Source organism: Rousettus aegyptiacus, unplaced genomic scaffold (assembly GCF_014176215.1).
Source record: "Rousettus aegyptiacus isolate mRouAeg1 unplaced genomic scaffold, mRouAeg1.p scaffold_m13_p_8, whole genome shotgun sequence".
NCBI lineage: Eukaryota > Metazoa > Chordata > Mammalia > Chiroptera > Pteropodidae > Rousettus > Rousettus aegyptiacus.
The window spans coordinates 13618487-13762665 of NW_023416311.1; the positions used below are offsets into that span (position 1 = coordinate 13618487).

At 40.3% G+C, this 144179-nt stretch overlaps 1 protein-coding gene and 1 pseudogene across 2 annotated transcripts; one reads left to right on the plus strand and one right to left on the minus strand.

Annotated features, from left to right (window-relative positions):
• Nucleotides 1–5267: 5267 nt before the first annotated feature.
• Nucleotides 5268–118852, plus strand: ADCY9 (adenylate cyclase 9). Of its 2 annotated transcripts, XR_004952390.1 has the most exons (12): nucleotides 5268–5837; nucleotides 6126–7862; nucleotides 79517–79707; nucleotides 90581–90685; nucleotides 91659–91876; nucleotides 94329–94431; nucleotides 95278–95486; nucleotides 99295–99454; nucleotides 100384–100532; nucleotides 103160–103201; nucleotides 108250–115896; nucleotides 117043–118852. XR_004952390.1 is itself a non-coding variant. In XM_016166586.2 (11 exons), exons 2-11 carry the CDS (start codon nucleotides 6170–6172, stop codon nucleotides 109439–109441), a joined length of 4062 nt encoding a protein of 1353 aa, XP_016022072.1. In that variant the 5' UTR covers nucleotides 5268–5837; nucleotides 6126–6169; the 3' UTR covers nucleotides 109442–118852. The 2 variants fall into 2 exon arrangements, 1 of the variants encoding a protein (XP_016022072.1); XM_016166586.2 differs by having other exon boundaries at nucleotides 108250–118852.
• A 20403-nt stretch (nucleotides 118853–139255) lies between these two features.
• On the minus strand, nucleotides 139256–139719 carry LOC107521674 (annotated as a pseudogene).
• Nucleotides 139720–144179: the final 4460 nt, after the last annotated feature.

Sequence of the window (144179 nt, forward strand, 5' to 3'; positions counted from 1 at the left end):
AAGAGTCAGCAGTGTAGTAGTCAGGGTTCTCCCGAGAAATAGGACCAATAGGGTGTATGTTTATAGAGAGAGATTATGGGAATCAGAAAGTCTGAAATCCACAGGGGAAGCCAGCAAGCTGGAAATTCCAGTGAGAGTCAAGGTTGCAGTGGAGTGTGAAGGCCGTCTGAGGCGGGATTCTTTCCTCCTGTAGAACCTCAGTCTTTTCTCTTGGACTGATTAGAAGAGCCCCACCCACGTTATGCAGGGTGATCTGTTTTACTTGAAGTCAACTGTTTTAAATGTTAATCACTTCTAAAAATACTTTTACATAAACATCCAGATTGATGTTTGATCAAACAGTTGAGCACCATAGTATGGCCAAGTTGACACAGAAAATGAACCTTCACACTTGCCTTCAAGGTTCACCTTCAGTGTTAATGGCTTATAATGGCTGGCATTAGTTGAGTACTTACCACAGACCAGGTACTATACTAAGTGCTTTCTTTGACTTGTTTGATTTAATCCTCATAATGGCCACATGAAATAGATTCTATTTTGATTTTCAGTATATAGAGAAGAGAGCTTAGGTTGAGAAAGGTTAAATAACTAGCCCAAGGTTGCACAGTGAGTTGTGGAGTTGGGGTTTGAAGCCAGGCAGTCCCACTGCAGAGCCCACTGATTTCACCTCACACAGTCTTGCTGCCTCTTGCAGAATCACCAAGAGACCCTCCCCACCTCCCTGGGCCCTACTGGGACTTGCAGGCCTCCAAGACATCTTCCCTCCTCTTCCGTGTCTTATCCCCTTTCTTTCTTGTTGGGGGCCAGGTAGAAGGTTTTTTGAATAGAGCTGAAGTGCAGAATTGCAAGTCACCTGGTGTCTCTGACCTCCACCTTAAGCGAGTGAGGAAGAAGACCGGTCATGTCCCCATCCTGGCAGCCAGGGCCTTCCTGCATGGCCACCATTCTTGGCTGGGCACTAAGGGGGCCATACCTTCTGCAAATGGCACTGTGACCACAGGCTCAGCTGATAAGGATTCAGAAGGAAGCCTAGCTCTGGGCTGTGGAGTCATATGAGGTTAGCTCCCAACAGGGCACCGTGGCCTGGCTGTAGCAGAAACGATTTACAAAACTTCCGCCTTCCCGGGATACTTAGAGCAGCCCAGGAATATGATTTTAGGCTGTCCTGGCAACACTGTTCTGGCCCTTTCCTAACCTTCCTGAATTTCAGGAACCACTGATTCTGCCCTGCCCAGGCTGGCACTGTGCTCACTCGCTGTCCTGGGAACCAGCAGGCTGGCCCTGTTTCCTGATTCCTGGATGATGGGCTGCCCAGCCTTGGGGTTGTTGTAGGAGCACCTAGCACCGCACCCCTGTCCCCACTGAAGAACAGGGTGACACCGCAGCCTAAATCTGTCTCTTTTTTTGTAGCGGGTTGAATAGTGTCCCCACAAAAGGAGCTATGCAGTTCCTAAGTGAACGACTGCTAGAGCCTTCAGAAGCTGGAAGAGACAAGGAAGGATCCTTCCCTAAAACCCCCAGAGCATGACCCAGCTGACACCTTGATCTTGGACTTTTGGCCTCCAGAACTGTGAGATAATACATTTCTGTTGTTTTAAGCCACCAAATTTGTGGAATTTGTTACAGTAGCAATAGGAAACCAACACATCCCTTAATCATGAGTATGGGGTTCAGGGAACAAGACCAGCCTTGCCCTGGCCTGGGAGCCTGACTATGGCCAGCCTGTGGCTTGGCTGCACAGCACCTTGTATGTACCAGGGACCCAGTACAAATGAGTGGGAAGGACTGGATAGAACAGGAGTAAACTGAATACAGCTGAGTTAGAAGGTGGTGTTTGGGGACTCACCTGGGTTCAAATCTTCCTTCTAGTATTTGTTGGCTAAACCTTGGTTTCTTCAAAGTGTAGTCAAACATCATATGAAATAATAAACAAGAAATGCCAGACACGGAGGAAATGACTATAGTGGTAGTAATTGTTATCAAGGTGGAGCAGAGAGAATAGCGGACTGGGAAGCCTGGAATTCTAGAGCACTTCTGTCATGAGGCTGTGACCTCCAGGACTCACCTGGTGTAAGAAAAAAGGAAGGAGTATAGGTGCAAGCCTCTTGCAAACTAGAAAGTATTTCACAAACTCAAGATATTTATATTATGATTTACACGGTGATTATCTGTGTCCTTATGCATTTATACCCTAGTCCCTTTGTGCTTTTGTGGAACGTAATGATGGGGGCTGGGGGAGGCAGTGGTTTCCAGTCTACTTATCTCAAAGCCAATAATCTTTGTCACCCTGAGTGACATCATATAACTTGCAGCTAAGGCCCTACCTGATCGGGTGAACCTTCATGTGAGGGAGGGCAAGAATGAAATGATGAGGCCAGCAATGCTTTCTGAGAGCTTTGCAGAGTTTGTATGAACACATTCCGATTTGTGCTTTATCTGGTGGAAGTTCTATGCATATCATAGCTGGAGAGAAAACCCTGCAGATCTGGCAGCAACCTGGGTTGCATGGTTGGAGAAAGCCATTACATCTGTCCCAAAAAGGTTTCAGGCACCTTTTTGCTTCCTGGGGATCAGGGAGAAGGGATCCAGGATTCTCCCTTGACTCCTCTCCAGGGCTTGGCAATATGAGAATGTAATTAATCTCCTTTGTAGGACTGTCATCAAGCCTAATTGATTCTATTTTCCCTATTCATTCCCTTCTCACAGCATCTTTCCCAGCTACTACATGTCCCTTAAAGACAGAGATGGTGTATGATTGTGCAGCCATGGCCTAATGTACAGTGCCAGGCACATTGTCCCAAAGGTGTATGGAATGACTCACACCCTAACCTGGAGATCAAGGAGGCTCTGGCAGTTTATAGGTTTCAACAGCTGGGAATGCAGCCCAACTGCTTCCCAAAGACATATAAGAGAGAAGGAGGGGGCTGGGTATGTTATTACCAGTGTCTAAACAATCTGATGACTAATTTACGAATGTTAAGTTACCACAAATGGCGGGTAGACTAAAGTGATTGGGGAGGAGAGGAAAAGCACAGACAGGCCATCTTTTGGATTATTTAGGGAAACCAGGAAGGAGGGAGCACAGTGTTGCATTAAGTGGGGGAAATTTAAATGGTGAGCACCTCTCCGAGGGCCTCCTGTCCAGCTGGGTCGGTGGGTATAGAAGACAGTGGTGTGTATGAAGGGCCACTGTGAAGCTTACAGAGGGTGGTGCCAGCATCGTTTAGAGCATCATGCAGCAGAAGTCCAATCTGGTTTTGAATCTGAACTCTATTCCTAGCTTTTGTATGACTTTGGTCATGTCATCCTTCAATCACTGTTTTTATCTCTTTAAAATAGGGACAATCGTAACCTCAGAGGTAAGAACCAGGTAGATCACAAGTGAAAGCATCCAGTGGTTTCTGACACTTACAACACATTCAGTCAGTGTAAGTTTACTATTATTATCTCACTGGCTTGTGCAATGAACTCTTCTTAATCTTAGTTTCTTCATCTGTAAAAATGGAATACGTGAGAGTGCCTGGCACATAGCCGATGCTCAATAAAGGTTTATTTCTATATTAGCTTTTTAAATATTTATTTTACAATGATTCTAGACTTAAAGTTGCAAAAATACTAGAGTTCCCCTATACCTTGCATTCAAGTTTCCCGTAAGTTAACATTGCACACAATCATAGTACAATGCTCAAAACCAGGGAATTAACATAGTCACAATGTGATGCTATTAACTAAATTACAGACTTTATTCTAATTTCCCCTAATGTCCTTTCTGTTCCAGGTTCCAAATCAGGATCCTGTGTTCCATTTAGTTGTTATATCTCTTACTTTTCTCCAATGTGACAGTTCCTCATTCTTTGTCTTTCATGACCTTGACATTCTTGATGAGTACTAGTCAATTACTTGGAAGAAATACTTCTCAATTTGGGGTTTTCTGATGTTTTCTCATGATTAAATTGAGATTATGCACTTTTGGCAGAAATACCACAGTAATGGTGTACGATTCAGTGGCATTTACTACATTCACAGTGTTGTACAACTGCCACACCTCCATCTAGTTCTAGAAGATTTCCATCACCCTCTAAAGATACCCCTTGCCTATTAGGGGTCACTCCCCATGCCCATCCCCCAGCCCCTGGCAATCACTAATCTGCTTTCTGCCTCTATGGATTTGCCTCTTCTGGACATTTCCTATAAATGAAATCATACAACATGTCTTCTTTCCTGACTGGCTTTTTTTTTTTTTTTTCACTGCTTACTGTTTTCAAGGTTCATCTCGGTTGCAGCATGAATCAGTACTTCATTCATTTTTATGGCTGAATAATATTCTGTTATGTGGACAGACCACATTTTATTTTATTTTCTAGTTCAACAGTGAAACCTGGTATAGGGGAGGAATGGAGCCTGGGAGGTGAAGGAAGGAGGGAGAAGAATCCTGTGAAGCCAGGATGTACTGTAAAGTATAGGGAGGAGAATGGCCAGCATTGGCATAATGGGTAGTATATAGGATTATTTACACAGTGCAGTTAGTACTTATGGAGGCCACTGTGGTACTGCTGACCGGGCGGCAAATTGCTTTGAAAGTTTCATTTGTGGAAAAGCAGTTGTTCACGAGGAGGAGATGACCCTTAGATGGGAAAGGAAACTCACGAGCTGAGGCTGGGGGAGCTGGTTCTCAGTAGCACCAGCTTTCTAGGGGCAACCACGGCCCCCTGGAGGCCCGCCCACCTGGCCACCAGAGGCTGGGGCTAAGACTATGGTGGTCGTCGCCCCAGGGAGCACGCTCAGGAAAGGACTAGTGCCCACGGGGCACGCGCTCATTGCTTATTAAGGGGAGCCTCCTTTTAGGCAAATACAATAGTTGCAAACTTCTATTTATGAAAAAGGTGTGCTGAGAGGGAGGGCAAACATTTTCGTTTCCTCAACGTCGCACCTCAGCTGTTCTTTAACTAGCAGGTCCCTCTTAGATTTCCCAGAGCGGGTATGGGGACCGAACCGCATGGACAGGCGGTCTCCTAACTGGCCCCCGCAGCCAGAGCCAGCCCATGCCGCCCCTCAGCGTTCCCAGTGGGCGGACCTGGAGTGGCGCTGCCCGGGGCAGAGGGTGGAGCCGCAGCGCTCGCCCGCTCCCGCCCCCGCCCCCGCCCCGCAGTCCCGCCAGCCAAGCGCGCGCATCGTGCGCGTGCCCGGGATTGGCGGCGGCGGCGTGCGCGGGCCGCGCGTGCGCGCTGCAGCGGGGCGAGGGGCGGTGCGGGCGCGAGTCTGTCAGTGACAGCGGGAGGGGGAGGGGGCCGGAGATGGTGGTGGCGGCGGCTGTGGCTGCTCTTCCGACATGAGGCAGCGGCACCGGGGCGCTCGGCGGTGGCTGCGGCCACGGCGGCATCTCTAGCTCGAGAGGTTGCCTCGGGCGTGGGCGGGCGTCCCGGGCCGGCGTCGCGGGAGCGGGCTCTGCGGCAGCGCCGCGCACGGGCCGCCGGCTGAGGGGCCCGCGCCCTGCGCTCGGCGGCTCCGGGGCTCTGGGCATCCCAGCCCACTGGGTCGGCCCCGAAGGACCGAGAGCGAGCGGGCGGAGCTGGGAGCAGGCCCCGCTAGAAGAGCCGCGCCGACGGGGGCGGCCGCAGCGCCGCGGGCTCTGCAAACTCGCTGGCCGCCTCCCGCGGGGCCGCTGAGCGCGGGCGGGACCGAGGGGTCCGGCCGGCGGCCTGACGCAGTGGAGGCGCCGCGCTCTGCGCAGCATGAGGGGCCCGCTGCCGCCTGGAGAGCGGCGTTTGCCAGAGCGGCGGGTGGCGTGAGAGTGCTCGGGGCTGGACTCCCCTCAGCCGCCGCGGCGGGCTCAGCAGGCGAGTGTGCACAAGGGGAGGTGCGGCTTGGGCGGCGCGGAGGGCTCGAGTGGCCGCCGCCTCGCGGACCCTGGGCGTTCCGGACCGCTTCCCGGTGACTGGGGTCGGCCTCGAGGTGGGACGGTGGAAGAGCTGATTAGACATTACCGCGGTTTTGTGAGCATATGGTGCCTTTGCAAACGGACTGTTGGGGCCGCCACTTAGGAAATGGATAGAGCTTATGGCCTTCAGGTGGGTGTACCTGGGTGGGAATAAACACCAGCCTAACTCTGCTTGTCTCGCTGACAGGTACCGGTGACCCCGGCCGGGGAAGGCTCGGAGCGCGCGGCAACATGGCTTCCCCGCCCCACCAGCAGCTGCTGCTGCACCACAGCACCGAGGTGAGTTGTGACTCCAGCGGAGACAGCAACAGCGTGAGGGTCAAAATCAACCCCAAGCAGCTATCGTCCAACAGCCACCCCAAACACTGCAAGTACAGCATCTCTTCCAGCTGTAGCAGCTCAGGCGACTCAGGCGGGGTCCCCCGGAGAGTGGGTGCTGGAGGCCGCCTGCGCAGGCAGAAGAAACTGCCCCAACTGTTCGAGAGGGCCTCCAGCCGGTGGTGGGACCCCAAATTCGACTCGGTGAACCTGGAGGAGGCTTGCCTTGAGCGCTGCTTCCCGCAGACCCAGCGCCGCTTCCGGTACGCTCTCTTCTACATTGGCTTCGCCTGCCTGCTCTGGAGCATCTATTTTGGGGTCCACATGAGATCCAAACTGATAGTCATGGCAGTCCCTGCTCTGTGCTTCCTTGTGGTGTGTGTGGGCTTTTTCCTGTTTACCTTCACCAAACTGTATGCCCGACATTACGTGGGGACCTCGCTGGTTCTCACCCTCCTAGTGTTCGCCCTGACCCTGGCTGCCCAGTTTCAGGTTCTGACGCCTCTCTCAGGACGTGTTGACAGCTCCAATCATACTCTCGCAGCCAAGCCCACAGACACTTGCTTATCTCAAGTGGGGAGCTTTTCCATGTGCATCGAAGTGCTCTTTTTGCTCTACACCGTCATGCACTTACCTTTGTACTTGAGCTTGTTTTTGGGAGTGGCCTATTCTGTTCTTTTTGAGACCTTTGGCTATCATTTCCAAAGTGAAGACTGCTTCCCCTCACCTGAAATAGGGCCTCCGCACTGGGAGCTGTTGAGCCGAGCCCTGCTCCACGTCTGTATTCATGCCATTGGGATCCACCTATTCATCATGTCCCAGGTGAGATCCAGGAGCACCTTTCTCAAGGTGGGACAGTCCATTATGCACGGAAAGGATCTGGAAGTGGAAAAAGCCCTGAAAGAGAGGATGATTCATTCTGTGATGCCAAGAATCATAGCTGATGACTTGATGAAACAGGGGGACGAGGAGAGCGAGAATTCTGTGAAAAGGCACGCCACCTCCAGCCCCAAGAACAGGAAGAAAAAATCTTCCATACAGAAAGCCCCTATAGCATTCCGCCCGTTTAAAATGCAGCAGATTGAAGAGGTCAGTATTTTATTTGCAGACATCGTAGGCTTCACTAAGATGAGTGCCAACAAGTCCGCTCATGCCCTGGTGGGTCTCCTCAATGATCTGTTCGGTCGCTTTGACCGGTTGTGTGAAGAGACCAAGTGTGAGAAAATCAGCACCCTGGGAGACTGCTACTACTGCGTGGCAGGGTGCCCCGAGCCCCGGGCTGATCATGCCTACTGCTGCATCGAAATGGGCTTGGGCATGATAAGAGCTATCGAGCACTTCTGTCAGGAGAAGAAAGAGATGGTGAACATGCGTGTTGGGGTTCACACAGGGACTGTCTTGTGCGGCATCTTGGGCATGAGGAGGTTCAAATTCGATGTGTGGTCCAATGACGTGAACCTGGCCAATCTCATGGAGCAGCTGGGAGTGGCTGGCAAGGTTCACATTTCTGAGGCCACTGCAAAATACCTAGATGATCGGTACGAAATGGAAGATGGGAGAGTTACTGAACGCCTTGGCCAGAGCGTTGTTGTTGACCAGTTGAAAGGTACGTGTATTTCTCTGCCTGGTCATCTCCCTCCCCAATTCTGTTTGTGTTGAAAAAACAAAACAATCTCTTTCCAGCACCAGTATCTGGAGGCAGATCAGTTATTGTGTAGGGACACCTTACAGTGGGGGCATCTTGGGGCCAGTGGGACTTTTCCTCCAATGAGTCAGATACCACAGATCTGTTCACACCCGTGGCAGTGTTCACCTAGATGAGACCTTTAGAAGGAAGGAGAACTTTGAAAATGCAGTTCCTACCAGGCATCTGTTAATGTTTCTGAAATTCTAGGATACGTCTTATGAATGTAAGGAGATTGGAGCCCTGCAGTCCTAACCTCGAAGCACTTTAATAAATTGCCTTTGCATTTCATTTGCTTACCCTTAAGTCCCATCAAAACATTTCTTTATGCCTTTTTCCAGTGATGTAAAGAATAAAACCCTCTGTTTAGGCCTTCTTTTGCTAGAACAAGGAAGTCAGCTCAGCCCTGTAGGACTTTTGAGAATTAGATGGAATTATATACTGCTGAGTGCACACTGCATTTGCCTAGGTCTCTTTTTAGAAAAAAATTTGCATTTTCAATTTTCGACTTTATTTAACTATGCGTTCTTATTATGTTATTTGTTTGAACATATAGACTGCAGCATTTTAGGACATCGAATGTCTCAAGCCACCAAGTGATTTGAAAGTGAGCAATGCACCCAGTGTTTAGATCTTCCACCCCCAGTCCCTCAGATTTGTATCAGGTCCTTGTCCTGGTTTTAAGTTTCTTACTGCTATTCTTGATGTTTTCACTGAGCTTCTTTTATTTTTCTTATTGTCATAAAGGACACAAATCTTTGAGATCTGGGAAATGATGTTTGGGACCAAAAGTAAGGGTTCTAAACAACTAACACTTTTTAAAAAATAGTCCTTATGTTTACCAGAATATTTTGGGTGATTTGAGGGGAACATCTATTTTGGAAGTATGTAGAAAAAATTACATTAATTTTTAAAAGCCTAACTTGTAAAACTATATTGTGTTTTGTGGTGCCCACACATTGCATAATTACACAGTGAAAAGCCCCAGGAACGAGAATCCTCATGGGGAGAAGTAACAGCTTAAATCAGAGATGAGAGAAGTAATAGTGTAAATCAGAGACAATAAGTGCTTGAGTTTGAGGTCCTGAATAGGTTGTCAGTTTTGCCGTAACCCTGTATACTCAGTTGATATTTTCTTTCTCTGCTTGTGATTGGAGTTCCCCATGTCATTTACTTATTGGAAATCTAGCAAGGGTGCTTTATTTTCCTGATTTTTCTTTATTGTATTCATTTCGTTAGTAGTTGAAGAATTTATGGATGAAGTAGAAAAATATTTTCACCTGTAATTCCCTTCACCGAGAAAGCTTTAAAAGCTACATTGTTGAGGTCAGAAACTACACTTCTCAGGTTACTTGAGAGATTCTAGCATGACAAGTATCTTTGCCTGTAGGAGGGTGGCTCCTGCTCTAGACTTTGAAGGTGCCACTGGAGTGGAGTGCAGATGTAATTCCTGCTAGACATTTTGGCATCTTTATGATCTTAGTGTTGCAGGCTCTGTCTTCAGGGATAGTGAGACGTATTCTAAGGAATGGAGCTGTGCTGTATTGTTAAATGAAGTATGACAATGACAGAAATTCTGAAAGTGGTACTTTGAACAGGGTATTACTTGAATTTCAAAAATAAAAACATATAATCATTAAGTATGTCTGGAAATTGCTAAGTCTGACTTTTTGTCAATACCCATTTTTGTTAATTTATGGGTAATTTTGTTTTCAATTTATAGGTCAAATGTCTAAAGACATTGACAAAAATGCTAGAATGGAGTTGTCATTTTTTTTTTACCTCAAATAGTATAAATTTGATAAATTCTTTTTTTCTCTAAATTATGTACACTGTATGACTTAAAAGGAAAAAGTTTTAGAACTGAGTTAGAGGTAGAGAAAGAGAGAAAGCTTAACTAAACTGGTGATTTTTTTTTGTATAGTGTTTTTTTGTTTCCCTGAGACCATGATTTTTGCTTTATTTGGCTCACTTTGCAAACCTTCGTGGACAGGACTCCACTAATAGAGGATGTGTATACAACTCCCTGACCCTTTTTGAGATTGCACAGTTTAATTCTCCAGACACTGTATGAATCTGCTAAATTGAGATGATCACATAGATGGTAGAAGACCCTTTTCATACACAGGGTTAAAGTTATTTATGTACGATTTCTTTTAGCTTGTCTGTATTTGTAGCAGATATTTTCTCTATACAATGTTTAGCATTAGCCTTTACCGCTCATCCCCTTTTTTGATAATGGGTCAAAAATACCCAGTAGAGGACTCTGTAGAAATGAACATTGGTAGAATGAACTGGGGATTTCAGAAGTAGCCTGGTAGCATGAAAGGAAGCCACTCCTCTTCAGTTTATCTGAACAGGCTTTGTGGAAGGGTAGACTTTCTTTATTTCTGCACATTTACTTCTGGAAAATATTTTTTTGTGTTAAAATGCTCCTAGCACTGAGGATTTGCAGATAGAGTCATGACAATTTTTGTCCTTGGTGAGCTCACAGTCATAAATGTTGTAGAACAGGAGTCCCCAACACCCAGGCTGCAGACCAGTACCAGTCCTACCAGTTATGGCCTGTTAGGAACCAGGCCAAACAGCAGGAGATATGGGGCGGGCAAGAGAGAGAAGCTTCATCCGTATTTGCAGCTGCTCCCCAGCACTAGCATCACCATCTCAGCTGTACCTCAGATCATCAGGCATTAGATTCTCATAGGAGCACCAGTTCCTGAAGCCAAAAAAGTTAGGAACCATAGAATATGTAGAGTCAGGAATTCTTTAGAGAGATGCATGTACTTGAGGTGGATCTTGAGATTGAGCAGCGGCTCTTCAAGTAGATGGAAGAACATTTGGTACAGTGGGAATAGCATGGGCAAAGGCTCGAAGCTGTGTTTCTTGATGGGTTGGGCAACTCTCAGTAGTTCATTAGGACAAAGAAGGCTATGGGTCACATGGGAAGAAGTTTGGGTTCAATCCTATAGGTAATGGGGAGCCACTGATAGGCTTTATGCAGGAGGCTTAGGTGATCTGATTTGCAGTTTTGGAAAGCTCACTCTTTCAGTTCTAAGGACTGTGGGTTGGAAGGGTATGAGACTGTAGATTAGTGAACTATTTCAGTAGATTCCCTAGCAGGATTGATGGCGGCGTGAACCAAGGTAACACCAGTGGTGACAGAGATGATAGGACAGATATGAGAGTAGTAAGATCAAACTAATAGGACTCAGAGTCAGATTTAAACAGATGACTGAGGGAGGCAAGGGGCTCTATTGTTTGAATGGGAGATTGCATTTCAAGTTTCTGAAATTGACCTTGGGATGGTTTGAGTTAGGAATAGGTGAGAGACTTTGAGTTTTCTATGGTATGGATGGAGAATGCAGGATCAAGTTGCAGAATATGACATAGGCTAGAAACCCTTGGCTTGTTCATTCATTCATTTAACAAATAATTTATTTTATACTGGGCACAGTTCTAGATATGGGAATACAACAGTGAACAAAATGTGCAAAAATTCCTGCCTTTATGGGGTATCCATTTTAATACAGCAGTCAGACAGTAAACAAATAAGTAAAATATAAAGTTGATTTTGTGTTAAATTCTAAGGAGAAAACATTAAGCAGGAAGGATGATATGGAATGTGTGTGTGTGTGTGTGTGTGTGTGTGTGTGTGTGTGAAATTTTACATGGGGTGACCAATCACTGAGAGAAGGTTGAAAGAATTTTAAGCACAGGACTAGGATTTTGGAAATGATCCAAGAAGTACAAGGTAATTTTTATTAAAGATAGAGAGAAATAGTCTGATTTGAGTGATAGGAAGAAAGGTTCATCCACACCATTTGGGATGAACCACTGGGACCAAGAGAATACTGTCTGTTCTGTTCTACCTTGGGCCACAAGCAAAAGGTGAGGTAGATTGTCTAGCACTGTTGGTTTTTCCTATCATAGGTAGGAGTCTCAAAGACAGTAGATGAAACTGTCAGAGAAACCCACAGACATCCTATTTTCCCCTCTTAACTGTTAGGAAGATAAAACAAAGGTGCTCAGTCATTTAAATCCACCTTCACAATCATGTCTTTGTAGAAGGGACTACTCAGTAACTCTCACATTGTTAGATGGAGAACTGAAACAGGACTTTTCCCCAAGCCAAAATTTTAGGCTCATGGAGCAACTGGGGGAAAGATCCTCTTATGTGAATTGGGATGGATCCTCACCTGGCCACTTCAGATTGAGACTTTCACCATGTGCTAATAGGTGGCACTTAAGAAGAGTTCCTATCTAGCCCCTGTCTGAGGCCACTCCTCAAATCGATGGTGCTAAGGACTCTGTGCTTTAGCCTTTGCTGACAGCTGTCCCAACCTGAAAGTCTGGGCTCTCTGGTTCCCTGCCAGCTGACAGCTAGGAGCCCTGGTCAAGTACCAATTTTGCATGCGGTTTGCTTGCTCAGATGCACCCCTTGTTTCACTTGATGGCTTGGATAGCTTGCTTCCACCTAAGCATGTGTAACCTTTGTCACTGCAGTCCTAGCCCGTAGTTGACAGCTCAATCCTCTTAAGTCATGTTAAAGAGAGCTTCCATGCTTACTTGTGTTCTTGAGCAGGATCCCTTGTGCACATAAAAGTATAGCTTCTTGGATAGTAAGTGGCAGAGATAAGATGAAGCAAAAAATTCGGCTTGACAACTGGGAGTGGAGATGACAAACAGCTGAGGAGTCATGCTCAGGCAGCCCCTGATGACAATTATTCAGGCTCCTTCAGGCCAAATTACTGTATGGCTTCTTTTATATAGCACATGGCTGTTAATTCTGAAGACCAGCCTTTGAGTAGAATTAGCCTTTGGCAAAGAAAGTTAAGGTTTTCTGAATCACAGGTGAAATGAAGAAGGAAGGAGGGTAATCTTTTCAGGTAGAATTACTAAAAAAGGGAAAAATTGAAAAGAAGCAGATAGAGTAAGTCAAGAAATTTCAGAGTTCTACTAGCCAGTTCAGATAATAATTGTTTCTACCTGCTGGTCAATGCTGCCTGTGTACTTTGCTGGGGAATGATAATCTTGAAAAACAAATTGAATTTTCCATTGCATGTGTGCATTTGCCTAATTTTTTCTCTTTTTGTTCGTTGGCGATTTCAGTATTGGTATTCCTGTTGGGATTTCGATATTGTAAGAGTATGGTCATTAATTAGATTTCTGCAGGTCTGCTCTCCTGGTGGTGGCAGGAAGCTGCTGACCACTAGACCAGACTGAATGATTCCTCATCCATGTGGCTCTTGGCATCATTTGTACTTTGCATATAAGATACCTAAAGACCTTTTCCCAACAGGAACTAGCATCCTGGAAGGGAATTTTGTAAAGAAGTGAGAGTTTTTGAAACAAGAAGGGAACTACTATTCCAAGTCTAGACTGGCCATGCTAAGGAGGGAGGTAAAGGGACTGAGCACATCACAGGCTGGCTGGGGCTACCACAAACAGAGGAAAGGACCAAGGGCAGGTGTTGTCTACCCCTAGAAAAGCTGGAGAAGGCCTTGACATTCGTCAGTCTTGTTCATATTCCTGGTAAGCTGCACCAGCCAAGCCAACCTGTGGCTAAACTTAGGTCAGCTTTGGTGAAGGAGACTGTATTTGTAAAACTTGCTTGCTCTTGTAAATTAAGTTTTGTGTTTCTCCTGGGATTTGCTGGCATTGTATTTGTGATAATTACATGCTTACCTAGCATACTCTGCTAAGATAAGAGAGGCTCATTCTCTTAGAATAGGCTGGAAGGTCTAGCCCCCTCCAAAAGCCGGTGGTGGTAAGGGTAGTAGCTAAACCAGAGGATGGCAGTGAGGACAGGAACAGCTTTGAGGAGGGTGGAATTGTGGGACTGCGATGGTCAGGAACAGCTGTGGCCAGCTTATGAGCCTTTCTACAAACCAGTGGTTCTCAAACTTGGTTTCAGGACCCCTTTATGCTCTGAAAAATTATTGTAGAAGCTAAAGAGTTTGTGTTTATGTAAGTTATTTATTAATATTTACTTTATTAGATGTTGAGACAGACTGAGAAGTTTCAAAAATCTTAATTCGTTTCAAAATAGTAAACCCATTTACCTAATGCATGTTAATATAAAAACATTTTTATTAAAATAACTGCATTTAAAAAATGTAACTCCATAAACAAATTTGGTGGGAAGAGTGACACTATTTTACATTTCTGCAAATCTCTTTAATGTCTGGATTTATAAAAAATTGCTAGATTTCTTAAAAAACTGTGGTAAAATACACATAAAAGTTTATTTACCATTTTAGCCATTTTAAAGTGTGTCAGCTAGGTTTTCTTAACAGTTTTGGCATTGTTGCAGGATGTCGAAGAAGGTATAGAAAATATGGCTTAACATTTGTAGACATAGTTAGAAAATGGAGGAACATTTTAATAGCCTTTTTATAATTGTGAATATTTTTCTTTGATACCAAATTAGCATCCAACAAGTGATAGTTTCTTAAGAGTTAGTTGCAATATGGAATCTGAAATCCAATTAATCAATTTCTTTGTACTGTTAAAACCCCACTGGATTTTTGAATGAATCCTTCACCCCGGTGTGATTTCGTAGCATTATACACTGGTCACTTGGAAAATATTGGTGTTTTGAGTTGTGCAGATTTTCCAAATGTCGACATAAGCAATGTCTTTAAATTTTGGGAAGATGTCAACCTCACAGTGCCAGATAAAAGTTTTTCAAAATTCTGGTTTAAATTTGAAAGTTTGAATTTTATTATTGGCAACAAATACTGTTAGTTGTTTTCCTTGAAATGACAGACCCATTTTGTTCATTTTTTAGGAACAGTCTGCTAAATACTCAAGTCTGAATGACCATAGCCTGTCTGTAGGTCAAGTAAAAATGATGTTCCATCAAAAAAGCAGCTAGTTTAGCTTGCAACCCAAATAGTTGCATGGGTGCTTATTTTTGACAACCATGGTATTTCGGTGTGCAATGCAAGTGCTGGAGGCACGTTTACCCCTTTTGTCACACAGAATATTAAAAAGACATGCACTCAGAGTTGAGATTTAACACAATTATGCAGTTTTACTGCTTCCTCAAGGACATTCTTAAGTGAAATTGACTGTTTTTTTTTTCCTTCTGCAAGTGTGTGGCAGTAAAGAACGTTGATGACTAGGGCAGTTTTGTACTACTGCCTTGATTCATACAGTCAGGCACCAGCAGTTTTATCCGCAATTGCTTTTGCACCATCAACTCCAATGTCAACAGTGAAAAAGGCAAATAACATCCTAATGTTATTATGGAAATATTTTTGACCTCAGAGATACTCTGCAAAGGTCCCAGGGGCCTCTAGGGGTTTGAGTACCACACTTTGAGAACTGCTTGCCTAAGCTGTAAGAGAGGAAGACTGAGGGTTTTGTAACTACTACCCAAACATGTATTCTCATGTAGATGAAACAACTCAGATTGAAATTATGACAGACATGTCACATTTATTGTCGAAGTAGGAAGTGACTTTAGTTCATACATTTACTTTTTCTCAAAACAATCATTTATGATTGTGCCAGATCTTTTTTGCTGGTGTTTAGGGTTCACGACGAAGATTATCAACTTTGTTTTTATTTTATTATTCCTTTGGCAGTATAGTTTAGTGGTCAGGTACATGGATTTTGGTTTCTAGTTTTGGATTCAATTCAGAATTCTGCAGTTTCTGAACCGTAGAACCTTGGGCAAACTACATAGGGATTGTCCAATTTATAGGAACAACAGTACTTTTGTCAGAGGGTTATTTGGAGACCCAAATGAGATGATGCTTCAAGTAAAGCACTTAATAGCATAGTGACTTGATCATAATGTCTGTTCAATAAATAATAACTCTTCTAGATGATGAGTCACATTTTGTACTGCACTCAAGGGTGTTTCTTTTTTCCTACACTCTATTTGGTACACATCTTGTATAATTTGGTATTGAAAACCAGAACACACCAGGGAATGTGATTGTGTCAGTTTCTCAAATTAAAAAGGGCAGGTGTCCAAAATACAAAACACTGATAGCCTGCCCTGGTTAAACTGTAGCTGCCAAGTTTGGCAGCTTCTTTACTAAAAACCCCAGGGAGTTCAGACAGTATTGTTCTTGGGCTGCTTCTGGTCTCCAGAGCTTAGAGGTACTTAACAGGATGTGGCCCTTGATAGTTGAGGAATTATGGGGAAATCTTCAGCTTTGCAGTTCTGGAGATATTGGCTGAGTTTTGAATTAGGGCAGTTACTCAGTTCTACTATATTCTACTATAAACTCGTTTATTTATTCAATAAATATCAAATGAGTTCCTACTATTTGCTAGGCCTACATTAGGTTCTGGAGATAGAGCCCTCTGCTCCCTTGGAGCAGACAACCTAGAAGGGGAAGTAGACATTAATCAAATAATCACCTAAGCAAATATGTACTAGACTTACTTATCGTATTACAAATAGGGCTGGGAGGTAAGGACACTTATCTCCATTTTATACTAGAAAGAACTGAAACACAGAGAGGGTAAGTAATTTGGGATGGTCACAGAGCTGAAAAGAGCTGTTAAGTGGTGGAGCCAGTACAGTAGTCCCCTTTTCTCTGGTTTCATTTTCCACGGTTTCAGTTACTTATGGTCAACTATAGTCCAAAAATATTAAACGGGAAATTTATAACTTTTAACTTGTGCGTTGTTTTGAGTAGTGTGACGACATATTGCACCATCCTGCTCTGTCCCACCCTGGATGTGAATCATCCCTTTGTCCAGTGAATCCACTCTCTATAACTGCCCCCCCATCAGTCAGTCAGTAGCTGTCTTGGTTATTAGATTGACTGTTAGTGGTAGCACAGTGCTTGTATTCAAGTAACCCTTATTTCACTTAATAATGGCCCCAAACATAACTTTTATTACAGTATAGTGTTATAATTGTTCTATTAGTTATTGTTAATCTTTTGCCGTGTTTAATTTATAAATTAAAATTTACCATAGGTTTAAGATGTGTAGGAAAAAATCATAGTGTAGCAGGTCCTCAAATAATGTATGTAATTTCATTCAGTGTCTCTTCGTTCTAACATCGATGAGATGCCATGAAAATTTAGCTCTTGTTTATATTAGCCTGTGGTAAGATTGGTTTCTACATGTTCCGTTTCACCTAAAGCCGCAGAACCTATCCATGATGTTAAGTGAGGACTTATTATATGTAGTTGACCCTTGAACAACTTGGGGCTTAGGGGTACTGACCTCTCTCGCAGTTGAAAATCTGTAACTACAGTTGGCTCTTTGCTTATGCGGATTCCCAACCATATGGTTGACCCTGAACAATATGGGTTTGAACTCCAAGGGTCAATTGAAAAAAAATTAGTGTATAAGTGGACCTGTGCAGTTCAAACCTGTGCTGTTCAGGGTCAACTATATAGAAGGTTCAGCACTGTCTGGGGTTTTAGGCACCCACTGGAGGTCTTAGAACATATTTCCCAAGAAAAGGGGAGACTATTTAAAAGGACTGTATTAGAAAACACTATTTCTCACTGCATAGAATTATTGTAAGGATTAAAGGAGAAATTAATATTAATTACTTAGAAAAGTTGTTGGCACATAGTCACTCTCAAGATTGGATTCATAAATTAGTATTATTGAAAGTGGGGACAATTTTCTTAGCGATAGCAATACCAGAAACAATAACTATACCTTTGTTTAGTTCTTCCCAGTTCAGAGTGTTTTCATGCCCATTGTCATCTCAACCATTGTGAAACCTTAGGATCATGTGAACTATATACATTTAGAAGCTTATGTTTTATTTTCTTGGTTCTTCCCTTTACATACCAGTTTTCAGGCTTAGTCCGTTTCTTGACATCCTCTGAAGGTGACTAGTGAATGACTTTTTAAAAGACTTAATATAAACTCTTGGATTTTAGCTTTTTTTGATGTATTTAATTTCATTACAGATGTCTTTTTTTTTTTTTTGGTGTTCAAATTGTCCCATCTTGGGCCTCTGGGAGCCCTTTCAGGTTAGACCTCGGGTCCTTTTCATGCAACGCAGTAGTCTTTGATAGCTTTTTTACACATTTAGTAACGTTTTAAAAGAGCAGAGAAATTATAGGTATTAAAATCTCATTAATTCTGTTTGATATATTTATTCAGAGAGACTGAGCTAAAGTTTACCCTTTCCTTTTTTTGAAAAGAAAATTAATAGTCTATGCATGTTTATATGAAGAAATAGCGCCACAGAAGAAACAGTTCGTGCTTCTTAAGCTCTTGGAAGGTTTAATTTGCACTCTTAAAATTGACAGTTATAGAGCAATGTAACATTTTCTTCTACGAAATCTTCCTACCAATGGCTGTTGAGGGACAAGTACTTGTGAATGTTGTTAACTGATGATAAAGAACAGTAAAATGAGAGAAATCCTAAACCAAAATGTAGATGATTGGTTTGCAGAATATGAGTGCCCCCAACCCAGCAAGCCCCATCTCCCAGGAATGCTGCAAAAGGTTTCCGAAGGCCCAACCCCAGGAGTTCCCTTCTTAGGAACTCTGCTCTGAATAGTGCTTTCTGGAATGACTTAGCCTGTCACTCTCCTTCCTATCTTGCATAAAGTAATAATGTGTCTGACTTATTTATTTCGTTTATGATCTGTTTTCACTTTACGAGGATGTGTCCTGAGAGCAGGAATTTTTGCATGTTTTTTTTATGGCTGTATTCCTAGTGCCAGGAACATAGCCTGGTGCATAATAGATGCTCTGTAATATTTGTGGCATGAATGAATGAATAAATGAATATTATAACTACTCATGCTCCATATGTGGGCCCTTTTCTTACTCATGTGTGAAGCATACCCCAAACATCTACACAGAACAAACCAGAAGGTAGAGAGCAGGCAACAACTGATTTTCTAGGAATGGTTGAATGGTTTTTTAAATGGAGGCTACCAATCTGGTCTTGAAAGGATCTAGGGAAGCAGAGAGAGCTGCATGTGCATGGTGCCTGGGAATGTGGAATAGGCCCATGGGTGAGGGAAAGTGGATAGCCTCAGGGCTCTGAAAGCCACCAGTGAAGGCTTCTGGGCTCTAGGGCAGAAACTCAGATTGAAAACCCAAGTGTTTGTTTAGGGCCCAGGAAATAGTACTTGAATGGCTTAGTTTAGGTAATCATTTTTAAGCTTTTTAAAATAGAGATTTCAAGAAGTGTATTTATCTTTAATAATACTGTAGCTCCTTATAATTCTTATTTGATTATCATTTATGCACATTAAAAACCAGCATATCCCTTTTTTTGGCAAAGCTCCTGGATAGTCTTTGTGCATAATTTCCAGGATTTTTATGTAATGCTATTAAAGTTCATTTTTTTCCTTCCGAAGAAAAACGCGCTAATGAAATTAGTTTTTGAATCATTTATATTCGTGTTTGAATTGTTTGGGAAATATTAAATTAGTTTTTTTTTACCATTTAGTTTGTAGAGAGGAAGAAAACACATGCATGTGATTTATTTTCTTGTTTATGGATGTTAAAATACAATATACCATTAAGGCTTTGACATTTTAAGTGAAAGAGTCTCTTGCACATTGATTCAGTTAGTTTTGCCCTATTAAGTGGATAATATTCAAAGTGTGGATTACATTGCATTCTGTGACTTGTTTTCCCCATGAGAAAATGATTCTTATGGTTATTAATGTTAATTTTTGTTTTGTGAATGAGCTGTCTATAAACCAGGGATGAGGGTGTATATGGGAGTTAGGGGATAATACTGAAAGTATTTTTATGGAATTATTTTCCTATTTGTAAAAATGAATTCATTCAGTAGATTAGCTTTTCATCTTAAGATGTCTTCTCTACTAACTAGTGAAGCATTTTTGGTAAAATTTTAATCTCTCTGGTTCTGTTTCCTCATATTTGTAAAACTAAATGTGCTTTAAATTCCCCACAATTTTCTAAGAATAGCTGAGCTCATATGATTGGGAAGTAATAGCCATTCTTAATATGAAGAGGTGGTTTCTTCTTTGTTTATTTAAACTATGCACCCTTATTTTGTTAAATTTAGCATATGGAAACTCAGATTAAGAGAACCACTATAGGGCATGTGTGAGATTCTTAACTTTCCAAAAGGTTTTTACTTCCTTTAAATATAAATAAATAAGAATGAGTTAAAGAAGTATAATTTACGGCCCCCCCCCCTTTTTTTGGATCACATTTATTGTATAAAGCAGGGTTGTTAGAGGAACCCCATTTGATTTTGAAAGTTTGAGAAACACCTTTGAAAGGTTTGGGGAAAATGCAGTGGTTAAATTTTTTAAAAACTGTGCTTCAATTCTTGTTTGAACATTATTTTGGAGAGAGTTTGGAAGGTTAGTTGCCAATAAATGAATTTCACTGCGTTGGCAAGTTTTTCACTAGAAGAACAGAGCAAATATTGGATTAATAATGTTCTTACTGATTACTGCATTAATAAAAGACTCACTTGCTCCTGACGGTGGGTTCTTGGATCTGCCGACTGTATATTTAGTGTGTCAGGGTCCTATGTATTTACTATATATTTAGTGTGACTCTAGTAATCCAAAAATTAATGCACCTGGAAAATGTCTACCTTAGACCTGTAATTAGAAATTAGAGGTCACCAATGATAAACAGAAACCCTTGAATTTAATTATAAAGGATTTATAAAAGATTTGAATGGGTTTCGCTTTATCCTTTCTCACGAACAGCAGAGCAGCTCATGGAAAATAATATAACATTTGCTGTGATTTGCATGGCTGGTGAAAAAAGTAGAAAAGGAAAAACATTCTACTTTGTTGTGAAAGACAGTTTGTCATCTGACCTGAGAGAGAATTTCACCTCAACAAAGACCCAACTGGTGAAACTGTAGCTTCTCTTAGAGAAACTGTTATTCACAGCCTGTCAGAGTCATATGTTTTCTACAACTAAAGTGACTGACTCAGTGTGTAAGTAATTGCAGAAGGTTAAAAACTTTTAGAACTACCATGCAAACAAAAAAATTTCAAAGGACTCTTCTAGTCTCTAACATATTTCATAGTGAATTTCTCAGCTGTAGTAACTTAACTCTGTGTTCTTTCTGGCTCCTGAAGGAAATTGTGATTATGAATACTTTCAGAGCTGGTGATTCTAAGATAGCAGCTTTGTCCCTCTGCCATTTGAAGTTCAGATGGAAATGTTTGCTTTCATAGCTGTAGTCATGATGTTACTTTATTTAGTAGCTATTAAATTTCCAATTCCATATACTCCCCTGGAGGTGTTCCAGTTTGCACTAAGGTTTCTGTTCCTTTCGACAGCGTTGCTTATGGTGTGTGGAACTTGCCTGAACAAGGAATATGAACAAGGTCCTTAGAGCGAATGATTTTAAGCTTTTCTTTTATATTTTTTTAATAACAGCTTTTTTAAAGATATAATTCACATACCACATTAGTTTACTCATTTAAAGTATGCTATTTAGTAATGTTTTTATATTCACAGATACGTGCATCTATCACTCTATCAATTTTAGACCATTTTTATCACCCTAAAAAGAAACTGTACTCCTTAGTACTTACTCTCCATTTCTCCCTAGACCTCCCAGCCTCTGACAACCACTAATCTACTTTCTGTTTCTGTAGATTTGTCTATTCTGGACATTCCCTATAAATGACATCACACAATGTATAGCCTGTTGTGACTGGTGGCTTTCACTTAGCATATTGTTTTCAAGGTTCATCCACGCTGTAGCATGTGTCAGTACTCCATCCCTTTTTATGGTTGCATACTATTCCAGTGTATGGATAGACTATATATTTTTTATCCGTTCATCAATTGATGGAAAAGCAATTCTTTTTTAATTAATAATCAAGCTGATTGTTTTAGAATAAGTTAAAATGATAGAAAATCTTTTATTTAATAGTATACTTTGACTAAAATTTAGCATTTTCACTAGTGTTTAGAAGGTTTCTTGAAAGGCATGGTTAAATGAGATTTAATACTGGGAATTTAACATAAATGTTACACATAATCAGTGGATTTATTTTTTTTTAAATAGCTACCCTCTTTTCTAAGCTTGATCCAGGTTGATTAAATATTAAATTCTCTCATCCTGTCCCTTCCTCCTAGACAGTTCCATAGTAGACGGCTTTAGTGGTAATGGTTAAATATGAAACCAGTCTCATTTGATATGTCGTTAGATATAAATATCAATTACAGTGAGTCTTTCTGGATGGTTGATTTTTCTGAAGAGGCGAAGATTTTCCCTTTTAGTTAATCACACATTTTCCTGTTTTAATCAGTTTAAACATTTGGTTTTACATTTCTGAAATGCATAAAATACTTTCTTACCTTCATAAAAATGAAATATGCCAAATAAAATTTAATTTTCTTGATGACTCAGTTATTTATATTGCCTGTTATTGATACTGCAATTTCCCTATAAAAATAGGATTTTTTGCTTTACTTTAAATAAACTGAGATTGGTCTGTTTTTCCAGTACTAATGTTTTAAAATAATTTTTCTGCTTGCTCTATTGCTATCAGTTTATGTAGCTATAATAGCTTTGCCCCTGGTTTTCACTTTATTCCATAAACACACACACACGCGCGCGCGCGCGCACACACACACACACACACACACTGTTAAGCTCATTAAGCCTGCAAAGTTAGTTTGATTAAAAAGACTAAGAAGAATTCAGTCTGTGCAATTTTTGGTTGTCAGCTATATTCTGAATAAGTGAGGCAGCTAGGTATTGAGTTCAGGATGAGTAAGATGTTATTACAGTTATTTTTAGTATATTTTTAAAGGGGAGGAGAAAGGGAAATTTGAATCAAATTTATGTCTTAGTTCATGGAGCATGTTTTCCACAAGACTAAAGCAGATTTCTTTTGCGTATATAGAAATAGAAAACGAGAATTATAGATTAGATTCTATAACTAAGAATTAATTAGAATTACTTAATAATTCTATAACTAGTTATAAAGCTACAATGTTAATGTTAAATTAGGAAATATTGATTGTTATTGAAATTTACTGGGATTTTGGGAAAGAACTTCGCAGTCTTTCTCAAGAAACATCCGGTAAAAGTAACTATATAGAAATTTTGTGTGTTGTGTGTTCTCTAATATACTGCCAAGGAAGAACCAGCCACACTTTTTCCTCTTTGGTCTAAACTGGAGGTGTGTGTGAATTTTCATCCTAGAAATTTATTAATCTGGCATTTATTAATCTAGCACTGTTTCAGTGCTAGTTTGTCGTTATTGTTTGTTGTTTGTTTTTGGAAGGTTTGTCCTTTCTGAAGGGCCTGGCCAGGTGCCTTACTGCCTCGTGCATGTTGGCTGGTTTGTAAGTTATATGATACGCATGCTGCCCCTCACTCCACAGGTCTGTATGTCTACTAAGTCTACAAAGGCATCGGTCTTCCAGCTTTGTAAGATTGCTCTCTTCAATTAAAAATTAAAGTAGATTCAATTCTTAGGTGTATGGGTTGTCAACATCTTAATTTTCAAAGTGATCAGTATGTAGTTACTTGGTAAATGGTGTGTTGTTTGCTCAAAAATGTCAGTTTAAGTGTCAGTTTTCTCTTAGGGGAAGCAAGTCTCCTAATCTGAAGGGTTAGGATTAAATGAGATAATACATGTAAGAGCACCTAGCACAAGGTAGGTGTTTAGAAATGTGTTGGTTTTCACCCTACTCCCCTCCCCTTCAAACCTGTTTTCATCAGAGTCGAGACCCATGTAGTCGATGATACCCCAGGAGCTGCTATGAGGAAGCAGGGGCACAGGGAGCAAGAGCTCTGTGATGCTGAAACCTCATTCCAGACACATGCTAGCAGCAGGAGCTTGGGCCTCCCCACGTAGATTTAAAGAAGGAGTCAGATATAGGCTTCCCTAATATCCAGACCAAACTCACCTTTTTGTCGTTGGTGCTTCTTCCATCCCCTATCACAGCCTCCCCACTGACTATAACAGGGGGATACAGCTTGATTGCAGCAAGGCAGATACACAGAAGCTGGACATAGTGGCCTGCAGCCACAGGGCTGTGCAGGAAAATAAAGCAGGGTGAGAACACAGACACTGATATCAATGACTATATCTGGTGGGTGAAAGGTGCGTTATCTCTCCAAATAACTCTTGATTAATATTATGGCTGATTTGATACTATGAAAGCAGCACTTGAATTTCTGCTTTCTTTCTATTACAGATAAAGAAAAAGATATTTTCACATGTCAAGTGCTCAGTTCACTCTTTTCCATAGGGAATTACAAGCTTCTCATCCAGTGCCTAGACTAAGGTGTTGACACTTCTTATGATAGTCTTCGTAAGATTGTCAAGAAAAATCCTAGGGTAGGAACTCAGGATTTATCTAAACTAACTTGCTTCTCAGTCTAAATTGTAGGCCTGGTGGTTGCTGTGCCAATTGCTTCTGTAAACTTTCTCTGATACTGGCCCACTGATGTCTTGTACCATATCTAGAACTATCTAAGGGCTCATATTCTGCCATTTTTCCCCCACTTGCTGTTATCCTACAGTTCCCTGATGCTCTGTTCACTTTTTAAAAATATTGACATGACATTCGCATAACAGAAAATTAAGCATTTAAAAGTTAATTCAGTCTCATTTAGTTCATTTACAGTGTTGTACAACTATCAATCACTTCTAACTCCAAAACATTTCCATCACCCCAAAAGAAAACCTCCCATCTGTTAAGCACTCAGTGCCCATCCCAGCATCTGATAACCACTAATCTACTTCCTGTGTCTGTGGATTTGCCTATGCTGGATATTTCATATGAATGAATCATACAGTATGTGGCCCTTGTGTCTAGCTTCTCTCACTGGGCATCATGTTTTCAAGCTTCATGCAGATTGTAGTATGGATCACGCTTCATTCCTTTTTATGGCCGAATTACAGTCCATGGCATGGCTAGACCACATTTTGTTTATCTGTTTATCTGTTGAAGGACATTTGGGTTGTTTCCACTTTTTGATTATTGTGAATAATGCTGTTGTGAACACTTGTGTGCATGTTTTGTTTGAGCACAAGTTTTCAGTTCTTTTGGTATATGCCTGGGAGTGGAGTTGCTGGGTTATAAGGTAACTATGTTTAACTTTTTGATAAACTTCTGCTACTTTTTAAAATGAGATATTTGTAAAAAGTCACATCTGGCAGTCAGATGTTTCAGAAAATACCCTTCAAGTTGAGAGTCAAGCTGGTAATAGGTAATGCTGTGAATTACATATCTTGTTTGAAATGACTTTGTTCACCATAAGTTGGAATTGCGTTGTGATTAAGATAAAATTACAGATGTGATATGTTTAGAGACCATTTTCTTTTTGATAAACATATGGGTTTTGGCTGTCCCCTTCAGGCTGGCACTGGATTTGGCAACTTTGGAATCGTGTGTTAGATAAACAGTCGGTATCTAGGGCAAGCTTTAAAAAAAGTAATATTTAAATATTGACCAGAAAAAAAAGTCCAAAACAACACTAAGAACTTTCTTGTCCAAATGAATTCAAACTGTCTAAATACAACATGGTAAAATTAGGCTTCCCCTTCAGTTTCCGCAGGGCAGTGTGAGCCCGTGGGCCTCTTGAGCTCGTCTGGGACACTCTCTGCTTGTTAGTTATCCTTAGAGCGCGGGAATGTGGGATACTGTCTACAGCCAGCGGTGTTCCCACAACGCTGCCTTAATATAGAATGTTTTTATAAAAAAAACTTGGCTACTAAAAGAGTTCCACTCCCAAACATGGGCATCAGTTCAGAGTTCATTTGGATTTGTTTTTATGTAGTTAAAACAAGAAAGAGTATGTAAATTTGTCAATGTTATCAAGCGTCAAGGGTAGCGGAAGAGAAAACTGAGTTTCTAATCAGAAAAACATTGTTCTTCCTTCAGGGCAAAGGAGGAGGTAGTGGTCTGTTTGTGGCTGCATGGGGGAGGTCAGAGGTCAGCCAGGCTCAGGCTGCTATTTGCTGAGAAGGTGGGTGGGTGGGAATGTTCACAAGTGTGAGGGCATGCTCTAGGGACAACCTCAGCCCTACCCTCTGACAAGTGGTATTTCTCCCCAACTGTGTTTATCGATCCCCTTGAAAAGTTGCCTTGTGGAGTAGCTTCTTGGAACACCCTATGGAGCAGCTAGATTACCATGGCCACAAGTGGATGCCTGCCAAAATGGTTAGGCAGCCCTCTGACCCATGGAGTCCCAGTAGGTATTGTCGACCTGTGTTGGGATGTTTCTCAAGCCTGTAAGTGGGTAGATAAAAGTATTCAGGATGAGTGCGAGTAGCTTTTTCAGGGGACAAAAAAAGCATATAGTGTATGTTAAGATCCCATCAGAGAGAAAAAAACCATTCCTTGAAAGTGCCCTTTTACTCTGCTGTTGGGCTGCATTTTGCTTTCTCTTTTTTAAGCCACCTCTGCTTGCATTTATTTATTGAACAGTTTTTGAGTACCTACTAGAGATTGGGGATATGAGGATAAATTAACTATAGTCCTTGTCTCAAAAATCTCCTAGACTGCCCCATTCATGCTGGTGGGAATGATAAATGGAGCACCCTTGGGATGTGGAAAACTTCCTGGCTGCTCCTCAAAGGTTAAACACACAGTTACCATGTGATCCCACAGTTTCACTCCTAGGTGTACATCCAAAAGAATGCAAATCATACCGCCCCACAAAAACTTGTAGGCGAATGTTCACAGTAGTGTTATCTGTAAGAGCCAAAAAGTAGAAACCCAAATATCCATCTCACATGGTCCATCCATGTGATGGAATATTATTCAGCCATAAAAGGGAATGAGGTACTGATACATGCTACAACCTGGATGAATCCTGAAAACTTATGCTAAGTGAAGGAAGTCAGACACAAAAGTCCACATATTAAATTATTCCATTTTAAGTGTCTAGAGCAGGTAAATCCATAGAAACAGATGGATTTTATGGAAATGGAGAATGATGGCTAATGGGTACAGGGATTCTTTCTCAGGCCATGAAAATGTTCTAAAATTGATTGTAGTGATGGCTGCACGACTCTGTGTCTATACTAAAAATTATTGAATTGTCTACTATAAATGGATGAATTGTATGGTTGTGAATTATAAAGCTGTTATAGAAAACAAATAAATCTCCCAGAGTAATATTAATTAACATTAGCAATTAGAGTATATTGTAGTCTAAGGCAGTTAGATTGGAGAGAGAGATTTTGTAGTTCATCTCTACAGAGTGGAGGGGGATGAGGTGGATGGTGCTTTTGCAGCCTCTTGAGAGAGTTGGAAGTCCATTGGGGAATTAGCGAGCGTTGGGGATCTGGTTCACAATTTCGGAGAGTCAGAATCTTCATTTTCTTCAGCTTTCAGAGTTTTATAAGTTTAGGAGGACTGATTCACGCTAATCATGAGGCTGATATATAAACTAGGTGCCAGCGTCTTAGTTTACATGGGGAATATGGTGTACTTTTCCAGTGGCTAGAGTACTCATATCTACTGCCCAGGATACTTTTTTGATGGTATCAAGATATGTGGGAGGCCTAATAGTAACAAGACTGCTTAAGGAGTGTATTTTTTGAGCAAAGGATCTTAAAGCATGTGATATTTTATTTAATCATGGGAAAATCGCAATGAGTACATTTTACCAGGGACTTGAGTATGTATGTCCACCAAGTTGAGTGCCTTCCCTGGACTGAGTAAATACCACCAAAGCGCTCACCTTGTGCTTTCCTTAAAGATGAGATATTTCAAAACAAACTAGTATACAAAACCAAACCTAATCATAAAATAGGAAACTCCTTAGTCCATAAGAGATTCAAACATATGTAGAAATGCTAAGATGCTTTCAAATTAATAGTGTGTTTGTTAATGAAGACCTAACTAAATGTTGCTAGAAAAAAAAAAAAAAGAGAGAGAGAGAGAGAGAGTTTATTACCTCACATAAGAAGTGTGGCATTTCCAGGATTGATTAAGAGGTTTGATGACATTTCCAAGGACCCTGGTGTTTTCTATCTTTGCTCTTTGCCATGCTTACTTTGTGGGAGATGTTTTCCTTCTTGGCACAGGTGGCAGCAACCATTTCAGATAACACAGTGACATCCAGTGAAGAAAATAACCTTTTCCTCTCATGCATATCTTATTTTATTAGCAAGGAAACTTCCTTGGTGTCTGAGCAGACCTCCCTTGGATCTCTTTGGCCAGAGAAGGACCAAGTGCCCTGCCCTCACCAGTTACAAAGCAGAGCAAGCCCCCTCAGCCTAGCCTTACCTTGTTCTTTCCATCCAAGCAGGGTGAAATGGGGTTTCCTTCCTGAGCAGGTGGAAGGGAGATCCACAAAGAGAATCAGGCTTCTGCTAGCCAGGAAGGTTGGGGGTGGGGCATGAAAAGAGAAAATGGCCCTGAGGGATACAAAGCCGTGAGGTATGTGACTTTAATTAAAACATGCAGTGTTTTTAAAATGAAAATTTAGGTTCTTGTTCTTAGGAGAAACTAGTGAACTTGGATCTTGCAACCAGCTCAGACTTTGCATTTCTCCTCTCCATTTCTCCAAGGCGATTCCAGCCCCTTAGGCCTCATATGGCTGCTCTTTCCTCCTAGAATCCACACCCCACCAGCTGAGTTTGCTCAAAGAGCAGCGCCTCTCTGTAGCCCTCCACTCTCCTCAGCCCTCAGAGTGGACTAACTTGCACCTTCGCCCTGCACTGGACTGAGGGCACACCATGAGTGCTCTAATGTTGACTGTGTGGATGTGTGTGAATAAAAGGAAGACATTTAGACTTGATGTCATGGGAGGTAAAGCACTCTTGAAGGTTTTGAGCGATGCTATGAATGTCAAGATGAATGTGGTTTTAATGTATCCAAGAGATTTATTCTTTAGTCATCACCTGTTAAGTGTCTTAGATTTTCCTGTCATGTCTTTAAAAAAAAGAAAATCCTTTAACAGACATTTCTTAAGCTTTCATCTAGCGCTTTGAAAAAGTATTGCTTGTTCTGCAGGATTGATGAAACATTTAGAGCATAACCAGCTCTTGTGGAGTCCGGAGGACTCCGGTCCTAAGGCTGGTGACAGAAGGAGGTGGAGATGGTCTCATGATCTGGTATGAGCTATTTACAGCATTTTCTTTACTGTTAAGTGAATAGAGTTTTCAAATACTTGATAATTATTGGTTCTCGTTCATTTTCCATGAGAGAAAATATGTGATGTGCCAGTGGTTCCTGGAATATAAACATGCAGTGAAAGTATTTTCTCTCCCTAAGTCTCCTGTCCCTGCCCCAGGCTGTTCCATTGACATACATTAGCATGCCTGTCTTCCTTTTCCATAAAGCACAGGCCTATAAATATTTCTAAGTTTAAAAATAGTGTTTTCCCTACCGTGAGTCAAGGTTCAGTTCTCGTCTATCTAATTTTAGTTTCTTGTTTTCATGAACTTAAAAATGTTTTCCTTAACCAGAAAATAGAAAAATAGTGCACACGGAGACTGAGGAAACTTCTTACTACGTTTTCCCCTGTAGCACAGACATTTCTATGTGAGATTTTTTTGTTGAATAGGTTATTGGAAAACAAAATTGTGAAGTAAAACAGGAGTTTAGAGAAGGTCCAAGTAGAACAGAATGCTATCTATTGGCCATTTGTTGCTCTGTGGAATATTTTTGGAGAGTAAATTAGTGACCTATAGAACACTGTCGTTGTTTTGAAAGTGCATATTTTGTTTGTTTTTGGAGAGTAATGTTAGAGACCTATAGAATGCTGTAGTTGTTCTGAAAGTGTGTATTTTTTTACCACCTTTATTAAACTAATTTTATATGAAAATTAATGAAATGGTCAAAAATAATTATACCATAAATGACCTCTATTTATGACAGACTTTGTAACTTCTTCATATTCCTACATACAAATGGTAATTTTTTCTTGGTTAAAATTGATGCCGACCAATTTGTATTTTCATTTTCGGATTCTATTTTATGTAGATTTGCATCTACATAATTCACATATTTTTATGTGTAAGGAGAATACAATATTCCTTTGAGTTAATGTTCTATGGTTTGTTTAACCATTTCATATCTGAGCTTTTACGTTGCTTCAAGTTTTTTTTTCCCTTATAAATACTGCAGCTTTAAGGAATGTGTGACTTTTGAAGTCGTATGTTTAGACAAATAACAATCTGTATGTTTAGACAAAGGACAAATGACACCTTATTTTCATTTTTTTTTTTTTTATCACAAAAGTGAAACATGCTTGTGGTCTTTCAGATAAGCAAAAAGAAGATAAAAAATGCTTACCACTCAGAGATAGCCATTGTGAATGTTTTGATATAGGCTTTTAGACTTTTTCAATGCAGATATACATATCAACAATTATCTTTTAACAAAAGTGGTATCATATTAAGCATATTGTTTTATAACCTCCTTTTTCACCTAATCAATCATGAACATCTTTCCACTTTTAATCTGTATATACATCTGTATCGTCATTTTGCTATCACTGTAATATTTTATTATAGGGATGTAGTATAACTTATTTAAGAAATACCCCTTGTTGGAAATTTAGATTATTTTCAGTTTTGTATGACTATATATCATGACACTAAGATGTCCATTTTCCAGATACTCATCCCTCAAATCAGGATCATCATGCAGTTTAATATATGTCATCGTTTAGGTACAGCACTTCCCTTTATTTCATAATAGAACAAAAAGTAATGATACATCTTACAATCACTGACATCTTAACTTTGATGAAATATAGTACTATGAGTTATAACGATGTAGCCAATATCCTTATTGGTAATTGTCTTTGCCCATGAATTACCAGTGAGGTTGAACCGTTTTTTCATATTGTATTGATTGCTGTCTTGTATTTCTTCTATTATGAGTTACTTTTGAATTGAGGTATTTGTCTTTTCCTTATTAATTTGTAAAATGTCTTTATATAAATGATTTCGATCTTTGTCTTTTTGTTGTAAAATTTCCCCAGTGTGAAATTAGTTTCAGTCATGATATTTTTTGATATGTGGAAATTTAAAATGTTTATATTGGGCATATCTATCACTGTTTTATGGTTTCTACCTTTGGTGACGTGCTTAAAAAAGCTTTCCCTACTCCAGGGTTACATAAAATATTAACCTATATTTTCCCCTAAGGCTTTTATATATATATATTTTTCATACTGTTATCTTTAATCCAACTAACATTTATTTTTTAAATTTTTTCTTGAGGAAGAAATACAACTTCATAACATTAAATGGTAGCATACAAAAAGCATGAGAGAGGCAGGATATTACAAAAAGTAGAAAGCTTAAATTTTTAAATATTTTACCTTTAAAATGACATTTTATTTTCTTGTGGCAAGAACACTTAATGTGAGATCTACCCTCTTAAAATTTTAAGTGTACAATAGAGCAGGGATCCCCAACCCCTGGGCTGTGGACCTATACCATCCATAGACTGTTAGGAAAAGGGTCACATGGCAAGAGGTGAGTGGCGGGGAGCCAGCGAAGCTTTATATCTATTTGCATCCGCTCCCCAGCACTAGCATCACCGCCTCAGCTCCACCTCAGGTCATCAGGCATTAGATTCTCATAGGACACTGGTCCCTTGTGCCAAAAATGTTGGGACTTCTGCAGTGCAGTATTGTTAATTACAGGCAGTGTTGTACAGCAGATTTCTGGAATTTATTCATCTTGCATAAATGATACTTTATGCCCATTTAATAGCAACTCTCCACCACCCCATTTGTTCTTAAGTCAACTTAAAATAAATGTTAAATCAAAAAGATTTAAAATTTAAGTTGATTTAACATTTATTTTAATGTGGGGTTTGGGTGGTCTAAATGGTTTGGCAGTTATTTTATACTGTTTACTGATATATACAGTTTATATATAACATATTGATATATACCATTTATGAATAGTATATAGAATTCTAATTTATAAGTGAGTCTGTTTTTGTAGATCTTTTTGTCTTTCTGTCTTTATACATTTATTCTTCCAGATCAAAGTTAGACTAAGTCATTTTCTTATAAATTCCCTTTGGCATTTTAATTGAAACTTTTGTTACAGATTAATTTGATGTCTTTACAATTTTAAGTCTTCTCATCCAGCAAGCTGGTATATATAACTCTATATGCATGTCCTTTTTATGTTGCTCAGTAAAGTTTTGTAGTTTTTTCATGAGCTTCTACATATTTTTAAAATTTATCAAATTTCACAATTTTAATTGCTACTATGAGTAGGATCTTTTTCAATTATATTTATATTTCAATTATATTTCTAGCTAGTTCCTGTTGGTATGTAGGAAAGCTGCCAGTTTTATAATTTGCATAACAATGAACCCACCCATTTTAAGTACACAGTTCAGTGAGTTTTAACAAATGTTTGCAGTTGTGTAACCACTACCACACTTGATTTAGTACATTTCCATCATCCCTAAAAATACCTTTGAGTCCCATTTCAGTCAGTCCCTCCCTTGTCCACAGATCATGGTGACCACTGATACGCTTTCTATTGCTATAGTTTTACTATTGCAGAATGTCAGAGAAATGGAATTGCACAGTATTTAGTCTTTGATAACAAGTTTCTTTCACTTAGAATAATGCTTTTGAGATTCATTCATGTTGTTGCATGTATCAGTTGTTTATTCATTTTTATTGCTAAATAGTATTCCTGTGTGTGGACATACCACAATTTTTACAAATCTACTTATTACGTGATGGATGTTTGCATTGTTTCCAGTTCTTGGCTATGATGAATAAAGTTGCTATGAATATTCACAGGTCTTTTGTGGACATATGTCTTCATTTCTCTTGGTTAAATACATAGGAGTGGACTTACTATATTGTATGGTGAGTTTAACTTTGTACAAAACTGTATAAAGCTGATAATGTTATTTTTCTATGTAACTCGCTACTTGAATGATTATTGGTTCTGATTTTTAAAAATAAGTCTTAGATTTTCTTTGTTGAAAATCCTATAAATTTAAAACCCCTTCCTTTTCAGTCTTTATATTTCTTATTTTTATTGAGCTGAAATATAAAGGTCAGAAATATGCCTTTTCTTTGCTTAGGGTTACAGTAACAAATGGCTCTAGTTTGTGTTTGTTTTCTCTCCCTAAGAAAAGAAATGGGGATGTATAGTGCAGGAAATAATCATAATAAAGGAAATGCTGGCCTATTTCTTAAGTGCTCATTGCCACTAAACTGGTCATTTAATTCCTAAAGCACTTTGGGGAAGGGTGTTTAGTGTTTCCACAGCCCAAAAGACCTTATTAGCAGGCCAGAAACAAAAACTGTCCTTGTGGATGTCTCCCCTTTACTCATGTAAGTGGACTCAGCACAATTTTTCTAGATGGGAATGAGGCTCTGCTCCTTCATTCGTGATCTTGAACTGTTTTCCATGTGAGTGAGTTTTGAACAAAACTATAACTCCCATGTATAAGTCCCAGAATTTTGGCCCCATTTTATACCCTATAATCCATTCAATTGAGATAGCTTATTCGTATGCTAGCTATGGAAAGCGTATATAGAAAGGAGAGTGATATGTAATTATCTCAGCTGTTTGGGGCTCTTTGGAACATTACTAACAAACACTTCCTTAATTTGTGAATGCACTTTAGGTCAAATGCATTGAGGTTCTTTGATAATTGCAGCTACCAATTGGATGTGCTTCTTATTTTCTTGTAACCATTTCAGGTATTTTCTTTTCAAATTCCCCGTGCCTTACTTCTTGGCAATATCCACTTGACCACAGAGGTGAAGCTTGAACAATTCTCATCTGCACAGTGGACCCCTCATCTTTCTGTGTGACTCGGCAGATGATATAAACCAATGGAATGAGAGGTAGAAAAGCGGAACTCTTTGTCATTTGGACAGAAAAGATGCAAAATCTAAATCTCTTTTCTGCTGACTTTTTCAGTGGAAAAGTTTATAGATTTATCACCATAAGGTCCTAGGTTTGACTTTTATATTTCTCTTTTTAGCCCTGATTATCTTTTCTAGCAGAGATATCATAGATGAACAGCTATGCACAAACCCAAGGCACTGAGCTCTGATTCTGTTTTGCTTTTGATTCGTCATCACTTAGTGCTTTTGTGCTTTTCTTGTTTCCTCACTAACTTGCGTCTGTCACTTAATAACAGTGAATAACAATGAAGTAAATGTCTTATAAATACATCTCGTTTTTATTCATCACTTCTACCATAAATTGATAATCCTCTGGAGTTTAAAATGTTAATTTAGGGATTGAAACAAGAGATTAAAATAAAGCATTACCAATACTCAAAACATCACGTTTTTCTTTTTAACTGCATAAATAATAATAAAAATACGTGCCTATGTTGCATGCTTCTCACCACTTTTGTTTCACGTTGTCGATATTCTACATAAAGTTCTTAACAGTTTAATGGTTTTACTAAGTTTTTGTTAATTTCAAAATAACCTTTTGGATTTTCCATACAAAGAAATATTTAATGTTTTTCATGTGCCATTTTTTAAACTTCCTCTTTGTAAACAATCTGCTGGTATGTTTTCTTCTCATGTTCTTGGACAAGAGGGAGTGTACAGGAGTCTGGGGATCAGTACCCACTCCTGGTGGGGAGGGTGCCTCCCTCTGTGTCTAGTTCTCCAGCAATCAGGGAACATCTGACAGTGATCACCCATGTGTGCCTGTGGTCACTGGTCTGTTCCCTATCTCATGTCTTGTTTGTTCAACTGACAGCTGGGTACCCTATTAAGACAACCAGTGTGCCAGAGTATTTGGCAAAGTGCTAAGTACACAGGCATTCCCAATGCCAGTATCAGGACAAAGAATCGTGGAAGACCTCCCTGCCCTGTTTTAGCAAGAGTGAGCTCCAAAAAATGCATTCATGACTCAATTTATAAACTCTTCAAATTCAGAATCCTTTCGGATTTAGTGCAGTGACTAAAAGGATAGACTTTGGGGTTAGATGAATCCAGACTTGAATTGTATCCTACTTAGCTTTTAGTGCTCATAGGCTGCGTGATCACCAGCAGAGGACACCTGTGTTTTGCACATGTCCTGGGAATTTTGCTGTCAACAAGGCAGCCCAGCACTTCTCAAATATGAAATGATTCTGTATATATAGTGAAATAAGTATTAAGTCTTATACCTTTATAGTGGGGCCAAAATTAATGAATTGATCAAGACCAAGACTCCTTGGTTATTTTTTTCTCTCATTAAAACTAAAAAAAAAAAAAAAAAAAAAAAAAAGCGCCAAGTTTAACGAGGAATAATTTAAATATATGTAATTTAAATAAATTTTTAAAAGTTTAAAGGCCAAATTTAAATTCAGCCTTTTAGGTATATAGCCTGGCTGTTGGTAAATGGTATGCTTGGTGCTTGTGTGTTCTTTATTCCTTTATCTTTTTGAGTGGAGTAATTTTTTCCTTCTACAATTCCATTTTTGTCTCCTCTGTTAACTTATTAGTTGTATATATTTTTCTAACTTCTTTTAGTGATTGCCAAAATTTTACAATATACTTCTTTAACTTATCATAGTCTACCTTAAAACATTATACTACTTGATCTATTGTGTGAGAACTTTTTAAGAATACCTAATACTATTAGTGTCATAATACTGTATTTTACATTATAAACCACAAAAAACATTGTCATTTTTTTATGCCTATAGCATGTTGTTATTTTTGATTTAGACACTAAATTACCTTTAGAACAGTGTTCTCCAATTGAACTTCCTGCAATAACAGAAATATTTATATCTGCAGTGTACCACATAGTAGCTACCAGCCACATGTAACTACAGAGTACTTGCAAAGTTGCTAGTTGTGACTTATGAACTGCATTTTAAATTTTATTTTATTTTATACTTACTTTCTTTTTTTAAAACCATTTCAGGGACTCTTAGTTTCTTGCGTAGCTCTATGTTTCTTTCTCTTATCATCTTCTTACTAAAGAACTTCTTTGAATATTTCTTATGGTGCAGGTCTTCAGGAGATGAATCCTCCGATTTTGTTTGAAAAAGTCTTTATTTCACACTTATTTTAAAAAGATATTTTTTCATGGTATTGAATTTTGTGTTAAATCTTTTTCTTTCAGTGCTTTAAAGATATCACACCATCGTCTTCTAACTTGCATTGTTTTTGATGAGATGTCTGCTGTGATTCTTCTCTTTGTTCTTCTGAATGTGTCTCCCCAGTACCTACCTTCACCCCGGCAGCTTTTAAGGTTTTCTTCTTATTTTGTTTTAAGCAATTTGGATATGATGTGATTTTAGTATTTATTTTGTTTGGGGGTCCTCCACACTTCTTGGATGTGTGATTTGATGACTTTCATTATATTTGAAAAATTCTTTGCCATTATCTCTTCAATATTTCCTTCCATTCTATTCCTTTTTTCTTCTGGGTTTCTGTTGACCTGTTCTCAAATCACTGACTCTTACCTCAGCTGTGGTAAGTCTGTCTCTGGTTTTATTTCTGATATCATGTTTTTTCTATTATTTTACTTGATTCTCACCTTCTCTCTCTCTCTCTACTCTAATTTTCAGTATATTCACGCATATCTTCAACCTGTTTCATTAGATCCCATTCATGTGGTAGGCATATCTTTATCTTGGGCCGTGCCCTTGTTGGGACAGTCCATGTGTCTCTTCTCTCTTTGTGTGAAAGGTTATCTAGGACTTTGGGCTACTTGGTTGCTTGTGGACTTAGCTCTTTGTTGGGTTCAAGAAAAGTTGTAATTTTATAGCTTATCTTGGTTTTAATTTTTATTAAAATTTAAGATGGTGTGACACTCTTTCCAGCTTTCTAAAATTAACTTCTCCTTGGTTATATTTCAGAAGTTTGTTTGAGCTCAGCAGTTGTATAAGATTCATAAAATAATTTTAAACTTTTATTTTTGTCTCATTTTTTACTAGTAGAGAAAAGTCACATATAAGAAATATGTGTGATTATTTATAAATATATGATGCTCTACTTTTCAGTTACTACCTGTAAAAGAAGTGCTTTCAAGTACCAATATTTACTTCTTAAATAGAAAAAAACATCATAAAACTTGATGTATGGCATATTGTTGCTAGTGCACTTTTCTTAAAGAGTAGAATTGAGAACTATAATACTCTTCAAATCCTAGGAGAATAGCCTTAGGTAACAGTTCTAAAGAAACAAAGGAGCAATTTACTCAAAGATAATAGTGCAGTTAATGATAGCAAAAATTGAACAATGCTCAAATACCCAGTAAAGGTGATTGCTGTCGTAACTGGGAAAACTTCCTGGTACAATGTTATATTTATTCATTGTTCCACAAACCTTGGTTGAATTCCTGCTGTGTGCCAGGCTCCATGCTAAGTGTCCTAGATGCCTACCCTATTAGATCTTCATAATTCTCCCACTTTATAAACAAGGAAATGAAGGCACAGGAGAGATTACTTTCCCAGAGTCACACAGCTGGTAACATGGAGGGCTAAATGCACAACCTGATAATCAAAAGAGAAGATTAAAATGAAAAAAAAAAGTTTTAAATCTCTCATTTGCAAAGATGAGAGAGACTGGTTATAGTTGTTGGTGATGAGGGGGCAGGGAAACCAGGCACTCTGAAATACTGTTGGTGTTTGGAAGTATAAATTGAGGAAAACTTTTTGGAGGGCTTTTGGCAATATCTGTCAAGAATTTTACATGTTGCACCATTTCTTCAAGCTATTCTAATCTTAGGAATTTACCCTATGGAAATATTTATGTAAATGCAAAGATGTATTTAGGAGGATCTTGGTTACCATCTTGTAATAACAGAAAACTGGAAATTGCTTGAATATCTATCAAGTGAAAATTACAGTTGATCTATCCATATTGTGTAATACTTGTCAATATTTGTGATAAAGAGGTAGATATCTGTGTACCAACATGGGCAAAACAGCCATAGTTGTTAATTGAAAAAAGTGAACTGCACCATATGTGAAACATGATTTCATTTTCCAGATGTATTTGAGAGTATGTATATATAGAGATGATGGTATATGCATTAAAGGATATACACAAATCTATAAATAGTAGTTGTTTTAGGGTGATATTACAGTAACTTTCCAATTTTATATTTAATTCTTATTTTAGTTTTTCTACAGTAGACACATATTACTTTCATTTACAAAAAAAAACTGCTAAATTTTTTTAAAAAGCCATTTTTATGAGTTATCCTAATTGGAGGAAATGGATGTTGAAGTGAATGAATACAAAATAAACTCTAGCTATGCACTGGGTGTAGATTGGATGTGGATTTGTCTTGGTGTAAGAATATCACATTCTGTTCATTATTATAAGTGGCTTAAATTTTAAGTCATAATATTAAAGCACTTTGCTTTCTCCACAAATAGAAAAACTCTTATTTAAAAGCCTTCAAATCCCAAAAGTAAAAGAGAAAAAAATATTTGTTACTTTTCCCTCTAGCCTATTTACTTAAGGAAGTGATCAATTTTTCACCAAAAATGCAACTATAGAGTTAGTTCAGTCATGGAAAATGGTTCAGGGATTTGATTCTGCTGACCTAGTGAAGATATACAAAATCACAAAGTAAATATTTGCATACGTTAGTTCACAGTGGGAGAGTGTGTCTAGGGAAATGACATTGCACCTGCTGGTAATAGAGATCTTGTCCTCTTAGTCAGCTCCAGCCCTGACTTAACCTGCCCCAGAGGATCATTTGGAGGCTGTGTTGGTTTTGGAACTCCTCAGGGGGTTCAGATCTGTTTAGGATAAACCATAAAATACAGCCTTCTGGGATGCACAGGGTTACCCCGGAGCAGGCATTTAGCCTTGAAATCGACTCAGCCGCTGTTGCAGGATGACTCAGTTGAGCCAGAACTATCTTAATTTGATAACTATCTTAATTTGAACCAGAAGTCTTGGGTTTGACCCAGAACCATCTTGGTCTGCAGTGGAGTTGTGGTCTGTATAATGCTGTCAGATTATGTTCGTTGTTAGAATCCTGGGGAAAGGAAGTGAATTGTTTGGCCAACACAAAATAGCTATAGAACAAAGAAGAAGGATTTAAAAATTAGTATTTTTCTATGCTTGTGAAGTAATGTTGATTATAAATATTATTTCAACCTGTTTCATTTATCTATTTCTTTAAAAACCTGCACTTTGGGCAAGAGTTCATGTTTCTAACTTGGGATGCATTTTTTTCATCCCTTCTCCCCCAACTATTATTCTAATTTTTTTTTTCCAAAAGTTGTCATTTCAGTTCTTGAAACTCTTTCATAAGAGCTGGGCATCAGCAACAGTTTTTTCCAGTTCCGTCTCAGAAGATGAATTATAGTTTAATTGGATAACATGAGGAAACTGAATAGTAAAATTGCATTTGCTTTGATGTAATAAACAATTTCTGCATCTAAAGAAAATGGAAATTTATGGAAAAGTAAATTCTTTGAACTATATGTAGATGAGAAAGTTAGGATGGAAATTTTATGTTTAACTGGGCATTTCGAAATTCCGATTGTTCCTACAAGTAGGAATTTTTTAAAGCTAAGTGTTTTGATATGAATTATTTATTATTCTAAAGAATGACATTCAACTTTTTCATTGGTCTTATGCAAATGATATTAGACATGATCTATCTCATTAAAAGATAAAATTATTGCTCTAGAGAGATAAGAGAAAAAATTAAATATAGTCAAGGAGTAGAAGGGAGTTTATAGTAGTAGATCAAAATGAGAAGACCAGGTGTGTGTGTGGTTTTTTTTTTCAGACAAAAGATTTATGAGATATATATATTAGAACTATTTAATGCTTCTTAAAACTCAGGATTGTATGTTTTTATACATTTTTGGCGAGGGTGTGGTCCATGGTGACATGTAGATGGAACTTCCCAATTACCTATCATAGACTATTCATGCAAATTCTTACCCATTCCTAGATTAAGGTCCCTTATCTGGAGCTAGGAAGTGCCTCTGTGCCTTAAGAGGCAGCACCAGGAAGTGGAAAATACATCCTATTTAAAGTCATGGGCCTGGACAGAAGGCTGGATGCTGCTATGTGACATGGAACTTCTATCATTTCAGATTTAACACCTGCCTTACCTATGTCTTGGTGTTGTAAGGATATTAAGAGGTGATGAATGATGCTTTACAAATGTAAAATGTTATTTCATTAGGGAAGAAAGGAATAAAACTGGAAAGCACCAAATATTTGGAAGGAAACTAAACTAGGGTTTACTTTCCCTTTCGGCCAGAGTTTTATAGTGTGCACTTGGGAATAGAAAGTGAAAGGAATATTCAAGTGTTCCAGACAGGATGGGATGGGGTGAGGCAGAGAGGATTGGCAACTTTAAAGACCTGGATGCTCTAATCTTAGAGCACCACCAATTTGTACCCAGCTCACATCCAAATAAATTACTTTGCAATTGACATAACAATAGAGGGATGTTTTGTAATAGTAATGGGGCAGCTTCCAGACTGGCAGGGAGTCAGTAGAGATTGACATGTGTATTTGTAGAGTTGCTATAAATTGCCCAAAATGTAAGGTGGTGATGGATTAGACTATAGGGAAGCCTGTAGCTAATGCTTGATTGTTCACTTATTCTTCCTTTGTCACCCCTCCACTAGCCATGTGCACTAGGAGTGACTCTGAGCAAGGATCAACCTGTAGGTGAGTGATGTAAGTAGAGGACAAAGAGTGAGGAGTATTAAGGCAGCCCTTGAAATAGCTGACTTTTTTTCTTTCCTCTAGTACTTTTTTTTTTTTTTAAACAAAAAACACTGGATAATTTCAAACATACAAAAGTAGAGAAACTAGTAGAATGAACTGTCAGGTGCCTGTAACCCAGCTTCAAATAATATCTATTCATGGCCATTTTTGTCAATTTGTATAACAAATTTACTGGATTGTGTTGATTCTGTAGCTCTATTTGGAGAGAAATACCATTTTAATATTGAGTCCCCCAATCCCAGAACACAGCATCTATCTCATTCCAGTTATTATTTAATATCTCAATAATTTTTCAGTGTACAACCATTTTGCACTTCTCTTGTTAAATTTATTCCTAAACATTTATTATTTTTGATGCTGTTGTAAGAATTGTTTCTTTTACTTTTGGATTGTTCATTGCTGGTATCTAGAAATACAGTTGGTTTTCAGATATTGATCTTATGTCTTGTGAACTTGCTAAACTCACTTATTCTAGTAGGTATTCCAGTAGGTTTTTTTTTTTTTCTAAACTCGTTAGGATTTTTCTGTGTACAGGATCATATCTTCTGTGAATAAGGACAGTTTTACTTCTTCCTTTGTAATCTGTATATTAAAATTTTCTTTTCTTGACACGTTGCACTGGCGAGAACCTCCAGTACAGTGCTAACTAGAAGTGGTGTTTGTACACGAAGACCCAGGGAAAGGCCTTGAGATTGAAATGTTACCACCATAAGCAGAGGGCAGGGAAAGACCAAAGAAGGCTGGTAATTAATAGAGTTTATTAATGGAAACTTACATATCCAGCATGTCTTGAGTGGCTACAAAACAAAGCAGATATTTTGGGCCTGTTTGGCAGGTGCCAAAGAATTATATAGGGTAAAAAGGAGGGAATAGTCACAGGTACTAACTAGTACATGAATGCCACCAGGTATGGGAAATTACTTTACATGTTTGACCAGGTCAGGACAACGACTTGTTCCAAGAAACAGCATGTAGTAGGAGACAGGGGACAGCTGTTGATTTATGTCAGAATAAATGTCAGTTATGATGAGACAATTTCTAAGGGGGGTTTGTGGGAAGCAGTCCCTCCCTTCTGGCATAGGTCCAGCTCTCAAGTCAGTCAGCAGTCACAGCATGGAACATTCTTTTCTCCACAAGTGGCAAAAATGGACATCCTTGCCTTTTTCTTGATCAGAGAATGATCTTTTGGTTTTATTGATTTTTCTCTATTTTTTTTTCTTAATTCATTGATTTTTACTCTGGTACTTTTAGTATTTCTAGTAAGGCAGGTTTGCTAGCAACAAATTCTCTCAGTCCTTTTTCATCCAGAGATGTCTTTTATTTCTACTTCATTTTTGACATATAGTTTTGTGGGATATAGAATTCTTGGTTAACAGCTTTTTTTTTTTTTTAAAGCCCTTTAAACATGTCATGTCACTCACTGCCTTCTGGTTTCCATCATTTCTAATGTGAAGTCAGCTGTTAATCTTACTGTGGTTCCTCTTTACATGGTGAATCATTTTTTCTCTTGATGCGTTCATAATTTCTCTTCATGTTTAGCTTTCAACAGTTTGACTATGCTATGTTTCAGTGGATCTCTTTATGTTTATTTTGCTTGGGCTTCGTTGAACTTACTTTGAGTTCATTGAATGTGAGGATTAATTTTTTAAAATCTAATTTGGGAAGTTTTGGTCATTAGTTTTTCAGATATTTTTTTTCTGCTCCTTACTCTCTGTCTTTTCCTTTTGGAACTTCCTTTATTTGTATATTGATATCTCTGAGGCTCTGAGCATTTTGCTTTTTTCTTTTTTATTTCTTAATAAGATTGGATAATTTCAGGTTTACTGATTATTTCTTCTATCATCTCAGATCTGCTGTTGAGCCCATCTAGTGATTTTTCATTACAGTTATTGTACTCTTGAACTCAATTTCCACTTGGTTTCTTTTTATAATTTCTATCTTTTAATTGATATTTTCTATCTGATGGATCATTGTCATCGTACTTTTCTTTTATTCTTTTTTCCTTGAAACGTGGATTTCTTTAAGTATTTGAACATATTTTAAATCTTTGTTAAGTTCAATATCTGGACCCCCTTAGAGTTTCTATCAATGGCTCTTTTTTCCTGAGTATAGTTTTCTGAGGATAGTTCATAATACTTTTATGTTTCTTTGCATGTCTTATTTTTTAAAAATGGATATTTTAGTTCATATAGCAGTTTTGGATTTTGATCACCCTGCAAAATCCTTTTTGTTGTTATTATTGCTTTTTTGTTTTTGACTTGCCTGGATTAATTTTTAGAGTCTGTCTCCCCAGTAGTATGAAGCTGCTGCTGATCCTGCTCATTGTTTTTCTTGCCTTTGTATTGAAGCATGGTGTTCTGTGTGTCACCCCTGGGTCAGCATAGCTTAGTGATTAGCCTAGTGATTGTTCAGAGGTGTGCTTAAACACCTTAACTTAGTAAAGCTTCATTATTTTGCAGTGGATCTATGTGCGGGTTGAGGAACACATTCAAAGTTCAGGCCATTTACCAGTCTGCTTTGGCTTTTACTTTCTGCCATGTCTTCTTTTGCTTCTGTGCATATGCTAGGCCTCACTTCAGCCAGGAATGAGTAGATAATCTGGGCCCACTCCAGTCTTTCCTGCATGCGTGCACCGTTTCAGGACACCAGAGATGTGTGGGAGCTTATCACTGTGCTTTTCTTATTCTTTACATCTGCCTGTTGAATTTTTGTCTAGCCTGCTGCCCCAATTAGTACTGTAACCTAAGGCTAGCTGAGATGTTTGCCTTCTGTAATATTCCATTAGCATTGTTGTTTATGACAACATCCTTGGAAATATGCTCCACTCCACATTAGGTCAACCCCTCCCACAGTGGAGCTACCAGTTTTCACGTCTTATCCTGCCCTAGTGGATCTACCACTATGATGGAGCTGGGGTGAGGGGTGGGAGGACCTCATGCTAAAATGGTGCAGACTGCCACTGTTCTCACTCAAGATTCCGTAGTTCTCTTGAATAAATGTTTTTCAACTTGCCATGTGCCTTTGACTGATTTCTAGTCCTGAAGTGGTTGTTTTTGACAAATTTGTCCCATTTTACTATTGCTTTTTGAGAAATTTTGCCAAGCTTCTCACTCATATTCCAGAAGTTCTGCCTCTTCCCCCAAGCCTTCTTTTTATATCTTTGTGGGTTTTTTTCCAACTAAGTAGTGTAAGCTTGTTGTAAAAATGCAGTAACATAGAAATATATAAAATGGAAATGAAAAGTATTGACTCCTATCTCTTAAAGATAGCCACTGCTCGTAGGTTAGCGAATTGCTTTCCAGACCAAAACCTTACTTTAATCATTGCACTTTTGGTTGTATCTCCTCACCACACAATCCCCTCACCCTTTACCTCATAATTTCTAATTCAGAGACTTTTTTTTTTAACTCCTTGATTCAAGAAAATAAATTTAATTAGCAATAATTAGTTTGACAGGAGACTAGAGGCCCTCTCCTGACAAGGAGAGAATACTGAGTGATGTAATTTATATACTTTAAATAGACTTGATTCTGCCCATACCATTCACAGCATCATGTTTGTCTAGTCTCTTCTATAGTTTTATCACTTGCCACCCTTTATTCTACTTATAGCTCATTCTTTTCCAGGTCCTCTAGGAAAGTGCCTGATCAGTCATTTCTTCTGCAATGTCATTCTGGCACGGCTGCATTTTAGAGAGTTCTCTGGAGTAAGTGGCAGTGTAGTATAGGGTTAATGGCCTGAGCACTGGTGTCACATTGTTTGGGGTTCAAATTTTAGCTTCCTTCCTTCTAAGCCTTTGTGTCCTCAGTTTCTCTGGGCCTTCGGTTTCTCGTCTCTATAATGGAACCAGTAATAGTCACTGCTGTCATGGGTTGTGATACGTATATAACAGAATACTCTATGTGAAGTGCTTTAAAACAGCGCTTAGTACATTGGGAATGCACTGTCATCATTGTCATCATCATGACTATGGTGACATTTCCGGTAGGAGAGAAAATTTTGAACGGGACCTCTTATGTGCTAACAGAAGCTTTGGTATTATTAGTTAAACCACTGAGTGGAGTCAGGACTTTCCTACAGGGTATGGGAAGTGGTGCTAGCTGGAAGATGGTAGGTTGAGAAGACAGGCTGCTGCTGGGAAGAAAGCAACAGGACAGTGCCTGGACAGGCAGAGAAAAACGAGCTGAGATGATGGAGTGCTAACACGTGTGAAGTTTCTTTTTAGTGTGAAATGTTCTAAATTTGTGCCTATTGTGGCACAACTCTGTGAATACACTAAAAACCACTTTGAATGGGTAAATTACATGGTATGTGAAATATATCTCAATAAAAGCATTTTTAAAAAAAAATAGTGGAAAAGAAATAAAGATATTAAGAGTAGTTGTTCTCTCCAGTTGGCGTTAGTGATCATCTTTATTTCTTCATTATACTAAATTTTTGGCTCTTTTAGATATTTCCAGCAAAAATATTTATTGCTTTTAAGATGAGAAAACAAACATAGATTAAAAAAAAAAGGATGTTATCATATCTGCCAAAACCTATTATAGACATAACAGATAAGATTCCATCAGTGCTGGTTGCCTGAAAGAACTGGGTTCTTAGGCAGAGTTCTGTTGAGCCCAGCCACGTGTCAGCACCAGGTTTGGCCATGGGAAGTGAGCTTCAGTGATTTTCACTCACCAGATCCCAGGGCCTGAAGTGGGTGGTGCTGCTGTGGTGAGGCAGCTTCAGAAATCACAGCGGTAGGAATGAGTGTGCTGGATGTGGCCAGATTATCAGTGGGAGCTCATAGTAAAAATGCACATGTTAAACTTGGCACATCTGGTCTTTATCATGCTCTAATATAATGATGAACCATATTTGGTGAGGACCTACAATGTGCCAGGTGCAGCACTGTGTGCTTTTGCCACAGAGGTGAGTTGGAGTGTTTATCGATTGGTCCTTGTAGATATGTTGCCTCCCAGTGTTCCCAGGAGGCCAATTTTGAGGTAAGAATTCTGCTTTTTTACAGTGAGGGCTGGTTCTGACTCCTGGGGGGACTAATTCCCCTTTTAAATTTGCTTTGAAGCCACAGAACTTCTGTACAGGTATAAAAACAGCTGTACATGAAACGGATGTCCTCTAAATGTTTTGAGATCCAATGATGATGAAATTATTCAAGAACCTAGGATGTCACAGATTTTTCTGCGGACAACCTCTAAGGGGGGGAAAAGCCATCTTGCAGTGGTACCTGCAGGGGTTTTATTGCTCACTCAGGCATCTTTGATAAGGAGTTACTCAAAAGCATTTCTAAGTCTTCCTCACTTGTAAATTCTGCCGAATCAAACCAGCGTTCTGAGTCTAGAAGAAAGGCCTTGCAGATTTTACCTGAACAGCCCCGGGCCTTGTCCCCACTTGCTCTCCTGCTTCTATCTGGTCTGTGCTTCCTCCCTTTTTACTGACTTTCTGCTCTCTGCCTCTTTCTGACCTTCCAGAAGTTCTGACTGGTGGGTCTATCATTGAATTTTATGTCCCTATAATAGTTAGGTTTTCATGATATGTTGATGTAACACTCTGAAAAAAAACTAAAATCTCAAGAATTGTTATATACAGTCTAGTATTTTTTGGCATGACTTGGTAATTTTTTAATCCTCATTTAATTAGGGCCACACTTTTCATTAGCACAGGTGCTTCCTATATCTAATCTCCAGCAAGAAGTTTGGTCAGATGGACAAACAGTGATCTGAAGAGTTTCAGAGATATAATTTGAGAGAGTATTATTTTAGAATTGAGTCCTGTGAGGTCTTAGTCTTTGCATTCTACCACAGTTTTGGAAAATCGGGCATTTTATTAAGTCTATTTCTATTTCTGCATGCCATAAATATGTGAACAAAACCCAAACCTTTGTGTGTGGTGGGGAGAGAGGGTGACAGAATTCTGGAACCTGATACTGATCATCACTGTTTCCATGTGTTTCCTGAAACCATTGTCCCTGCTATTTAAATTAGGTAACTCTACAAGTATGCTGTCAGTAAATACCATGTGTCAGGCACAAGTCTCATTTCTATGGATATGTCAGTGAACAAAACAGACACAGAGCCTTGCTTTTGTGGACCATATATAATACAGTAGGGGAGTGAAAAATTGACACATATGTTAGAAAACTACATAGTATGTCCGTGGTAAGTGCTTTGAGAAAATTCAGTAGGTAAGGGCAGGGGTTTTGGGGTGCTTTGGAGTGAAGGCAGCAGAGAGGCCAGAGAGTGATTACATGTGTAAATAAGGTGGTAGGGAAACCTTTGTTCCCTTTTGGGAACAATTTGCAGGGAGACCCTTTGCAGATTTATAAAACATGGTTTTATTACTAGGAAGGAGTAGTTTGTGAACTCTCCAAAGCAAATAACTTTTGGAGTTGGCATTGGCAGGATGTTGCGCAATCAGACTTTTTGGCTGAGTCCCAGACTCCTGCATCTGAAGTGAACTACAAGTTTGCAATCATTCTCTGTGCCATCCAAAAATATTTTGTGACCTTGCTAGTTGGCAGTTTTTTGAATGTTATTTTAAATCTCCCCAAAAGGGAAACATCAAAGTGCAAGCTGTACATGGCTGCCCTTCTCGATACATACAAACAGCTGCACAATACAATCAACCATTGTAGTGACATGTGCCCAGCCATTATAAATAGACACAAGGCTTGAACGTGAAACACTCCAGAGGAAGGGCAAGTGCCTTTTTGATGAATGCACACTGCTGTTCCCATCTAAAGGTCTTCTCAAACATCAATATTATTTTGTTTCACTGACGAAATTAAAAAAACAACTGTGTTTTCTGTAGAGGCACTGCATAATTTAAATATTTCCTTTATTGTAATCCAAAATATTTTCTCTCTTTGCTATTAATCATAGATGTTTCTTGTGCTTATGTAGTAATGATTGCCTGATGGCCCACTTCACTGTATTTTAAAATTTCATATGGCCCGAATTTAAGTGACAGATTTATGTATAAATGTGCTGTGTATGTGGTGTGATTCATGGCTGGAAAGCCATGCTATTTTAATATCCTGTCCATTCTCATATTTCTAGCCCCTATTCCAAGAAACTTTTATTGTAGTTTATTTGTGACATGTCACAACATCTAAAACTGCATTCGTATAGTAGGTCGTCAGTAATTTAAAAATGAATTTGTCTCTTAAGGAAAAAAAGTACAGTATGCACCTCGTGTTAGTCTCTGACAGTCTCCATCGTTCCTTATGCAGAATGGGAGCAGCTTAATGTCATCAGGAAACTATGCCTAAGTAGAGCATGGATTAAGATGCTAAGTCACATTTGTTTAGCTGAAATATGAATATGTTAAAGTAATTAACATGTCAAGTGAGATTTTAGTGTTATTGAAAAGGCATTTTAAATATTATTCAAGTAGTATATTCATTTCCTAGGGCTACTGTAATAAAGTACCACAAACTGGGTGGCTTCAAACAAAAGAAATTTATTGTTTCATAGTTCTGGAGGCCACAAGTCCAAAATCAAGGTGTGGGCAGAGTCGATTCCTTCTGGAGTCTCTGAGGGAGAATCCATCCCATCCCTCTCTCCCAGCTTCTGGCGGCTGCTGGCAATCCTTGGCTGTTCCTTGGCTTATAGACACATCATTCCAGTCTCTGCTTTCATCTTTCACATTGTCTTGTCTGTATCTATGTCCTTTTTAGTCTCCTGTAAAGACACTTGTTGGAATCAGGGCCCACTCTAATCTTGTATGATCTCATCTTGATCCTTAACTAATTACATCTACAAAGACTTTATTTCCAAGTAAGACCACATTCTGAGGATCTGGTGGACATAAATTTGGCGGCGGGGGTGGGGGGGAGGGCGGGGGGATGGGGAGGACACTATTCAGCCCACTATAAGTAGCTTGCATTCATCATATATTTTTATTGAACACCCTATTTGAGCACTTACAAGATGATATGGCATGGGGTGGGCATTCAGAGATAAATAACATAGCCTTTTCCTCAAGGAGTTTATGATGTTCTATTCTTCACTCTTGGCATTGATGATCAAATGCCATTTAGTATGTAAAGTAAGAGAGGCACCAGTAACATGCCCTTATATCTAGTCATGCAGACCATATTGTCTTAAGAGCTGCCCCCTGGTGGGTGTGATTGTGTAGTCCGGGTGCCTGGGGCACCCACCAATCCTGTGCCAAACCTTTACCCAGATTTTCTAAATTGTTAACATTCTACCACATGTGTCTCTGTTTCTATAACACACACACACACACACACACACACACACACACCTCTTTTTTTTTTCTGAACCAGTTGAGACTAGATTACAGTGTCCCTAAATCCTCTATGTATTTTTCTTCAAAATAAGGACATGTTCCTATGCAGCTGCTGTATACCTACTTAAATCAGGATATTAACTATGTCACCATATACTTTCAAATTCATAGGCCCCCTTTGCATTTTGCCAGTTGTCCCAGTAATGTCCTTTATAGGTGAAGAAGTCACTCCAGGATCACACGTTGCATTAGTTGTTATGGCTCTTTAGTCTCCTTCAATCTGGAACAGTTCCTTAGTCTTTGTGTTCTGTGACCTTGACATTTTTTAAGAGAACAGGCCAGTTACTTTGTATAATATCCTTCAGTTTGGATTTGTCTGATGTTCCTTCATGATCAGATTCAGGTTATACATTTTTGGCATGAGGACTTCCGAAATGAAGCTACGCCCTTCCAGGTGCATCATCCTAACAGGAGGGTGCACAGTTTTTACTTGTCCCATTTCCAGAGTTGTTAACTTTTATCATTGGTCGAGAAAGTATCCACTAAGTTTTTTTGCTGTAAAATTAATTAGCATTTTCTAATTATTAAAAAAGTACTTCATAGGGAAGTATTTTGGGACTTTGTAAATATCCTGCTTCTCATTAAACTTTCACTTGCTAGTTTTAGCATCCTTTGCCAATTCCTACCTGAATCAATTTGTCTGGTGGTTGCCAGATGGTAGTTTTCTAATTGCATCTTTTATTTTATATTAGTTGGTATCCCACTATAAAGTAGAGCTTTCTCTCTCCCTCCCCTCCTTCTCTTCCTAGCAATAGACTCATAATTGCTATATTATTCATCGGGTTATTATCCATTGTTATCATTCTCTACTTTGACACTCAGATTGTCCCAGATTTGGCTACTGGGAACCATTTCAAGCTGGCTCTTGTGTCCTTTTGACATGTCTATATGTTCTTTGAGTACTTCTTTACTTTTTGGCATAACATATTCAAGATTATCTTGAACTTTTCTTGCCCCAGCCCTGAAATTAGCCAATTCTCCAATAAGCCCTCATTTCTTTTACTGGAGAAAGGATTTTAGAAACCAAGATCTGAGTGCCAAATGTGTCTATTGCTATTGGGACATTATGGCTGCTAGACCTTCTCAGCGGGCGTAGTTAGGAAACTAAATGTATGTAGGTACTCCTCTACACACATGTGCATGCACACACAAGTATGTACATATTTGTAGTTGTATATACATACATTTATATTCTCTATCCATCTATCCACCCAGTGTGCTATGACAGTTGTGAGGTGTTCAGTTAGTCAGATTGCATTGTTCATCTTGGCTTTCCTCCTTTCCCTGGTTGTACCTCTCTCTCCAACAATAAGACATGGCTCCCATCATCTGTGATATATGTATGTAGTCAATTCTCTTGTATGTAACCAGTCTTTCCACCCAGGAGCCCTGTAGGCCTTGGCACTTTCCCCGGCCCCAGGAGCATTCCTTACCTGTGCTCCAAGTGGTGAACAGACTCCTGTCAGTCTTTGCCAGTGTACACACTTCTAAATCTATGCTTTTGTCTTAAAAAGTCATTCAATCAGTCTAGTGATAGCCATTTATGGCAATAGCCTAAACAGAACAACATATCCAGGCAGAAAGTGTTCATTGTTTTGTTAACTGATAACCTGGGGCTTAGCTTGGGTCCGATGGGGTCTAGGAACTCTAGGGAGTTGTGGTCAGTACCAATGGGGTGTCTGTGCCTCATTGTCACTGGCCAGCTAGACTTCGCCTTCTTTGAACTGTCCCTTCATTGCAGGGAAAGCCTGCAGCTGTGTTTCCCCAGCCTTTCCTGTGTGGCCGTACCCAGGTTAGGTTTTGCTCAGCTGTGGAAAGTGGGGAAAAGTTGCCGCGTTGTCTGTGGCGTTTGAGGCAGACACGTCGCTGGTGCTTGACAGCGTATCTCCTGGAGCTTCCTCTTGTAATGCCTTTTGTTGCATGCTGTGAGTCACTTGTTTCATTCATGGTCTTCCAACCTCTCCTCCTCTGGCCCTCTGCTTCCCTGTTTTTAAATCTTTCTGATCTAAGATTATTATTTCCTCAGTGGAGTCATGGCTGATACAGCGCACTTGGTCACTGCAAGTCCTGATGGCTCCAGGAACTTTTCTGGTCACTTGCTTGGTCTTTGAGTCACAGTCTGGAGACGGGGGCTTTCATTCGATGGAACATTATTGGGTTTTCTCTAGTGGGTGACCAGAGGCTCTGCCTGGGCAGCTCCTTGATGGCCCCAGGGTTCTGAGCGATCTGGGAGCTGGAGCGGCCCTGCTGGAGGGTGGTTAGTGAGAACACTCAGTAATGTTGACATTATTGAACACCAGCTCCATGCAAGACACTAAGTCACACTGTGGAAGAGAGAGTGGTAAATAATGACACATGTTCCTGACTTCAAGGAATTTCTGCTTAATCTAGAAAGGACAAAAATGGGCAATCCTTAGGAAAGTAGGGAGTTGGAAGTGGCTGTGGTCTCTGTCGTTATAGTTTAGATTTTCCTCTAAAGGTGAACTGAGGTGCCAGTCTAAGTCTTGAGGGTATACCGATGTTTCTTTTTACCTCACCCATGCCCTTTTCTGGCAGAATTATAGAGTCTTATTATTCTTGGGTAAGCTTTAATGGATCCCTTTTTAAGATAAACTCCATCTTGACATTGTACTGCCATTTACTGAACAAATACAAGTTATATAAACAACAGAAGGAAAAAACATGACGGGATGAACTGCTGTCTTACAGTAAGTGTGTGTAACTAATTGAGAATGATTTTTCATTGTCGAACAAAGAAGTAATTGAAATTTGAACAACATGTACTCACTTTCTTTTAAGAGACTTCATTTTAATATTATTACTGTTATCCACCTTTAAAATGGCAATGCAAATACATCTTCTAAATAGTATTTATGATTAATTAGATCTCTTTTACATCTGCCTGACAATTTCTGATTGTTGGGTGTTTCCTTTTCCCTGCAAAATGACAGGGAACAGAAACCAATGAAAAGATCTCTCTTGGCACCCTTCCCAGCCTCAGGCCTGTTTCCGCCCAGGATGAGAGTGCAGCTGAAAACTGGGTCCTCTTGTGGGGCTGAAAGGAGGATGGCATTTACAAGTCCAAGTGGGTCAGGGTGGGGCCCCAGCAAGAACAGAAATGCAGCTTGAGAGCCACTCTCGCCAAGAGGCCTTGTTGCTGCCTGGGTAAGAGAGATTCAGGGCTCGGTTAGGGGATATCTGCAATTTAAACAACAGCAAACATTTGAGGGGATGTGAGTTCATTCAAAAACAAAGATCATGCCTCTTTTGTTCTCAGACTGCACCGCAGTTTTCAGGCAGATCAGCAAAGTCTGTGGGTAACCTTGGACCAGTCCTACAGCTTACTGTTCAGGACAACATACTGTCTGCCAGTTCTTGAACCAGCTGTGTGTGTGGTGTTGGAAGCAAAGAATGAATGATATCCAGAATTCTTTTTATTTTAAAAAAAAGTGTGTGTTGGAGTGGGTAGAACAGTGATCATTTAGCTACCATTGCAGTGAAACACTTCAACCAGAAGCAGCTTCTTGGTGGCATGCAGGCAGAGCTTTAAAGAGTATCATTGTAGGCATCCATGTCATGTTGCCTTCCATCCCGAATGAACAACGGCATGTCTCAGGGTCTGCACATAAGCAGATTGGTTGCAAAGGAAGCCTCTGTCAATTCAATACCCTGCACCCAAAAGAACTGAAGTTGTTTCTATTTTTTTTTTTTTCATAATGACTTTGTAACAAATATATAAATTGCTGGTCATGAACTGGAGAGAAATGTTACCTTGATAAGGAAGAAAACGTTGGTTTAAGATGATCAACACTGATGACTAGCCTAGAATATTGAGAATCTTTTTTTCTAGAAAGGCACACTTTCTAGATTTAAATGAAAGGGCAGTAAAAAAAGTGCCACAGCACTTTTCCGTGAAGTATGTGCATTTAACATTGCCTTAGGAATATCTACTAGCATACCCATTTAGAATTTGTCATTCCTTATAAAATGTTTTACTTATTTCCAAAGCTAATATGAGAATTATAGCTGTGCTCACATGTAAATATGTATAAAATATATCAATATAAATTTTGGAAATATGCAGAAATGCATGTGCTATAGTTCAAGCTAAGCCCTACCACTTACTACTGAAGTGATCTTAGTTACTTAAAGTTTAGCCTCACGGTCATCATTAAAATGAATTGTGAATTCATAAGAATTTTCAAGCAAGTTATTATCTGAGATCTTTTCTCCTTGAATGAATCAAGAAAATTGGGAAGCATAATCATTTGGCTCTTTCTTAATTGAAACAGAAGTCAAACTGCTTTTTCTTACTGAGGCTTCAATTTTTTTTCTCAGTAGCCACTATTTCCATCCTCAGCCTCCCCTCAAATAGTGTCAAAGGGTCTAAAAATGGAATTGGGCTCCTCAATTCAGGACTTTATCCAGAGTCACTTATAATGCTTTTGTAGTTTGTAGTTATGCCTAAAAATTAAGAAGATTATATTAATTTATATATGAATTTCTTCAAATATTTTTTGCATACTTGCTTCACAAACAATTCAGAGCCGGCACAGTCTCAGAGAATTTACAGTCAGGGGAGCCGGGAGCCAATCACTGTAATGCAGAGAAGTGGAATGTTTATTTGGGGAAAGGTTTATTGTCCTGGGGGAGATAGAAGTGGGGGGAGAGATTTCATCCTCCTGTCCAGAGTGCTCAAGCGGCCTCCAAGCTAGGTCCTGGAAAATTGGGAGGATTTAGATGCAGGCGCCCAACTGAAAGATGTTATTTATGTGTATTAAAGTTCAAAAGTGATGCTCTTTTGCTGTGTTTCTCTTAAAATAGATCATCTTTCTAAAATTGGGGTTTATGTATATTCAGAGACAAAGCCGGTTTACATGAAAAACAGCCGTATACTTGTTTTTCAAAATTAAATGCAATATGTTTGTTGATGTTAAACTGTGCTGTCACTGGTGGCTAGATTTTAAACAGTTTGATTCCACAGGTTTATGACTGAGAGGTCCAAGGCTCTAAAATATGTCTTACTATTTAGGATCCCCATTTTAAATTTCCTTTGACAGGCATTGCTGACCATTTTGAACAAAATGGCTCCATCAAATCATAGAAATTTATTTATTTTATAAATCCTATATTTTAGAATTAATAAAAGGCACTTTGTCATTCAGACAATTCTAGCAAGTGATCTCATTTTTTAAAAAAGATGAAACTGAGGTCCATGGAACTTGAGTGCCCTGCCTAAGGGCACAAAGGTATTTAGCGACTTTGTTTTTTGAACTTCTTAATATGCTCATTCTTGCAAAGCACAGAAAATTATAGGCAAAGAATAAGAGACTCAATATTATTAGAAAACGAGGGACTCTTCTTTTGATTTTCTTCCATTGGTACTCTCTCTTGTCTTAAAACGAAGCTTTATGTTTACAGATAAGAAAGTATATGATTTGCAAAGCATCCTGTGGAGGCAGAATTTTGATATTCCTCGTCTTGTTTTATAAAAGAGAGAAATGAAGTACAGAGACGTTAAGTAACTTGCCAAAGTCATATAGTTGGTAAGTTAGAAGACTAAAACTAGATTTGTCCAAAACAGTTTATCCAAATTGTGTTGTGTCCAGAAAGCACAGAAAAAGCAGGTATTATAGGTGAAGAAGTCACATCTTATACTGTGACATAAGACCATTTTAACAGAGAGTTCACTAGGTGGCTGTGGCTTTTGTCTCAGCACTGGCCTGGTCCCGTTTTCCAGGTTTCTTTTTGGTCTCACATTATACTTTAAAAAAAAAAAAAAAAGTTCATTCTCACTCTTTCAGATAATTTATACACACACACACTTTTTATTTTATTATTTTTTATTTTTTATAGTGACATTGGTTAATGAAATCCATTAAGTTTCAGCTATACATTTTAACAGTACAGCATGTATATATATTTACTCTGTGTGTTCAACTCCCATAGCTAGATTTCTTTCTGTTACCACAGATTTGACCCCTTTTACCCCATCTACCTTCCATTTTCCCCTTCTCCCTACCCTCTGGTAACCACTAGTCTATTGTCCATGTCCATGAGTCTCTGTTTGTCCTGTTCATTTGTCGCTTTTAGGTTTATATCCTACATATAAGTGATATCATGTGATTTTCATCTTTTCCTGTGTGGCTTAGTTTGATTAGCATGATTATCTTGAGGTCATCCATGTTATCATAAATGGCTGTATTTCATCTCTTCTTATGGCTGAATAATATTCCATTGTAAATATGTACCATAGCTTCTTTAGCCAGTCATCTATCATAGGACACTTCAGTTGCTTCCATGTCCTGGCCACTGTGGATAATGCTGCTATGAACATCGATGTGAAAATTCAGATAATTAATATTTACAGATCCCAGTAACTAGGAAATTCAGTTAAACCAATCATTGAATGCAGGCCCTCTGAAACTTATCTAAAGTTAAATTCTATTTTAACAGAATCAGCCAAATTAAAGTCCTAGTGTAAAAATGGATTTTTTTGGAAAGAAAGAAATAGGTAAAGCATCCTAATAAGTCATCTTATAAAGTAATCTAATCAAATAATAGTTGGGGTAGGGGAGTCATGTTTTTTCCTTTTTCTTTTTTTTAAATGAATACAAATAAATAAAAACAAAAAGAAACTTTAAACTCATGAATCATCAACTTTTTCTTTAAACATCATTTTTTTTGGTACTATCATGGCAGTAAAATGGTAATATATAAAGATGGAATTTGATAGTACTTTGTGATTTCAGAATTATATGCTATTGCATTCAGATATTCCTTGAGATTGGCAATAAGTTTTAAAATTTAAAAAATATTTTAGCCTTTTAGAAGGAAAAAATAAGGGTAGAGAATAATGAGTGTGGGGTAGCTCCCTTATTGAGAATGATCTTCTACCCAAACTTAACTTTGTTCTAGAAAATACTGTTCCTCAGGAAGTCTTATGATACTGCTGGTCTTTAATGCTCCCTACATGATTTTCCTCTCTGAGCTTTGATTTTCTGCCTTCTCTTGTGTGATCTTTTCCATCCTGAACTTTTGGATGGATATTTACCTCCCACTTAAAACTGAACGCTGTGGTTAAGTACTGCCCCTGCCACTTCTATGCACCGATCTCTATTGGAGGCAGAATTATTTCACCTGTCTCATCGGAAAATCAAATGAGGTAATGGAAATGAAAGGTACTACACAAATACAGTTCAATCAGCCGATAAAAAGATTTGTTTTAATACTTTATTCAACCTGGAATCAATATCTTACACTCAGTAGACACTCCTTAAATGTTTGTTTAATCGAATGTCATTTTAATGAGCAGTTCCTTTTTAAAGTAAGGAAGAAACCAGTAAACATGATAGTGTTCAACAACTTCACCAAGTGTTTGTCTTAAAAGCAATGATACATATAACCAGAGTTTCAAAGAATGTTAGTTTGCAGCTTCCTTGTTTCTACAGAGGCTTTCTTGATTAAATAAAAATGAAAAAAAGCCTTAAAAACATATGACAAACTACCATAGTATGAGTTAATTGCATCGCATAATGTCCTAAAATGTAGAACTTTCAAACACTTTCAGTTTTAGGAGCTCTGACTATCTGCCTTGGAACATAAAAGACCTTTAAATTATTAGTAAAATACTGTGTTTACACAAAGCAAAATTTTAGACTAGATTAAAGCCCTAGTTAGAGTTATTTATATCAAAGAACATATTAAGATTAATAAAAGTAAATTTTTAATTTCAAATGTGAAATCCTGCACTCAATTCATTTTTAATGTAATTGGAACACTTAAAAAGACAAGAGTTGGAACATTAGTGGAACACCTAAAAAGGCAAGGATACAGTATGAGGGCATGTAAATTTGACAACATGTTGGGTATTTGGGAACTTGTGCCACAAGTACATAGGGAAGAGATGAAGATAATGGACATGGGAGATGGAGTTAAAATGGCAATCTGTGTCACATCGGAGTGCATGCTATATTATTGTTACCAGTAATTATGGAATAGTACCTACTTCACAGGACTCCTGTGAGTAACATGTGATAGTAGTGCATGTCAAGTGCTTAGCTCAGTGTTTCACACATATTCTCTAGATGTTAGTTGTAGTAGTAGTTGTTGTTATTTTTATAAGAGGATAACTATTGGGAATTTTAGAGCACGATTTGTTGGGTGACAGGGTAGAGGGAGACTGGAAGGCAGTTGACTGCTTAGGAAGCTAGTACCCAAGAGAAATGAAGATTCAGGCAGTGGATGGAGTAAAGGTGATAGATTCAACAGGAAGACTTGACAGGGCTTGATGGTAAGGGAGAAGAAAGAGAAAAAAGTTACAGAAAGTCCTCTGGTTTTGATGATTGAGGAATGCCCTAGAAAACAGGGGAGAAAAGCAGCTTTGTGGATAAGATCTAACTATTCTGTTCATCCTTTCCAAAACGATACTATGAAGACTTCATAATGTAAAGATTGTATTAAAAATGAGGAAAAGCCTTAAACCAATTGTTTCCTTTCTGGTATCAGCTGACAACCCTCATGTCTGTTCCCTTGCATTCTAATACATACTTCTCTTCAATGTTATATGATCCCCTGTAGTACAGGTCTCTGCTCAAAGGTAGTTGCTGGATGTGGTTTACTTTAGTCAAAACATTATGCACAAAACTTGTAAGGATGTGTGGGATGTTTGTGAGTTCTCAAAGAAGTTAGGACCCAGAGTTTACTATGATGTGATTGTGAGAAGCACTGTCTCTTGGGTTGTATTCTAAGGCTTTCTGTCCATCTGTGCTTGAAAACCAACCTATTGAGAGAGATGGAAGGTACAAGGTGCTTATCCTGTGTACTGAGAGGAGGTCAAAGATCTAATCCTGACATCATGGATTATGAAGAACTGGCTTATATTTGAAGACAAAGGGAACTGGAGATCTTTAAGGCCAAAACCTGAGAAGTTTGATATCCGGGAGGCAATTATGAAATGAAATCGGAAGAAAGCCAAGAGAAATGAGTCTCCCTGAGAAGAAAGAAAGAAATGAGGATTCCATGAGAGAATGAAGCCACTCAGTATTCCTTTCTTTCCTCATATGTGTGACTGGCTTCTCGTGCACGCAGGCTTCGCAGAGTAATCCGAGAAAGTGTGTGTGTATTTTGTGTTTTTGTGTGTAATGAATGGGTATGGCCAACTTTTGAGTGAGCGTGCATAATTAATCACTCAATGTTACACCTGTGTCAACTTTCTTCAATTTCAGAATAAGTACAATATATAATATTTAATACCTGTACATTATTGCATATTATATATTAAGTAATTGTTAAGATCTTATCACCTGTTCTGTGGTTTTCAATCTCAAGTTCTAGAATGCATATCTGAAATATACATACTCAGCAACTGGCAGAATTTGGACATTAGCTTCTTGGAGCGATGGCTATTATGGCATGAAAAGACCAAGTAGAAGTCACTAGAACTGTTTCTACCTATCAAGATAATACACCAAAAGCAATATATTTCAGGAAGAATAGCAGAGATTAGGACTTGAAAAATGCAAGAGTGATGATTCCTACCACATTTTTGTTCAACCTACTACTTGGCCTGTGTAGAAGACGGATGGACCTTGGAGAATGACAGTGGCTTATCATAAACTTGACTAGGTGCAGCTTCTGTGCCAAATGTGGTTTTGTTGCTGAAATAAATTGTGTTTTCTGGCGCCTGGTATGCTGGTAAATGCTTTTTTTCCTTCTGTACCTGGCAGGATCAGCAGCGAATCTTCATGGTTATACCTTAGGGTTCTATCAGCTCTCCAGCCTTATGTCAGAACATTGACCACTCTTTTTATTTCACAGGCTATCAAAGGGGGAAATGACTCAGCTAGAAGAGAAATGAGCATACAGGACTTTGGATCCTCTTTTGGAGAGGGGGTTAGCATGTTTTTGGTTATAAGAGAGATAGTTGCATTATATTAGGTGGGGACCTGATTTTACGATTGACTTTATTTGGAAATTAAGTATGGTTAAAAAAAGATATATGTATGTGCCAAGGTGACGGGTGGACTGTGGTAGATATTGTGTTAGTTTGGCTAAACGGGAGCTCTGTATGTAGCTTGGAACATAAGAGACAATTGCACAAGATGTAGGAGGCAGAAGTGAAGCAGCAGCCACATTCTTTTCACACTCAGAAAGTCAGTGCAGGGGAATCAGGAACTGTCGCAGTTTGAGTGCATTGTCCCTGATCCTGCTGGCTTACCTTGTTGGCATGGGGCAGCCATCAGGCCCCCAGCTCCTCTAACACCTTTGCTGCATGTGCGACAAACAGCTTTTCTATGTTTTCATTTAAATTATTGACCAAATGATAATATAATATTCGAACTGAGCAGAATAGGGTACACAGCCCTATTTATTTTATAGGGTAGCATATCACAAATATACTATTTAATAGTAATAAACATTTATTGAGTTCTTCTTATGAGCTGGGCATTTTTTATGTTATTATTTAACTGTCGTAACAATCCTGTAAGCTAGGAACTTTTATTATTCTAATTTTACAAACCAGGAAGCTAGGGCACAGACAATTAAATAATAGCTGGTTTTAAGGTGATAAAATTGGTATCTAAAGCCAGGCAGCCTGACGCTAGAATCCATGCTCCTAAATTCTGAAGTAGTTTGTTTCTCTCTACGTCCCATTCCTTTCAAGTAGTCTTTATCCTTTCAACCATGATCTCTGGGTGTGGTTGTTAAGCCAAATTATTTCTATGTACCACCTCTTCTCTCATTTATTTGAATATTGACTTTTAAGAAACACTGATATGATGCTTATATGTGCCCAACACAGTTCTAAGCACTTTATGAATATTTACTCACGTAATCCTCATAAAAACTCTGTGAAGAAGGGTTATCGTGTCTTTTCAGATTAAGAAACTGGGGCAGAAAGAGAGTAAGTATCACTTAAAAGCCTTTTAACACTCTGTGTGGGGTCTGAACCCAGGCAGTTTGGCTTTGGAGTCTATGAGCTGAAATATAATACAGATACTGTTGTCAGCTTATCAAGAATGACTTCAACGAGAGGCTTTCAGGGGTTCCTCCATCCTGTATGTGGAGAGAATTTGTGCTCAACTTGAAGTCTTGCATATTTAGTTCTGCAGTAAACGAATCTACTGTCCAAGTAAGTCATTTGGAATTAAATTCCAAGCAGCTGTAAACAATAAATATTTTGTTTCTGTTACCTTTGTAGCAATAGCAAGAGAAAAGAATTAAGGACCAAAACCTATGGGAGTTTTAAATATTTTTTGGTAAGTGTTTATATGTGACTTATGGGAAAATAACTTCCTGGAAAACATCTTTGTTCCAGAGAAAACAACCATCTTGCAACACCTTTAATAAATCAGTCTACAGTATAAATTAGGTGTATTTTTGTAGCAACCAAATTGTGAGAACATTTGGCAACTGAAAGGCGACAGCACTGTCATGATTGTATAACCACACCAGAAGCTACACAGTGGGGCTGGCAGAGTGTAGTGGCAAATTTGTGGCAGCCTGGAACTCAGTAGCTAGGTTGCTCTCTCTTCCTCCTGTAAAACTGCTCACAAAACTATACTTTGCACAATCTGTTTGTTCTTTTGTAAAACCACAATTTGTAAAATTGTGAAATATGATATCAAAGACTGCAGAAGCAAACGTACAGCCTCGCCTGATTATTATAAAGTGTACATTCTTGTATCAGCCAGATTTAAAAAGAGAATGCTGCCAGCCAGAGGTAACCATGGTCTTGCCTTGACCTGGGGTCACATCCTTCTCTTTTTACAGTTTTCTTACCCAAGTATGTGTCCTTAAACACTTGGCTTAGGTTGTTTTGTTTTGCTAGATTTGGGGTTTGCTTTTGCTTTTCCCCCAACTTTCTATTTTGAAAAATTTCAGAATAGTTGAAAAGTTGAAAGTATGGTGTGATGAACACTAATATGGCCTTCATCTGGATTCACCAATTGTTAACATTGTCAAATATTCTTTCACTCTCTCTCTAAATATATGTATATATTTATACTACATGCATACGTATAATGTATCTTCTTTATATCCAAGTATATATGTGTATGTGTATATGCGCGTATATCTCTTTTTTCTTTCCTGAGTCATCAAATCATTAGAGAGTAAGTTTCAAGCATTATGGCCTTGAACCATCAAATTCTTAAGCATGTATTTCCTAAGAACAAGGGCATTCTCCTGTATAGACAATAAATTGTCATACTCAAAAAATTTAATGTTAACAAAATACTCTTATCAAATATATAGTTCATGTTCAGATTTCCCCAGTTGCCTAATAGTATCCGTTAGAGCTTTTCTTCTTTTATTTAGGATTCTATCAGGGATCATTTATTGTACTTAGTTAGCACATATGTCTTCTCCTTTGATCCATTCTTCAGCCTTTTTGCCTTATGATGTTGGCATTTTTTGAAGAAGCCTGTTTTTTAAAAATAAATTTTTGCATTGACGTGTAATACATACAAACAAAAATGCATGAGTGCGTAAGTATACATTTGAAGAATTGTCACAAAATGAATGCATCCACATAACTACCCAGATGAAATAGAACATTGCCAGCATCCCAGAAGCCCTGCCCACTCCCTCCTTCTACAGGCATCCACATCCTGACTTATGGCTTAGTTTTTCCTGTGTTTGGATTTCATATCAATGGAATCTATGATAAGTATTCATCTGGGCTGCTCCTGTCACTCAGTATTTTGCTCATGAGATTCATCCCTGCTGCTTATAGTTTGAGTTTGTTCATTTTCATTGCTGTAACATACTCTCTGTAGCACTGTATGGCAATCTGTCTATCCATCCTACTGTTGATGGCCATGTGGCTTGTTCCCATCTTGGCTTCTACAGAATTCCTTTGAATATGTATGTACTGTATCCTTGTGCACACTTGCATGCAATTCTGTTGGGTAAATAAATAGCTAGGAGTGGAATTATTGGGTCATAAGGTATGAGTATCTACAACATTAGTAGATGATACTGGACTGTTTACCAATGCCTTTACTAGCCTTCCCTCCTACCAGCAGTGAATGAATGAGAGTCCTTGTTGCTCTGCATCCTCACCAGTGTTTGTCAGTCTGTCAGATTTTAGCCACTCTGCTGGGTGTGTGGTGTTTCTTTTGGTAGCTTTAATTTTTGATTCCCTGATTTGATTTGCATTTCTCTGGTCGAGTGCCTTTTCTTAGTCTTTTGGCCATCTGGATTTGTTCTTTTTGAAATGGATGTTCAGATTCTTGAATATTTTTCTACTAAGTGGCTTGTTTTTGTTTTGTTTTACTTTCTTGCTGATTTTTTGGGAGCTATTTATAATCAGGCTACCAGCCTTCTGTCAGTTACATGTGAGGCAAGTACCTATTCCCATTCTGGTCATTGCCATTTTTGTAGATCAGAATGGTCAAATATTGGCAATTACATCTGGCTCAACCTGGTATGCAATAGTCTTTTCCTTTGTTAGGTTAATGAATTTTGTGTCCTATTTAGGAAACTTTATCTTTAAAGTCATGAAATTATTCTTCTGTATTTCCTAAATATGTTATTGTTTGGCTTTTTAAATTTATACCTATAATCCATGTGGAATTATTTTTTATGTGTATTCTGTGAGGTCGGGTCAAGTTTTCATTAAAAAAATATGGATACCTCATTGTCTAAGCACTATTTTTGTAAACAGTTTATTAAGGTATAATTTACACAACATAAAATCACCTCTTAAAATTGTAAATTCCGTAATTTTTAGGAAATTTATAGAGCTGTATAAGCATCACCATAATCTGGTTTTAGAACATTTCTATCACCCTATAAGGCCCATCATGCTCATTCGCAGGCAGTGCCTACTACCAAATCAACAACCAGGAATCTACTTTCTGTCCTTACAGATTTGCCTTTTCTAGATATTTTATGTAGTTAGAATTATACAGTATGTGATCTTTTGCATCTGAGTTCTTTCATTTAGCATATTATTTTTGAGGTTCATCTGTATTCTAGCATGGATCAGTATTCAGTTTCTTTCTGTTGATAAGTCAAATCGCATTGTTTGGATAGACCGTAGTTTGTTTCTGCATTCACCAGCTGATGCCCATTTGAATTATTTCCACATCTTGGCTATAACAAATAAAGCTGCTCTGGATACTTGTGTACATGTTTTGGATAGGGTAGATGTTTTCATTTTTCATGAGTCAAGACTTGGATTAGAATTGCAAGGTTGTATGGTAATTCCTTTTTGTATAATTTTATTTTTTAAATTATCATTGTAAATTGACTTTATTCTTTTCGTATATGGTTCTATGAATTTTTTAACAAATGTATTGATTTTTGTAGCCACCAGTACAATGAGGACACAGAACAGATCCAACTCCTCCCCTCACTCCTAATCTTTTCCCTGTGTTTACCCCTTTAATAGACCCACTTCCTGTCCCCACCCATTCCCCGGGTAACAACTAATCTGTTATTTATCTTTATAGTTTTGCTCTTGGGAGCATGTCATTAAAATGGAGCTATGCAATCTTTAAACTTTTAAGACTAGTCTCTTTCACTTAGTATAAATGAAAGATTGAGATTTATCCTAGCTGTCGTGTATCTGTAGTTATTTCCTTATAATGCTAGACAGTATTCCATCCTATGGTTGCACTACTGTGTGTTTATTCACCTACCAAAGGACATTTTGGTTGTTTCCAGGGTTTGGCAATTATGAATAGGGTTGCTGCAAATATTTGTGAACAGCATTTTGTGTGAACATAAGGTTTAATTTCTCCAAAGTAAATATCCAGGATTTGAGTTTCTGGGACATATGGTAAGTGTATGTTTAGCTTTATAAATAACTGCTGAAGATTTTTCCAGAGAGATTATACCATTTTGAATTGCCACCAGCAATGTATAAACGTTTCAGTTGCTCCTTACCCTTATCAGCACTTGATATTGTCCATATTTTTCATTTTAGTCATACTTCTAGATGTGTAGTGACATGTCATGATTTTAATTTGCATTTTCTAAATGGCTAATGATGTTGAAAATTTTCTTGTGTGCATATTTACCAGCCGAGGACCTTGGGGGTGGCTGCAAAGGAAGCATCAGATATCTACTCTGAGCTGAGTACAGTTTTTGAAAAGGCCTTCATTTCCCCATGCTTTGTAGTGTTGCTTTTGTCACAAATGGCGCCCATATGTGTGAGTCTATTTCTCAACTCTTTGCTCTTTATTTTTCTGCCCTTCCTTATGACAGTACTCCACTGTCTTAACCACTATAGCTTTTTAGGTATTGGAATCTCATAATACAAGTCTTTCTGCTTGTTTTTCTTCAGGACATTTCATAGAAATAGAATCATACAGTATGTAATCTTTTGTGACTGCCTTCTTTCAGTTAGCATAAGGTTCAAAGTGCATCCATGTTGTAGCATGAATCAAAACTTCATTCCTTTTCATAGCTTTCCACTGTATGGATAGAACATCAGTTGATAAACCTTTGGGTGTTTCCACTTTTTGGCTATTATGAATAATGCTGTCATGAATATTAGTATACATATTTTTGTATAGAACTATGCTTTCATTTCTCTTGGGTATATACCTAGGAATAGAATCATTGGTAACTCATATGGTAACTCAGTGTGTGGCATTTTGAAGAATTGCCAGAGTGTTTTCTATAGCAGCTGCACCATTTTACATTCCTACCAGTAATGTGTGAATATTGCAATTTCTCTTCATCTTTGCCAACACTTGTTATTGTCTGTCTTTTTGAGGCCATCTTAGTGGGTGTGAAATATCTCATTGTGGTTTTGCTTTGCTTTTCCCTTGTTGCTAAGATGTTGAATTATCTTTTCATTTACTTTATTGGCCATTTATATATCTTTTTTGGATAGATGTCTATTCAGACGCTTTGCATTTTGTTAAAATGAGTTATATGTTGTTTATTATTCACCATAAGAGTTCTTTATATACTTAATCTCCAGGCATTCACAGCATATCACTTTAATACACTCTCCTCTCACTCTGCTTTCGTAATAGGCTTTAATTTTTAGTTGATTAATTGGTGCATTAACTTGTCTCTTCACATTTATTTATATATTCAACAGATACTTGGGTGCCTTAGTTGTGCCTTTGCTATTTCGTTGCTTTCTGAGTGCTGTTCTGAGAGAGCTAGCTCCCACTATCATTGGTTCAGCTGGTGGCACCATGGTCTTGAAGGCTCTAGATACTCTCCCTTGAGAGTATCTATACCAATCTGAACCTCACATCACCTGATGTGACACCCTCTCAGCCACAGCCGTGTGTAAAGTGTCCTACTTTTCTGCCCCCACTCCCACCAAACCGAGTGCACTCTCCCTCCCCAGAAGTCTGCAAATACAAGTGTCTGGTTTTTTTCTTTCCTTTATGGAAGATTGCCTCCTTCTGGTAATCCCAGTCCCTTCACTTGAGTTATAGGTTCTGTCTTCTCTCCCCTTTCCAGCAACTTTGCTCTTTTAGCTGCCTTCCTTTTCCTGCATCTTTTATCTCTTTCCTTTCAATTTCATCACCCCACATCATTCTCTAGCATCTTTCTCTGCCCTGCATTAATCCTCCCTGGTGCCACATCACCCCATTTCTCTGCCATACTTCACAGCCAGACTTCTTTAAAGGATTGACCACACATGCTTTCTCCATTTTTCTACTCACACATCAGCTCACCTAGGCTGGCTTATGCTGCCACATCCCCAGTACATCCCTTGGCATGGTACTATCGGTTTTCATATTGCTGAATGCAGGTCACTTTTCTGGTCATGTTGTACTCAACCTTCAGCAGCATTGACATGGTGGTCCATTCCTTCTTCTTGAGACATTCTCCGTTCTTGGCTTCCTTAGAATCCTGTTTGTATAACTGTTCTCTGACCCCTCTTGTCCTCTTCAGACTTCTTTGCTGGATCCCCTCCCCCGCTGTTTCTTGACAGTGAAGGTCCTCAGGCTTACTTCCTGGCCCTCTCTCCTCTTGTCATCCTCACCATGGGTGGTAATAGCCACAGTCCATCTCTAGCCTAGGTGTCCCCGCTAACTGGAATGATGTGGCTGGCTCCTTCACGTCTTCACTTGGGGATTTCACAGGCATCTTAAAGGGTTCAAAACTGAGCTTCTGATCTTGCCCCCAAAACCTTTACCTCCCCCGGTCTTATTCACCTAGTAAACGTATCATCCATCTGTTTACTGAAGGCAGATCCCAGGGAGTCATCCTTGTTCCCTTTCCTTATCCCCACATCCAGTCTGTGGGCATGTCCTATCAGATCTGCCTGGACCTTATATCCTGAATCTGTCTGCTTCTATCCTGTTGTCACCCTAGGTTGGGCCACTCTTACCCTTGGCCTGGACCACAGCAACAACATTGGAATGAGTCCCTGCTATGACTCTTAATGCCTCCCAAGCCATTCACCTCTTGCAGCTAAGTCGGTTTTTAAAAAAGTAAGCCAGCCATGTAGGATCCTGGATAGTTTGTGTAGTCTGATCTAGTTCAGGTGTCGCCAACCCCCAGGCCATGGACTGGTATTGGTCCACAGCCTATTAGAAACCAGGCCTCACAACAGGAGGTGAGTGGCAGGCGGGTGAGTGAATGAAGCTTCATCTGTATTTGCAGCTGCTCCCCAGCACTAGCATCACTGCCTCAGCTCCACTTAGATCATCAGACATTAGATTCTCAAAGGAGCACTGGTCTATGGTACCAAAAGGTTGGGGACTACTGGTCTAATTAATAATATTATACCAAGATGAATTTTCTGTTCTTCATTATTGCTCTGTGCTTGACGTAGTACAGTAAGATGTTAACATTAGGACAAATGGGGTGAGAAATATAAAAGAACTCCTTGTACTGTGTTTATAATTTTCCTGTATATCCAAAATTAGTTTAAATTTAAAAGTTTTTTAAAAATTAAAATGCAAAAAATGAAAAAATCAGATTGTGTCCTCCCATGCTTAAAACTCTGCTGGGGCCTTCCACGGCTCAGCACTTACTCCCTCACTTTGCTTCAGAGACAATGGTCCTCTTTTCGCCAGGTTAAGACATGGCAATATTTTCCACACACATCCCTCCATTCAGAGTGGTCTTTCCCAGGCCCACACCACAACCAGCTCCTTCTCACCACTGAGGTCTCCATTTCAACACCATTTCTTCTTAGAGGCCTTTCTGACTCCCATATTCAAACCAGCCTCCCCACTGCTTATCTCACTCACTATTGTTCTTCGTAGCAGAAACCTTTAGTTTTCTTCATGGTTCTTATTCACAGCTGGTGATTAGTGCAGTTGTATGTGCTAGTTCCATGCAGTCAGGGACCGAGAATGTCACACTCACAGTTTTATCATTAGTGTCTAGCTTGGCATATAGCTGGTGCTCAGAGATAATCAATCAATAAATAACTCCTTGTTCTGTATTGTGTTAGGAAAGTTTACCATGTAATTTGGTCTCCAGAGAAGTTCTAGTACGTACAGTCCTTCATTCTGCCCTGCCTTGATGTTCATGCTGTTTGCAAATGGACCACTGCTGTAGAGGTGTGATTTGGTTCTTCATGTATTTGAATGCCCTTTGTGCTAGGTCTTCAGCTAGGTACTATAAGTACTGAGGTTAGTAAGGCATAGTCAAATGCAAGGTATTATTAGCATTTATGATAAGCCTAACTTCCTTCTTGGCAGATTTCAGGAGCTCATTATCTATTGAAAGAACGAATAGAATAAGTTTAGAAATCTTTTTCTTTTAAATTGCTGCAGAGATATACACACATTTTCATATATATACAATTATGTCATAGATACGCATACATGTACGGCATTGTGGAATCTTTAGTCTTTCAGATATCCTTCAAGCTGGTTCTGTCTTGGCAGGGAGAAGGATGAGCAGAGGACTGTAGGCCTTATGGCCACTCTTAGAGCATGAGGCTCAGCCAAGCACCCACTGGTGTATCCTAAGGTGACTTGATGAAAGGCTATGCTGAAGGCCATTTGGGAAATTGTTAGAGGTGTTTTTGTTGGTTTCAGTGATTAAGGGTTATATATTATCTATGAATTCAATTTTATTCAAGATGGTAAAGAGGACATAATAAATTAAGTATGTAATTAAAATGTAATAAAAGGAGCCATTGGGTCTAATGGAGTTGAAAATCCATAGTTCACTGTCTGGTTTCCATAGGTGTTATTATGGGTCCAAAAGGAATTTAAAGCATTTCAAAGAACCAACAGGAATGTCATGATTCATTATGATGCCCAAATGATGCAGAGCTTTCTGCTGGGACCTGCCATTTCGGTGCAGAGGCACCATTGTGTGGTACCTTACAGGAACTTTGGGTGTTGACAATGCAGGAATTTCTGGGATATGACGGGGGAACCAAATTGCTGTCACCCATATTCGTGTCAGGAAGATACAATATGCAAATCAGTCAGCTCCAGAGGTTAATTCCTCGACCACCATGGCTTGTGGTCTCTGGGGCTCACAGCACCATGTCACGTGTGATTTTACAGTGCTCACAAAACCTGTGATCACATGGACTGCCGTGGATGTTCAGACATAAGTTGGCAGCAGGTAGAGGACCTGAAGGCGGTGGGATCCTCAAGGGGTAGAAAGAGAGGGGAGGTTAACCAAGGCGACCAGATGAATTTTATCTGCTTCAGTGAGGCCTCAGCAGAAGGGGCAGTACAGTAACTGCTCCTGAAACACCTTCTCTCAACCTGGCCTCGTTGGTTTGTGCCAAATCCAATTAGCATTGTGGCTGTGTGCCTAGTTAAACATTCAAGCCCCATGGAGTCAGAGAGAACCCCCACGAAATGGTATTTGTTCAGTTGTATGTTTTACTACATGTGTTGCTTTTAATGGGTGTGAAAGATCAGAGAGTTCGGTGTTCTTTTAACAAACTGCTTTTAGAAATCATGGAGTAAATTTTAAAGTGTATAAAAAGTGGAAAATATGGCATATCATATAAATATTCATATTGAAAACATTTTTAGGAATAATATAGGTCAAGCAGAGTTGAGCTATACATAGATGGACTTTGAATTAGATTTTCGAACCAATTTTTCAACCCATTTTAAGTTTTTAAAAAATATATTCACTGTTTTCAAACTCTCCTGTTTTCTTATTCTCAGAGATTATCTACCATTTTGTTTTATAGAGTGTCTATTTCTATCCTATTTTCCAATTGGCTGTTCCTGCTATTAGTGTATAGGGTAATTCCATCTTTGTATTTGCTACTAAATGTCATCTGTAATAAATGAAAGTTAATACTTACTGGCTTCACATTTAGTTTTCCTCTTTATCCCACCCATTCTTCTTTTTATAGTTCTTAACCTCTTTTCTATCTAATAAAGATAAGAAAGAGCTTTCTGTTGCTAATTCATTTCTTTCTGCTAAGGATCTAGATCACTATTCAATAGTAGCAGGTAGCTATGTGTAGCTATTTAAAATTTAAGTTACAACTAAAAACATTAGAAATTCGGTTCTTCACTCCTAACCTCATTTCAAGTGCTCAGTAGTCACGTGGCTAGTGGCTACTGAACTGACGTTATCTAACGTTATCGCACATTTCCATTTTCACAGAAAAGTTCTCTTGAACAGCTCAGGTCTGGATTCTTTATACAGTCCTGTAACCCACTTCCTGTATTATCTCATCACTTACAGTTGCTTTCAGGGGTTTGATGAAAGCCTCTACAGTTTTCTGGAACTATCTTGAACTTTCTTTTCTGGTTTCACCTCTTAAACTCCTCTAAGCCCAGCTGCATATGACTTAAATATTGAGGCTGAGCCATAATGCTGAACTCTTGACCTGATTGGGCTGCTATCTGCCCCTCACCAAGCCGTGAGTCAGCCTGGTCCTAGCTTATTCCCTGGGACCCCCTGTCCGTTTTTTAACTTTGATAAGTGGCAGACATGTTGTCCTGAATCTATGGAATTCATGAGAATTTCCTTAACCAGGGATAATGGAGTTGTCATCTTTCAGCCTTGTTAACTTATAATTTGAAGACCTCTGTATTCATTTCTTTATTTTTTTTTCCATTTTAATGTGATTTTTGTAGTGCCTGGCCTGCACCTTCCCTGAGTTTGATTTTTTTTTTTTGGCTTTTTTCCAGAAACTTTTCTTTCTTTGAGCTTCTCTCCTAATTTTGTTTCGCTGGTCCCCACAAATTTCATTTATTTCTTAAATTTATATTTATGATGCACTCTTTGAATCAGTATAATTTTTGTGTATTTTTGTGTTAAATATTCACTATTTATTATATTTCTTATTTTTAACAGAACACAGACTTTATAGTTGGTATTACTTAATACTTTCAGTTTTTCTTTTTTGAGCTGTGGTGTATTTATTCAGTGGAAAACCTAATAGTTTTGAAAGTAAATGAACAAAGTCCACTCATATTAACATAGGTGAATCTCAAACATTGCTGGACAATAAAAAAGCAACTTTCAGAAGAATACTTGTCAAATGATGTCAAGTATGTAAATTTTAAAAAGCATGTTAAAAAATGTCTATATATTTAGCAGTGTGCGCGCGCGTGTGTGTGTGTGTGTGTGTGTGTGTGTGTAGTGAAACTAAAGAAATGCATGGAAAGAGCAGCGTGGCAGTGGCATTCAGGATAGTCACCCCTCTGTGTGGGAGAAGGTTTTCCAATGAGGGCACACCCACAGGGAACCTGAAAACTGCAGGTAGCATTTTGTTTCTTAGATGATGAGGACATGAGTCTTCAGTTTATTTTTCCTTACATGTTTCTATGTCTAAAATATTTTATAATCAATTCAAAAATTCATGCTTATTTTAAACATAAAGTAAATTTTAAAAACCTAAAATAGGAAGTGAAAATAAATGAAATAAATTTCTAATTTAGAAAGTAAATGTTTTTCGTAATCCTGTTGTCTTGTTAGTATTTTGGTGTATTTCTGTCTGTTTCCTTTTTTTTTAAATTAATTTTTCAGCTTCATTGAGATATAATTGACAAATAAAATTGTTAGGTAGTCAAAGTATACATTGTGATCTGATATTCATATACATTGTGAAAAGATACCCTTCATCTAGTTAACATTTATGCAAAACACTGATCAAAAGAGAGAAAGCCTTAATATGGGTTGAAAACTGGTTGACTTGAAAAGTAAGGAAATTCCCATGCATCACCTCACATCACACCTCTTTTGTGTGTGTGTGAGAACATTGAAGCTCTGTTCTCTTAGCAAATTTTAATTATATCATCAACCATAGTCACCACATTTTATATTAGATCCTCAGACCTTGTGTTCTTATGTAGTCTAATGTTGTTCAGTATTGTTTCTTTTCCACAATGTTAGCCACTCTTATGTCTCCTTTTCTCCAAGTACTTACCTGTCTTGTTTGAGGCCAGCACCTCTATTGGACCGAGGACCTACCTTTTTTTTCTGAGTCTGAATGTATGGGCCTCTGTCCACTTCCACCTGTCATTTAGGTTCTGTAGCAGAGCTCCACTTTCCATCCTAAGACAAAGGAACTTCTGAAGACTCATCCCCCCTCTCTTGTGAATGGCTGTTGAGTGCAGCTCCAGGTCACGTTTTCATACAAGCTCCATCTCTGTATGTTGAAGTGCCCCAAGGACCTCCCCATCCCTCATCCTCTTCTCATATATGGGCTCTCATTACTCACTGCCTGGGTTTCGCTTTCAGCTTTGCTTATCTGAGGGCCTACTACATAGTTGTGATTTTTTTGAGGCATAAATTATAGCCACATGCCACGCAGCATGAGGCTAGCGTGGGAGAGCAAATCACCCAGCCCACGACCTCTGGAGTGGCAGAGTGGCCCTGTTTTTGACTTCTCATCTAATGTCCAGAAACTCTTTTAAGGTTATTAAAAACATACCACACTTATTCAACTTTGATTCTTCTGAGAAAGATCTAAAGACAGACCACCTCCAGGGCTGAAACAAAATTAGAGAAGTTGGAGATATCTAAGAAGATATTGCTTCTTGGTCAGAAAGTAGAGATTTTGAGTTTCTCAGTTACATGGCTTGAGCAAGTCTGCCGTGTGCTGTATGGGAATAAGAAAATGCAGTTTGGGGAACTGTTCCAGTCAGTGCCCCAGCCAGTACGCAAAACACTCATCAGAAGAGAGAAGGCCTTAATTCACATTGAAAACTGGTTGATTTGAAAAGTGAGAAAATTCTCAGCAAACATGTGACTGTGTTAGAAATATGATTTGGGAGCAAGCCAGAAGCCAGAATAAACATTTCCATGAAGTAACAGGTGGTGAAGGCACTGGCGTAAGCTACTTCCAGGAAAGACCAGTCAGGAATGATAAGAATTACTTTGCATAATGTGAAGTTTCCAGGTGAGGGAGAGTGAGATCACCTATGTTGTCTTTCTTCCCAGCTGAAGATGCTCACAGGAAGTGTCAATGTGGGTAGCACTGCCCCTGTGTCAAAAGAAAATGCCTTTGCAAATAAATGTCCTCGTGGATAAAAAGGAAACAGCAGTGTTCAAGGCAGCCAGGGAAAGCCTGAATCTTCTGTTACATAGTAGCAAAGAAGAAGGTGTGACACTCAGGCAGCCTTGCTGTGCTGTGCTGTGAACTCTTGTTGTCAAGGGGAATCGGGTTGGCAGTCTAAGAAGACAACTTGGGTGTTAGGCCAGCTCTTTGGGGCTAGACTGCAGTGGTGAGAGTTTCAAATTTGATGATTCTTGGAGATAACTCGTGAAGGTCAAACTTTTATTTAATTTCTCCCAGACTTCTGACCTTGGTTCTTCAAGGTTACTTAGCCTTATTTCTTATTTATATGTTTTTCCTTCTTTGTTCTACCATATTATCTATTTTCAAGCCTTTACTTTTAATATTTTTCTTTTACCTGCCACTGCCCATTTCACTACCTTGAATTCCCAAGGATAGTGTATTTCTTACCAACTTAATTTTATTTATTCTCTCAATCTGAGAATGGTTGTACCTTATTGAAGTTTACATAAAAAAAAATCAGCTTGATCGAGGTGTAATTTACATACTACACAATTTACCCTTCTAAAGTATACAATTCAGTAGGTTTTTTTAGTATAGTCACAGAATAGTGTAACCATCACCACAATTTAATTTCAGAACATTTTCATCACCTCAAAAAGAAACCTTGTACCCATTAGCAGTTGCTCCCTATACCTACCCTTACCTCCCAAACCTCTGGTAACTACTAGTCTACTCTCTGTCTATATGGACCTGCCTATCCGGATATTTCATATAAATAGATTCATACAGTATGTAGCCTTTTGTGACTGGCTTCTTTCACTTGGAATCACATAGCTTTATTTCTGTTTCCAATGTATTCTCTTTTTTTGGTTTTATTTTCAATTATTTAGCTGCCATCCACTGTCAGATTTTAAATTGTCTTTCATTTATCTTTTTTCTAGAATCTATTTTCCATTGTCTATGTTCATATTTAAATCTGCAACTCTTAAAATAAAGTATTAGAGTAACTATTAACTATTAAAATCTTAAAATTAACTATTATCTTTCAGTTCTCTAGGGCAGAGAATACGGTCTGTGATGCCTCTGGTACCTGCTTCAGATGTAACCTGACATACTCTTCTGTCTGGTAGCATTCCATTTTATCATTTGATGAATAACAATTTGTTAGTTGTTAGTCTATTTTAGTTCCCAACACCTTCACTTCTACCTCTCTTATAGCCTCATCTGATTATTTAAACCCTGTTATATTATTGTATTTTAAGATAGTTGTAGATCTTCATTTTTCTTTGGTTTTCTAAAATTCACTATAAAATTCATTTTGTCACTTCCTAACATCCTGTCAGCACATAGACTTAAATCCATGTAATCCTCTCTTCTTGTAGATGTGTGTCGTCATTTATTGTCCTCACATTCACTGCCATCCTTCCACTCTCCAATTTAATTTTTATGAGCATTACTTCATGCCCTTCCTCCCTTTACCCTGAGTTACTCCCAAGTATTCCTGAAGACTGAGAAGAAGCATTGCCTTTCCCTTTTGTGTTTCTCCTCTTATATACATTAACTCAGGTATTCCTCACAACAGCCCTAAGAAATGGTATTATTATGTTACTAGTATTTCCATTTTATAGATGAGGGAACAAATTCACATGTTTAAGTCACAGTTTTCATCGATACTCAGTTTCTGAAACTGGAGTACTCTTTTTCCTATCCATTTCTTTCAACACTTAGCCTATATTCTAACCCTCAGTAAATACTCAATAAATATTCATTTTATTGGTAAATGAATGAGCAAGTGAACAAAAGAATGAATGAGATACTACCTGGTAGGCTGTTCATGGGCATGCCAAATGTTATCTTTCAAAGAACTTTTTTCTGTAGCCTTTGTGAAGGCGTATGGTATTAAACCATAACTCAGGAGTTTTTTAGAGGTGGAAAGAGTGAGTCTCTGGAGTTTGTTACTGCTGGAGTCTCCCAGTGTTAATAATCAGCAATACAGCATTTAACAGGACAGCATTTATTAATGGCAAATATAGAAGGTAAGAAGAGATAATGCACAGGACTGTGATCACTAAGTGGTTGTCTGGTCACTCAGATTTGGCCGTGATGACAGCACATTTACTGGCAGAGAGAGGTAGCAGGGTGCAGAAAGCACCCATTCTTTCCAGGAGCAGGGTTAGAATGTGTGTGTGTGTGTGTGTGTGTGTGTGTGTGTGTGTGTGTGTGTGTGTTCGTGCGCATGAGTGCTTCTAAATGTTTGTTTTGTTCATTTAAAGTTTGAGTCAGGATCAAGTGAAACAAGCATGGTGCCCACCTTTGTTTCTTTTACATGCTTGGGCAAATCTGTCTCATTTTATTGCTTGGAACTCCATTTTTTAGAAAGATATTAAGTTTTACTAGTAGCCATTTGCTATAGGGACTTGTGATTTATTGTCACATGTTGGGACAACAAGGACGAATCAGTCCTTGTGATAGAATTTATGTAAGACTAGAAAAGGCTTAAACCCATTTTAATGTCAACAAGGTGAAAAATGTTATTTTTTTTCCACCAAAACATTTGGTCTTCTTAATCAGGAGCAGTAGATAATTATAAAATACCCTATCTATAATTTTGTAGGCTAAGATTATTTGGGAGGTTAAGATTTAAGGTCATGTTTCGTCATTATTTTCCTTATTGACTAATTTTATTTTAAATAATCCTCATGCTCTTGGGCCATTACAGACCTAATTATGAGGAAAAATGCAATACAAAGTGAAATAACTTTTTTTAGAGTGTTCGTGAACTAGCCCGAACTTATGTTATTGTTTTAAATTACTGGTGATGCAAGCTACTAGGCATTTGTTATGCTGCTAGCTCCAAAGGCTGTGCGTTCAAACATCCTTCCCTTCCTGATAATTCTCCTCTGTTGAGTTGACAGTCAGGTCCTTGGTTCTTGGTGATTGAGGATATCTCACTCCAAAGCAAACATCCCACAGAAAAAGATCACGATATAGAATGAAGGCCAGAATAGTCTTTTTTTTTTTTTTTTTTCCAAACTAGACTATGGCACTCACTTAGATTACACTCACTTCACCAAAACTAAGCACTGGTTGTGTGCAAGGCACAGTTTTTGTCCTCAAAGAATTGATGATATACTTAAGAAGGCTTAAGCATATTAACCATGTCACTCAAGCAGCAACAGGCAAGCTCCTCCATCAGATAGGAGCCCACGTAACCCGCCCCCCTGCCTCTGCACAATTAAGTTGGTAAAAGACGTCAGTGCCGGTGAGGTTTAAAATTACCAGGAAAGAATATAAGAAATCTTATTAATTATTCTCCTGTTTACACAATACTTAACAAAATAAATCATTTAGCTGCTTTAAAGAGCCATTCAAATGAACTTAGACCCCAGGATCCACGTGTGTGGTTACTCATTAAATCTTTATCTCATAAACTCTCTTGACTTAGACTTGACAAGGCTGGAACTCAGTCACCCAGCCCTGATACATTTCCTGGGCATTTCGCATCTGGCAGCTAAGCTTTGCCAATGTCTCTCCAGTTTAGACAAAGTTTCATTTTAAACTTAGCTTTCCATATCAAAGCATAAGTAAAAAAATGCTTAAGTTGTTCACCGGTTTTGCTTGCCATGGACACATATGTATGTTTGACCTTGAGAGCACTAGAAGTATTATGTCATCAATACAAGTTGGTCACTGGGTGCTCCCTAAAGAAAAATTCAAGTTAGAAACAAATTTGGAGCAATTATTGATTTAACTGTTCAGCAAATGCTTTTGTACATAGAAGGTGCATAAAAAAGACTCCAGGGATAAACAGATCAAACACCCACATTGATAATAGTAGCTAATGTGAGTTTTTACTACGTGCCAGGCATTGTTGTTAAGCCTTTGTTTGTAAATTGTTTAATCCTCACATCAGCTGCATGGCGTGAGTCCCATTAACCTCACCTCACAATGAGGAAACAGAGATGCAGAGCGCTGGGGTGTCTTACTCCGGGTCATGAAGTGAAGAGATAGTGGCACCTGAATCTGAGGCTGCTCTGCAGAAGCCAGGCCCTTACCCATCACTCCACGGCCTGGTGTAGAAGCATTGCTATTGCCACATTTTTGAGGGAGTAGGTTCTCGTTCTCATCATTACTTCTTGACTCTCTTCCCATCCACTGTGACAGGCAATTTCACAGCTCCCTGGCCTTTCCTAAGCTTCGTGTCTGCTCACCATTTTCCCCTTCTTCTCCACCATTGCCCCAGCATGAAGACTCCTGGAGGCAGTCTACATGGCGCCTACACAGCCCCAGCTCATTTCTGGCCGTTCCCCTATACACATTCTCTGTTTCAACCACACTAAACTCACTTCCATCCTTCAGCTATGCTTGCCAAAGGCTCCCTTTCTGGAAGTCATGTTCATGGACTATTTTAGTAGCATTTATGACCTGATGATGGCTTCCCTAGCCCCTGGCTCTGCTGGCTTTCATTGGGCTGACCTCTCTTTATCTTTCAGTCCTTATCTTGGAGGGTACTTCATCCAAGAGGCCTTCCCTCACCTCTGAGTCTTTGCAAGGTACCACCGTCCTTTGCTCCCTAGAGCATGCTCACTGCCTCTGCCTCGTCCTGGGACTAGGCAGTCACATCTGCCTGCTGTCTAGATCCCTCTTCAGATGATGGCCTCATATAGCTAGGGGTCATGGCTGACGTGTTCATGCTTGTCCTCCCAGCATCCATCACGGGGCCTGGTAAACAGGAGGTGCTTAATAAGCAATGAATGAACAGTCACTTGTTGGTCGCAATTTATAGTAGCAATAAGAAACTTCAGGGGTGTGCACCCGAAGGCACGCGAGCTTGAGACTGTAGAGCTGGTGCTATTGCTCCATCCTGCTGGTGGCGGGTGTGTTCCTGCTTTGCTGTGCTGGCTTCAGCATCATGCATATGCAGTGGGACTCTGGCTGTGGTCTTTCAGGTCTGCTGGCTCAGCCTTTTCTCTGCTTTAGCAGTCACACCTCCAGGAAAGGCCTCCTTCACTGGCTCTTGCAAGTCCAGAGCTGCGCTGGTAGGGGATAGGAAGGTACCTGACCAAGGGCCCTTCCTAGGTTTGACTGCTAAGAGCAGGGCCTCTCTGGCTTCCCCAGCTTCCAGGGGATCCCGGAGCCAGGGGCATGTCTTGGGGAAGGCTATTCTGGGGTCAGGGCCAGCTGCAGACGTAATGGAAAACCTCTCCAGTCAGCAGCAGTTTCTCACCCCTGCAATCAAAAAAATGTCCTTTCCCTTCTGGTCTCCCAGGTGGCCCTCTGCAGGGGCAGCATGTGTTCTTGTGCTCCCTCGGACCTCTCTCCCCACTGGCTTCTAAGCTACTTACCTGCCATGTTGGGGAGTCAGGGGAGAGACCATTAGAGCAGCTCCAGAGACCAGCCTTTCCGTCTCTGATGAACCAGGAGTAAGCCTTACCAGCCCAGAGACTCCAAGACAGGTCAGAAATAGGACTTCTCTCTGGTGAGCCCACAGAGGTTGCGTTTTTTGACTCTCCCAAGGCAAAATGACATAATCAATTTAGTGTCGTCTGTGACAGGAGCCTGAGAAATTCATACGAAGGTACTTCTACTCTTTGCTGTATTCCAGTTCACGTTTCTGATTCAGGATTATACATGCAATTAATTATAACTGTGATTGAGCCTATAAATAAACTGGGGTGTGTATATTTGCTGGAGTAAAAAAAAAAAAAGGAACTTCAGGACCTTAGTTAAGAGTGAACATGTAACAATCTCCTTTGGGATCAGTTAGCATCTAAAATGATCTAAGTCTTCTGATTTCCACCTGGAATTTGTCTCTGGGTGTCTTAAGAACTCTTGCCAAATTCTCAGACCAGTTAACTTAAAAAGATACAACATATAATATTTTCATGAGGAGAGAGGAGATGAAGAAAGAGTAAGTGATGAAATGGCGTAATTATAAAATAATTAAGGAGTATTGGTTAGTCCCTCAGGTATTTGATTTATTAATTTTAAAGCATTTATTTATTATTGCCAAGTGGGTCCAATTTGCTCTTTAATGGACCAACCTCTTCTTTCTACTTCTATTTCAGGTGTTCCTGTTGCTCCCAGGGTCCTAGGGCATGCTCACTGCTCAGAGAATATCTGGTTGATACATTTGTCACATTATGACTTAAAACACTGCCTATTCCCAGCAATCTTCCATATTTTAAAGCATTTATTAAATGTGTACTATGTGTAAAAAACTGTACATTTCAACAATTATAGACACATCATCCCTTAATCACATCCTTCCCCGATGGCTTTTCATTACCACCTTCTGCTGGAGCTTAAACCCTCTAAGTCAGGGACCCTGTTATGTCCTTGATTTTATTCTCCACATAGAGCATACACCAGGCCTAAAATAAATGTTTATTGACTAAATTACATTGTCACCCCTTCAAATACATTTGTAGCCTGGTTAAATTACAGTTAGGACTAACAATGGATTTCTTTAAATAATGTCTACTTCTTTTTCAGAAATTCCTTGAGTTCTGTCTGGAAAAACTCATTATTTTTCCCAGTAATAGTTCTTCCGAATACCCAGAACAGGGACCTACCCACCTGTTACAGCTACTCAATAGTGTAGAATACATTAGTGTGTTATTTTAGCTTTTAATGAGAATCCTAAAGATGTAGGTTAATTGTCTATTTAACCAACTTATTTTTTTAATGAAAGAATAAAATTCACGTAGACTGCAGCTGAACAAAAGCAGAATGTTCTTGCTGTGAATGTTTAGATCCAACAGAAAATAGATACTCGATAAATCTGAATGCAGGGAGGTTTTAATTACCCCTGTTGGTCTCACTTTCCATGGTAGTTTTGCAATCCCTGACATAGCTGAAATGGTTCGTGCTCTAGATCACCCTTACATCTAGACCAACCGTTATAAATGTCAGTAACTGCTATTGACAGATCAAAATAAACCCAAGAAATGTGTAGGGTCCACCATCAGTGGGCTCTGCTGTCTCGAAGAAATCATGTGACCCTTTCAAGGAGGAAAATTTTAATGTTCATTCAGCCCCTTAAGGTAAAATGTGGGGGATTCATTCAAAGAAAACATAATGTGAGTAAATAGTATGTCTTGGAGGCAGACATTCTCTCTGAGGCTGTGCGTCTCTGAAAAGATGGAAGTCAGTAGTAAAATATGACGTATTCACATTTTCACTTTACTCTCAACTTTTCAGGAGCACGTCCTGCACAGAGAGCAAGATGGAGCTGCATTTCAACAAACGGTGGTTTCAACCTGTGCTGACTGTAATTTTTATCCATAGGTTTGAAGACATACCTGATAGCGGGTCAGAGAGCGAAGGAGTCTCATTGCAGCTGTTCAGAGGCCTTGCTTTCGGGCTTTGAGGTCATTGACGGCTCACAGGTGTCCTCAGGCCCTAGGGGACAGGGGACAGCATCGCCAGGGAGTGTCAGTGACTTGGCACAGACTGTCAAAACCTTTGATAATCTTAAGGTTAGTTTTTTTTTTCCTATTTCTAAAATTTATATTAATTCTGCAGTAGAACATGTGAAATAATAGTCTTCGGGTCTGTCGCAGACAGCTTGGAATGCCCTTCAATTTGGTTTCTGTTATTTTTTAATGTAGTATAAGGCAGCAGGATTTTACATTTTTAATATCTTTGCTTTTTTTGCTTTATTCTTCACTCCCATTTTCTTTCTACACTGCATAAAGATGCTTCTCATTCAAGTCATTATTTTCTTTTTCTGCGACCTCTGATGGCTTTTGGGATTTCTAAAAGATAACGATACAGGATAGTAAAGGCGATGCTCTTTACATCTTGTTGGAGAGATAGTTGGTCTCTTATTTTAAAGACCATTTTCTCAAGTATTCCTACATCTCCTGAAATCTGATGTTTTATGATTATTTTAAATTTCATTGGTATGAGTAAACTTTATGATGTAACTTACTGAAAGAGTGCAAGCAAGGAACAGAGATCTCTTGGTGGCTGTCTAGAAGTACTCATTTCTGTCATAATAAACTACCAAAGAATTAACATGATGTACCTTGGGCATATGAACTCTCTCTAGTTTATGAGCTGTTCCTCAGTTTTCATATTCAATTTAGTTCTCCTGCTGGTACCCCTCGTTTATTTTTACAGTTTAAATATTTGCCATTTCCATTTTTTTAAAAAAGAGAGAGACAGTTTTCAAATATATACACTTCATTTTTTTGTTCTCAAATAACACAGATATATTGGTCAGGATAATGGCCTGTTATGGCTTTAAACCAATGTGTTTCTTTTTATTCACATTCATTAACAGATTTAAAAACTAGCTATGTTGCTGTTCAAGCTTAACAGGCATCCTAATGTGGCGGTCGGCTGGGAGGTCCAGATTATTTCACTGCATCAGAATCCATAGTACCTGTTATCCAGTTGCTGTGTGTAATTATTATGTTCAGGTTTATTGACAGTGCTTATATATCATTTTCGTTCACTTTAACTTAGTGCAGGGTTTCTCAACCTCAGTATTACTGGTACTTTGGGCCAGATGACTCTGGTGAGGGCTTCCTGTGCCCTGTGGGATGTTGAGCAGGATCCCTGGCCTACACCCACCAGATGCCAGTAACACCGCTTCCTCCCACTGTGACAACGAAGAATGTCTCCAGATGTTGTCCAGTGTCTCTGGCAGGGGAAGAGGGTAAAATCACCCTAGGTTGAGAACCAGTGGTGTAGGTATTAGATCTTAACTTCTCTGTACTCTCTGGCACATGTGTAACAGCTGATGTACCTGAAATTTCCTTCCTGCCTGCACACTTTTGAGACAGCCTCTTTGTTGGGCCGATGTTTCGCAGCAGCCAGAAAGGAACTCTCAAAGCATCTACTGTCACTGAGAGTGGCAGGGAAGAATCTTGTGGGGGAGAAGTGCAGAATCGTGGTTTTCCAAATGTGATTTCATTACCTGCGGAGAAATGATTTTCTTCAGGCTTAAAACTGAGCTCTATTTAAGTAAAGAAGTAGAGCTCAAAGCCAAAAATAAATGATTTGTTGTGTTTGCTGCCACTTTAGATTGTGTGTATGTGTGTTTCTACCTGTTAGGGAGCGCAGTTGCTGTCTTTACTTTTTTAACCTGGATGGACAAAAACTATTTAGCATATTCTATTGCCTTGTATAAATTTTCCAAATAATTATTGAAAGTTTTCTGAAAATTTTGTCATCTATTAAGTTGCTTGTGTTTGCCAAAAGGAATTTGAGCAAAAAAGGGATCTTTGTGTCCCTCCAGAGGGGATAGATGAGTTGGATCTTGAAGTATAATTTCTGAGATATTTTGATTGTATTGGGAGGATAATAGGACATTTGAGACTGTGAGGTCGGTAACGTGAGGGCTGTCACAGTTGGAGCAGAAGGAATAGGAAGAGATGGAAGACCAGGTCTCTATTCCAGGCTTTGCCACTTTGGGAAGTTCTCTGCTTCTAGCGCCTGTGGTGAGAGCAGGCATCTGTGAGCACCTTGTAAAATCATAAGCACTAGGTGACTGAGTGAATCGTTATGAGCTAGCAGCCTAAACTTGTAAGGCAGAAACTGAGATCTCTGACTTAAAGATCATATAGATCATAATCTGATACATAAGGTCTTTCCTCAAGTAACAGTTTTAGAATAATAGAAATGTAAAATACCATTTGCTCGCTCATTCATTCTTTGGGTGGGTTTATCCTCTAAACCTGTCAGTGCCTCATACGTGTGTCATGGTTTGTTGCCTTATATTTCCTGCACTACAATTAGCTCTTCTCATTAGCTGAAATCACAGACTAATTCTTTTTCAGGGTCTGTGGACTCTTCCTGTCAGCAGGTTTTAATCTCCTTTGTTGCTGCTGTCACCTCTTGTAGCCAGAGTTAGCTCCCAAACAGATTTGTCACCGACCTCATGTTGCCTTCCTTCCCTGATGTATGACAGTGTTTCCTGTGTGTTCCCTTGAGCAGTAGTTTCTCAGGATGGAAATAGGTGTCAAGTATAGAAAAGGGGTTCTGCGGTCAAGTAGATTTGGAAAGTCTAGGTTAAACAACACCGAAAAGGTTTCTTTACTGCAGGACTTCTCAGAACCTTTAGCATGCTAGTATGCATCCTTAGGTCTCCAAAGAGGGATGTGATGTGCAGCATCCTCAAGCCTCTTTGATCACTAGTCAGTCTGTCTGTCTATCTTTCTGTCTTTTTTTTTTTTTTTTGTAAATAGGGAAATGAGACAATGTGTTTAAAAATCTTTTTTTATTGTGGTGATATTAATTAATGAAATTCAACAGGTTTCTTTTTTTAAGCTGCAACTTAGAGTGCTGGTCTAGTGGAAGGAGCTTCATGCAGGAACCAAGATATTAGAGAAATGATGTTTAGTAAATATTCGTCAAATGAATACATGCATATCTTGGTCCTGTTGCTCCTCTCACCTGCAGTGCTCATCACTTCCGTTTCCCTTAAAAACTTTTCCTTTCACAGTTCAGCTTCATTACAGTTCTCTGTGACTCCTCTACCTAATGATGCTATAACATTATAGCTATACCACACACAGTCTTCAGTATTTGGCTTGTGCATATTATGTACCTTCCTGTGAGCTCCTTTAATAAGGGCAGGGCCCATATGTTAAATAACGTGTTTTCCCCAAGTATCCACCATGGTGCCTGGCATGTATTAGATAATTACAGCTTTCTTTTGGCTTAAGTTTTTAATTCTTTAATGACACACAGAAAGATAGCACTCTGCAGAGGTAGAACAGAACTCAGAAGCCTGAACAATCTTATGATGACCTACGAAGAAACAGTAGTGATGTCAAAGGAAGAGGGCTTTAGCCCTGAAGTCACAGGTCAGAGAGAACCCTCCCACACCCAAGCCTTGGCTTCTTGAGTGGCTGGCAGTGAGAATTTCTGGTCAGAAAGCCCTGGCATTGCATAATGGGGGCTGGAGTGAGGCAACTGCCAGCACCATGGCACTCAGCTCTCTGAGCCAGAGCTTGCAAGCTAGCACTAGGGTTTGTGGTGGGAGAAGCGGGACTCAAGAAGGGAACCCAGGGAGGAGACACGGGCTCTACATATCATAGTCACGGAAGGCAGCTTTAGTGCTGTGGGAAGGGTCAGAACTCACAGTGAGGTATCCTTTTCAAAGTCTTGGCTTTGGGACTGTGAACGAGACACTTAAACTCCATAAGCCATGGTGAAATGGTGATGAAAGGTAGGGTTTCTCAGGGTCGTGAAGATTAACTGAAGTAATGACCATAAATGCTATGTTTGTAGTAGATGCTCAGTTAACACCAGGACACATGTTTATTCACTCTACACGGAGAGGTGGACAGCGACCATAGTAGGAGTAAAGAAGGACAGGAGGAGACAGAGATATGGAGTTGATTTGCCCACAAGCAGTCATTGACTGTCTCGGGAAGTTCTCACCTCTGCTTGTTCTGACTTGAGGAAAGTTCTTCCACTACTGCCATTGGTTGTTGCTGTGGGGGATGCAGCCACATCACAAATGTGACATTGGAGCTTAGCACTTGGCCCGTTTAGTGTGACCTCAGCTCTGCAGTGGAGACCTGCTGCTCATTTGTCATGAACCTGCTGCTGCAGATGGATGGACCGAGACCACATGCTAATAACAATAAGCTACTCTAACATCTTTGTGAAAAACAAAGAAATGAAAACCAAAAATGTGGATGACTTTTATCACATCAGCCCTAGTCAGTAAACCATGTGAGCTGTGACGGCATCTTAGTTCATCTCTGAAAGACTTCATTGGAAATGCACCTGCCTGGCTATCTTTGTGACTTTACCGTAATCTGTTATTTAGAACCCCGGGGCTGTGTGATGAGGCTGGTGTGGATTTGTCCACATGGGTGATTCAGAGAAAGACCTGTCATGTTTTCAGAAGGATCACTAACCCTGGAGACCATCTTTCTGTGACCATTGCCATGACTTTTCAAATGACTAAATAGATTATCACTTCTTTTATCTCCTTGTTATTTGTATGTAAAATTATTATGAATAGTCTCAGTTGGCTCAGTTTGAGGAGGCAAAGAACCTCAGCTTTTAATTTTAATTCATTATAGAAATGGAAAAGTTGGTGGATTGATATCTCTCTCTGGGAATGCGTATGTGTATATACACACATATGTATACACACATATGTACACACACATATGTATACACACATGTACACACATATAGTTTAGAAATTAAGTATGTATTTATTATAAATGGTGGTCTGAATCGACAGTGGTGATGGTTGCACAATTCTGTGAATATCCTTAAAACCATTGAATTATATACTTTAGATGGGTGATTTGAATGTTATGTCAATTATATCTTGATAAAACTATTATAAAAATAAATAGTAGTCTGACTGCTGGCTCTGAAATGTGGGTGTAAAGTAAGTTTTTTAAAAAAGGACTTTTTAAGTTTTATCTATATTTTCAGTCTTGTGTATGTTTCCTTCAATTAAGATAAAACAAATCACACATAAATTGACAATTCTTCCTTACAGAAGAATTTCAGCTAATAGATGTAGAGGGAATGAGTTAAAAAGATTCACCATTAGAACATTACAAGAATAGTTGCTGCAGGCAAGATTCACCAATGAATTCTAAAATTACTGAATATAAGTTTAAGAAGAAACACATAGCCCTCTCCTCAGATATTTATTCATTATAAAGAGAATAGTAACTTGCAGTGGAAAACCTAGCAAGCACCACTTTCATGATGAAGGTCATATCATGGTTAATGAGAAGGACACATCGCCTCTATGGGGTTCTCCCACCAAATCCTAAACTTCAGTCAATTCATGCAAAAGCATCAGTCAGATCCAAATTCAAGACAGTTTACCAAGTACCTGACCAGGACACTGCAAAAGTGACAGGGTCTGAGACCGAGGACCTGCCACAGACAGGAGTGCGGGAGACTAAGGAAACTCAACAGATGTTTACAACGTGGGATCCCAAGACAGAAATAAGACATTGGGAGAAAACTGGGAAATCTGAATAAAGCCTATAGTTATGAATTGAAATGGGAAAATTAGTCCGACATCATTTAATTGGCAGCATCAGGCAGTGAGGTATTGAACATAAATATACCAAATATACCAAATACTTCCTTTTTCTGACTTTCTGATGGACTGTTTCCATAACATGGTTACAATCTTCTTACCTTATCAGCCTCGGTTATTAAATGCAGTAGCCATTTAGGACACAGGAATCTGAACAGGGCACTGCGATTCTCTACTCCATGACTTTGAGATCTTGTGCCTAAGTTTTACAGATTTTGGTTTTGTTTGTTTTTTGCCTCTAGTAGTCTCAGACTGTCCACTTCCTGTTTTTAAAGCTTCTGGCTTGCTTTTCTTCTTCTGTAACAAATACTGCTTCTGTTTTCCTCCAATAGTTTGCTTCTATTTTTCTCTAGTATTTTGTTAGCAGAAGTCACCTACTTGGAAGTATCCATGCCTGTGCCTAAGTCCACCACCGTAGATAACGATGGCCCACCAGTGGCATGTAGTAGTGAGGGTGACTTGGCCTGCATTGCAGGCGGTTCCTGTAGACTCAGAGATGTCACATGCATAGTTAGGGCTGAGGGCACTGCTACCTGGCCTTAAACTCCTCTTACCATGTGACTCTGGAAAGTCCTTTCTCTTGTCTGCCTCAGTTTCCTCCTGTGTAAAATCATAGTGTCAGCTTCATGGGTGCTTATGAGGACTAAGTAAAGTGCTACAGGCAAAGAGCCTAGAACTTGGAACAGGCCTCAGTAAGCCATGTTTGCTGTTACTGTTGCATGGTCAACCTGTGTTTCGAGTTTGGGGAACAAGGGGTGCTTTTGGTCACAGGACAGCTTGCTGAATAGTCATGTTCAGCAGACTAAACAGGCAAAGCCTGGGCTTTCATGATGTTCCCTCCTTCCTTCTCAGAAAAGAGGCTTCCCTGCCCCCTCCCTTGACAGTTATGAAAAAGGACAGCTGTTGGCTTAGAAATGATTTATCTTGTGAAGAGAAATGGCTTCGAAAAAAAAACTACTTTATAGCTCTGTGCCATATATCCTGAACAGAATGCAGGGTGCACATATGGAAATGTGTTAAAAACAAATGCAAATGCACCCAAGCGTGTTAGAAAAATAGTTATAATCTTCCCTCCTAGCCCATGTCCGCATTGAGAGAAGAAGAACAGATCATCTGGGAAAATGTGGAGCTTGCTCTTGGGTGTTCTCCAGGGATCTCGGGTTTCCCAGGCAACAGCTAGCACACTCCTTGGCCCACAGAGTACTCTGTTTTGGGGACCTTAGCTGCTCTCGATGAAGCTTCCCTAGGTGCCATTAGTGCCACTTAAATGAACCAGGAGGTGGTCCTAACTGTGTGGGTCACTTCAAGGAATGAGGCAGAGGAGATCAGAGTGCCAGGACTATTCCTGGATCCTCCTGTGCCAGGAAAAGCCAGAGAGAGGCTACATGGTAGTCAGGGGCCAGGGCCCCTGAAGTCTGGTTCCCACTGTTGATGAGCCTTTGTATCCTCAGAGTGATCACTTCTGCCTCAGTGTTATGAGGATTAATTGAGATCAAGTACGCGAGACCGCAGACATTGCCTGGATAAGAACCTGATTATCGTTCATTGTTGTGCCCTCTGCACAATGACGTTTCTAAATCATAGCAGCTCCTATCATTACAATAGTGATTTTTATCTAATGTGCCCGCCACCGTTGCTTCCCTTTGAGTCGGTTGTTCAGGCATGCCTCCCAAGGTGGCAGGGTACTCCAGGCAGTTAGTTTCCTAAAGTCTGAAATGCTCTTCCTGGTGAGGGCTTCCCAGGGATGGTGGCAGTGATACAGGGGGAGAAAGGGGAACTTAATGGGTTGGTAAACATTTCACAGAGGTGTTCGTGTGCTTGGTAAAAACTGGTTTGTGAGATGTTTTAACCTGATTAAAATAAAGCTGGAAAACAGTTCAAGGAAAATGGCTGTGGGGATGGCCATTGCGTGGTGTGGCCCTCCTTGTACAGAAGGGGCCTCTGACCACAGACTAGAAGAGACTGTTGAGATACGAGTGTATCTCCATCAGGGCAGGTGGAAATTTTTTGTTTCATCTGTTTTAAAGTTTTAATCAATAAAATTCCCCCTCAAGAAGAAAAGTAGCTGAAGAAGAAATAGAACAGCAAAGAGCCATATTTTTAAAGCACAGCTGTTTTTCCCGCCCACTCCTGTGTCCCCACTTCCTGGACAAAGCTGCTGTGGGAATGCAGCGTGAGCACTGTTCAGGCCATTAGGAGTCCCAATCACTGTCCTGCTCTCTACTACTTGACATGTGACCCTGAGGAGCCCCTGAAATTCCCTGAGCCCAGGCTCCTAGACCAATAACGACCATTTGTACTCTGGCAGTATATGTCTGTACCTTGGCTCTCTGAGGTTCTTTTGTGACCTTACTTCCCTGTTAGAACATTTTCTCACAGAGGGTATATGCCATGAAACCACTCTTTGTCAACAGAATGTAACTTTGACTTGCCCACCTGTGAAGACCACTGCCTCAGGCTCCCTGGAGGTCAGCAGATCCCCAGGGGCACTCCCAGACTCCACTGGCCTTCCAACCCCCCTTCACAGCTGAGACCTTCACAAAGAGGGTACAGAAGCTGAGTTGTGTGGCCTCAGTTTCTATTGCGGGGATCCTTTGCAGAGGTGTGTGTGCCCTCTGCTGTCTGATAGGCTCGATAGTCACTGTTGTATTTTTGTGGTCCTAAATGCATAAAACATCTTATATACGAAAAGCTAGTGTGCCATGGGAATTCTTAAGAAGCAGATAGCTTATTCTTAAAGTGTGTCAGGTGTACTTGAGGAGAGAAAAATACTCAGAAACAAACTGATGTCAAGAGATACCTAAAAAAGAAATAACTATGCAAGAGCAGATACCAAGGATGGCTGTCCTGACTGTGATCAAGGACATTAAGTTGCCTGATGAACTATGTTCATAACCAGAGAGGATAGTGACCAGAAATTTTAATATTAAGTACCAACATTATTGAACACTCACTAATACTTCAGGCATTGTGCATGCATGTCTCCACTCATCCAACCTTCAACTGTGGCAGAAATCACCCAATCACCATTCTCTTCCCATCGGGCCAGAACGTGGCCTCATCATCTTCAATTCACTATTATAGGAAATTAGTACCATGGAATTTGAGTCGGTGCACAAAACAAATCTAATTTAAAATACTTCTGACGTGCTTTACTTGTATTTCCTGATTTTGCCCTTATAATAATTCTTCAAGGTAGGTACAATTCCATTTTATGAAGGAGAAAAGTGAGACTCAGATTTCCTATTAAGTGGTGGAACCAGCATTCAGTCCATGACAGTTTGATTTCAAAGTCAGTGCCTTTAATCACTATTAGACTACTTCTCCAGTCTTAATGCTTAAAAAGTAGGGAAGTAATGCCCTACTGTTTCATCATGTGTTTATGAGATTAATGGAAGTCCCTGGATCTTAAGGGTTTGAATCAGTCTCTCCAACTGTCCTCACGCTCCAAGCTGAATCCACTCCACCCCGAGGCTACCATTTGGCCCCAGAAAAGATTAGTGTTCCCTTAGAGAAGCAAGCTGGCCACTGCTGCCACCACCAGAACCATTTACTCCGCTCTAAGGGGATGGATGCCCTTACGATCTTGCTAGGGGTGTTTTGGCCACTCCTCTCATGAGGAGTGGGAGGGTCACTACTCCATGTGCGTGGTATTGGATTATTATTTTTTTTTTTTTTGAGAAAATCAGTGGCCCTATTGATAAAATGTTTTGAAGTTTAACTCAGTCAATACCAAGAGGTGCTTTATAATAATTTTATTTTACGTCATTGACAATTATAACATTTTACTCCTATTAATAAGTCAGTTTTTAAAGAGCTATAAGCACATTTTACCTAGGTGCTACTATTTGCTCAGGTATGTTAGTTAATTATTTGGCCAGCTCTTTTGGCATGTATATTTTCATTTTTCAAATGAATATGAATGTTCAAAATTAACTCGTGCATTACATCATATTTCTAAATTACACATCTCTCTTTAGAGTCTTTCTTTTATTTAATACAGGATAGGCCTGCAATCTAATTTGGGAAGTGATCATATCCTTGCCTTTAAGCACTAAATGACATTTATTTTAAATTTCTGAAATAATAACTAGCCTCCTATAATATAGTCCAATGCTATAATTTAACAATGCTCATGCATGGAAATTTTTTGTGTCCTAAATATTTTCTGCTACAGTTCGCTATCTCAATGACAATTCCTAGTTTACCTGATCACATTAATAATAATAGTAATAATTTATTAAGGATATACTGAGAGCCAGGAATGGTACTGGGCTATCTACATACGTATTCATTTAATCCTTATGACATATCTTCAAGAATAGTGTTAGCACTCTTGTTTTACAGATGAGGGAACTGAGGTGGGTGATTTGAACAGGGCTGTCCAAACGAGTAAGGAATCGAGGTGGGATTTGAATCCTGGGTTATGAAAAACAAAAGCATCGCCCTTTCTACTCTTATCTGTCAATATTGTCTTCCCTTCTCTTTTCTAGGCCAGCTAATTATTGCAAACTTTTGAGAATTCCTAGGTCTGGAAAGAGGCCCCTCTGATTATTCAGCTTGTTTCATAGGAACAGCTCACCATCACATAGAGCTTGAGGAGCTGGGCTTAGTGCTCTCATTTAGGGGAGAGTGGCCAGGTTGTTGTTCAACAGCAGCTTTATTGAGATGTAAGTCATATACCAGAAAACTTAACCTTTTTAAGTGTACAATTTGGTGGGTTTTAGTATATTTGCAAGATTATACAACTATCACACAGTCAAGTTTATAAAATTTCCAAAAGAAATCCCTCATCCATTAAATCACCCCCCATTCCCTTATCCCTCTCACCCCTGGCAACACCCAAGCTCCTTTCCAACTCTATAGGTTTGCCTTTTCTGGACATTTTATATAGATAGAATCATGTAATATGTGGCCTTCTGTGTCTGGCATCTTTCACTGAGTGTAATGTTTTCAAGATTCATCCATGTTGTACCTTAGATCAGTACTTTGTTCCTTTTGATTGCTGAATAATATTCCATTTATGGATAGACCACATTTATTGATCCATTCATCCATAAATGGACATTTGAGTTGTTTCTACTTTTTGGATGTTAAGGAATATTCATGTACAGGTCTTCGTGTGGATGCGTTTCCGTTTTCTCTTTGCCAATTTGTTTTTAACTCATCCTTGAGTGGTTCAGTAAGCCTTCTGTTTAGTTATGACCATTCTACACGACAGCAAACTACAACCACAGCAGACTTGTTTGAATTACATATTGTGGTTGTGTTTTCTGAGGGAGTTCCTATGGCCTGTGTTTTTCTCATAGACCTGCCCTTCCTGCGGAATCACTTTTGCTCCCAAATCGGAAGGTGGCACAGGAGGAGGAGCAGTGCAAAACGGCTGTCAGGAGGAGCATAAAAACAGCACCAAGGTAACAAGCTCCTGGCTCTCATTCCTGTCAGTTCCTCTCCTGGCGCATCTACCTGAAATGACACTCCTGTCTTGGCATCTTCTCAGTTCTGAGAATAACTCCTCTTAGGTGACACCTTTTCATACCTTCTAGTCCTTTGGCTCTGAACAGGCCAATAAAGGACAGGATAGAGAGTCAGAACTAACCTAGGAGAAGCAGAATAATCACACACTGAACTGGATAGGATCCCTAATGGGCAATAAGGGTTTACAGACATGTGGATTAGAGTAGTTAGGGAAGGTTTGGGGGCCGGAAGTTGGACTTGACAGATGGTGGGATATGGATGTGCAAAGAGAAGAGGGGACTCCTTGGAGTGAGAGATACATCGTGAGGAGGGGCTGGAGGTTAGGGACAGCAGCAAGGAAACTGCCAGAGAAGTCTCACTTGGAAACCAGAGCCAGGACTGGAGTGGAAAGCATAATAAAGACCAAACCCAAGATCATTTCAAGCAGCTTGTGAAGGTTGACTCTCCAGGAAGGCCTGCATCTGTCATCCTCCACCCTTCTGTCATCTGCCCATGGATTTGAGAGACACTGGGTCAGTCTGTGCACAGTCTTAAGTCACAGCCCATATGGCTCTGGATCCACCCTTGTAGTTCCCCGCAGCCCCCAAACCTTCCCCAACCCTCTGGAACCCTGATTCTGTGGTCAGCAAACTCCAAGAGTCTCAACTCTTCTTTTAGCCTTCTCTCCCCACCTCCTACTTTCACTTCCCACTATATCCGCTCCCTGAATGCCTTGAGGTGTGATTTGTCGAGCTAGGCGGGTAGGGAGAAGCAGATGGGAAGAGAAGTTGAGTGTTCGGATTAGAACAGAGATTTGAAGGGACAGTGTGCAGTCCAATGGGACCCCAGCGTGGCAGAAAGGTCGGGTCGAATAGCGCTGTTGCATACCCATGCATTACCTCTGTGTTGCTTCCCTCTGTCTTGAGGTAGGCTTCTGGAGGACCTAATTCTAAAACGCAAAATGGACTTCTGAGCCCACCCCAAGAGGAGAAGCTCACCAATAGCCAGACCTCCCTGTGTGAGATTCTACAGGAAAAGGGAAGGTGGGCAGGTGTCAGCTTGGACCAGTCTGCTCTCCTTCCACTGAGGTTCAAGAACATCCGGGAGAAAACAGACGCCCACTTTGTTGATGTTATCAAAGAAGACAGGTAAGAGCGGAGCCATGGGCATTGAAGTAAAGTTTGCAGGTAGAAGCCTCTCCCTTCTTCTGAATTACCTTATCCCTTGTGTTTGTCCTCCATTGTCAGTGTGTTACTTTGTTTTAAAGTAATTTGAAACTTACAGAAACATTGCATGAATAATGCAAAGAATTCCCTTTATACCCTTTGCCCAATTTTCCAGCTTTTAACATTTTACTGTTTATTTTCTTCTCCTCTACTTCTATCTCTCCCTCTTCTCTCTCCATGAAATTTATTTTTAGTTTTTTCTGAACCATTTAACAGGAAGTTTGATACATTATGCTCTTTACTCCTTAATACTGTATTTCCTAAAAACAAGGATGTTCTTTTACATAATCATAGTTATCAAATTAAGGAAATTTAACATCAATACAATATTTAATCTGCGGTCCACATTCTAAGTTCGTCAGTTGGTCCAGTATGTTCATGATAGTATTTCCCTTTAGTATGGGATCCAGTCTAGGCCCGCAGATTGCATTATGCAGTTGTCATGCCTCTTTAGTCTTTTTAGATCAGACAGTTCCTTAGCCATTCTGTATCTTTCATGGCGTTGACATTTTTGGAAAATGCAGGTCTGGTTCTTTTATAAAGTATTCCTCAAGTTGGTTTTGTGTGATGTTTCCTCATGACTATGTTCAGCTGGACAGACACCCATAAGGGGTGAGTCCTTCTCAGGTGCCGCATCCAGAGGCATTAGGCACCCATTTTTCCTTTATCTACAATAGTAATTTTGATCAACTGGCAAGTGTTACTGACGTCTCCAATCTATAGTTAGTATTTTCTCCTTGTGGCTAATAATCAGTCTGTGGGAAGCTACTTTAAGATCATGCGAATATCCCATTCCTCATCAACTCCCCTGGATTTAACCTCCACTGATGGCTCCTGCGTGAAACAGTCTTTACTATGATGGTTCAGAATGGTGATTTTCCTACTCCAGCACCAACTGCACAGTATCATTTGCCGCTTGGCACGCCACTGTAAAGAAAAGCCCGTCCCCATTTATTTTTTTATCTACCCATCTGTGATCAACCTGGATTCATGGAGTCCTGTTTTACTTAGATTATAGTCCATAACTCTGGTTTGGTGTTCTGCTTTGCCTGAATCTAGCCATTAGGAGCCCCGCTTCAGGCTGGCTCCTGTGTCCTGTTGACATGGCTCCATCATTGGTTTGAGCAATTTCTTACATTCTCACACAACAGGATAGTCCAGGTTCATTTTGTATCTTCCCTGACCCAGCTCAGCAATCAGCCATTTCTCCAAAGAGCCTTCACTCCTTTTAGTGAAGAATGGTTTTTAGATATGTTACTAATGTTTAATGTTATTATAGTCAAAGACATTGTCATTGTAGTCAGACATATTCTATATGATTTCAGTCCTTTTCATTTATTGAGATATGTTTTATGGCCTTACATGCAGTCTCTTTTGGTGAACATATCACGTACACTTAAGAAAAATGTGTATTCAGTATTCGTAGGATGTTGTATCGGGGGTTGACATTAGGGGGTAGAATTTTCACTCTTCTGAGTCTGGGGATGTAGTAAAATATTGCACACTTAACAAAAAAAAAAAAGAGAGAGAGAGTCCACTATACTGTAAGGAAAGGATGGAGCATATGTACACTGACCCTACTGTGTGCCAGGCATATGCTAGGCACTTCACCTATTTCATCTGATTTAATTCTAATAGTTATTGTATGAGGGAGAGAGACTACACCGCATGGCTATATTTGCCTCCTGAAACCATATTAACATTCCCTTAAATTTATAGTAATTTTTTTGCAGTAGAAAAAGGATATTACTGTTTGCTTAAAAGAATGAGTCATGTTAAAGCAGGTTTGCTTTCTCTGCTATTAAAGTCACTGAGCATTATCATTTTTCAGGTTTCACACAAAATCTGCATTTGTGACAACAACACCCAAATTATACTAACTGTAAACACAATTTCGTGATAACAACCTGTTAGCTTTGATGGTGGCGATTACTGTCAGTGCTCTGAATGACAAGGCAGCCGGCTCTGAATTATGTTTTTATTGGAAGCCTCTAAATCAACATAAGTACTTTCAGTGCAGGGATCTGCTGGTCCTTCAGAAGGATGGTTTTATTCTTCTGAACAAAAAAATCCTGCCACCTTCTAATTCTGGATGTCAGGAGGATGTTTTCAAAAGCAGGGTTCTAATGATGTGTGTTATGATTATGGCGAATGCTCATTCTTTAGTGGAGGGGAAACAAAACGTGTTATGTTTGGAAACACTTTCCAGAGGTATGTTCTAAAAGAGCCAGGTGAGCCAGGTCTATAGCATAGTGTCTTTTAGATACAGTTTTTGTGATGTGCTTAACAAGTGGCATTTTGGGAGTTAATTGCAATCTTCTAATAAATATGATTGTGCTCCATGTTGATCACTTGTGTTTTTTGTCTCTTACAGCCTGATGAAGGATTATTTTTTTAAGCCACCCATTAATCAGTTTAGCTTGAACTTCTTGGATCAGGAGCTAGAGCAAGCCTACAGGACCAGTTATCAAGAAGAGGTTTGTGTTTCTTATAATTTTACCAAACAAATGTGTCATTTTCATTGGATAGTTCACAGTTAGTTTTGTGCTCTGACAGCCTTTGTTGCTTTCCTGAGTGACAGAGAAATGAAGATTCATGCTGATTTCCCATAATCGGTAAACCCTAAATTGCATCTATACGTGCATGTATCTACACAAGAGAGAAAAACCCAAATCCTTCTGTGCTCCTTAGTCTAACAACCCAAGCTTGTCATTTCTTGGTTCCTTTCCTCTGCAGCTGGTACATCCACCAAGAGGCTGTGAGCTCCCTTAGGGCTCTGTTTCATGGCTGCCTGCCGTACCCCGCACAGAGCCAGGCGCAGAGCAGGCTCTTGGATGAAGGCGCGAGCATCTCTTACTGTCAACTGACATGCCCATGTTTTCATCTGCTGCCACTTCAGTCCCTGCTTGTTACTTTTGTCAGGAACCTTGCTTTCACACACCCTGAACCTGGCACCCAGCCGTTCATTGGAAGCTTCCAGCACATGGCTTTCGTGCAATTGCCTTTACAGAAACAGAGCCATTGACTTTGACATTCAATAACTCACCTTTCAGGCTCAGTATGTAATGCAACTGTGAGGACTTACTGATTTATAGTCTGTTGCTGTGTGGCCTTGAACAATTTTTTTTTAATTTCTCTATGCCTTAGTTTCTTCATTGTTAAGTGGAATGATATTAGGGAGATGGCCCACCTAAAGCACTTGTCACCTTGTACCTGAATGGGAGTAGTGGGCAAATGCTCAATAAATGTTTGGGTTTTTCCACTTAAATCATACTCCGTGGCCATCTGTCACGCTCCTCTACCTTCCTTCCTACTCCAAACAGGTTATGAAGAATTCTCCTGTGAAGACTTTTGCCAGTGCCACCTTCAGCTCCCTCTTGGATGTGTTTCTGTCAACAACGGTGTTTCTGATTCTCTCCATCACCTGCTTCCTGAAGTACTGGGCTGCCGCCACGCCTCCCCCGCCTGCCGCACTGGCAGTCTTCGGAGCGGCCCTGCTGCTGGAGGTGCTGTCCCTCGTGGTGTCTGTCAGGTAAAGGCTCACCTTCAGGTGGTTCTCCAGCTTTTAGCCTTTAGCTCCCTCTGCTGGCTCAACAATTTATGACTGAACAGTCCGCAGCACAACTGACCAGCGGTCTGAAGCTTGCTTTCTCTGCGAGCTCATTTCAGGTGACAGGTCCTCTTTCCTTCCCTCTCCAAACCCTGCTTCACAGGTTCCTCCCTCGTATACCCTGGCCCTGGGCACAGAGAGATACCCCCTTTAGAGAAGGTAAATGTCCTCTGCAGCCCTCGTGCCACCAGCTAGTCCCTGGACCTCCCAAATCAGACTTTAAAAGAAAAAGTGGGAAGATAGGGAATAAGAAAAGGAAGAGAAAAAAGAAGTGTAAAGGGTACAAATGATAGGGGACTGCCAGCAGATTAGCAGGTACCTCTCTTAAGTGTAAGAGTGAAACTATAAACCCCTTTAGAGAAATCATAGATGTGTGTTGCTATGAACTTGGATCAAGCAGTGGTTTCTTAGATCTGACGCAAAAAGCAAAGCAACCAAAGAAAAAATAGGTACATTGGACTTCGTCAAAATTTAAAACTGTTAAGTTCAAAGAACACTATGATCAAGAAAGTGAAAGAGAACCTGCCGAGTCAGAGAAAATATTTGCAGATCATATCAATGACCAGAATCTAATATCTATAGACTGTAAGCTCAATAATAAAAAGGTATCCCATTTAAAAATAGACAGAGGGTCTGAATAGACAGCAGTGGCCCCTCAGGACCCGCCCAGGCTGGTGTCAGGGTTCAGTCTAGCACCAAGGAAGCTCACAGCTGCTCTGCACATGTCAGATTAGATGTGAATCCACAGCCCACATCGTTCACATGCACACAGACCACCTGTACCATCTGCTTCCAGGACACTATGACACTGGGTCCTTGTGCCACAGCCACCTCCTATGTCTAGCCTTGTCACTCTCAATAGAGCAGCCTGTGGACCTAGCAGGGTCCCATTGGTAATTGCTCTTAGAAACTGGGGGTAAAACAGAAACAAGGAAAAGGACCCTGACCTTGATTCTCTGTGCCTCTTTTCCAACATCCCAGGACAGGAAACAGTAGCTTCAGGTCTAGCCCTGAAGCTAGATGCCTGCCCCCCTCTGGCCTATACTCACCATCCCCCTGCTCCCCACTGAGGCCCCTGCATGGGAGCTCTTGGCTAAAGGCTGTCTCCTGGCTATCAGAGGCCACACCTCATCACCTGTCCCTGGTTGAGGTAACTTTGAGGTAGTACTTGCTGTCTCCCTAAATTCCCCTCCTGCTGGGGGGAGCTGCATTGCTCACAGCAAGGGACTCCTCCATAGCACAGCCCTCTCAGTGGGCCTGCCGCTCAGGGTCCTGGCTCTGCTACCCTCACCGAGCTGCCTGGGACCCACTCTCAAAGCAGCTCTGCTTCTGGGGAACCCAAATCAAGGCATTCTCAGGCTCCTAGTTTGTTTGTTTTTTATTTTTCAATTTAGTTTTATCGTGATATAATTCACATATAATAAATTCACTCACTTAGATCTACGATTCAGTGATTTTTAATAAACTTAGATTTGTGCAAACATCACCATGTGGTCTTAGAACATTTCTGTCACCCCAAAGAAAATACGGTACCCATTTGCTGTTACTCCCTTCCCTTCCCCTCCTTGCCCAGACCCAGGTTTCTGTCTAGCACAGGGCCTACAACTAGATAAGGCTCTCGAGCTCTCTGAGACTAACATTGTCTCCAAACATTTTTTTAAAAATCCTTTTACACCATTGTTCCCTGTTCCTTCAGACCCAATTCTACAGAATCTGGGCTAACCCAGTTTTAGAGGCTGCTGAAGGCTGCAGGCCACACAGACACCAGGCCTGGTTTACCCAGATGCTGGAGTGCTGGGCCAGGCAAATGAGGTGACCACTGTGTTTCTGAATGACTTCTGGCACGACTTTAAAAGTTTACTTACCCAGGATCATCAAAGCCTGGGAGAGGTCGGGACCTCGAAGGCATATTTATGTTTAGGATCCCAAACCAACAAGAACCTACAGTGTGGAATACATAGGTACCCCAGGGAGGCTGGTTCTGTGGCTGCTTCATTGGAGCCCCAAGCTTGGCACCTTGTCCAGAAGGCCCGCCTCTCGGCTTAGCCTCCTGTCCCTCCACTCCAGCTGTTTGTGCTGTATCCCAGGCAGGTATGAAAATAGGGTCTTACCCTCGCAAGTCTGCAGTTCTGGAACCTTCATGGAAAGCCTCCCAGTCCTGCCTTCTCCTGCCTGGGGCTCAGCTCCCTCTGTCTCCTTGTCAGGCTTAAGCGTTCTGCCTTTGAGAATATTTGTGGTTATTCTTGGAAATACTCCAAGGACTCCATTATCCTTTAAGTACCAGGAGACCAGAACAGTCCAGGACCTAAAAGGGTCAGATGGGGCCTGGCTCCGCATGGGAGATGGCCACGATTCAGGGTTTCCTCTCAGATGCCGAGCACAGGCAGAGCAGTTGCCATATTGCAGGTGTCCAGGCCTGAAGGCGCAGGTGCCTGGGTGTGTGCAAGAGGCCGCGATGGGGCTTTGTGCCTTGGAAACTCAGCAGCAGCTTCTGGCCCCTCCAGAGGCGAGGACAACCAGCCCGGCCCCCCTCCACCCTCCCTGAGGGCTGGCTTCAGAGAGGTACCATGTGCGCGGGTCTCTCTCCTGAGTCAGACCGCCACTGCCCTCTCCTCCACCTCCCGCTGCTGGCGTCCTGCTGCCAGCCCCACTGACCCTGGAGTCCCTCAGTTAGCCAAAGCTGTTGTTCTTCCTCAGCCCCACATACGTAGCTCCCTTCTTTAGGGAAAGCATTTTATGATGTCCACATCACTATCCTGAAATATAGCCCGCCTATATGGACAACTTCAAAAATAAGCAGTGCAATGCTGTCACTCTGATATGAAGGAGCAACAGCAAGAAAGCCATTTAAAATAAAATATGTAGGGCTTCACCTTGGATGCGCCAGAGCACCACCACCTGGGGAAGTCATAACGGAGTTGTCAGCTCTCTGCCTTCTTGTGCACCACTGCTGCCAATGTGACAGTTTTGAATGTGGACCATTAAAGGTGTGCGTGTTTGGTGGCACAAGCACCACAGGCTGCGCGTTGTAGCCTGTGACGTGGTTTCTAAAATGCCGAATGACTCTTGATGTCTCAAACAAAACAAAGGGTAATCTTGCTTGGTTTACACAGCAGTTTATTCCTGAGAAAGTATATGTTAACACCACACAGAAACCACTTTCTGTTTATAAATTAATGCAACTAGGCTCTAGACCAAGGTCACTGTCAGCAAATTTTTCGCCTCCATGTGTGTCCAGGGGAACTGTAGCAGTAGTGTGGGATACAGGGTGGAGTTTAAGAATGTCTCCCATCTGTGGCTCCTGCCCACTAGATGCCAATAGCCTCCCTCAATCATTGCGGCAACCAAAAATGCCCCACAAAATTCCAAAATGCCTCCCGAACCGAACCACTTACTTGAGAATTCCTGCCCCAGAATCAGATGACAGCAAGGTGGCTACCTTTCACAGGGCCTGTTAATATCTGCATGCCCAGTTCTTACCTGCTCCATTTAGACCCACAGGGGCTTATGCTTGGCTTTTTACAGTCACTTCATATCAGAGTGCCACAAGTGACCTTAAGGTATGATGAGCTGAGCGAGTCCAGGGTACTTGCCAGTTACCAAAAGTGAGGGACATGGGGGCTCTGCCTGCTGTTCATGCCAGAGGCAGCAGCATGGGAGAGAGTGGGAAGTGGCAGCCTGACCTACCCACAAACACCCTGTTTCTCCTTTCTCCCCCTCCCTGTCACAGGATGGTATTTTTCCTGGAGGATGTGATGGCTTGTACCAAGCGCCTGCTGGAGTGGATAGCCGGCTGGCTCCCACGCCACTTCATCGGGGCCATCCTGGTGTCTCTCCCGGCTCTCGCAGTTTATTCACATGTCACCTCGGAATTTGAGACAAACATACATGTGAGTAAAGACTTGGCAATTTTATTTCTGGGCTCTTCTGGATTCCCTCGTCACTTTAAACAAACAAACAAAAACAAGCCTAATGACTCGGGATACTAATTTAATACAGGCCCTTAAAGAGTTGCAGTCTCTTTGTCACTCCCATGAGCTTGTCCTTTTTAAAGACTTGCCTGGGACAGAGGAGCAGGTAGGGATGTTAGCATATGGCCCGTTCAAACGGTCAAGCCCATCCTTGACCAAACTCACGAATTCTGGAGAAGATGCTGCCCTGCGCTGGGGAGAGTCCCCAATGGACATACATCCTGTCGTACCTCTCTTGGTGTCCACCAAGGCCTAAATCAGTTATTTTCTTATGTTTTACACCTTAAAGAAACATTGTAAGGGATATAAGACAAGGTGCTGGTCTGCAGAACTGGTACAGATGACGATTCATGCCTTAATCTGCTGCTGGTGATCAGGGAAGGAGCTTGTGAGCTAAACCCATCAAGAGTGAATTAATGCTGGAGTGGAAGTTATATTTTGGGTCAACTACCAGGACCGGCTTACTCTGTTTGAGATTTAACACCAAATTACATTTCTACTGACACACACAAGGTGCCTGAAGGAAAGGCTTTTTGAAGGTAACTGATGGCAGAGTGGTAGGTCTCAGATAGGGCGGCCTGCCTTCCCTTTCCTCCAAAATGCAATTTTCACACATCTGGAGAATTTTAGTGCTGCTGTGAACTTGTACCCTGAACCTCTGGGTAATTAACCTAATGATTTATGATCTTTCCTTGAAACTGCTGGATATTTTGTTAATATTTTCATATTAAACAAACATATAAGTGAGGGAATCATTTGATCTCACAGTGCTCAGGTGGTGCTTGGTGAGTGGGCCACAGGATGAGGAGGTGGGTGGGTTCCTACTGAGCTTCTGCCCCTCATTGCAGTTCACGGTGTTCACGGGCTCGGCCATCTTGATCGCCGTTGTGCACTACTGTAACTTCTGCCAGCTCAGCTCCTGGATGCGGTCCTCCTTAGCTACTGTCGTCGGGGCTGGGCCCCTCCTTCTGCTCTACATTTCCTTGTGCCCGGACAGGTATGTACACAACTGCAGTCCGTGTCTGGCATCCTCGATGGCAGGGCCACCTTCCCCAGCATCGCTCACCACACCTTTGCATCAGCACTAACTCCCTCCGTTCTAACAGATACTCACTGTCACAACATGAGGCGGCTTTCAGCACACAATGGCAACAACTTAATGAAATGCCCAAAGAATAGTATGCAAAAGAAAGAGAAAGAAAATAATTTTAATAACATAAAATGTATTTTGTACATAGACAGCCTTGGATGACGACCCCCAGAAGTATAATGCAGTAGTCACTTGCTTGAAATTACTTATAATGAAGACTTGAAATTGAGAATGTGAGACCAGAAGCTGTTTTATAAAGACGATCAAGAAAATGAAGGCATAGAGGTATAGGTGGATACGAAGTGAAAAGCGGAAGCGGGCTCTATTCTTATTTGAAGCAGGATTAATGTACCAAGACAGATTGCAGATTGCTGGAGTAAAGGAAAAAGAGGTGTGATGGTCTTGCAAGTGGCCTGGGTATTATTTATAATATTGTGTGAAAGCAGTTCCCCCCATGTTATCACATGAAACTTTAGAGTAATGATGAATCATTGGAAATACATCTCTTATCTTGAAATCTCTCCACATATCAAAGAATACAATCAGTCGCTGATACTCAGATGGCCTTCAAAACCATATATCACTGATAACTGGCAAGGACAGAGGGGATGGGGGGGGGTAAACAAAGTAGGAACCATGTGGGAGACCTCTGGGGACAGGGTCAGTTCTTACTGCTATGCGTACACGTCTCTTAAATATTGGACTTTTTGTATAACTGCCTATAAGAATGTTTTATTATTAGCATATATTGAAGAACTACTTATTTATAATTACAGTGGGTTTAGCCTAGCAGGATATTTCAGAGTTACATGTCATAGTTATTCATTGTGCTTCATACAACTGCTAACATTCCTGGCTCACCAGATTCTTACGACAACCAGAGGGACCCCTAATATTTCCAGAATGCCCCTCGAGAATGGGAATGTTGCTGAGCACCATTGCTTTAGTAAACTCAAAAGTAGGAAATATCTGATTTGTCACGGTAACAATGATATCAAATGAAGTTGTCATAATGTATATCTTTGGATATAACCAAAGCAGTGACCAGGGATGGACAGAGTAAATATTCTTCCTCAATTTACTTAATAAAATAGATATTTAAGTTATATGCAAATTAAGATCAAAAGGGTATGTATAAAGTCGAACTGCCATTCAGTGTTTGAAAGGAATCTTTAATGAATAGTTAAATTACTTTAAGCAAAACAAAGCCTACTTTTTCCTTTTTGAAGGTGTGGCCATCTGGAATTATGGATGTTATAAAGCTCTTTCCCAAGAGCCTGAAATTCGGTAATCTGCCTTTTAACCTTTTAGATCCAGCATCAGCCATTCACAGTGTCTTTCAACCACTGGCATAGGGCTTTTCCAGTTGGGTCTAGAGAGCCATTGTAATGGGGGACCCCTTCATCACCTCTTTGCCCAGAATTCAGATAGCAGATATTGGGGTGAGGCTGGTGGTTGACTCTCTGCTTGATAGTACCCTTTCATACACACAAGATCCTTTGAGCCCATTCAGCCCATCGTCACTATTAAGTCTGTTCAGGGTTAGGAGCATACGGGACAGTGAACAAAAATATAAACTCAGCTCCTATAAATGGGAGGGAATTCTTTGAGAACTCTGCTCAGCTTTGGGGGAACACACTTATGTGGATTACGGTGATGTCACAATTGCGTCTGGACAGGGTGAGACGAGGACATGAAGTCTTATAATTCACATCTTGTAATATAGCTCTTGCTTTTCTGTCCTTTTCTGGAAAGGCATTTAACACCTCACGTGATTATAAAAGCCACTCTGAGCCCTCACCTGGCTTTTGCTGCCCAGGAGAGCTACTCACAGATGAGCCACATCCCACTTTGCAATGAGTGAGGCTGCTGGATCTAGAGGATTAAATGTTGGGGCAAGAGGCTCCCTGGGTGGAGGAGTTTGTGGTTGATTGCAGGACTGGGTGAGTTCCAGGTGTAGCAGGACCCCAAAAGAAACTACCAAGAATGTGGAGCAGGTCAGAGCAGTGTATTCCTAGGATACCTTCCCTAACACCAAGAGAGAGTTCTTTAATTATGTGTAGTTTCAGTGCCTTAAAATTGGAATATAATGGCCTTGAGCACCACCAATAGCAAAGTCTGGCTTTACTGGTAAGATGTGATCTGCCAGTGCCTCTAGCAGTTCCTTTCAAAATTGATCCTTTGTCATAGGCATTGCTGTCTGAACTCAACCAAAGTTTTCTTCTGCAGGACACCTTGGATAAGTCCTAACAATAAAACGAATGCCTTAGAGAATGTTCCCGTTTGACATCGCTCTTTTAGCAGTTGCGCCTACTTTCCATAGCTGATGTATCGGCTTTTTAGCGGTATCATTGTCTTTTTACCTTTTGTTATTCTTAATCAGCATACAGTATGAAATTATAATAAAAAATTAACTACCCTGAACTCTCTAACTGGATTTCCACGTAAAAAAGGAAAAATTGTTTATTTAATCTTTTCAAATTATATACTGTTTTCTTTGCTTTTTATAATATTTTTCTGCATTATAATTTCAGTTCCATACTAGAGTCACCCTTTGATGCAGTACAGAATTTCAGGTAAGCTTTTAATATTGTGCCTGTATGTGAATAAGTGAGAGAAACTATATTGTTACTGCTCATTCTTAAGCTTCCAAAAAAAGTTATATCTTAAGTAAAAACAATATGTACATTATGAAAAGAGTACGTGGAAAATATCTACTTGTTGAAATATCAGATTATAGTTATAGTATTTTATTGGAAAAACGATATGATTAAGATATCTTAGATTTTGTTTAATTTTATATGACTAGCGCGTTACAAAGGAAATCTTACCAAAGAAAAGTACTAATTTTATTCCCCAAAATATTTTGAAATAACTGACTAGAAATTTGAAATAATAAATGTTAGACCTTTGCTTTACTATAAACATCAAACTAAATTCTAAATATATTGGAGTCAAAAATAGAATTAAATTATATAAAACTGCATAAAAATCTAGAAAAAAATAAAATTAAGTAGTTTTCGATCATTTAACACAGAGATAACTTTCCAACCTTATAAATAATAATAGAACACACACACACACAATAAAAAACTTACCGACAGATTGATTGGGAGGTGGGAATCAAAGCAGACTAAGAAAAATATTTGTAGGACTGTTGAAAAAAAAAAAAGCTAGTTAAGTCCTGCATATTTAAAGGACAAAAGAACAAAAGATTCACAAGAAGAAATGGAGGTAGTAGAGAGTTACTACTGAAGTCATTGAACATTAAAATAACTAAAGAATTCCTTTTAGTCTTTTTAAATTGGACCTTCACAAAACAACAGTGTGAATACCCAGTGCAGGCTATGGTATGGCACATTTATAAATTACTAGTAGTGTTTAATTTTCTTTAGCTACCAGGCACTTATGAAATATAAGTCTATCTAATCCTCACCGTTACCTGACACGTTAGGTGGGGAGTTTGCCTCATCCTCCAGAAGTGGAAGCTGAAGCTCAGAGCACTTAAGGAACCTGCCAGTGGTCACAGGCAGTGTTTAAGCCTTGGCCTCTCACGACCAGGTCATGCCTTTTCTGCCACGCCTCATTATTCCTCAGATGTTTTGGAAAGTCATTCGACAATCTATAAAAATGTTTATAGTTTTTAAGATAATAATTCTATTTTTGCTTATCTGCTGAGGAGATAATTCAGCATATGGTTAAGGCTGCATGCCCCAAAATATCGATGACAATGATTGATAATGTTGAAAATTCATCAGCAACTTCAGTTTTCAGTAAAAAAAAATCATTAATTATAATACATGTAGTCAAAAAGCTGTTCAAATTCAACAATATGGGAAATAATGGTTTTCATTTGTTATGTGAAATTACATATGCTCTGTAGCTACAGGTAGATAATTCATTATATATGAAAAAAAGTAAGATGTTATGATTTAGTAAAGAATGATGAATTTTTCTCTTTATGCAATTAAAAAATTAAATATCTGGACATTTAGACATTGAAAGGAGAATTAAAATGAACAAAGGCAGAATGTGAATGCGCTTCTATGTATGATTATAAGCATAGAATTTAAAACCAAAGTAGCTTTTTTTAAAGTTAATGTTTTATTAACATATAACATATGCAAAGAAAAGTACTTAGATCATAAGAATACAGCTCGGTGAATTTTTACAAGTGATCACACTCAGACCAAGAAAAAGAATGTTACAAGTCCCCCAGAGGCCCCCCTTGTGCCCCATCCTGGTGACCCCCACTTCTATATCCTAAGCATAGATTTTAAATGGCACTGAAATACACCAAAATATTAACAGATCCAATGTTTAGCCAGTTAGGACCATGAGTGATCTTTGTTTTCTGTTTTTCTGTGTGTTTTAATCCTTCTCCATGGCAATGAATTATACTATATTTTACTCTAATTTTCATTTATAATTTGCTGTCCAACTATGAAGTCATAAATTGAGTCTTACATTTAGTCACATAAAATTCCTCCATTTGGAACTTGCCTTTGCTATTTGAATTTAGGAATCGGGCCATCACCTTTGCTCCTTCTAAAGGAGAATAAGAAATACAGGTTATCAATCGAACGTAGCTCTCACCCTGCATGTTACAGGTCTCCTCTATTGCTGGGCGGCCCCTCGGGTACTGACTGTAAATCCGTGTGTTAGGACTCTCCCTTTTAAGCAGAGGTAAAAGCAAACAGTGCAGTCTCCTCCCCTTTCCCTCACACTGGCCCACATTTTGCTTCTCTCCTCCTCCTTCCAGAGGGGACTGGCCTGTGCCTGTCTCCAGAGTCAGGCCTCACTACTGGCTTTGGCCACAGCACAGAAAGAAAAGTGACAGAGGCAGAAGGATGGAGGTAACCCAGACACATCACCCACTGTCCCACAGGGATTTACAATGCCTGGTTGTGCTGTTAAGATAACTTTAAGCCTTGATGACATCTAGTCATGAAGAAGGCTATTCCTCAGTGTTACCGCTTTGGAGAAACAGAAAGTAATAAGGTCCTAACCCAGCAAGACGGGCTCACACAGAGACAAGTTTACTCCCTCCCATTGCAGATTCTCTTTCTACTCTAAAGCAGCTAGGGGCTGAGGGGCTAGACAGAAATCTGTTTTTGTCATCTAAAATAGTTATTTCAGTTGGCAGAATAAGTAAGTGCGGTGTGGTACATTTTACCATAGAGGCCTTTTTTGGTTCTTGGTTCACAGGTATTGAGTCGTAGAACCTGTTTCAGGGATCCCCAAAATTACTCCAGGTCCTATAATTCACTAGGATTACTCAGGACTCGGCACATAGTCATACTCATGGCTATGGTTTATTACAGCAAAAGGACACAAAGCAAAATCAGCAAAGAGAAAAGACATATGAGACGAAGTCTGGAGGAAACCAGGTGACAGTTTTGAAGAGTCCTCTCCTAGAAGAATCATACAGGACACGCTTAATTCCTCCATCAATGAGCTGTGACATGTGTATAAAATGTTGTCCTCCAGGGAGGCCCTTTAGAGACTCAGTGCCCAGGGTTTTTATTGGAGGTTTGTCACATAGGCACCCTTTGCCTAGCATGTACCAAAATTGCAGGCTTTCAGAAGGCAGGCAGGTGCTCAGCATAAACTGTGTTGTTTGTGCAAACAGTCCAGGCACGGTGAGCCGCCTCTTATCAAGAAGTGGTGGGCGCCTCTCCATATCCAAGGTGTCTGACACCAGCCTAGGGCACCCTTGCCAGGAGGACTTTCTACTGATGGCAGCCTCCCGGCCTGCTGTGTTTACTCCTTTCTGTACAGAGCCTTAGGCCAGTAGGGACTCAGTGATACACCAGCCCATCTTCAGTTTTCAGGTGAGAAAATCGAGATCCAGAAAGAGGATGTGACTTGTACAAGGTTCTACGACTCTGCAGCGGTTTAGCCAGGACCGAGCCCAGGTGTCATCATTCCAAGGCCAGGGCTCTTGCTTTATAGAGGGTCGATTTTATTATTTTTAAATATATTTAAGTTATAGGTAATAGTAAAATTTATTAAACACTTTGCTTTCTACCCTTTTTATATATAGTTATATTTATATGGTGACCCAGCCCATCATTACATAAAACCTAGTAGCCTACTCTGTATACTTCAGAAATACATCAAAGTACAAAATTTATACAAACAAAACAATGACAGTGTTTTAAACAAACAGAAGAAAGACTAGAAGGAACTTTAACAAACGTTAATAGTGATTGCCTCTGGGCAGTAAGATGACAGATGAATATTTTTTTCTTTCTACATTTTTTTCTCTAAATTTTGTATGACGAGCCTGTAGTATTTTTAAATGGAAAAATATATTGTTTAAAAATAAACTTCAGAAGAGGATACTCCTCACGCTAACCTTCAGTCCCCCAGTCACACCTGTCATTCTTCAGCACCGTGGAAGCAGAGGACAGCCCCCGACAGAGGGCTTGGTTATCAGAGGAGATAGAGATGGGTTCAGCCCTTAGAAGGGCAATTTGGAAATTTCTAGTGGAATTGCAAATGTGTGGTATTTTAAATAACTCAGCAATTTCACTTCCAGGAGCTTATCCCACAGACAAACTCATTCCTATGCACAATGATACTGTACAGGATTATCACTGTAGCCTTGTTCCCAGTAATAAAAAGTCACAGCCTAAAGTCCAGGGGGTGGGCTGGTTGTTGCTTTCTTTACATACCCGTATTAGAACAGTGCACAGTCAAAATGACAATGTTGGGTACCTTGGAGGAAAGATATGAAGTTTCCGTTGTTTATACTGTTTGAGATTCTTATAATGTGTTACTCTTAAGAGGATACCTTTTATATTCTTTTAAAAAAGGTTAAAATTGTCTTAAATCTTAAATGACTTTGGCAAACCTAACCCAAAGTGGGGTTGCAGGGGATGGTATTTTGCCAAACATTTATACGGGTAGAAAGTAGAGAACTTAGAAAAATTCTTTGTAAAATTTAAAGGCTTTCGAAACTAAAGTTGGATTAGAATCTAAAAAGTGAGTATATCAGAGAATGTTACATTTCTTAGGTATGACGGTAGTGGGGTTACATAGGGAGATGTCCTTATTCATGGAAGATATACTGAAATATTCAGGATTAAAGTGTCACATCTGAAGCTTACTTTCAGAATGCTCAGCAAAAAGTGTGTGCACATGTATGTGCATGCATGTATGTGAGTGTGCATGTGTGTGTGTGTGTGTTTACAGGGGAAAAAAGCAAAGTGGTAAATGTTAACAATTATTGAATCCAGGAGGATGTATCAATGTTTTGCTAGTCTCTTAACTTTTCTATGAGGTCGAGACTTTTCAAAATAAAAAGTTGGAAAAAAAAAAGGAAAGATTTTTTTAAAAAATCAATGAGCTAGACTTCTGAAAAACAAAGCAATTACAAAGCACTTACTAAAGAAATCAATTGCAAGTTAGTCTTTATCTCTCCACATCTTCAGCCAGCCAGCCAAGCAGAAACGGGTTGCTTCGTGACTGCAGGTTATCAAAGGTTTGAGCTGGACAAAACTTTGCACAGGCTGCTGGTTTGCTGAGCTGTTTCAGAGCCTAGAAGTACTGAGAGTAACCTTTTCTTTGAAAGATGCATTTAATAAGGCACGTCCTTTCTCTTTTCTTTGCTCTCCAGTTCCGTGAGGAATCCCTGCAATAGTTCATTGCCACATGACAGCAGGAGACCAGCCAGCCTGATTGGCCAGGAGGTGATTCTTGTCTTCTTTCTCCTGCTCTTGTTGGTCTGGTTCCTGAATCGAGAATTCGAAGTCAGCTACCGCCTTCACTACCATGGGGATGTGGAGGCGGACCTTCACCGCACCAAAATCCAGAGCATGAGGGATCAAGCTGACTGGCTGCTGAGGAACATCATCCCCTACCATGTGGCCGAACAGCTGAAGGTTTCTCAGACCTACTCCAAGAACCATGACAGTGGGGGAGTCATCTTTGCCAGCATTGTCAACTTCAGCGAGTTCTACGAGGAAAACTACGAGGGAGGCAAGGAGTGCTACCGGGTCCTCAACGAGCTGATCGGGGACTTCGATGAGCTCCTGAGCAAGCCAGACTACAGCAGCATTGAGAAGATCAAGACCATTGGGGCCACGTACATGGCCGCGTCAGGGCTGAACGCCACACAGTGCCAGGACGGCAGCCACCCGCAGGAGCACCTGCAGATTCTGTTTGAGTTTGCCAAGGAGATGATGCGCGTGGTGGACGACTTCAACAACAACATGCTGTGGTTCAACTTCAAGCTCAGAGTCGGCTTCAACCACGGGCCCCTGACAGCAGGGGTCATCGGAACCACCAAGCTACTGTACGACATCTGGGGAGACACCGTCAACATCGCCAGCAGGATGGACACCACGGGGGTGGAGTGCCGCATCCAGGTGAGTGAAGAGAGCTACCGCGTCCTCAGCAAGATGGGCTACGACTTTGACTACAGGGGCACAGTGAACGTCAAAGGCAAAGGTCAGATGAAGACCTACCTTTACCCAAAGTGCATGGACAACGGGGTCGTGCCGCAGCACCAGCTGTCCATCTCCCCAGACATCCGAGTCCAGGTGGACGGCAGCATCGGACGGTCCCCCACGGACGAGATTGCCAACCTGGTGCCTTCCGTACAGAACTCGGACAAGACGTCTCTGGGTTCTGAGAACAACACACAGGCCAAGGACTGTCACCTGTCTTCAAAGAGACCCTGGAAGGAGCCTGTCAAAGCCGAAGAAAGGTGTCGATTCGGCAAAGCCATAGAGAAAAGCGACTGTGAAGAAATGGGGATGGAAGAAGCCAATGAACTCACCAAGCTCAATGTCTCAAAGAGTGTGTGACGCAGCGCCCGAACGCTGCTCGCCGCGGTGCTCTGTTCGTCGAAATACAATAATATTTGTCTTGGCTGTTGTGCGTTCCAAGCGCCACAGTTTCCGTCCCTGGACCTGGTGTCATGTGGTCATCGCAGCCCTAACTTCTGTGTGGATCACAGTTATTCAGGGTTCACTTCCATCCATTTCTTTCCTTTTTCTCCCTCTGGAACCTTCTCCCCTTGGTATAACCGTTCAGCAGCATGGAGAACAAGTGCCTTCAGGGCTAGCGTGGCTTCGGAGTCTAGGGACAGAGGCCGCAGGTGGAGATCGTGGCATTGGTGGTGTTGGACTTTAAAACAAAAGCTGTGGTTAAGATATCATTTTTATTGCTTTTTCTCACAAGACACTTGTTTTTTTTTTTTTTTGCTAATACAATGTTTTTGAGGTTTGTTTTTTTCTATATACATAATAGTGTTTTCCAGTGACCTGAGCTTTCTATGTAAACATATACACGCACACACACTTGCATTTATGAATCTGAGATTAAGTGCCAGTAACTCCCTGAGAGGGGGTGCCGGGGGAGGGGGTGTGGGCTGAGAACAGCAGTCAGCCGGCAGCCAGGATGGCCCCGCGCCCCTCCCTCCCTGCGCCTTCCGGAGCACCTGGGCCCTCGTGGGCTGTGGGCGCCCCGCTCCCCCCACCTCCACACACAGGCCAGGATTCCAGATGCTAACCGCTAGCCAAGCTTATGAACCCAGGCCTCAGGTATTTAAAAGCTCTTTTCATTCTGCCCCCATGGCGAGGGGTCTTCCAGCTGGGAGGGAAGGTGTTTGTCTTGGAGGCCGACTCATCTGAAGGGGACATGAAAATAAATGGCCGAGGGTTGCATTTATTTATTTATTTATTTATCAGGAAACGTGTGTTTCAGGGAAGGGGCACCAGGTCAGTCTGGTGAAGGGAAATAGGCAGAGGGCGCTGCAGAGGGCACACAGCAGAGGATGAGAACACATTTGTTAGTGCTTTAGCCACTTCGGGTCACCTCCCCCACAAGAGGGCCAAGCAGGACCCTACGGAGCACTGCCAGCTCTCAGGGTCAGAGAAGCTCTCCACCACCGTTTTTTAAATGAACACCGCTGCTTCTGCCCTGTGTGCCACCACTGCAGGAAACAGATCAGAACCCACCCGGCTGGGTGTGAAGCAGAAGGTCTGGGCAGAGCTAAAAGGTGGCAGGTGGTGCCGGCCTGGTCCTGGCCACCACACATTCAAGAAGTGTCTCCATCCCTCCCATTCTCAGCATGCACAGGGCCTGTCTGTGACAGAATCGGGCCCGGCGAGTGAATGCCAGCCCTCTTTAGATGGAGTTCTTGCACTGTATGTTGGAACAGAATCGTCTGGATGCAAATGAGGTGTTGAACCAGGGGTAGTATGGAAACCCTAGGAAACTCACTTCTGTGCTACTTGTTGCCAATCCTGCTTGTAATTACGTTTTGCCACGCGGAGTCTGAAGTTTATGCAGAACCGAACTCAGGCTAGAGTTGCCCTGTCTAAAATAGTTATTTTTAAGGTGACGCTGACATACAGCTCCTGGGATAATTCAAGGACTAGCTCCTTCTCTGATTAAGGTCTTCACCAATGTGCCCTGTGCATTCGCTTTTGACTGGTAAACCTGTGTGTAACTTTCACATCTGCATTAAGTCCCGCTATCACTCCTTCTCCTTAAATACAGAATCTGCCACTTCTGGCATCACAAAACATTGATTCTGATCAGCCATCTCCCCCAGGGGACATGCATGGGATGACCACCCAGCTGTGCAGCCATAGCCAGGATCTCGACGGCCTGGGGAATTGAGAGCATTCTCAGTAACTAAGATTTTTCTTCAGGTTTTACTGTCACTTTGTTGTTCTTCCAATGCCGGAAAAAGGATAGTCGTGACAATACCTCTTGCTTCTAAAGAATGTATTCTTATACTGCAGAATTTTTATTTTTTCTTAAAAACACTACCTGATGCTCTCCTTGTCCGTAGGGATTGTGGGTGCATTCGGGGTTTCTTCCATCAGTATTAAGGCGTGTGTTTGAGTGTGGCCCTGTCCCTTTGCCTTCTTGCTCCAGGCTCTAGCTTCGGTGGGACCTGAGGGGCTGGGCAGTTGCCTATGGGTTACCGATGTCTCTCTCTCTGCTCTTTTGCTCAGAACGTGTTCTACAAAGCTCATCTCTGCACACACTTCCTCCCTGTCAAACTCTTTTTTTTCCTTCCCTGCCTAAAAAGGTGTTTAGGATTCCTGACCTGGGAACCCAAGAAGCTGCAAACCGCAGGGAGAGAATCATACCATCTGGCGGTCTGGTTCAGCATTGTGCAAACTGGAGCCTTTGACGGACGGCTCACCCAGAGTTCAAAGTTGTCTTTACAAAATATCCTGAGCCTTCCTAAATAACCAGTCCAGATGTGCTCTCTGGTCCTTCCCAGTTCCCCGCTCTGAAGTATACCTCAACGCAGAACCGCAGAATCTCTGCAACGGAAATGCTGTGCGTCTCATCCCATTGGCGTTGAACAGATAGTTGCCGAAGACAGATGGGTTTCTAAGCAGCGGGTTCAAGTGCTACTGATGCAATGGATGCATTCTTCAGAGTGGCAATACCTCTTCTGAACTTAGGGCAGGAAGCAATACTTCAGAATTGAATGTGTGTAAATAGTTGCTTCGAGTTGCAATTGCTATTTTCTTGGCCCCAGGTCAGATCAAATTATATATATGTACAAACAAGCACATAATCTTATCCAATGCAAACAAATGTAGAGCATCAGTTATGAAACCCTTAAGTAGCTTGAAGAGTCGCACAGATTATGCAACACCTGCACACGACTCCATTAACACTGACTTCACTCGTGGAGACGACACCTGCACATTTGCACATGACATTGAGAGCCAAAGGGCCGCGTGCTTCCCATTACGTGGGCTGTAATAATTTGTAGTTTCCAAAGATCTGTCTGCGTTTGCATTTTTAGAATTTTGAGGTAAGCATTTTTTGGTTGGTTGTTACGGAAAAAATCACATCATGCCTAGAATCTGAAATTAAATTAGCAAGAACCAACTGTTTGCGTTTTCCATCTGTCCTTTGCTCTACTCTTTTTAAATTGTTGATTCTAATAATTTCAAAATGCATCTACTGAAGAAATGGACATTAAAATATTCTAAAATCTAATTATTTGATGCCTCGTATTCCCTCATTGAAAAGATCAATAACCCTTCAGAGATTGGGGCACCCCTCATTTCCTGCAATTTGTGGCTGAAATAGGAAGATTTATGTTTCTTTTACATCATGTCTTTGACAACAAGGCAACTGAAAAAGAATGCTATTTGTATATGTGTTTGGGGGTGGGGTTTATGGACGTATTTGCTACAGTTTGGGTGAGAAGTATTTTTACATGGAACTTAAAAAAAAATAAAAAGCGGGTTGCAGGACTAGTTTTGCTTGTGGCAACATCCCTGTTAGGCCTTCTAAATAGTTTTTCCTGCAATATCTTAAGAATTGACTGAGAAAAATGAAGTATGATTTCTGAAAAGATGTGCCCACATAGCCTCTCCCTCGCAGGGTTTCCAGGGGTGCCTGTATCATGGGGAAGTCACAGAGCCTCTTCCCAGAAACACACTCATGTCATTTATACATATCTTAGGGATTCACACCTCCTCCAACTCTGCAGATCTGCTGGAGTCTAGAGGCTTTTTCCATAAAAGGTTTTTCCTGGTGGGTCCAGTATTTATGAGCAGTCAACACACAAGATCCTCTTGTAGACTCAGCGAAGGGAGTTGAAGATGTGGGCCCATCCGTCTTTGCTCGTCAGCTTGTAGGGATGAAGCTTCTTGGTGATTCTCTGCTGGAAACTGGTGCCCATGAGGACACTTCTTGATCTGAGCATTCTTTCCTCCTGAGACTGCAGGCATCCCTTGAAACATTTCCAGAGATTAGAAAATGGTGGTCTTTGCTGCATGGAAGGTCTTATGAGAACGTGGGTCTCACTACTAGAAAGAGCAGCCAGGAATTTAAAAGGACATTTCTTGAACAGTCCAGAAAGGCCGCCTCTAATTTTTGCAGCAAGCCTCAGAACTTTTCATTTGTGGTTTCTCTTTAGTCTAAAATCTCTTTCACACGTGGTTGCTTTGTTCTGCTGTGGGAATGTATCGTTGTGGCCACCTGGAACACATCCCAAGTTCCAGGAAACGGAAGCTAACTGGGAAAAGAGATAAGTGAGAGGAAGTGATTAAGAAAAAGTACACACTTGCACACCACATACGTGTAAATTTTAAATCTCCCCAAGTGTCTATTTTATATGGTTTCTTTGTAAAAAACAAAAAACAAAAAACTTTTTTTTATAATAACATGACTCCAAAGTGTTATTACTATATATTAGAATAATTTAAGCTTGGGGAATTTTCATATTGCTGGTTCTAAAAATTGGAACAAGTGAATTAAGCAATCATGTATTGAGCAATCTGAGTGCCTTCTGAAATCTGTCATCAACAGCAGCAATTCTTAACCTTTTTCTGGCTCACAAAGCCTTTGATAATTTGATGAAAGTTGTGGCTCCTTTCTCAAGAAAAAAAATGCACATAAAAATAAAACCTCTTAATGTTGCATACAATTTCAGGATTTCCTAGATCAAGTAAAATACTCTTGATCTGCAATAACTAGGGCGAAAATGATTTTTAATGATAATTATCTACAAATCTGGTTTCCAAGCACTTATGGATGCTTCATTGAGCTTTTGATTGAACGCTGCTTATTTATATAGATGTTTCCCATCATTACATTTTAGTTTAACATCTGAGTTACCTAAGTATATTTGAAGAGCCACTCAAAGAGGTTTTCAATATATAAAGTTAGTCAATTCTTCCCAACAGGTAATTAACATTTAGCCAGTATTTACTCAGTACCTACTATGTACCAAATAATGCCAAAGCTCCTTTTATTTAGGTTGTTAAATTTGTGGTGATACTTGAGAATATTTGAGGAACAGAGTTGATTAGAAACTGCTTTTCATGATGAATTTACTGTTAGGAATTACATCAGTAAACCGAAGGGAATTTCAAGATACCGGGGGTTACATCGTCACAGCCTTCTCTTTATTGATATTTTTAAGCAGTGGTTCCTCAGTGTCTTCTGTAACCCGTTAGAGATTATTTTCATTTTACGATCTTATAGATTGTTTAGTCTCTCAAAAGAGCAACAGATGAGAAATGTTCAAAGAAAACAACTATACCAATATTATGTTGGACCCTGAGTGAGAGGGGGCCACTCCACATGGTACTCATAAGATCATACACTTATCTTTGAAATAATCCTCCCCTGATAGTGACTGGAGGCCCAGCACTACGGTCTCAGAGCTGGGTGGAACAGGGCACTGGTTTGGCTGGTGGGAGCTTTTCAGGAATAATATGGCTCAGGAAAGCGTGTCCCTGTTCTCCTTCCGAAGCACCGTGGGTGAAAGTCTCTGCTGACCCTGTCCCCGCCCTGTGCCTGGGTGGGGTGAGGCATCCCAGCTTCCAGCAGTCTTCTGAAAGAGCTACTTTCTCCATATTCCTCTGACCTTGATCTGAGCAGACAAAAGCATTGCCCTCTAGGTTGGGTGGGTAAGGAATTCTATCAGAAAAGAGGAATTGTTTGGACTTGTGCTGGTGATTCTGGGAAAAGTAAACAGAGTCGGACAGGGGAGTGATTTTGACTTGCATGCTCTGCTTGGACTCCCTTGGGCGTAGACACCCTTTTGCCCAAGGCAAACTCCAGGGGCTCACATGCATTTCCTGCTTAGGACTTCCATCTCTCATTCTCCCCAGCTTCCCACCCTTGAGGTCTTCAGAAATGGCCTGGCAGTCTTCTGACTGAAGACCAGCCCTCCCCAGCACTACTTCTTGTGTGCATGGCCACAAGAAGGGTGGCCATTCTCCTCCCAAGGACACATGTGCCTCTATCCCCATTCCACCGCCATCTTTGACCTCCCAAGTAGGTTTCAGTGCCATGCCATCCTCACTCCCTAACTTCAGGAAATAGATAAAACTATATAGCACCATTATTAGTAGATACTTTATTAGTTTAAAGAAAGTAATCTTTAGATACTAAATTCAGTTCTTGCATATGCAAATATGCTTCTACATGTGGTCTCCCATTATATGATACATTCTCACCAAGGAACTCAAAACACCCTTTTGTCCTAATGATGCCTCATCAAAGTAGGTAGGCAGAGGAGTTTTTTCTGTGCAACAGATTAGAAAGCTGAGGTTTAGAGCTGCTGAATGGCTTGCCCAGATTCAGCCTGTCGTTGTCCATGATTTATAACTACTCAGAAGACAGAATGCTGCAAATCCAAATGATCTAACTTCTTGGCCTCCCCTTTCCTTTGCCAGGAAAGAACAAAGCATCCAGGTGGTAAAGTGGGACATTGCGCATTTAAATGGTGAGAGTAGACAGTAGTCAGCAAGCAACCAACAAGGTAAAATACATCTTCCCTTCCCTCCCTCCCTCTTTGCTTGAATTATATGTTGGATATTTAAGTTCCATATTATCTAGCATACGCTAGATAATATGGAAAAATGGAGAAGTTTAAAAATTATTCAAGTGTCAATATGGGCTTGTGTCCATGTGCTAACAAAGACCATCAGGGAAGAGAGGCATAGTTTGCAACACATCGGTGCCTTCAGAAAGATCAGTATAAAACACAGTTTATGTTTGTGTCTTGTACTACCTGCCAGTTTAACAGAAATGGATCATGTATCTTTTTTTTTTCCTATTGATTGCACCATAAATTTTTATTGTGTATAATGTTAAGTCATTTTTAAAATAACATTGTCATATATCTGTACATCTCCAGTGTTTCATGAACATATTAGAGGGAAAGAAAAAACTAAATATTACTTGGCTATTTAACTCAAAATAACATAGAACATAAATTGAAACTTTTACACCAATTTTGGGATTTGGGGTAAAAACACTGACTGTTGACTACAGAGGACTGAGAAAGCAAACAGTTTACTTTTTAGAAGCCAGTTTTATAACATGGTAGATTGGTGGAACTTTTCTTTAGTACTTTTGGTTTGCCAGAATGATAGTTCTTCTTCCTCAAGAATAAAGACTTCTGGTAGCATTACAGATAATTTAGAATATTCATTAGCCCAGAAGAATATGGTTAAATATTATCCTTGGTCTCCTATATATGTTAATTGCATGACAATTTGTACTTCCCTAAAATTTCTGTCAAGGACTTTCATAGACTTCTCAAATCCTAATCTACCATGATCCCTGGAGAGCGTTCGGATTTGCTTATATGTTTTTTAACATTGGAGAATGTCATTTATATGAACTTCCAGGAAATTAATTCAATAAAGCCTAAGAAAAGGTAAAACTATTTGAAAAAAAAAAAGTATTTGAAGCAGTTATCCAGATAAGTTAGGATAAAAGCATCCTTTTTTCCTAAAATATTTCAAATGGGACAAAATTTATTGAATTTATTACACACATAGTGATCCAAATTCTTCAAGTCACTTTTTTTTACATAGCCAGTACAACGGGCTGCTTTGATCCTTTCAGCATCTGATTTCAAAATTTCCTCACCTCCTTCAAATGTGCATTTTATTGGCAGAATTACAACAGACTCAGTGCTTTGCAAGAAAACCTAGTGTGTTCTAGTGACTAGCCATTCAATACTAGAAGTCCACAGGAGTTTGCCCATGTTCCCGACTGGTGGCTTCTGTCACCACCTCAAACACAAGACTTTGGGCCTCTGCGCCCATGGCAACAGCCCTGGGGACGACTTGGAGCATGAGCTCTGCCGGTGCCCGCGTGAGCATCTGATGTGCCCTGAGACCATCTGGCAGCGAGGAGGAGACTGGCCCTTCTTTCTTTCAGTTCCTCTGAAATGCAAGAAGACAGCCTCTGAGCCCCAGCACGGCGCCAACTTTCTTGCCGCCTCTGGTTTCTTAGTGAACTCTGGTGCCTCATGTTCTGCTTGTAACACTTTTCCTGGTCTACTCCTCATTCACTGGCCCAGCTCGTGATGCTCTAAGCCCCTTGCCATAAATTGCCACCAGGGCCTGGGCAAGCCCGTGGCACCCACCACCCTTCAGAAAATCACCTGCAAGCCCTTTCTGGTTTCAGCCCCAAGAAGCCACCAGAATGGCAAGCTGGGCATCCTGGGCCTGATCCAGGCCTAGGGGATCTTCATCCCTCCAGTTCTGGGCTGGCCTAGCAGCAGTGAGCCAGACTCTTGGGCCAACATGAAACCCACAGAGACCCCAGCCAACCCCACCAATGATCCTGGGGTCCCTAAAGCTGTCCTTGGACTTGGGCAGGGACAGAGCAGAGGACCAGCTGGGAATGTCCAGAAGAGTGGATGTCGAGTAAGTGCAGTTCAACATTCAGTGACATAACACAGCAGGGCTCGGCTCCCAAGCAGCCCTTAGCCACCTCTGCACCCCTCAAGTGCCGCAGCTGCAGGAGCGCCATAAGCCATCAGACAGGGTGCGCCAGCAGGGCCTCCGGGCGTACCCTCTTCACACTACAGCATTAAACTAAAGCACCAATAACAACACAAACGAGCACCGAGTGAAAAACCCAAAGCCTTAACATCCTCTTGGAAATCCTCTGTCGAATGCATGATTTGTAGCAGATGGCATTCTAGGATTTAACCGTCCCTGAGATGATCCAGTTACTAAAATCACCTTCCACTGTCTCAATCCACGCAGTTATCCTCATACCAAAACCGATTCGGCGAGGCACGCGAGTGGTGGTGCCACATGACACGGTCACATCGCCCCATCCAGCCTTGTCTTGACAGGTTGCCAGAGCATGTTTTCGTTGTCGACGGTGTAGTATCACTGTGAGCAGATGACATGGTTTGTTCAAACAGCCTTCGACTTGTGGATGGTCATATGTTCTATCCTAAAGCTGGCATTCTTTCGCACGCCGACTGAGGCTTCCTATGCATGGGCATTGCACTTTTTTATCATGAAATATAGAAAGACATCACAGACGATGATTATACTCTTTCTGTTCCAAAGCATGGGTAGTTTTCTTTTTAAATCCTATTTTGTAGAAACTGTTTGTGGTTCTTTCTTTCCTCCCCTCCAACCTTCTTCTCATCTACTTTCCCATCTCTTTTCCAGAAGATAAAAGCACTGCTGAGAGAGGAACTCAAAGTTTCCTTTCAGTTAAAGGAGCCTAATTGTAAATAAGAAACTGCTTTTGCTCTGTCAACCAAAAACAGGAAGAATTGTATCTGTGAAATTATTAAGCTATCTCTATATACAGATAAAAGCACATTATCTTTCATTCATTACTACAGACCTTGTAATCTATTGTATATTGAAATGTTTTACTGTATCAGAGAAAACTTCACATTGTAGGTCACGAAAAGCTGGGAAAATAATTCAAAATACAGTATAATTAACTAATATGTTGTTGTTTGTTTATTCTGGGCTTGGAACAATTTCAAGTAAAAAATGTGGTCCATATAAATTATTGACCAGAAAGTGAATTTATCTTCTAAACTTAAGCCTCTTTTTCATGCAACACCACATGGATCTTACCCATGTGCGTGCATGGTGCAGTCCAAGGGGGTCACAGACTGGTTTAATCCATTTGCAGGTGCTTGTGCTGCAGCCCTCAATCCAGCCCACCTTCTGCTGGGCTGCCGTCAGCTCCCCTTAGCTTGAGTAGAAGTGTCCAGAACACATAGTGTAGCTGCACGTTTTCAGGGCCTTGATGCCACCCTTGAGATTGGAAGGTTCAGGGGCCCCTCTCCTCGAGGAGGAGGAACCTGTGCAGACAGGAAAATATAGAAAGCAAAGAAGTGTCCTCTCCCTGGGGTGTCTCTCCTCAGCTGAAAGGGAAAATGAAACCTCTGCATTACGGAACATGGATGGGATGCACTAGTATATAATGTGTCTGGTGCCAACTTTCTCTGTGATTTTGCTGGAGTTTGCTCAACACTAAGCTGAGCTCACGGACAGGAGTGAACCAAAACTTGTTTTCTTTGGACTGCTTTGAGCAAAAATAGAAGAAAAGGGCTCATTTTTTCCATTGAATTTTTTTTTTTTTTTTTGGATCCAATAGTACAGATCCAAAGCAAGTATTTATTCACTGGCCCAGTTTCCCATTCTTTTAAGTTGGAAGTGTGACTGCCAGCTCCCTGGGTTGTCAGAGTGTGCTGAAAACGAGCCGACAAGCTTAGGCGCCCGGGAGTCAGAGATCGCTCTTTCCACATGTGGTTGGGTCAGATAGCCTGCATGGTCTGTTCCAGGTGTAGTTCTTCCCTCTAATTTCGACTTTTTCGGCTGGTGTTAGGTAAACAGGTGTGCGAAGCTGAGGAGCAAACATAATACAAAAGAAGTTGTGCTCCTCTTTGGAGGAGATTGGGCTTTTGTATTTATTTTTAAATTCAGCCCAATTATCTAGAAAGAGAACAATTTTGCTCTCCTAGCCACTGAGGGAGGTGCAGGGGAGGTGAGGAGATAGGTCTTTAAATGTTCATCTGAACAAAAATGACTGATGGCTAAATTTTTGGTCCATGAAAGAAACATGTTCACCTTTTTTTTTTTTCTGGTTATCAAGCTCTTATGAAAATAAGAAAGCATCTCTTTAAATAGAATCATGCTCTGAAAGGGACCCCTTTGCAGCCCAGTGGCCCTCCTTAGATTGAAATAATCATTCCAAGTGATACCTTGGACCTGCCCTATATGGTTGGAGACTGGGCATTCCTTGTCCATTACCATCTGGAGAGACACAGCCAGCGTACCCAGGCTGTCAAGTTCTCTTGAAAAACAAGAAAGTATCTTATGTAACAAACTTATAGTCAAAGGGGTCTAGGAGCAAACATTAAAACTCAGGGCTATCATTCTCCATTTTAAAAAGGGTATTAGTTTTCATTTGGATTTATCAATTAGTTTTGCTGGAGGGCTTTTTTTTTTTTTTTTCAATTGAATTAGTCACTCTGGTATTGTTGTGAGGCAGTCATTTAATTTCATGGCTTTCATAGGTTTACAGGAACATAAAAATATGATGCCAATGACATTCATTAGAATTCTCCATTATCTTGTGGATTTAGTGCCCATCTGTCTTACATATGTTTCCAGTGGTGGCTCACAATGGTCCTTGCCACATATTGGCCATATGCCTACTTACTATGCACATGTGGAAACATGCATGCATCTAGACCCAACAATGGGCGTAAAATAAGGCCGACTCTGACATGGATTCTCACCCCCCACGAAGGAAAGTCACCCAGAAAAGCACACAGACATTAGTGTGCTCTTGAGAGTAGATTTAGGAACTGTCCTTCCAGCTCAGCGAATGTCATTTTGTTTCTGTCTCCTCACCCTTTCATTTCCAATAAACCTGACAAAAACTTCCAAAATGAAAATGAGAATGTGCTTGTTTGAAGGAAACATTGGCAGGCAGCCACAGACTCAAAGGACGCAAACTAATTTTGCTCTTGTTTTTCTGCCAATAACTCCTTGGCTCCCTGTGCACAGGCAGAGTCTGATGGGGAATTCTGATTGATCAGTTGCACACAGGCTGCCGGAAACCCTCAACCTATGGAGAAGGCGATGGGTCATAGCAAAGTGAACTTCTCTGTTCCTGAAGACTGTTTAGCCTCATAGTAACAGCTCTCAGCTCATAGAGACAGTCCCACTGTCCTGGGGGCAGGCAAATCACTCAGCTTGTCTGTTAGAGAACATGGACTTTATGCTGTACACCAAATGCAGTGAAGTTCATTTAAATCGGGTTTATCTGAATTCCCTCGCTCTGTATCCTGCCCTCCCCCCCCCATACACACACAGTTGGAGGGGATCCTTCACTTTACCAAGGGATGGAGGAAAGAGGAAAGAAGGGAAGGAAGGAAGGAAGGAAGGAAGGAAGGAAGGAAGGAAGGAAGGAAGGAAGGAAGGAAGGAAAGGAAGGCAAAGGCCTTTATTTTAAAATGTATTTGATTTTTAAATTCATTTTTATATCATGTTTTCAGAACACATCTCTTGCAGTAAGTGCACTTCCTCTGGTAATATAGAAGAGCTGAAGTTTTATATCCTGTTCCCAGGCTCCCCAACAGAGTTTTCAGCTGAACAATGCAAAGCATGAATTTGGTTTGTTCCCTCCATGGCTGGCAAGGTGGTTAGCCAACTGCCCTTCTGACTGGGGGTGGGGATGAGAGCATCCTGGCTTTCTAAAATGAAGAAGACTAATCTGGGGCCAAAGGGGGCTTAGAGAAAAGATTCAAGGTTCCCTAAGAACGCTTTCACCAAGCCCCACTGGAAGGAGTAGGGATGAGAGAGGAGAGTTTAGCCCTTGTTAAACTGTCCTGGAGGGGGTTGGCCTCAGAACCAGGAATTCCCGCAGGAAGGGGCAGCCAGGTCTCTGGGAAGACTGCACCAGGCATAAAGGAAGCGTGTTAGATGGAGGCTGGCTGGCCTCTTTAGCCAGAAAGCCCAGGAGATTCTGAGGAGAGGCCAGGGCCACTGACATGCTTCCCAGGAAGGGACTAGACTCCACTCCTGATCCTCTGAGTGGGCGTTACTTCACCTAGAGAGACAATGGTAGCTGAGTGCCCAAGATCCTGGGTCCTGGCCTGAGTCTGCTGAGAAATAAGCTCTCCTGTATTACCCAAAAGCCCTTCAGGGAGTTTAGGTGACTTCGGGAGAGTTCTAGGAGTGAGCCCCAGGAATCAGCTCTGCAGGGCAGGCCCCTCACCATAGCGACACGTAGCCCAGCTGTGGGACGTGGAATGTTCCAGAAACATGAAAGCCTGGGGTGGGGTGGGGAGAGAAGGGCTCCGGAGCAGGGTTGATGGCAGAAGGAAAGAGCCGCTGAATGAGGCTCCTTTCATGCAGCGCCCCAAGGCTATAAATAACCAAGCAGCTGCTCAACAGCTGGTGCAGAGAATGGTCTGGGCAGGGGGCAGCGTTGGGAAGAAGTGCAATGAGAGCAGCTCAACTGGGTGCACCTTTAAGTGCAGGAATAACCCTCGACATCCCTGGAGGGAACTGCGAGGCTTCCCTCCTAGGCCTCCTCTCCTTACACCTGGAACCCACAGCTAGTTCACAACTAGGCAAAAGAGACACAGGGTCTGCCAAGTGAGCCAGCCATCATCATAGCTAAGGAGACCGACTGCTGCCCTGGCCATGTTGTTAGCACATTAGTGTTGGCTCTTTTAAGAAATATTTTTCCTTTTTATTGAGCTGTAGCTTACATCAGTAAAGCACACATCGCTCAATAAGTTTTTACGGATTTGTACACAAATATAACCATCACCCAGATCAAGGTACAGGACATTTCCAGCACCTCGGGGGACTCTCTTGTTGCCCATGTAGTCGATACCCCATCATCTAAGGCTAACTGCTGTTTTCATCTCTGTCACTATAAATTATTTCTTCCTTTTAACTTCATGATTAATTCATCTCATTGGAATCCCACAGTAAGTTCTGTTTCCAATCTGGCTTCTTTCACTCATTTATACACTTGTGAGATTCCGCCATGTGTGGGTAGCAGAGCTTTGTTCTTTTTCATTACTCTGTAGTATTCCATTGTATGATGAGGCCATGATTTATCCATTTTCCTGTTGAGGGTCATCAGGCTGTTTCCCATTTGGAGTTATTGTGAATAACACTTCCAGCAGCAGTTTGGTCAGTGCTAGTGTACTTCGGAATAGGTTTGGAAGTAAATTCTGGTGGAAATCTAAACTGACGCACCCTCAATGGAGGCCAATTTGGCAATAGCTGTCAAAATTAGAAAAACACATATCCTTTGGGAATTTATTCTGCAGATTTGCTCAAACATACAAGTGTCTTCTGCACATTATAGCAGTTATTTGTGAAAGCTAAAGTTTTGCCATTTTGTTGTTGAGTTTCAGTGTTTTTTATATATTCTGGATACTAGCCCCTTACCAGATATATAAATTGCAAATATTTTCTCCCATTTTGTATGTTGTCTTTTCGCTTTCTTGAAAACATCCTCTGAGAACAGAAGTTTTTCATTTTGAATAAGTCCAATTTATCTATATTTTTCTTTCATTGCTTGTGCTTTAAGTGTCATACCTAAGATTCTATTACCAAAACAAAGGTCATGAAGACTTACTCCTGTATTCTTCTAAGAGTTTTATGAAACATAATCGCTACTTCTTAAGTGTGGGCTGCACATCATGACTTTTCTCCAAAAAGCACAGTATGGAAAAGAGAATGAAAGGAATAACTTTACAGTGGAGAAACCTGACAAACATATGTCAGCCAGGTGATCCAGGTCAACATCAATAGTGATAAGTCATGTTGATAGCATGGACCCTTGATACAAGGAGAATGGCACTGTTATGGGGTGAATTATATCTCTCCCCAAATTTATATGTTGAAGTCCAAACTCCCAGCACCTCAGAATGTGACTGTATTTGGAGATAGGACCTTTAAAAAGGTAACTGACATTACATAAGATCATTAGGGTGGGCCCTAACCCAATACAACAGGTGTCCTTAAAAATGGAGGAGAGTAGGACACAGGCACATAGGGAGGATCATGCGAGGACATAGGGAGATGACAGCCATCTACAAATGAGGCAAAGAAGCCATAGAAGAAACCAACCCTGCTGCTACCTTGATATTGGACTTCTAGCATCCAGACTGCGAGAGAATAAATTTTTTGTTGTTTAAGCTGACTTGTCTCTGGTGTTTGTTATGGTAGCCTCGAACAGATAAATTTAAGCACTTTACCTCTGCAGTCTTCCTCTCCGAAATTCATAACTCCATTTCAATCATGAGAAAAACATCAGTCAAATCCCAATTAAGGGACATTCTACAAAATAAAGTCTGAGAAACCATGACAGCCAAGGAAAGCCTAAGAAGACATGACAACTAAGTGTAACATGGTGTCCTGGATGGGATGCTGGACAACTAAGGAAATCTGAATAAAGTCTGGACTTCAGTTAATTGTGACAAATGTATTATATTCTTGTCAGATGTTAATAATAGGAGGAAATTGAGTGTGAAGAATATGGAGAATCCTCACATTTTTTTTCTGTAAATATAAAACTATCATTAAAAACCTTATTTTAAAACCAGACAATAGGTTCAAATGGACATTTCAACAAAGATATACAAATGGCCAATAAGCACATGAAAAGATGCTCAACGTTACCATTCATTAGGGAAATGTAAATTAAAAGTACAACTGGATGCTACTTCATACCCACTAGAATGGCTGTAATCAAAAAGAACAAGCGTTGGCAAGGATGTGGAGAAATTGGAATCCACGGGCATTGCTGATGGGAATTTAAGATGGAGCAGCCACTTTAGGGTGAAAAAGTTTGACAATTCCTTTTAATGTTAAGCATAAACTTACCATAAACATCCAGTAATTCCACTCCATATATGAACCAAAGGGACATGAAAACATATATCCACACAATGACTTGAATGTGAATATTCATAGACATATTATCAATAATAGCCCCAAATGTCATCAATTAATAGTGGATAAATAAAATGTGGTACATTCATACAATGGAATATGATTTAGCAATAAAAAGGAATGAAGTTATTTTTGGTCAAGACGACATAGTAAGTAGATGCTGCACTTGCCTTCTTTCATGACCACATAAAAATTACAACTAAACTACAGAACAACCATCATTGGAGTCACCTGAGATCTTGCTAAACAGAAGTCCTACTACTGAAGATATACATAAGAAGCCACTTGAGACTAGTAGGAGGGGTGGAGATGCAGAAGGAGCTGGTCCCACACTCACGTGTGGTGGTCAAGAAGTGGGAGGGTTATCTTGGCTGCAGAAGTTCCTCCCAGGCCCACACTGGATTCCCAAGCCCAGGATTCCAGTGTCAGAAAGAGAAGTCCCACAACCTTGGCTGTGTAAACCAGAAGAGATTGTGCCTGAGTGAGACGGAGGGCTGTGGGAGTTGCAGACACTCTTCTTAAGGGTCTCACACGTGGACTTATTCGCTGATGGACTCACTTGCTCTGAGCTCCAGCATTGAGGGCGCTGCTTGAGGAGTGTCGGGAACATACGGGAAGAAACTAAGTTGTCTGAATTCAGGGAGAGGGCTGGGGTGGCTTTCTCCCAGGCAGAAGTGCTGGCAGAGTCCGTTCTTCCTTTGTTGAGCCCTCCACCCTCCTGGCAGGCAGCCGCCATGTCTGTCTCCAGCAACCTGGCTAACACAGGTCACCCTGCCCAGGTGATTACCTGAGACCCTATTCCACCCAACTTGTGGACCCATCAAAGTTGCCTCCAGTGTTTTTGTTTTGTTTTGTTTTGTTTCCTACAAATAGCCTGTCTTTGTTCATGCTGTGGACTTTCCTAAAATCTCTCAAAGATTCACAAAACCCAAATAAGCAGCATCTGGCTCAGCATGCCCCATGCCTCTTGCTAAGCATCCCCAATCCTGGCACTGGTGGCAACCAGCCTTAGTTCATAGCTTGGCTTTTTGAGGCACCTCTGTGGTAACTCTTGCCAGGTGACCTTGGGCACTGCATAGACTGTGGCTGAACTTGGCCTATGGCTGGACCCCTCTCAGGAGGCCCTTGGGCTGGCAAGCCTGGTTGTGAGAGCATCAACCAGGTCTGCATTTGAGGTGGACACACCCAAAAGGCAGACTGGGCAGGCACCAGAGCCCTGCTAAAGTGAATTCGGCTTCATGGGACCAGCCCTTCACTGGCCAGTCCTCGCAACCAATCAGCCCAAGAGTCGATCCCTCTCACTGACATACAGATAGCAACCAAGGCTCAACTACAACAGGAGGGTACACACAACACATACAAGGGACATAACTGGAGCACCCAGCTCAGGTGACTAGGGAAGACTGCACCACGGGGCCCCACAGGATGTCTACTAAATAAGTCTGCTCTACTAATACTGGGAAACTTAGGAGCCCTACCTAATACATAGAAACAAATACAGGAAGGCAGCCTAAATTGGGAGACAAAGAAACATGTCCCAAATGAAAGAATAGAACAAAACTCTAGAAAAAGAACTAAAAATAATAGAGATGAGCAGTCTATCAGATACAGAGTTCAAAAGACTGGCGAAAAGGATACTCAATGAACTTAGGGGAAAAATAGATGAACTCAATAAGAACTTTAACGAACAGATAGAAAATATAAAAATGGATATAGAAAACATAAAAAAGAACCAGTCAGTAATAAAGAGTACAATAACTGAAATAAAGAATTTGTTAGAGGGAATCAACAGATTAAATGAAGCAGAGAATCAAATCAGCAATTTGGAAGATAAGGTAGCAGAAAACACCTAATCAGAACAAAAACAAGAAAAAAGAGTCCCAAAAAAATTAGAATAGTTTAAGAAGCCTCTGGGACAACATCAAGTGTAAAATTCACATCATAGGGACACCAGAAAGAGAAGAGAGAGCAAGGAATTGAAAACATATTTGAAGAAATAATGACAAAAAACTCCCTAACCTAGAAAAGGAAATAGACATACAAGACCAGGAAGTGCAGAGAGTCCCAAACAAAGTGAACCCACAAAGAGTCCCACACCAAGACACATCATAATTAAAATGCCAAAGGTTAAAGACAAAAAGATAATCTTATAAGAAGCAAGAGAAAAGCATTTAGTTATCTACAAGGGAGCTCCTTTAAGACTATCAGCTAATTTCTCAACAGGAACTTTACAAGCCAGTAGGGATTGGCATAAAATATTCAAAGTGATAAAAAGCAAGGACCTACAACCAAGATTACTCTACCCAGCAAAGCTATCATTTAGAATCAAAGGACAGATAAAGAGCTTCCTAGACACACAAAAAAAAGCTAAAGGAGTTTATCACCACCAAGTCAGTATTACAGAAAATTTTGGAGGGACTCCTTCAAGAGGGAGAAGAAAGAAAAAAAAGATCAAAACTATGAATAATAAAATGGCAATAACTACATATCTATCAACTATTACTTTAAATGTAAATGGATTAAATATTCCAATCAAAAGATAAGGTGGCTGAATGGATTTAAAAAATGAGATTTACAAATACTGCCCTCAAGAGACTCACTTCGGATCAAAAGATACACATAGACTGAAAGTAAAGGGATGGAAAAAGTTGTTTTATAAAAATGGAAACAAACAAACAAAAACATCTAGGGTAGCAATACTTATGCCAGACAAAATAGACTTTAAAACAAAGGCTATAACAAGAGACAAAGAGGGACGCTGTTATTCCACTTCTGGGCATTTCTCTGAAGGAATGCGAAACACTACTTAAAAGGGAACATGCAAATCCACATGTTCATTGCAGTGTACAAAGGTTACAATACGGAGGCTGCCTGGGTGAATTGATAAAGAAGAGATGGTACATATATACAATGGAATATTACTCAGCCATTAAACAAACAAACATTAAATAAACAAACAAATAAATAAAAGAATGAAATGTTGCAAACTGTGACAACATGAATGGACCTAGAAGGTATTATGTTGAGTGGAGTAAGTCAGACAAAGACAAATGCCATATGATTTCACTTACATATAGAATTTAAGGAACAAAATAAACAAAACAGAAACAAACTCATAGATACAGAGAACATTTTGAGGGTTGCCAGATTGGAGGGGAGTTGAGGGGGGTGGGTGAATGAGGGGAAGGGATTAAGAAGTACAAATTGATAGTTACAAAATAGTCATGAGGATGTAAAGTATAGCATAAGGAATATAGTCAATAATATTGTAATGACTGTCTATGTATGATGTCCGATGGGTACTAGATTTATTGGGGTGATCACTTCGTAAGTTGTATAAATGTCTAATCACTATGTTGTATTTCTGAGATTAATATAATATTGTATGCCATTGAAAAATAATATTTTTAAAAAGAAATGAAGTTCTAATACATGTTACAATATGGATGAACCTTGAAAACATTATGCACCATGAAAAAGCCAGATGCAAAATACTATATATCATATATTTTCATTAATATGAAATGTCCAGAAAAGGTAAATCGATAGAGACAGAAAGAAGATCAATGGTTCCCTAGGGCTAGGGATAAGAATGAGGATTGACTGAAAATAGGCATGAGCAAGCTTTGGGGCATAGTAGGAATGTTCTAAAATTGGATTATGATGATGGTTGTACAGCTATAAACTTAGTAAAAATCATTGAGTTATATATTTAGAGGGGATGAATTTTATGGTTTGTAATTATACCTTAATGACACTGTAAAAGAAAAAAACTCAGCAAGGTGGTGAGGCATAGACAAAACAAGATTGGCAAAATGTCGATCATTTTGTAAGTTGGGTGGCGGAGAGGATTCATTATACTATTCCTTTTACTTTTGTTTACGTTTGAAATTTTTTATAATACAAAATTTAAAAAAGTAATGAATTGCTCTTTTATGCTTCCCCTAAACACACAGGTTTCCATAAAATCCCTGGGCACACAGTGTTGGAGTTTTTTACATACCTTTCTTTCTCTCCGATAGATGAGTTTCTTAGGGGTAGGGAGGGTTTATTATTATTATTTTTGTTCCATGGTCTGACTTAGAGACTGGCAAATAAATATTAGTTGAAAACTTTTAAATAAAATGAGGAGGGAGGAAAAAGAAATCTTGAGTAACAATGGGAAGGACCACTTTGCAGAAGTTAACTAAAGTTTCTCAGAAGGCACTCAGGTAGAACTGTGAGATAACACCTTACCGCGAAATGCTTTTGGCTGTTGGGTTTTCTGTGATGATCTCTGTTAGGGAGAGCTACCCGTAGTAGCAACCTCAGTGATAGGGCCCTAGTTATCTAAAATTGTTATAAAATATTTAAAGCACCCTACATGAAATAATACTGAACAAAACCGGATCCTTTTCAGTTGGGATTTTTATAGTGACTCAGTGTCCTCATTATGACTTTACCCATCCATCCCACTAGTGTAGAAAAAATGTTCTTTGATTTTATTCTAATAAATTTCTTGTTTCTAAAAAAAGTGACTTATTTTTTTTAATTTTTTTTTATTTTTTGCCAATCAACAGTCCTCTGAGGCACACATTGAGCAGGAAAACTGAAGAATATTCCAGATTTGCTAACAAAGATATGCAACTCACCTGAAAACCACAGGCCTACCTGGCGAGAGAAGGCAAAAGGGAAGGTAGGCACCCTCAGGGGCCGGGCAGGTGCTAGGTTTTGAGAAGTTACATTGCACGTAATCCTTCTGAAAGCTCTGTGAAAGAGGTGAGAAGACGCGGCCGCCAAGGGCTGATGCTCTGCTGCGCAGAGCAGCGGGACCCCCAGGGGTCCCCTGCGCCCCTAGGGCTCAGGGGAGCACAGCCTGTCTGGCTCTCCGACGCCACCTAGCGTTCGCCGCTCCCGGAGCCGGCCCCTCCCGGCAGAGCTCAGCCCCACTGTCCGCAACCTGGGGCACCGGTGCCCTCAGCCCCTAAATAAAGTAAAACGTGGGAACACCTGGATTTCACAGCCGGCCGTGACGGTCGCGCCCCCTCCGCGCGGCGTTCTGCAGCGCTGAGGCGCTCCCCCTTTGAGGTTTCTGGCGTCACAGTGCCTACCGCGGGAAGGACATTGGACTAGGAGTGGTGACAGGGTCTTAGTCCCACCTCGACCTTCCCGGAACCTGCTTCTTTTTCTGTAACAGCAGACAGGAGTGGCCCTGAGCACGTCCGGGGCGCTGCCAGGTCTGAAAGTCCGAGTCCAAGTGCACAGAGTACCCGCAGTCCCCAATCCCTCCGTGGAAACCTTCCAGACGCTCTTGCAGCCCCTCAACCTTGGTGCGTCAGAAGAATCAACTTAGTATCTGGGACCCACCTCAGACCAACTGAACTGGGGGAGACGGGGCATCAGTATTTTACACTTCTGCCAAATGATTCCATTGTACCGTACGAGTAAGGGTTAAGAACAGTCTTACACTGTGAGTGGGCCCCGGCTCCCGTGTGCACCGCATCCCTCTTTGAATTAACTTACCCTGAAAAGCATGGGCTTGGCGTCCAATCTGGTGCTCTCCTGTTACCCTGGACGCTGGCAGCGCAGGAGGGAGGCTTGAGAAGCCGTAACCTGCCTTCGCACAGACCTAACCTCGGGCAGAATCAGGACTAGAGGGTAAAGGGCCGAGAGCAGCAGTAGTCGCTGGGCGGGGGCAGGCAGGGGCAGCCTGGCCAAGCCCGAGGCGCTGGCTGTAGAGAACCAGTCTCAAAGAGGCAGAGAGGTAGTGGGAGGTGAGATCACAGGTGGGCCAGGCTCCTAGCTCCCAGTGCACAGTACAAAACACCAGTTCAAAGACGAATTATGAAGAATTTCAAGCTGTCCACAGGAGAGCTTTGAACCAAGCTCAGGTTCTCTGTGGCTGCAGAGGCCCCATGCCCACCATGCCAGCCCTGCCTAGGAACCCTGGGATCAGAATCTCCAGGAAAGACATTCAGGAATCTCTACATTTAAATAGTTCCCTGGAGATTTTAATCAGGGAGTTGGGAAACATTGTTCTAGGTTTCCAAACCTGGCAGATCATTGGATTCCTGGGCCCCTCTCCTACAGATTCAAATGGAAAATTCCAAATTCTGCTCTCCTCCTCCCTCCCACCACATGAAATTCTAGATTTGTGGAACCATCCGCAAGGGTTCAAATCCCACCTCCACCATCTACCGGCAGTACTAGCTGTGTGATCATGAACAAGCTTCTTAACCTCCCTGTGCCTCACTTTTCTCATCTGTAAAATGGGGATTCAGTGAATTAATATACACAAAATGCTTAGCGTCTGCTACAGAGTAAGGACAAAATAATAGCCTTTATTATCAGTGGTTCTTAGCCCTGGGCTGCAGATGAGAGGAACCTTTGTTTGCTTGCTTTGTTTGTTTTAGTTAGTTTGTTTTTAAATACCAGTACGTGGGTCTCTCTCCAGAACAAAGAATCCACAGTGATTCTGATGCAGGAGAGTTGAGGCCAATCTATATTGCACTGGAATCTACTTTGCTCATTTAGTTGTGTATCATGGAGCGTCTTCATTTGCAGATATACAGGTCTATGCTATTATTCTTTTAAACTTTCTTCTTTGAGATAATTACCCTATCATTTCAATAGCTGTGTTGTTACATGGGCCAGACATGGCCTAATCTAGTTAATCTCATGTTAATAGTGTCGTTCCGTGTGCTCTTCCCAATAACCCTATGGGATAAGACTGTATCTCCCTTTTTATTGTGGTCAAGTTCAGAGACGTTAAGTGCCACATCTAAGGTCCTGCATCTGTAAAATGGCAAAACAGATAACTGATCTGATCTTTCTATCCATCGTTCTGAGTTGCCTCTCGATTAGTCAAGGATAAAGGGCTTGTTTTTAGACATTTCTATCCAAGGTGAGTTAAAACTTGATGTATCCTGTTACAGACTGAATTGTGTTGCCCTTCTCTAAATTCGTACACTGAAGTCCTAATCCCCAGGACCTCAGAATGTGACTGCATTTAGAGATAGGGCCTTTAAAGAGGTAATTAATTTAAAATGAGGCCACTAGGGTAAATCCTAATCCCATCTGACTGAGGTCTTTAGAACAGGGAGAGGCACAGGGAAAAGACCAAGTGAGGACACAGTGAGAAGGTGCCATCTGTAGCCGAGGGGAGAGGCCTTAGGAAAAACCAAACCTACCAGCACCTTGAACTTGAACTTCCAGATTCCAGAACTGTAAAAAGATAAATTCCTGCTGTTTAAGGAACTCAGTTGGTGTTTTTTGTTATGGCAGCCGCTAGCTACGAAAACAAATACATCCCCCGCCCTACCCCCATCCCTGGAGTTCAAAGGTGAAAAGGAGCCCAGGAGCCTGATGCACATTTCTTCCTCCCTTCCAGTCAGTTGTCCTTTTGTGCAAACTGCTTGGCCATAGTCAGCATCTGGCACGTAGTCAGCGCAGAGCCATTCTTAACACACACACAACACCTGGATACGACAAGCATATTCTCCCCCTGCATCTGAGTGGTATCCCCATTCTCTAGATGAGAAAACCGAGGCTTAGGATATGTAACTTGTCCAAAGTCACACAGCTTTTGAAACACTCAAGCCCAGGTAGTTCATTCCCAGATCTCATGCTCTTTTAAATTTGTTTAATCAAGTTTACTAAGGTAAAATTTATATATATGAAGATTTAACTCATATATATAAATCTGTAAATGCATTGATTTGGAGCATTTGAGGTCTTGCTCCCTGGCATCATCAATTTGGCTCAAATAAACTCTTACAAACGTTTTTTTTAAAAAAATAAAATGCATAGATTTTAAGTCTATAGTCTGATGAGTTTTGATGAATACATTCCCCCACGGAACCACCATCACTATCAGGATATAGAGTATTTTCATCTTTCCAGGAAACTCTCTCACTCTGCTATACAGTCAATTCCCCAACACCTACCCCTACTCCTTACCCATTCAACGTAGAGGGCAATACTTTTGTCTGCTCAGATCGAGGTCAGAGGAAGATGGAGAAAGCAGCTCTTTCAGAAGACTGCTGAAAGCTGGGATGCCTCACCCCACCCAGGCACAGGGCGGGGACAGGGTCAGCAGAGACTTCCAACCATGGCCAGTTCTAGAACTTTGTATAATTGGAATCATTTAGTGTGTACCCTTTTGGGTGTGGCTTCTTTTGCTCAATATAATAATGCCTCTGAAATCCACCATGTTTTTTGTGTATCAGCTGTTCTTTCATTTATATCTTTTTTTTTTCATTTATGATGAGTGCTTTTTGTGTCCTAAGAACTCCCTGTTAACCCCAAGATCATGAAGATTTTTTCCTAGAATTTGTGTAGCTTTAGCTTTTATGTTTATGTCTATGATCCACTTTGAATTAATTTTTGTGAAAACTTCTTTCCATACTGATAGCCAGTTGATCCAGCACCATTTGTTGTAAAGACAAATGAATCAAATTGGTACCTTTGAATTGAATTGAATTGAATTGAATTGGCACCTTTGTCAAAAATCAGTTTACCAACAGTACACCGCTGTCAGTTTCCTGGTTTTTGTATGTTATATAAGATGTTACATTGGGAGAAACTGAATGGATTTTATTTATTTTTTATGTATATCGTAATGGCTAGGGCCTCCTGTACAGCACTGGCTAGTAGTTAAAGTGAACATCTTCATCCTGCTCCCAGTTGTAGGAAGAAAAGATTCAGTCTTTCATCATTAAGTTTAATATCCATGGTAGGTTTTTCATAGATACTTTTTACCATTTTGAAGAAGTTCCCCTCTATTCTTAGTTTGCTGAAAATTTTTCTCATGAATAGATGTTGAATTTGGTCAGATGCTTTCTCTGCATCTACAGTATTGAGATGATCATATGATTTTTCTCTCTAAAACTATTGATTTAACATTAATTGATTTTCAAATATAGAATTAGCCTTATATTTCTGGGATAAACCTCACACGGTCATGATCCTTTGAATATATTGCTAGATTTTATTTGTTATCATTCTCTTGCTAGAAAATTTTTTATAATGTTTTTATTATAGAGCCCTACTTCTTCCTTAAATAAAATGTAAGGGTTAGGGAAGTCCTCCCCACAGAGGTTACTTTCAAGTTCAAGATTCTCCCCAGATAGGGTCCTGTCCTCAAATATTCCCTCTATACTAACCAGCCAGTGTTAATGAGATGAGATAAGATAACCTGGCTAAGAGTTCCGCCTGGGTCTCTTGGTATGTATATTTGATGGGAAAATCTGGGACCAAAGTCTGAGCTTCTGTTATACAGGTGTAAGAACTCAATTTTATCAGATCACTCAAAGGTGGTAATTTCCTAAGAAACTGCATCATACATATTGAACAAGCCTGCAGGGACTAAATGATTAGATTAGAGTGGCATTTTATTAATTTAGAATGGAAATATGCCTTTCCTGAAATCTGAATATCCATGCTTTTTATTCAAGGAATTTACTCCCTGCTTCAGTCTCTAAATACTTAAGAAACCAAATTAGTCAAGAGAAGGCTTCCTAGCATGCCCAGAGGCAGAGCACAGAGAGCTGGGTAATGTTATTTTTGTTTTGTCCAGGCTGAGGTGGAACGTGGAGTCATCCCTGTTCCTGGCTGTTGATTCTGTGCCAATCACAGTGTCCCTAGGTCATTGTTAATGCCGAGTAAACAATAGCAAATTCTTAGCTTTTGGAAATCTTTTTCCTAGACTCAGTCCAGGCCACTACCTTCCCTTATGGCCTTTGTCACATTAAACAACTGCTTGTTTTACATTCACTTTCATTTTTTCTCTCCAACAGAGACTTAAGACACCTCGATTCTAAGTGTATAAAATATTCTATATCTTTCCAAAATCTCTGTGAAATGACACTCACACAGAAAAGTGAACAAAACAAAAAAATACTACTCAATGGCTAATCATAAAGCTAATACTTGTGCAACTACTACCCGAGTCAAGAAATGGAACATTGCCAACATTTCAAAACTCATTTCTTTCCCGTCCTTTCCTGTCACAAATCTTCTCCACTTTCACCTGACTTTTTATTTAATCACTTTCTTGTGTTTGCCTACAATTTTTCACCAAAATATGCATTTCTAAATCCTATGGCTGCGTGTGTGTGTGTGTGTGTGTGTGTGTGTGTGTGTGTGCCTGGCTTCTTCTCAAGAGTCATTCACGTTGTTGCACGTTGTTAACTCATTTTCATTCTATCCTCTGGATATATCACAATCTATTTATACAGTCTTCTGTTGGTAGACTTTTGAATCGTTTCCATTTTTTGGAATTCATTTGTCAAGTTCTATTTTTTAAAACCTTTGAGATTTGATGACGATTGCATTGGATCTGCAGACCAGTTTGACAATTGATATACTTACATTATCGAATCTTATTTATGGACATATTATATCTCTCCATTTATTTATTACTTTCGAAATTTCTTGCACTAAATGTTTTTAGTTTTCTATTTAGAGGTCTTTGCATATCTTCTAATTTTATTCTTTTGGCATTGATTTGTTTAAGCTATTGTAGATGATATCTTTTAATTTTATTTTTTTGTTTACTACTGGGATTCTCTTGATTTTTATGTATTGACTCTATACCCAGTAACCTTGCTAAAATTTTTTTATTATTTTTAATGTTTATCAGTAGTCTTTTGGATTTTTTTCATATAGAATCCTTATCTGAGAATAATGACTGTCTTAGGTATTTTCCCTTTCCAATCCTTACACTTCTTATATCTTTTTCTTGCCTACTATACTGGCTAAAGCCTCTATCCAATACAATGCTGAAAAGAAATAATAGCAGTGAGCTTCATTATCTCATCCACAATCTCAAACTGAAAGCTTTCAAATTTTTACAAAGTATGATATTTGCTGTAGCTTTTTAATTGACATCCTTTATTAGATTCAAGAAGTTTCATTCTTCCCTATGAGTTTTTATTGTGTACGGATATCGAGTTTTATCAAGTGCTTTTCCTGCAAGCTTGAGATGATCATGAATTTTCTCTTTTGAAGTATTAATGTGGTGGGTTCTATTAATTGATTTCCTGGCATTAAATCAATATACACTTCTAGGAAAAATCCAATTTGATCGTTGTGTGTTATCTTTTAATATATTGCTTGATTTAACTTATTTTAAGAGTTTTACATCTGTATTTATAAATGAAATTGATCTGTGTCTTCTCTTTCTAGTACTATTTTTGTTGGGTGTTGGTATTAAAGTTATGCTAGCCTACCAAAATTAGTTGGTGAATCTTTTTCTACTTTCTAGAAGAGATATGTTAAGTAAGCATTTTTTCTTCAACATTTGGTAGGATTTCCCAGTGAAGCCTTTTGGGTCCTGAATTTTTATCATTAGAGGTTTTAAAATACAGATTTAATTTCTTTAATAGTTATAAGACTAAGATTTTCTATTTCTTTTTGTGCCAGGTGTGTTTTTCTGTGAATCTTTACATTTCATCTAAATTCTCAAATTTATTGGCATAAAGTTGTTCATAATATCCTGATTTTTGTGGTAAAATCCCTTTTCATTTCTTATACTTGCTATTTGTGCCTTCTCTTTTTTAAAAACAATTATCCTCACTGAAGATTTAGTAATTTTATTAGTCTTTTCAGTTTTTTCTCTCAGTCATGTGTTTTCTTTTATATTTATTTATACTTTCGTTGGGTTTTTCTATTTTTATTCCTAATTTTTTGAAATAAATGCTTAGCTCATTTATTTCAGCCTTTTTTCATCACTAAAATATACAATTAAGGCTATAAATTTCCCTTCAAGCACTACTTTAGCTTTATTCCATAAATTTTGTTGTGTTGTATTTTTTATTATATGTAATTTAGTTCAAAATAATTTCTAATTCCATTTTCATTTCTTCTGAGACCATGCATTATTTAGAAGGACATTTTGGAACACATTACTCAAAAGTGTAATTTTCAAAATATAGAGATTTTACAATTGTATTTTTATTGATTCTTAGCCTATTTACAAAGTAGTTAGAGAACATTATCTGCTTTATATCAATCCTTTAAAATTTGTTGGAACTTGTATTTTGGCTCAGCATACAGTCAAATTTTAAAGTGGATAGTATTTTTTTTTTAATAATGTATTCTTCAGCTGTTGGGTACACTGTTCTACATTATGTCCATAAATTCAAATTTGTTAACTATGTCGTTTCAAATCTTCTGCAATGTTATTGATTTCTTGTCTACTTGTTCCATTAATTACTGAAAAAAGTGCATCATCATATCCCACGATAAATATAGACTTGTCTATTTCTATATATAATTCTGTCCACTTATACTCTATCATGTTATTAGGTTCATACAAATTCCGAATAATCTTTTATTATTGAGAATTACCTTCTTTATTCTACTGATGCTTTTTATTTTAAAGTGTGGTTTTGTGTTAGTTTTTTGGGTTTTTTTTTTTTTAATTAGGATTGCTGCGCCAGTTGTCTTAATAGTATTTCAATGGTATATAATTTTTCATAATTTTCCGTTTAGTCTTTCTTTATTCCTATGTTTTAGATATGTCTCTTGTTTAGATATGTCTTAGCATATGTCATATTTTGTTTCTAACCAGTGTGATAATCTTTGTCTTTTAGCTGAAGTAGTTGACCCTCTTATTGCTAATGTAATTATTGATTTTACCATCTTACCATGATGGACTTTCTGTTCACCCAGTCTTTTTCTTTTTATTTCTTTATTGTTTGGTTTAGTTGGTTGAATTTTTTACATTTAATTTTGTTTCTCTGTTAGTTTGATAATTATTCAAGCTTTACCATTGTTTTTAGTTATTATATCCTAAAAATTATAATATGCAACTTTGATTTACCATCATCAAATAGGAATTATTACCTTTACTCCTCTCTTATAAAAATCAAGGAATTTAGAATATTTACATTTTTTCCATGCTTTTATCATTTAAATTTTCCTTCTCTATATACTATAAGCCAAACAACACATTATTTTATAAAGTCAAAGTTCATTTGGATTTACCTTCGCATTTGACATTTTTATTCCTTCTTTTATCCCCAATTTCCTCTCTGGGACAATTTTTCTTCTGCCTGAAGAACACCCTAGAATACCCTTTAATACAGCATTTTTTCGCTGGGTCTAGGTCGACGAGTTTACTGGTGTGTTGTTTAGCTTTCCTTCCAATATATCAAAGATATAATTCTACTACTCCTGGCTTCCATTGCTACAGCTGAAAAGTCAGCAAACCTTGCACTTTTAAAAACCATCTTTTGCTTTTCTTTGGCTACTTTTAAAATTCCTTGTTTGGGGGGTTTCTATAGTAGGTATGGATTTCTTTTCATTTATCCTGCTTGAAATTTATTTGGCTCCTTGAATTTGTAGGTTGATGTATTTCATTGACTTTGAAAAATTTTTAGCTTGTTTACTCAAATATTGCTTGTGCCTCATTCCTTCTCTCCTCCCTTTCTGAAACTCTGATTACAGCTACATTAGATATTTTTTTCCAAATAATTTATCCTAGCTATTCTACTATATTTTCTGTTCTTTTGTCTCTTCATACTTCACTCATTTGTTTTATTCTGAGTATTAACTCAAGGTTAACTATAAAAACTTATGAGGGAAATTACTACACACACACACACACACACACACACACACACACACACACCCCTTCACCTAAGAAGGAAGCAAGTCAGTGGGATGAGGAATGGAGTATCAGGCAGGCACATATGAACTTATTAGAATCACTGTCTTCTCCTTCAGCCACTGCTGACTCTCGACTGGTGCATTAATGGCCTCTGCTAGCAATACTTCCTTCCTCCAGGCATGAGGTTGGAGTAGTCTGTGTCTTGTGGCCTGAAAAATACCCAGTTAAATGTTCTCCAGAGAGATGCGGGAGATCATTGCTCAGTGCCTAGTAGCATTAGGGTGGGCTGAGGATTTATGCTAAAATTTCTACTAGGAGTTTAGAGGTTATATTAACCAGGAGTAGTAATAGCACAGATTTTTTTTGTTTGTTTCCTTAGGCTTTATCTCAAATGCAAACCACTTTTCTTTTTTTACATTTTACTATCATGTTAAATATTTAATCAAATTCCAGAGATTATCAGCTATATTACATAACATGATTAGCTTTCTACAAACGCCTTTGCTTTCTGTGTACAAATTGGTGTCAATGAAATAAAAAATAACACTGTATACTAGGCAAAGAATTTTATTAACCTTTGTTTCAAAGTTTATTGCCAGGTTTCTTCACCTTAATTAGCTACAAAGAATGATTTATATATAATCAAAAACTGAGTGTCCAAGAGCTGTAGTGTCCAAGGGCTTGGGCTTAAAAAATTTTAGAGAGATCAAGATTTTATCAAATTCACAAACAAAATTTTAAAAAGCTGTCGTAATATAAAATGGTAGCTCACAGTAATTTCTTCAAGTTTTATCTGCTTCGGAAGTTAATTCAATTCAGTTTGCTTCATTCTTGGAAGCCTCATCAAAATTCTCCACAAGATCTGGAAATTCGTCATCGTCATCCTCTCTGGTAGCAAGTGGTGCTTGTCCATCCACAGATTGGGTAGAGCTTTAGCCAGTCTCTTTAAACTAGTCAAACTGTCTGTACCAAGCTGGTTTAAGATGCTGGTAGGACTCTGTCCGCTGCTTTGTCTCAACACTACCTGCAGTGGTGAAAATGTTTGCTGCCAGAGACGCCTGAACTTTAGGATTGTTAAAGTGGATTTCTGTTCCTTCGTTTGTGAACATATTCACCTCTTCAATACCAGAGATATTGTTTACCCTTAACTTCTTTAAGGAGAACTGAAGTTGTTTTTATCATCTGCTGTAGCTGTTCTGTGAACCACCTTTCTGTGAACAGTTCCTTTCCCACAAAGGCACACCTGTGTCTGCAGTTTGGTGAGTTTATCCCGGTTCATGGTAGTTTCTTTCATCTTGTTGGAGAGGGAATGGGTCCACACGAGGGACTAGGATTGGTGCTCAGGGGGTCTTGGGCAGACCGACTGAGAATAAGCACACACACACACAGGGACGCAAGATGGTAACTAGAGCACAAACCACTTTGTTACATTAATTCCTTTTTTAAAAGAGTTTTCTCAAGACTATCATGTTCAAAACAAGTTTCACATAAACATGTTTATGACCTTTTGTAAGAACAAGGTGTTTGCAATTTAACAAAGTCAGGCGAAAACACACTATAAAAGAAGTTTACTTTTGGAGGATAAACGAGACATCCCTCACAAATTCCTATACCACACACAGAACATAGAACTTCCATTTTACTAATTCTCTTTTTAGCTGTGTTAAATTTCCTGTTCGACCCTTCCACTGAGTTTTTACTTTTGATCGTGATATATTCTTCTAGTTCTAAAATTCCTATTGATTTTTTTTTTAATTTCATAGCTTTTAAAATATAATTTCCACTTTCCTGCCAAAATAGTCAGGCTCAGTTTTTATCTTCTTGAATATAGCAAGCAGAATTGCTTTATAGCCTGTGTCTGATTCTAATATTTGGGAGCCCTGTGGAGCTATTTCTGTAGCTTGCTCTTCCTGTTGGTCCTTGTTCTATCAAGTCACCTCATGAGCCTGATTATCTCTATGCTGGATAGTGTATTTGAAAAACTATTTGTAGACAGTTTGGGGCCTGGGATGATGCTGTATTACTCCAGAAAAAAAATTTCTTTTTCTTTTGCCAGGTGTCTGGGGATATTAGCATTACAGGACCTCCTTAATCCTATTTCAGGACTACTTGATGACTTGCAGCTGGGTTAAAGTAAGGCAGCAACTTTTTCCTCACAGCCCCATAAAGTTGGAAAACATGCAGTTCAGCTTCTTGGCTACTTTTTCAGATCAGTAAACAGTTTTGATGCTGTTGCACAGAGAGAATTTATGCGGGACTTACCTCTGGGGATCTCAGCCCCTGCCTGGATGTTGGTACAGTAGTTCTCATAATCTCGCTTGCTCTTTGCTGTTTTTAATATTTTGTCCAACCTTATTAGTTGTTTCCAATTGCCAGGTTGGTACCAATTACCTATACCAACATTACTAAAAATAGGAGTAATCACCTCACATTTTTTTTTAAAGCAAGTATATTTTTATGTATATGTCTACTGTATGTAAATTACTATTTTAGAGACATCAGGTATTCAAAGAGAAATAAACAGATCTCTATCTCAAAAGAACTTAGAGCCTCCTGGGAAAGATACCTTGTATTCAGCTTACCCATGAGCCAGAGACCTGGACACACATTGATGCTGTAATGCAGGGAACATAGGAACCTAGAGGGCTCCAGGGAAGGTGCAAACCCTGGACAGAACCTTGCAAAAAAAAGCCAGTGCTCTTTGATATTGCTGCAGATTGCTGCCTTCATTCATTATGCGTTGGTTCTTATTCTGAATTTCAGAGTGCTATTTTCTTTTCTAATCCTTACAGTCTATGGGAACCTCAAGGTGGAATTTGTACCCTTATCTTATGCACTTATTATAATAAAAAAGTCTTTTATTGTTGGTCCTGTCTGGCTCAGGCCAGTCATTTTACAGACCCAGTGATGGCTGGAGAGATTACAGGAGATTCTCAGGCTGAAAGGAGACTCACAGGCCCACAAAAATCCATTTTTTTTTGTTAACGACTTTGTTAAGATATCATTCACATGCCATACGGTTCACTCCCATTTATAGCAAACAGTTCAGTGACTTTTAGTATATCCTCAAAGTTGTGCACCCATCACCACAATCAACTTAGGACATATTTGTCACCCCAAAATATCATATAATCACCATTACCCTAGCCTTCCTATTCCCTGATCCCAACTCTAAGAAACTACTGATCTACTTTCTGTCCCTATGGATTTGCCAGTTCTGGACATTCGTATCAATGGAATCATACAATATGTGGCCTTTTGTGTCTGGCTTCTTTCACTGAGCATAATGTTTTCCAGGTTCATCCACGTTGTAGCGTGCGTCAGTATTTCATCCCTTTTATGACTGTTTCCTTGTATGTATAGACCACATTTTGTTTATCCATTCACCAGTCTACGGACATTGGAGTTGTTTCCACTTGGGGCTATGATGAATAATGCTGCTACAAACATTCGTATACAAGTTTTTGTGTGGATACAAGATTCTATTTCCCTTTATCCAGAAGTGGAATTGCTGGATCATATGGTAATTCTATATTTAACCTTTTAAGGAGCTGCCACATCGTTTTTCAAAGCAGCTGCACCATTTACATTCCCACCAGCAGAATACGAGGGTTCCAATTCCTTCACATCCTTGCCAATACTTGCTATTACTTGTGTTTTTTATTATGGCCATCCTAGTGGGTATGAAGTAGTATGTCACTGTGACTTTGATTTGCAGCCCCCCAATGATGAGTGATGCCGCCATATCTTGACCTGCCTGGAAAAGCAATGTTGCTTTTGTTTTTACTTCTGGTTCTACTTTCGGCTTCCCTGACTCACCAGATGGAGGTGAACCCATTGAACTCATTCTGCTGAAAGAAAGACATTTCCAAATCTTTGTCAGCAAGACTGGCAAACACTTAATTCCATCTTTGTTAGAATTTTCCCCCTAGTTCAGGTTTTCAATGAAGGGGCAGATGTCACAAGTTGTTCTTTAACTCAAGGCCACTAACCTCATCTCCTCCTCACTTTCCTCATTAAACATGCGCATCTTACCCAATTTATATACTTTTTTTTTTTTTTTCAAATCTCCTTGCCAGTGATCCATTCAAGATTAGCAAAGACCATCTAGGTCCTCTACTGAAGTCTCCTGCTGGCTCGCCTCCTTGATCGGGACTCCCTGTAGGCACAGCCACTCCCAAAAGAGAACAGGTTTTCCTAGTCATGAGCTAGCTTCCTCCCTGCCCTCTCCATGGTCTGGGCTCTGGCACTGCTCCCCCTGATGGCTGCAGGAGGTCAGCCCAGGGAATTGACTTCCTGTGTGCTGATTGACAGTGTGTGGATCTAGTGGCTCTGCCCACAGCTGTGCATAGCAGGGGCCCCATCACAAGCAGGTGAGGATCACCCAGTTGCTGACAGTTCGGGGTAGGGGAAGCCGGTGTGCACATTGCACCCCCAACAGAATTATTTTCTGCTCCTCTCCTAGGAGCGATCTGGCTAAAACCTTCCCAGTTTAGGCAACCAAAGAACTGAGTAAGGGAAGACAATGAGAAGCTGAGATACGTGGCAGCAAAGTCAGGCCCTGGGAAGGATGGGTGTTTGGTGGGGACCAAGGGACCTGGGCCAACCTTGGGGTCAGGAAAGCTCACTGAAGATGGGCTGGCTGAACTGACCTTGGAAGGATAAGAATGGAGTTGGGGTCATGGAACTTCTAGGGAGAGCAAACAGTAGGCACCAAAGCCCCTGGGGAACATAGTGTCTTCCAGGGATTGAGGGAAGGCTAGGAGGCCAGGTAGGAGTCTTCAACTGACTTTAGCTGGTACGCACTGGCACTGCTGGTCCAAGCATTAAAATATGATGCCTCCATGGCCTTTCTGTCACCCCATCCCCTCTCTGGGGACTCCTGAACCTTCCTAAATCCAGCAAGTAAAGGGCCAGCCTGGCTCAGAGGGAGCCTCCAGAACCCTGCTCCACAGCTGCGGAGGGGTCCCTTCTGGTTGCTTCTACCCATACCTTGCCTGTTCAGGTCCCACCTGTTCCCTTGGGTACAAGTGCTGCTGGCCTTGAGTGTCCTGCACTCCCTGCACTGACCTCAAAGCTTCCCATGAAGTGGCAGTGACTTCATGCCTCTTGCTGAAGGTGCTGCACACCCAGAATTGGGGACACATAGGATGCCCTGGCCTCAGCCACAAGAAATGCTGTCAGAAAGCTGCAAATCCAAGCAACTTCACTCGGCCACTTTCCTGAGGCATCTGTTGGGTCACAGTACTTTCTCCTGACCCTTTCATTCCCTCAGTTCTCTCTAGCTCTTCCCCTCTCTTGGGCTTAGCTGGGTGACAATAAAGTGCCATGACTCCCAGACCACACTGTGTCCTTTTCTCCTTTTATATTCAAGCGTGTACTTCCCTGCCCACTCACTGCCTGGTGAAGAGAGTATAAGGAGATGGGCCCAGGGTCTTAGCCTGGCACCAAGCTCCCAGCTTCTCCAGCTACTGTACCCCTCACTACAGCCAGCTGGATACACCTGGACACAACCTACTTCATCTGCATTTCTCTGCACACATCCACCTACCAGGAGACACAACCCAAGATTTGCCTGAACTCCCTTCACCCAGGTCTCCAGTCCTGGCCGTCATTTTCACTGCGTTTCCAATGATGCCTCATTGACCTTGAACCTTAGAGCTTCCTATTCACTAAGTATGTTCCGAGGGTCTACTGAGTGTCAGGGACTCCCCTGGGATCCCCTCTGGGTGCAGTGGT

Bases quoted from the DNA above. Each gene is read 5' to 3' on its own strand.
- ADCY9 (XM_016166586.2), top strand. From the start codon at position 6,170: ATGGCTTCCCCGCCCCACCAGCAGCTGCTGCTGCACCACAGCACCGAG. The intron at 94,432-95,277 runs GTTTGTGTTTCT...TACTCCAAACAG, and splicing joins GGACCAGTTATCAAGAAGAG to GTTATGAAGAATTCTCCTGT. The intron at 95,487-99,294 runs GTAAAGGCTCAC...TCCCTGTCACAG, and splicing joins TCCCTCGTGGTGTCTGTCAG to GATGGTATTTTTCCTGGAGG.